This window comes from Carassius carassius, chromosome 13 (genome assembly GCF_963082965.1).
Source record: "Carassius carassius chromosome 13, fCarCar2.1, whole genome shotgun sequence".
Lineage (NCBI taxonomy): Eukaryota > Metazoa > Chordata > Actinopteri > Cypriniformes > Cyprinidae > Carassius > Carassius carassius.
Window position 1 is genome coordinate 26391126 of NC_081767.1, and position 128326 is coordinate 26519451.

At 37.5% G+C, this 128326-nt stretch overlaps 2 protein-coding genes and 1 pseudogene across 4 annotated transcripts; all 3 read right to left on the bottom strand.

Moving 5' to 3' along the window:
* Positions 1-14359: 14359 nt before the first annotated feature.
* On the bottom strand, positions 14360-85280 carry LOC132156235 (chitin synthase chs-1-like). The gene is made up of 19 exons (XM_059565142.1): positions 85257-85280; positions 52011-52146; positions 26647-26835; positions 25371-26380; positions 22374-22463; positions 22150-22299; positions 21901-22075; positions 21718-21819; positions 21476-21617; positions 20203-20403; positions 19835-20119; positions 19032-19211; positions 17942-18293; positions 17767-17798; positions 16784-16848; positions 15791-15901; positions 15430-15647; positions 15097-15169; positions 14360-14971 (listed from the first exon to the last, which is right to left on the bottom strand). Exons 3-19 carry the CDS (start codon positions 26671-26673, stop codon positions 14879-14881), a joined length of 3306 nt encoding a protein of 1101 aa, XP_059421125.1. The 5' UTR covers positions 26674-26835; positions 52011-52146; positions 85257-85280; the 3' UTR covers positions 14360-14878.
* Positions 85281-94495: 9215 nt separating this feature from the next.
* On the bottom strand, positions 94496-106674 carry LOC132155767 (chitin synthase chs-1-like; annotated as a pseudogene).
* Positions 106675-110195: 3521 nt separating this feature from the next.
* Positions 110196-123678, bottom strand: LOC132156236 (bile acid receptor-like). Of its 3 annotated transcripts, none has more exons than XM_059565144.1 (10): positions 123557-123678; positions 121712-121882; positions 119375-119752; positions 115942-116082; positions 115315-115451; positions 114752-114850; positions 114433-114532; positions 114083-114229; positions 111182-111295; positions 110196-110860 (listed from the first exon to the last, which is right to left on the bottom strand). In XM_059565144.1, the coding sequence occupies exons 2-10, from the start codon at positions 121806-121808 to the stop codon at positions 110622-110624; spliced, it is 1452 nt and encodes a 483-aa protein (XP_059421127.1). In that variant the 5' UTR covers positions 121809-121882; positions 123557-123678; the 3' UTR covers positions 110196-110621. The 3 variants fall into 3 exon arrangements, with proteins under 3 accessions (XP_059421127.1, XP_059421126.1, XP_059421128.1); XM_059565143.1 differs by having other exon boundaries at positions 121712-121928; positions 123557-123645; XM_059565145.1 differs by lacking the exons at positions 121712-121882; positions 123557-123678 and adding an exon at positions 121234-121457.
* Positions 123679-128326: the final 4648 nt, after the last annotated feature.

The following is a 128326-nucleotide window of genomic DNA, read 5'->3' on the forward strand; positions in this document are numbered from 1 at the left end:
CGCAAAAGCGAATCCCGGACATTTTGGCCGATCTCGAAATCCTGGGATCATACATTACATTACAGAGGTGTACTTCCTCTTTGTATTCTCAGTGTCAGGCCCACGTGGTCGTCTGCCTCTCATAAGAGACAGCATAAAACTCTGTGAAGAGCTGGAGTTTTCTTTGGTCTGTTAGGCTTGAACACTGCCTGGGACATGTCTCCTTGCACGCCTTTCCCTTAACAGATACAAAGTCACATTAGCGTTTTTTTGTTTTTTTGAGCTATAAAACACTAGAGCTATTAGCAGCTATTAAGGTTACTAGCTAGAATATATAACAGCTTACACAATCAATGCATTTTTTTTATTACCTTTTTTTATTTATTTTTATTATTTATTAAATAACAAGTAACAAACATAGCATAGCATACAATATTACAAAAACAAAGTGTTGCATTCAATGGTAACAGGGATCCAAAAATTATATCAAAATATTTTAAACACGTCAATGACTTTCTTTTTTTTTTTTTTTTTACCAATTTCAGTGAAGACATAAAGCAATCAAATTCTACTCTAAACATCTTAAAGATTGGTGATGAATTTACATATTTTTGTTTATGTATATAAAATTCTGCCAGCAGTCCTTATAACACAATCAATGAATGGTAAAAAAAAAAAAAAAAAAAACATTCAAGCCTAACATTAGACGCAGCTGGGCTGCACCTAAAGCGTTTCGATTCATTTCTCCGTGGTTATAAGGAGTAACTTAGAGACATGTTTAAAACGTCCCCTGAATCCTAATTTTCTCAGCTTTCATATCGACCCATTCATGACTTGAGCCTTTAAACAGAGTGAGCTATATGAATGAACTGTAGTAGACGACGCCCAGTAGCCTACACGCCCCTCTGACTGTAACCGCTAACTTTATGTAGATACTTTGTATACGGTTTTTCACTCACCTCTTTTGCTGGACATTTTACTCGTTTTTGCTCTCCTCTCTGGTTCACATATGGTTTCCCAGCATCCCTCAAAGACTTCCTTGCTCTGTCCTTCCATTCATTCATGTTCGCTCTCCTTTTTTTTTTTACCGACGTTTCGTCTATTAATGTCCGCAGCGGACATGAAAGCAACCGGCGTCTCCATTTTTCGTTAGTGGACATAAACGGTTTTTCCGCGTGAGACTATTTTAAAATTTTAAATTCAGAGTTTTGGTCGCGCGACCAGCCCCCAAAGTGATTCTGTATACAAAGTGGCACACATACATTGAAGTCACATGGTTATCTCAATTTTTGTTTTTTTGGACTTATACGGTTGTTCGTCGCATGTACTCAATTACTGTCCTTCATTTACTGTAAATGTACTCAATACTTTGTAGGGGCTTCTTTTTGCTTTAATTACTGCCTTAATTCGGCGTGCCATGGAGGTGATCAGTCTGTGGCACTGGTGAGGTGGTATGGAAGCCCAGGTTTCTTTGACAGTGGCCTTCAGCTCATCTACATTTTTTTTTTGGTCTCTTGTTTCTCATTTTACTCTGGACAATATCCCATAGATTCTCTATGGGGTTCAGGTCTGGTGAGTTTGCGGACCAGTCGAGCACACCAACACCATGGTAATTTTACCAACTTTTGGTGCATTTGGCAGTGTGGGCAGGTGTCAAATCCTGCTGGAAAATGAAATCAGCATCTTTCAAAAAGCTGGAGGTAGCAGAAGGAAGCATGAAGTGCTCCAAAATGTCTTGGTAAATGGGTGCAATGACTTTGGTTTTCAAAAAACAGAATGGACCAACACCGGCAGATGACATTGCACTCCAAATCATCATAGAAGGTGGAAACTTAACACTGGACTTAAAGCAACGTGGGCTATGACCCTTCCTCCAGACTCTAGGACTTTGGTTTCCAAAATGAAATACAAAACTTGCTCTCATCTGAAAAAAGGATTTTGCGACCACTGGGCAACAGTCCAGTTCTTCTTCTCCTTAGCCCAGGTAAGACGCCTCTGATGTTGTCTGTGATTCAGGAGTGGCTTAAAAAGAGGAATATGACAACTGTAGCCAAATTCCTTGACATTTCTGTAGGCCTTGACCCCAGCCTTAGTCCATTCCTTTTGAAGTTCTTGAATCGATCTTGCTTTGACAATCCTCATAAGGCTGCGGTTCTCTCAGTTGGTTGTGCATCTCTTTCCTTCCACTCATCTTTCTGTCAACATGCTTGGATACAGCACTCTGTGAACAGCCAGCTTCTTTGGCAATATATGTTTGTGGCTTACCCTCCTTGTGAAGGGTGTCAATGATTGTCTTCTAGACAACTCAGATCAGCAGTCTTCCCCATGACTGTGTAGCCTAATTAACCAAACTGAGAGACCGTTTTGAAGGTTTCGGAAACGTTTGCAGCTATTTAGAGTTGATTAGCTGATTGGCATGTCACCATATTCTAATTTGTTGAGATGAATTGGAGTTTCTTTTTTTGTTGTTAAATGTGAGACAAAATCATCACAATAAAAAAGAACCAAAGAATTTTATTCTGTCTTTGTGCACTGAATTTATTTAGTACACAAGTTTCACAATTTGAGTTGAATTACTGAAATAAATTCAACTTGTTGACATTCACTTGCTGTCACCTACTGGTGGTTTTAATTTCACATTTTCACTAGTTATTTTCATGTTTAAAATGTTCAAATATCAGTATTCAGCGTTTTATGTTAAAAACAAAACTTATGTTGGAAAGAAAGACACTAAGTACCGGATGAAGTGCTTCTTATTCTTATCCAAAAATACAAATGGAGGAAATAGTTAAAACTGAACACAATCTTGCCACTCAAACTTTGTGTATATATATATATATATATATATATATATATATATATATATATATATATATATATATATATGCTTCTCTTCCGTTTTGCATTTACGTACAAATACATACGTATAAATATTACATACTTTAAGACTTTAACTCAAGTTATATTCTAAACAGTGACTTCAGCTTCTACCAAAGTTATTTTCTGGTAAGATATCTGTACTTTTACTTGAGTATGACTTTCAGGTATACTATTGGCAGTGCATTGGCCCTCCAGGGCAAGATTTGAGAAACCATGCTATAGTATCTCATTAAAAGAATTTTACTAAATATAAAAAAGCAGTAAAAAATAATATTGATTTCTTCATTGTTGTCGTTGTACAAGCAGGATGGTTGGTTGCTATTTGTCCCATCCATCCTCTATTTATGGCTGGTTAAATAGTGACTGGCGAGAGCTGCTTCATACGGTTATCAACTCAAAAAAAAGAGAAGAGGGCAAGGGCAAATTAACTTGTAATTATTATCATCAGTTTGACAAAAAGAACACAAAACGTTTTACACACCATTTAAACTTAGGGAGCAGGTGTAGATTGTTCGTTCTCTTTCATCATCTCGTGTTCAAGATCCATCTATGGCAAGGGCATCCGTACCTGACTTCTGCAGAAGCATCCAATTGCACCAACAGACAGAAGCACGCAGCCAATGGCAGGTAAGGCCCCACCCCTTACCTCAGAGCATTTAAGGCCTGCACCCACTATTATTTTCCAGCTGACATTCGTTTTTCATGACCTCTGGTTATTCTCAAAGCTCGTTGGTATTTTTGGAAGATTTCACTTTCTTTTCAATGGGACATATCATTCAGATCAGCCCCTACCAAGACTGTTATCCCTAGCAAAATGGTTAAAGGTTAAGTGTAACTAGGGGTTAAGTGTCTTGCTCAGGGACACATTGGTGTTCTCACAGTGGATTCAAACCCGGGTCTCTCACACCAAAGGCATGTGTCTTATCCACTGCGCCAACACCACCCCAATTTTCAGCATCATTACTCCAGCCTTCACATGTAACATCCAGTCTTGGATCTCCCATGATCATTTAGAAATCATTCTAATATTCTGATTTATTATGAGTATTGGAAACAGTTCTGCTGTCTAATATATTTGATGAATAAAAGGTTAAAAAGAACTGCATTTATTAAAAAAAAAAAATTTGAATAATATGTATTCTAATAATATATTTTCTTTACTATCACTTTTTATCAATTTAACACATCCTTGCTGAATAAAAGTCAAGTCACCTGTATTTATATAGCACTTTAAACAAAATGCATTGCGTCAAAGCAACTGAACAACATTCATTAGGAAAACAGTGTGTCAATAATGCAAAATGAGAGTTAAAGGCAGTTCATCATTGAATTCAGTAATGTCATCTCTGTTCAATTAAATAGTGTCTTTGCAATCAAGTCAACGATATCACTGTAGATGAAGTGACCCCAACTAAGCAAGCCAGAGGCGACAGCGGCAAGGAACCGAAACTCCATCGGTGACAGAATGGAGAAAAAAACCTTGGGAGAAACCAGGCTCAGTTGGGGGCCAGTTCTCCTCTGACCAGACGAAACCAGTAGTTCAATTCCAGGCTGCAGCAAAGTCAGATTGTGCAGAAGAATCATCTGTTTCCTGTGGTCTTGTCCTGGTGGTCCTCTGAGACAAGGTCTTTACAGGGGATCTGTATCTGGGGCTCTAGTTGTCCTGGTCTCTGCTGTCTTTCAGGGCAATAGAGGTCCTTTCTAGGTGCTGATCCACCATCTGGTCTGGATACGTACTGGATCCGGGTGACTGCAGTGACCCTCTGATCTGGATACAGACTGGATCTGGTGGCTACGGTGACCTCGGAATAAGAGAGAAACAGACAAATATTAGCGTAGATGCCATTCTTCTAATGATGTAGCAAGTACATAGGGTGTTATGGGAAGTGTTTCCGGTTCCGGTTTACCTAATTAATGCAGCCTAAAAATCCTTTAATGGATTTGGATATTAAAAGCATATTAGTATGTTATGTGTAAGCCAGGTTAAAGAGATGGGTCTTTAATCTAGATTTAAACTGCAAGAGTGTGTCTGCCTCCCGAACAATGTTAGGTAGGTTATTCCAGAGTTTAGGCACCAAATAGGAAAAGGATCTGCCGCCCGCAGTTGATTTTATCAAATTTTGATTTGATTTGAGTCGATTATCAAATTGCCTGAGTTTTGAGAACGTAGCAGACGTAGAGGATTATAATGTAAAAGGAGCTCATTCAAATACTGAGGTGCTAAACCATTCAGGGCTTTATAAGTAATAAGCAATATTTTAAAATCTATACGATGTTTGATAGGGAGCCAGTGCAGTGTTGACAGGACCGGGCTAATATGGTCATACTTCCTGGTTCTAGTAAGAACTCTTGCTGCTGCATTTTGGACTAGCTGTAGTTTGTTTACTAAGCGTTAACAACCACCCAATAAAGCATTACAGTAATCTAACCTTGAGGTCATAAATGCATGGATTAACATTTCTGCATTTGACATTGAGAGCATAGGCCGTAATTTATATATATTTTTGAGATGGAAAAATGCAGTTTTACAAATGCTAGAAACGTGGCTTTCTAAGGAAAGATTGCGATCAAATAGCACACCTAGATTCCTAACTGATGACCAAGAATTGACAGAGCAACCATCAAGTCTTAGACAGTATTCTAGGTTATTACAAGCAGAGTTTTTAGGTCCTATAATTAACACCTCTGTTTTTTCAGAATTTAGCAGTAAGAAATTACTCGTCATCCAGTTTTTTATATCGACTATGCATTCCATTAGTTTTTCAAATTGGTGTGTTTCACCGGGCCGCGAAGAAATATAGAGCTGAGTATCATCAGCATAACAGTGAAAGCTAACACCATGTTTCCTGATGATATCTCCCAAGGGTAACATATAAAGCGTGAAGAGTAGCGGCCCTAGTACTGAGCCTTAAGGTACTCCATACTGCACTTGTGATCGATATGATACATCTTCATTCACTGCTACAAACTGATGGCGGTCATATAAGTACGATTTAAACCATGCTAATGCACTTCCACTGATGCCAACAAAGTGTTCAAGTCTATGCAAAAGAATGTTGTGGTCAATTGTGTCAAACGCAGCACTAAGATCAAATAAAACTAATAGAGAGATACACCCACGATCAGATGATAAGAGCAGATCATTTGTAACTCTAAGAAGAGCAGTCTCAGTACTATGATACGGTCTAAATCCTGACTGGAAATCCTCACATATACCATTTTTCTCTAAGAAGGAATATAATTGTGAGGATACCACCTTTTCTAGTATCTTGGACAGAAAAGGGAGATTCGAGATTGGTCTATAATAACTAGTTCTTTGGGGTCAAGTTGAGGTTTTTTGATGAGAGGCTTAATAACAGCCAGTTTGAAGATTTTGGGGACATATCCTAATGACAATGAGGAATTAATAATAGTCAGAAGAGGATCTATGACTTCTGGAAGCACCTCTTTTAGGAGCTTAGATGGTATAGGGTCTAACATACATGTTGTTGGTTTAGATGATTTAACAAGTTTATACAATTCTTCCTCTCCTATAGTAGAGAATGATTAGAACTGTTCCTCAGGGGGTCTATAGTGGACTTTCTGATGTGATACTGTAGCTGACGGCTGAATGTTTGCAATTTTATCTCTAATAGTATCGATTTTAGAAGTAAAGTAGTTCATAAAGTCATTACTGCTGTGGTGTTGGGAAATGTCAACACTTGTTGAGGCTTTATTTTTCATTAATTTAGCCACTGTATTGAATAAATACCTGGGGTTATGTTTGTTTTCTTCTAAAAGAGAATAAGAGTAATCGGATCTAGCAGTTTTTAATGCTTTTCTGTAGGATAGGTTACTTTCCCACCAAGCAATACGAAATACCTCTAGTTTGCGCTCCATTTTTCGGGCTGCTCTCTTTAGGGTGCGAGTATGCTCATTATACCATGGTGTCAAACTGTTTTCCTTAACCTTCCTTAAGCGTAAAGGAGCAACTTTATTTAAGAGAAGGTCCATAGTTTCTGTTACATCATCAAGTTGTTCTGAGGTTTTGGATATGCTAAGGAATTTGGATACATCAGGAAGATAACTTAAAAAGCAGTCTTTTATGGTAGAAGTGATGATACTTCCATACTTGTAACAAGAAGTAGAATTTACGGTCCCACTTTATATTAGGTGGCCTTAACTACTATGTACTTACATAAAAAATAAGTACAATGTACTTATTGTGTTCATATTGTATTGTAAAACACTTTTGCTGCTATTGAGGTGGGATAGGGGTAAGGTTAGGGAGAGGGTTGGAGGTATGGGTGGGTTAAGGTGTAAAGTATGGGTCAACAGTGTAATTATAAATGTAATTACAGAAATTAAATACAGATGTAATTACATGTAGTTTTTTTTAAATATAAGTACAATGTAAAAACATGTATGTACACAAAAAGTACATTGTACTAAATTATTAATTAAAATGTAAGTACATAGTAGTTAAGGCCACTTAATATAAAGTGGGTCCATTTACAATTTTGGCTATATGAAATTTGCACAGAACTAAATAATGATCTGAGATATCATCACTTGGCTGAATAATTTCAATACTATCAACATCAAATCCATGTGACAGTATTAAATCTAGAGTATGATTTCGACAATGAGTAGGTCCTGAAACGTGTTGTCTAACACCAATAGAGTTCAGAATGTCTATAAATGCTGATCCCAATGCATCTTTTTCATTATCAACATAGATATTAAAATCACCAACTATTAAAACTTTATCTGCAGCCAGAACTAACTCGGATGTAAAATCACCAAACTCTTTAATAAAGTCTGTATGGTGCCCTGGTGGCCTGTATACAGTAGCCAGTACAAACATAACAGGGGATTTATAATTATCCAGAGAAACAAATGTTAATGTTATATGAAGCACCATTACTTCAAACGAGTTATACTTGAAGCCTGCCCTCTGAGAAATCCTGAAAACGTTGTTATAAATTGAAGCAACACCTCCACCTTTGCCTTTTAGACGCGCCTCACGTTTATAACAGTAATCTTGGGGGGTGGACTCATTTAAAATAATGTAATCATCAGGTTTCAGCCAGGTTTCTGTCAAACAGAGTACATCTATATTATGATCAGTGATCATATTATTTACAAAAAGTGTTTTCGTAAAAAGGGATCTGATATTCAATAAGCCAAGCTTTATCAATTTTTCATCCATATTGCTTCTGTTTTTTATTTGTTGAACCTCAATTAAATTGTTAATCTTAACTTGGTTTGGACGTTTTTTGTATTTTCTAGTTCGGGGAACAGACACAGTCTCTATAGTGTGATATCTAGGTGAAAAAGTCTCTATGTGCTGAGAATTAGGTGACCTCTGTGACGGGAGGCAGCTAGCAGACGGTCGGTTTAGCCAGTCTGTCTGCTTCCTGACCTGGGCCCCAGTTAGTCAAGTATAAACTCTAAGACTATTTGCCATATTTCTAGAGAGAAGAGTGGCGCCACCCCAGGAGGGATGAAGACCATTTCTTTTCAACAGGTCAGGTCTGCCCCAAAAGCTCGTCCAATTGTCTATGAAACCTATGTTATTCTGTGGGCACCACTTAGACATCCAGCCATTGAGTGATGACAATCTGCTATGCATCTCACCACCACGGTAAGCAGGGAGGGGACCAGAGCATATTACAGTGTCTGACATCGTGCTTGCAAGTTCACACACCTCTTTAATGTTATTTTTAGTGATCTCCGACTGGCGAAGTCGAATATCATTAGCGCCGGCATGAATAACAATCTTACTGTATTTACGTTTAGCATTAGCCAGCAGTTTTAAATTTGCCAAGATGTCAGGCGCTCTGGCTCACGGTAAACATTTGACTATGGTGGCTGGTGTCTCTATATTCACGTTCCGTACAATAGAATCACCAATAACTAGAGCACTTTCATCAGGTTTCCCAGTAGGTGCATCACTGAGTGGGGAGAACCTGTTTAATGTTTTGATCGGAACAGAAGAGCGGTGTTTTGACCCACGACTACGCTGCCTCACCGTCACCCAGTTGCCCTGCTGCAGGGGCTCTGTTTCCGGAACCGAACAATGTACAGGAATCCCTGAGCTAGACGCATCCAAAGCCGTATCTAGAGCCCTAACATTCTTACTGTCCTCAATTAAAGTTTGGATGCGTGTCTCTAATTCTAAAATCTTCTCTGTCAGCCTAACTATTTCTCTGCATTTATCACATGTGAATCCATCATCAGCGACAGAGATAGATAAACTGTACATGTGGCAAGAGGTGCAAATAACAATAGCAGGAGAAGCCATTACTCACCGTGTTTGATGAAATATTCTTACTGCGGTTGTTTGATGAACTTGTGAAAAACTGGAGCGAGAGAGAGGAGAGGAGAAAAGAAAACAGCGATAGGTTCGAATGAAAACGCTAATGACAAGTTAACGAGTGCTAACAAATACTTTTGGCCAAAAGTATTCAGTGCCGCTGAGTTAAAATCGAGACAAATTTTCAACCCAAACTTGGGTTAAAACAACCCAAGGTCCTACCCAATGGTCTCAACCCAGCATTTGTGTTGAAAAAACAATCACTCGTTTTTTAGAGTGTAATGTAAGTAACTATTGTAACATTGTTTTGTTTGGGGGGGGGGGGGTGTTTTGGTACCTCATTAATGACTTAACAAGCATTTGGGCTTTTTACACTTGAAAGAGTTAACCCTGGTTCATTAAACAGAATCCTGTTTCAACAATTAATCATGGGCATCTAATCCGCGATCTAACACTGGGTTACAGTTCTTATTTGCATATTTGTGGTGTCAGTTTTATTGACTGGATGACTTCAGCATGTGACCTGTTTACATAAAGGCTCTTGCAATGAAGTTTTACTATCAAGTTTTCTTTTTTCTTTTTCTTGAATGGACCTTTTTCAAACTATACAGGTAAAAGGGTCTCTTATCACTTCAATTCACGTGTTTTTCATCACCAATTGATATTTTCCCTCAGACTGAAAACAAAAACACTGTTTACTACATGCATATGAGGCCCAGCCATTACATCATATTTAAACTGTTTCAAACTGTTTGGCACTACAATTTGGAGTTAACACCTGCTCCAGAGTAGGAATTATAACCCTGGAAAACTGTAACCCCTAATGTTGTCATTAATAAAGAAATCAAGTTAACGTAACTTCGCATTACTTATAACACCCAGTTTTGTCATCAAAACTTAAACAGGTGTGTTTAACTTACTCACTGGCAGTAAAAATCTTTTGAATTAAGATTTTAAGTGTTATAAACTCAGAATTTCCATTTATTTAAATTAGTTGCTACGTCTCTGTTTAAAAATGATTGGTCACGCTTGAAATTCTGCCTTGACAACAAAGCCGATTGACCAATATAACACAAGGCGGGAATTTTTGTCGAATTTGCTGAAGACGGACGCAGCACTGACTGCATGCCAGAGTCGCTTGCAGAACCACCTGAAAGAAGAAATAAATAATAAAGTTTAAAGTTAAATAGGTAAGTAAAGATTTAAATGCAATGCATAAATATACACACATATTTTTTTTTATTTCCTTATAAGTTTTATTGTTATGTTATTTGCATGGTGAAAATACTTTACCGTTTTACTCTGGCAGCGGGCCAGCTGCACAAGCAGCCAGACAGACGGTAAAGCAGGCGGGAAGAGAGTCATTGTGAAAGACTCAAGAGTACGCTGGTAGGTAGAATAATGGTAAAATATATATTTAAATTGTGCTTAGTTGCCTTCAAGTATTTTCGAGTTATAAACAAGTTTGTGTTACTAACTTTATGTAATTTTTTACAATAAATTTTGCTTTATTGTCTGTTAAATGTTTTATTTTTTATACGGATGGACAAGGTATAAATGCATTTAAGTTAAAATCACCTAACTTCCAAACATAGCCAATGTTTTACAGACTAGCGCTGTTATTTTACTTTACCGAAGCGTCATATTGCGGCTCGAACTTCGAGAAAATTCTATTTCCAGACACTGAAATGTCTCTGTGTAATTTGTGAAATAATGTTTCTTTTTTTGGTGTAAAATAGGGCTGCCGCGTGAATACTGACTTAGGCCTAACGTTAATCGTTTTAAGGATTGTATGTTCACTAAAAACTGCAGACCTTTTCCCGCCTGTGACACATTTACAGAGATATTATTAATTAATAGTTATGTGGAATGAAATTCTATGAAATGATAGGTCTATGCAAGAAACTAAACATTATTTATATATTACCTTTAATCCACAGCCTCTGCAAACAGCTGAATGCGTTTACTACAGTCTGGAATCTGCGAAATGTCAATCTTCCCGATTTGAGATGACGCATGTGAATGTAATTTAACTTTTTTAAACGGGTTGCAGCATCAAGGATAGCAGCAAGTATTATTTTGATGAACAACACAACAGATGCATCTCCTCCTGACAGCTTGGAGTGCAAGCGCCCTGACACATATAATGGTGTGACGCATGCATGTCATTACTTGCCCCTTCTTAATTTTTTCAGATCTACATGGAGTTTAATAGGATTGCTGTTAAGAACTTGAAAAGGGAATTTATGAGACCCTTGACCAACATAGTACAGGCCTCTTGGACATTTTCAGAGCAAAAAAGGGAGTTGCTGATCAGCTCTTGATGAACGTTCTGAAGCAAACAAAGGTTAGTTAGAAGTCCCAATAATTTATCCTAGATATATCTTAGAAGAAAGTAGATTGATATGAAAACTGTATAAACTGCAATATAGACTTCATAGTTGATCTCGGAGTAAATGTTTAAAGGCTGTTATAATGTATTATTATCAAGTGGTTGGATTTAATACAATTTCATTTTTTCCACACAAGCTATCAGAGCCAACTGAAGCTGAACTTTGGTGCTTCAAGCTCTACCCCTTTGGTTTGGAGATGACTCTCCTGGTTTCTTTAAGACATGTTTGTAAGTGTTCCAAGGAGAAAATGTCCAAAAGACACCCTCTCACCCTCTATACACACTCTCACACATTCACAATCTCAGTCATTCACACACACACACACACACACACAGACACACACACACTTTATCAATCTCAATCTAAAGGGTTAATTCACTCAAAAATGAAAATTCTGTAATTCATTGACTCACTCTTGTGTCATTCCATCTTCAAGACACAATAGATTTTTTTAATGATATTCTGTAACTTTCTGTCCCTCCATTGACATCCAACGCAACTACACTTTCAAGGACGATAGGAAAGACTTTGTTACAGTACTCTGTACTACTTTACTCCAGTGGTTTAACCTCAATTTTATGAAGCAAAATATGTGCTATGTTTGTGCAAAAAAACATAATTTACCACTGTATTTTTGAAAAATTTTATCTGCAACGCCCGTTCATGAGAGTATCTCATATAGCACCACAATGCTTGAGTTTTGTATTCATGCGAGAACATGCGTGAAGATTGGAGATTATATTTTGTAAATAAAGTTGTACTTTTTTTTCTGCACAAACAAATAACTTGCATAGCTTCATGAAATTGAGATTAAACCACTGGAGTCACATGGACTACTTTAATGATGTCTTTCATACCTTTTTAGACCTTGAAAGTGGTAATTGCATTGGATCTGTAGTATGGAGGGACTGAAATCTCATGGGTTTCATTAAAAATATTTTCATTTATGTTCTGAAGATGAACGTAGGTCTTTCATATGTGCAACGACACAAGGGTGAGTAATTAATGACAGAATTTAAAATTTTGGGTGAACTAACCCTTTTAGATTGAGATTGATACAGTGCTTGTAAGAGATTGTGTGAATGTGTAATAAAAAATGAAAACTCATGTCAGTAATTACTCACCCTCATGTTGTTCCAAACCTGTAATACTATCTTCGGAACACAAATTAGGATATTTTTGATTAAATCTGAGAGCTGTCTCACTCCTCCATATGTTTCTATTGTAATTGTAACTTGCCGGCCCAGAAAGTTAAAAAAATTGTTAAAATAGACAAAGTTACTACAGTGCCTCAACCTGAAGTTTATCAAGCGATGCGAATACTTTTTTTTGCGCAAAAAACAAACAAAAATAATTTCTTTATTCAACTATTCATTTTCCTCTTTGTTTCTCTGAGTGAGTTCACGTAGTGTAACAGCGCAGTGCTTCTGGGTTGTACATCAGAATGTAGGCTCGCTATTGGCCCAGTATCACACACATGACCAGCATGAGCCTATGATCTGACGAACAACCCAGAAGCGCTGCGCTGTTAAATAACATATTGCTACGCTTGATAAACTATAGGTTGAGCCACTGTGGTCACTTGGACTATTTTAACATGTCTTTACAAACTTTCTGGGCTGGCAAGTTTAAATTACAGAAAAACCTATGGAGGAGTGAGACCACTCAGATCATCAAAAATATTTTAATTTGTGTTCCGATGATGTATTACTGGGTTGGAACAACATGAGGGTGAGTAATTACTGACAGAATTTTCATTTTTGGGTGAACTAACCCTTTAAGTTGCACCTTTTTGTAATGTAAATGAGCTTGCATGTATGTGAATTAATTTTAATTTGTTAATGTTTTTTCACTAGATGTCCGATGATCACAGCTCAATTCTTGATGTGCCAGTGGAGATTGTGATAGTTGAAGATGGGACAAGATGGGTCTCCCTCTTCGATTGGAATAGTAATCGAGGGAAAATTAGTGATGGACAATCTACATGGCCTTCCTGAAGCAATGTGCCTACTGTTCAGACTAATATATGCATTGCACCTGAGTTACCCAAAATCGCTGAGATACAAGTTTGACTTCATTCAGCGGATTGTACTTTCCTTGGGGCAGAAAGATCTGCAGCCTAAAACACAATCGTCGGCAAACCAGCTGTTTGGTTAAAATGGAGAAATTGCTTGGCGCACTTTTAATAGCAACACATTTACATTACACATGGTCTTTTGTAAATGAGACTGTTAAAAATACAAGTTTACTGGTTTGCTCATGTGTCTTTTAAAAATGACCTTAATGTTCTGTAAAAATTTTAATTTACTGTTAAACATGAGCTTAATTGTGACTTAAAAATGCAGCTTCCTGTTAAAAATATGAGCTACTGTTTTTAAAAAAATGTGAGTTTACCGTTAAAAATATGAGCTTAAAGTGCTGTTCATGTGTCTTAATGTGACTTAAATATAGGAGCTTGATATTAGCAATGTTTAAAAATGTTTATGGAAAAACAATATTTGTATTAAATCACTAAAACAAATAAACCATATAAAACTTAAAAAATCTTAAAAAAAAGTTAAGTCTATTTGCCTTTTTAAGTTATCTGTACTTGAACATTTAATGTACATTATTAAAAAGTTATTATTTCTTGTAAGCTATAATTGTTTAGCAAGTTAGTGTAACTGTCTCATATAGTTAGAAGAAAAATCAACATAGGAACAGATGATGCTGATTTTATTGTACCATTGTTTTTACTATTGTTAACAAGTAGTACTTCAACAAATATTAAATGTGTCTGAAATGGTTTATTTTTTATTTAAGCACAACACATAAGTTTTTTGTTTCATAGCATTCAAGGATTCATAGTATAATGCTTATGTTTTTCCTCATTATGAATTTTATTTTACATCACACAAAACAATAAAATAATTATTTCTAGTATTAAAAAACCCAACCAATGGATGGCGCTCCATTTATCTTCTCAGACAGAAAAGCAAGTATACATGGATTCACAGAAACTGAACTTCTGTTTAATAACATTAAAACTTCCTGAGTCACAGTGAGAGACATTTTCAAAAGAGCATATCATTTCATCATATCATTTTAACATATTTAATATTTTTATACCTACACTCTAAAGTAAATGTGTACAAACTAGATTTAAAATATTTCTACATGACTGTCAATTTAACATTTTATTTTAGTGTGCTTAATTTTTTAAAAAGAAAGTAAGAAATATAGCGGCATGGTATATGGAATGGAAATGTAAAAGTGGAAGTAAACATTATATTTGCTCTATATTAGTATCCGCCGGACTATAAGCATTTCTATTATTAAATTCAAAACTTTATACTGCATTTGTAGGCATAGCAGAGGGGTTCTCAAAACATAAGGCTGTCTCTGGGTCATTCATCTCAGGCTGGTGGTTTGAGTCCGGGATCTGTGCAACATGGTGGACATGGTTCATGAACACACACACACACACACACACATATATGTATATATATATATACATATATATATATAAATTTAATACGTTATTTTGTGTATGATTTGTTGGCTCACCTGATGTGACTGCTTTCTATAAGATTTAATTTCTGTGTCAGCATATGCCACAAAATGGATTAATGTGTAGATTCTGAAACAAAAGAACATAATCCATTACTTAAACTATGTATAAAATAGGATTAAATCAGTATGATATATACCCATATTAAAACCCATATGGTTTTACATTTATAATGTATAATATACATTAATAGTATGATGAATATTACACTTTATTTTTACTTTTTTTATTGAAATACTAAAATAAAATAGAGATTTTTTTTGCATATAAAACAAAAATGTCTCTTTATCAGTTATCATTATTTTATTCTTGTGTGCATGTTTAGCTACCTTTGGTAAAGCATTGCAACAAACTGAATTAACAGCATTAATGTGAAGCTCAGTAGAAACATCAGTGCGATTGGATCTATAGAAAAGTCTTCTGACATGGCATGATTCCCATTTGGATAGACTTTTGGGATCTTTATGGAGACTGTGCTGCCAATTGCCTGAAGGAAGAAAGTTGCCACCAGCCAAAGTGCATTACAGAAGAAAAAGACAAATGTAGCCTGTATAGAAAAAAAAAAAAAAAAAAAATATATATATATATATATATATATATATATATATATATATATATATATATATATATATAATATTTTAGACAAAACCACATAAAATGTACTTTCTGCATGCTGGTATAATGGCTTACTTTATTTCGAAGTTCTCTAAGATCATTAGCGATTTTTTCCTGTTGCTCTTTATTCTCTTTAAGAGGTTCCAGATATTTCTTCTGCAGTTCTCTCCAGAAATCGATTTCATCCTGCAACAGAAAAAGAGGCATTAAAGCATATCAGTGTAAATTTACATAAAGCTAATATCTAATCAGCAACACAATGCATAAAACATGACATGGTCAAAAAATTCAGTTGTTGTTGTAGTTTAGTTTATTGAAACGGTATTTTAGTGTGGTCAAATTATAAATTTAAAGTATTAATATGAAAATTACATATCTGACATACAAAAAAAAAGATGCAAGATGTAATATGGCACAATAATACATGGCTACTTTTGAAAAATACAATTAAAAAACAACAACTAAAAAATAAGTAATATTTAAATTATAATATGAAAGTGAAAATAAAATAAAAGTATATAATATAATATATATAATATAATATAATATAATATAATATAATATAATATAATATAATATAATATAATATAATATAATATAATATAATATAATAATTCATTATGGGCCTTTGAGTAATATAATCAATAATTGATGATGGCCATTTAATTATTAGAAAACAAATGTACACCCGAGGTGGCAATGATGCAAAGTGGGAGTGCATTATTTTCTAAAATTCAACGGCCCATAATCAATTATTATATTATATTATATTATATTATATTATATATGGACCGGAGTCAATTATTCTGCTTATATTACAGTTACCACCCCAGTGCTTCCCGCACACAGACTTAACCTGAGCCTGCTGCCAAAGTATATTAATGGCCACCCATGTATATTTGTTAGCACATTTTTTGCTTTTCATTATTTTTATCCTCTTATACTTTTTATCCACCCAAGATGATGAAACCTTCTGCAATCGATTTAGAGGCCATTCACATTCTTTCTCCTCTTTTCAAAAGCGTTCAGGAGCTCACTCATGAGCAATCCTTAACCAGTTAGACTTACATAAGGGAGTTCAGATTCATCCAAGAGAAAGTCATTAGATTTCATCTGCAGTCGTTCAATCCAAGCTTTTGGAATTAAACACACATTAGTATTAATGGTAGTCAAATTCAATGACTTTATGTAAAATATTAGCATACTAAAGGGATAGTTCACCCAAAAAAAGAAAATTCTGTTGATCACTTAGGCCTACTCACCCTTAAGTTGTTCCATAGCTCTATGAATTTCTTTCTTCTTCTGAACACAAAAGAAGGTATTTTGAATATTGAGGGTAACCAATCAGTTTCTGGATTCCATAGATTTTATATTTCTTCTTTATTCTTCTTCTTGTATGTCCAACAGAAGAAATAAACTCATACAGGTTTGGAACAACTTGAGGGCGAGTAAATGACAGAATTAAAATTTTTGGGTCAACTATCCCTTTAAAGGGATACTCCACCGTGTTTTCATATTAAACTATGTTTTTCCCTTACCTAAGACGAGTTGATACATACCTCTCTCGTCTCAGTGCGAGAGAGGTCGTCGCAAGTGCTTGTAAGCACTTCGTCTTGGCGCAGTAATATCTTCACTCGTGAAAAATCCTCTCACCGGCCCCCGCTCCCTCTAGTGAAGATATCACTGCGCCAAGACGAAGTGCTTACAAGCACTTGCCATGGTATTCCGCCACACAATATAGTTATCCATTTTACACGCTTAGAAAAGCGCAACGTTTTGTTTTGTGTTACCGTCCTAGGTCGAGTTACACTACGCGAGTAACTGTATTTAAATAGGGAAAACGTGGAGGTGTTTGGTAGCTTCTCTGCTTGGCCCATATTGAATGAATGGGCTAAGCTAAGTGCTTTCAAAGTGTCACCGCGCGCCAAAGCGATTGAGTGCACGCACTGAGACGAGAGAGGTATGTATCAACTCGTCTTAGTTAAGGGAAAAACATAGTTTAATATGAAAACACGGTGGAGTATCCCTTTAAGAATGGAAATCATACTTACTTTGATGAGGACTAAGCTGGAACTCATGTTCCCTACGTTGTAGGAATGCAATATAAATTTTAGTAGTAGTATTAAAAAACAAACCCATATATAAAAATAGTTACAAAATAAAACTCCACACAGATTGATCCAAGTTTCAGTGTGAAACTATCCTATAGTGTGGACATGTTTTTACCTCTGTGTTATGGTTTCTGCTGGCAGCATCTCCTCAATCTGATCTTTAGATTCCAAGCATGGACATTTGCAGCATGTGGCATTCATGAACTTCTGCTTGATGGTATTGACTGCTGTAGCTTTAGCCTTGCTGCCGGATTCACGGGTGCCCCATGTGACATTGTTCATGTTGACTATGGAGTAAATAATTAAGAGTAGATACCCACTGGGAATGCAGAGGAAATATACCAGTCCATAGATGACCAGTGAGAACTCCTGAGGGTGTAAAGCTGCCGTGATGAGGTACATAGCCACTATGCCAATGAGGAACAGACCACTGGGAGTCATAAAAGTCTGTTGCCTCACTAGATCACCTATGAAAGTTGACATGAGGAGAAAAAGTTTTATAGATAGATATTTCACCCATTTGTTACCCGTCAAGTCCTTCAGCTAATTGACATGTTTTCTCTCTTGACATGGATATTAAGAAGGAAAATTTTAGTTTTGTGGCTTTTAATCAATGTCTAAGTTTAGATAGTACTGCCATCTTTAAACATTCTAAAAATATTGATGGACTAAAAGGTTATTTTGAAATAGTATTACAATTTAAAAGAACTGTCTTCTATTTTAATATATTAAAAAAATATTAAAAAAATTTTTTGAGGGGAAATCTGAATTTTCAGCACCCATTAATTCAGTTGATTAATTCAATGTTGACTTATTGCTTTAATAAACATTTCTTATGATTATCAGTTTCGATACTACTGCTTTAGCACTTTGTGCTAAAATTAGAAGTTTTGCCTTGGCAACTAGCTAAAACTAGATGAACTTTTTTATGCTTCACTTTATTTCAGTTAACTCATTTTATTTCAGGTAACAAAAATGTTTTATTTTTTATGGTTTCATTTTGGAATCAGTTTTCATTTTTGTTAACTGTAATAACCCTAATTCTTCCTAAAGAGAAGTACTATTTTTTTTTCAAAACAAATCATTGTGTCAGTAGGAATTATAATGGCATTGGGAAGAAAAAAGACAAAAAGCAGTTTAAATAAGATCACAATTGTTTTTTAGACATTAAAATAACAACAACCACAACAAAAAACAACCATTACCTATGATTGAGAGAACTGTTCCCACCATGAGAAATGCATAAAGTACACTCATGATTGCTGCAATTTTAATCTGTGTGTCAGATTTCAGTTTGAAGCACAGGATGAGATAGACAGTTGGGGGAACTATGCCAAAAATAAGGGCTACATTCACATCCATATTAAAGATGAACACAAAGCTCCCTGCAAGATAAAAAAAAGCACTTTAAAATAGATTTTGGACAAATGTAACAGAAAAGTTAAATCTTTTTGGCATACTGCAAAAACAGGACAATAAATCCAGAGAACCCTGTCTCTTAAACATTTTTTAGTGATACACCCATAATTTTCATGACAAATTTGTATCTTTATTTAAGCTAATTTATATGTTGTTTATTTGCTCCATAGCCTTTCCTTGGTTATATATGCTTACAAACACTACTTCATATGGAGGTAAATGAAAAAAGAAAATGCCAATCGAAACTTTTTTGAAGACGGTCAGTTCCTTTGAGTGATATTCATATAACCTCCCTACCCCCAATTCATTATTTATATTTTTCTTCCAATATTTTGTGCATCATGAACAGTGATCTTGCTCTGCAAGTGACAGTATTTTTTCCTCTTTGCATCCATCTACAGCATTTCTGGCCTCTGTTTTTGGCCGTTTACAGACTTCATAATTTTTCCACACAAATTACATTTTGGGAAATGATTGCAATGCAGTTTGTGTGCATTTCTGGAATAAAGAGCCAAAAAAAAAAAAAAAAAAAACACAGCCAGTTCCAATTTATCGGTGTATCTCTAATTATTTTAATGCAAAACTTTACCTGATATCATAAGACAGATACTGGCAGGGCCCAGGATGGAAGCGGCCATGCTGATAATCTGGTACAAGAGGAAAGGTTTTGAGATAGAGCTGTTCCTCTGAGAGGTCAGTTCTCCTGAACCCAAGAGGTCAATGGTGTTGGCCAAGGTAGAGGGTCCCCAGCGTCTGCGCTGGTTGTAGAACTCTTTAAATTCCTGTGGAGCTTTGGTGTATGCATCAGATGCTGCGTTATACTCCACCCTCCAGCCCTGCTGCAGCAGCAGAGTGCACAACCAGCGGTCCTCACCTGACATTGCATCAAACGGATGGGGAATAATGTTAGTCTAGGTTTAATTGGTATTATTTGTCCGTTGTTAGCTTCAAGCAGACCTTGATCATACTGGACGTATTGGCTGGCTTCACTGGCTTTGGTTGTGTATCTCTTCATGACGTTGTCGTCCATGAGTGCGGCTCCTCTAAAAAGACTGAAACATCCAGGACTGCACAGTACACAGCCGAACACGTGCTCTGCAGTCTTTTGAAGCCAGTGGCCTACCGCATATTCAAACTTCTGATACCACACCATGGGCCCTTCAAGCATAGTGAAGAAATTATCTCATTAGTCAATTTATCACCTTTATAATCTATAGTTGCTTTTATCTACTTCTAGAGCAGTGGTTCTCAGATTTTACAATATTACTTCAAACAGCAAAATGTTAAATATTGTACCATATTTAATGTAGACTAGACTGTATTTTCTTTACCTTGCATTTATTTTTTTCATGGTTTTCAAAGAATGTCTTTCTTGGCATTTACCTAAATTGACTAGTTTCTACCAAGTGACAAATTAATTTGCTAAAAAATATCAGTTTGTCAACAACAAAAAATATGAAATTGCTTCTGTTCTTTTCTTTTGTCCCCATAGGAGTGAATGTATGGTAACTGAAATTTGCTTGCATTTATATCTATACAAAGGACAGTGCTACAGATCAGAAATATTTGGTCATTATTTTTATTTATTTTCTTATTTAATTTATTTTTTGTTTTATTTGGTGAATAATTCTTCACACCTTCTCTGCATCATACTAAACCATTCTAGATCTAGATTAACCATTCTAGATTAATCTAACAAAGAATAATTTACTATTTGTCAACTAAATTACCAACTTTTCAGTTGGCTTTGATTATTCAGCTTTTTGAATTTGTAAAAATATTAAGTTTGACAAGGTAATCACCTCAGCTTCTAAAAATGTCAAACAATTATTTTAATATTATACAATTATAATAATTATATCACAATTTTCTAATACAATACAAATAAATATATTTGGCACACAAAATGAGATGACAGACATTGTCATTCACCATTTAATTAACTGTGTGAAAATAATAACTGGCTGACACATCATTCTGCCTAATATCTCCTTTTGTAAATCATTTATTTTTGTGTGATCCACTAATAATCTGCATGGGTTGCTTTGGTATCAATGTAGGCATACCCATGTATGTGACGAGGCTTTTAAAATAGATGCAGGAAAAATCGTCATCTCATCCTGTCAGTTTGAACTTAGCTCTACTGAACAATGGAAATGTCCAAACAATGGAATGACCAAATAATCAAAAACAATAAAATTTCTAAACAATGCTTAATATCTATCCCAACCTGTGCCTGTTGGATGAATCCTGCCACAGGCAGCCCCAACCTCTGGGTAGAGTTTAAGTCTGTCGATTAACAGCATTACTGCAGATGGCTGGAAATCAGTGTCCCCATCCAGGGCCAAGATATACGTGTTCTCCCTTTCTTTCTAAGGAGCATTGAAAACATAGTAAAACATCAAAAGCCTAGCTGATATTGTATTACTTTCTAGAAGAACTAGTAATGAAGTCTAAAGTTAATCCTCTAACCTTCTGTCTCTCCTCAATTGATTCCAGTTCTTTACCTTCCTCAAACTCTTTGAAGTACTGTCTGTTAAGTCTCCAGCCAAGAATGTAATACAAGTACATTATCTGCAAACACAGATTATTAGTAAAATTGTGGTTACAAAACATCTGTAGCTGCATTTTAACTGGATTTTTAATCAATCTTACCTGAGACCATCTTTTTTTGTGACGGATAAGTGTCTTGTCTTTGAGATGAATCATCATCAGATTGCCTTTAGGGAGGGTGTATTCCAGCCGCCCCCCATAAGGGGTGTTTATTATCTTCTGGGGTGGGAGTGCTCCCTTCTGCTTGAATATGCATAGGTCTTCTTCACTGAAAATGCTAATGTATGTGAAGTGTTAGAAGATTAGTTTTGCACATAAAAACAGATATAGTTATATAAGAAGGATACATACGTGTAGACTTCTTTAATAACATCCACAAGAATTTCAGCATATTCATTTGCATGCCTTCCATTATCAACATCCTTGAAAGCGTCATCAAAATAAATATGGAATTCAAACTGGACATCGCTGTTTTTGTGTTTGGGACTGTAATTATCAAGTCTGGTAATAAAATAAATAGTATTGGAATTACAAATCAATTTACAATTTTTTTTACAAATTTCAGGTCTGTTTACCTGAACATAGAGATGATTATCTTCATCATTTCATCGTAGCTCTCATGCCACATCGTTGCACACAGAAACACTCTGATGATTTCTTTTGCACTGAGGAGTACATTATATGTATGATGTCAATTCATATTAAGAAATTCAAAGAAAAGGTTGGTCTTTTATATATTAACAGACTTAAAGTTCTCAGTTATTGGTCTGGAAAAATCAGAAAAAAAGGCTTTAATTCAGAAATTTTATTGCAGATACAAACTTTGCCCACATTGCAGAATGTGGGCAAAGTTTGAGGCATTGAACTGCTTTAAAAAAATCTAGAGGAGGGTTTGTTCTCAGATGAAACATCTTAAAAAATGGTGATTTAATCTAATTTCAATCTCTCTAGCATCTTGGACATTAAACATATACCATTTGTAATTTTTAATGGGAACACACAGTGTTAATTTGGAAATATAATGTAAGTTTTAAATTAAATTAAATATAATACATTTTATATATATATATATATATATATATATATATATATATATATATATATATATATATATACATATAAAAAGGTCCTTCTAAAAAAATTAGCATATTGTGATAAAGTTCATTATTTTCCATAATGTAATGATAAAAATTAAACTTTCATATATTTTAGATTCATTGCACACCAACTAAAATATTTCAGGTCTTTTATTGTTTTAATACTGATGATTTTGGCATACAGCTCATGAAAACCCAAAATTCCTATCTCAAAAAATTTGCATATCATGAAAAGGTTCTCTAAACAAGCTATTAACCTAATCATCTGAATCAACTAATTAACTCTAAACACCTGCAAAAGATTCCTGAGGCTTTTAAAAACTCCCAGCCTGGTTCATTACTCAAAACCGCAATCATGGGTAAGACCAAGCGTGCCGCACAAGCCCTGAAAAGTGAAGCCAAAACGTCTCGATCGCCCCCTGTTGAGTGGTCCTAGTATAGGTCATAAACCCCGCCTCCCCATGTTATTCAATGGGACGCGAGACCAACTAAACAATTAAATTACCCTTCAAATATCTTTTTTCCGAAGCTGTTTTTTGTCATTTACTGTAGTTTGTATCACGCTAATGTAAATTCAAGTGTTCGTTTTTAAAATAAGTTGTTTTTTAGTTATTTAATGCTCTAAAAACGGTGGTGTGACGTCGTGATTGACAGCTGTGATTGACAGCTCTCTGAGCCGAGGAGGCACTGAAGCGTCAACAGGCTTTTTTCATGATCTTCGGAGGACTGAGGAGATTGTATTTACCTTATTTTAATGAGATTGGAGTGGAACGGAGCAGACAGAGTTCACAGGAGCTGGACTCCACTTCCAAAACAGTGCAGATTACGGTATGTGCATTTTGCGAGGGAGAGTGAGGGCGGGGCACAGGGGCGGGGCCGTTGATTTCGCGGCTTTAAGGCTTTACTTCCTGCTTGCTACTGCGCATAGCTACTGCGCAGAACTGGTCCCTAGATCGCTATCTGCGCAGGCGCAAGTCCAAGATGTCAGCACCATATCGGGACACTGGCGGCTTCAGTTTTGACCAATGGAAGAGAGCGAAGGCGAGTCGTCCATCTTTTTTTACAGTCTATGGGTAAGACTGCTGACTAGAAGGCCATCATTGACACCCTCTAGCAAGAGGGTAAGACACAGAAAGAAATTTCTGAATGAATAGGCTGTTCCCAGAGTGCTGTATCAAGGCACCTCAGTGGAAAGTCTGTGGGAAGGAAAAAGTGTGGCAAAAAACGCTGCACAACGAGAAGAGCTGACCGGACCCTGAGGAAGATTGTGGAGAAGGACCGATTCCAGACCTTGGGGGACCTGCGGAAGCAGTGGACTGAGTCTGGAGTAGAAACATCCAGAGCCACCGTGCACAGGCGTGTGCAGGAAATGGGCTACAGGTGCCACATTCCCCAGGTCAAGCCACTTTTGAACCAGAAACAGCGGCAGAAGTGCCTGACCTGGGCTACAGAGAAGCAGCACTGGACTTTTGGACAAATTTTGCATGTCATTCGGAAATCAAGGTGCCAGAGTCTGGAGGAAGACTGGGGAGAAGGAAATGCCAAAATGCCTGAAGTCCAGTGTCAAGTACCCACAGTCAGTGATGGTCTGGGGTGCCATGTCAGCTGCTGGTGTTGGTCCACTGTGTTTTATCAAGGGCAGGGTCAATGCAGCTAGCTATCAGGAGATTTTGGAGCACTTCATGCTTCCATCTGCTGAAAAGCTTTATGGAGATGAAGATTTCGTTTTTCAGCACGACCTGGCACCTGCTCACAGTGCCAAAACCACTGGTAAATGGTTTACTGACCATGGTATTACTGTGCTCAATTGGCCTGCCAACTCTCCTGACCTGAACCCCATAGAGAATCTGTGGGATATTGTGAAGAGAAAGTTGAGAGACGCAAGACCCAACACTCTGGATGAGCTTAAGGCCGCTATCGAAGCATCCTGGGCCTCCATAACACCTCAGCAGTGCCACAGGCTGATTGCCTCCATGCAACGCCGCATTGAAGCAGTCATTTCTGCAAAAGGATTCCCGAACAAGTATTGAGTGCATAACTGAACATATTTATTTGAAGGTTGACTTTTTTTGTATTAAAAACACTTTTCTTTTATTGGTCGGATGAAATATGCTAATTCTTTGAGACAGGCATTTTTGGGTTTTCATGAGCTGTATGCCAAAATCATCAGTATTAAAACAATAAAAGACCTGAAATATTTCAGTTGGTGTGCAAAGAATCTAAAATATATGAAAGTTTAATTTTTATCATTACATTATGGAAAATAATGAACTTTATCACAATATGCAAATTTTTTGAGAAGGACCTGTATGTATGTAAATATATATATATATATATATATATATATATATATATATATATATATATATATATATATATATATACATACATATATATGGATGGATAAAAAAAATCTAATATTGGCTGATATATCACCAATATATGCAACCATATTTAAAAAGTTAAAACGCTTACCACCGTTTCTCCTTGATTCTCTTTCTGATTTCAAAACGAGTGTTTAGCAACATAGACTGTTCCATAAATGCTCCTTCATACATAGGTCGCACAAACAGATCTTGGGTTCTTTCTATTCGATGGATCTTCAGGTACCAGATGTAAATTGAACTGAGTATGAGTCCCAGCCACCAGCTCAGAGCAGAGCAGCCCAAACAGGCCAGTCCTCCTGTCTTCATGTGTACCACAATGTCCCTGGCATTCAGAGTTCTTATAACATCAGTCAATATCAAATGTAACAATTCGTCACTGGATTTCGGCTGAAAGTTCTCAAAACAGGTAGAAGTTTGATTGGACTCTGGGAGCCTGACTACAACTGGAACCAAAAACCCAGCTAAAACTGTGATTGAGGCAAGGTACATGGGCATGATGAAGCTGCAGCGCAGGGCGCGCATCTTACAAGCCAAAACCACAAACCAGCGGCACAAGGCAGAGGATATAATCTGGATCGCCACCAATGAAATGACAACTGTTTCAAAGACAAGTTTTACCGATTTCCATTCCTGACCTGATAGAGGAACATAAGCTCCAATCACAACTGATGTAATCAGGATTCTTATCAAACTAGAGATGATACTGACCATGTTACGGGACTGAGCAATGTCTCTGGAAATTTCCTTTAGAAATGACACATTAAAGAGCATACTATAGCTCTCCCACCAGTTCACAGAAACACAGATGGTTCCAACAATGGCAAGACCAACTGATATTTTTATCTCTAAGGAACTTTCGAATGCCAAATAATTGATCACAAAGAGCACATAACCTGTGACGATTAAGAAAATGGAGCATACAGGGACCATAAGGCACTTTCTCTCTTTGGCAAGGCAATCCGCGACCACCTGGAACACTGCGGACAGGATGCTCACACTGTTTAGAATCATCACATTGGTGACAATGTCAAAGTGTGGCATGGCTATTATTGTTAGAACTGCAGCTCCCAGTCCTACCAGGAACTCACAACACAGAACCTAAGGGAAAGGTCAAATCAAAGTCAGAAAGGTTACGGACAATATAATCAGATTCTATGCTACTCGACTGAAAAAAAACTAAAAAACTGTATGTAAAAACTATTATTTTCACTTAGAAATGGCTAGTAAGTATAACAAACAATTACAAAAATATGGCAAGTATCAAATTTGTAGAGAAACATACTCCAATAATCTATTTTATTTATAACTTCAAAAATGTCTTTATATTGTACACATCTGTTCATTAAACATTTATGTTTACTTACCCAAAAAAGAGTTTTTTTAGAGGGCATGGTTGCACTCTTGAAAATAAACTTCCATGTGCTCTTTAGCAGAAGAAGAACACTCGGTCCAACCAGAATGAAGCCAATGCCAAGTAAGACAGTCGTTTTTTGTTCTGAACATATAATCTCAGTTTGATTGTTCCCAAATGATATCAAAATCAGAAAAGATGTCTATAAAGGAAAAAATACAAAGGTCTTCAATCTTTTATATATAATTATATATATATATATATATATATATATATATATATATATATATATATATATATATATATATATATATATATTCAATATCTAACTGGATAATGGAAAGTTGAAAACGAAAAATTGCTGTTAATTTACTTAACCTCCATCCAAGATATACCAAGACTTATTAATATTATTATAGAACAGTAAAGAAGATTTTTAGCTGGAACTGGTCCTTGGTGATTAATTGAATTCAAGTCAGTGGCTAATGGTTTTTGTGAATAAAAAAAAAAAGAAAATCAAGAAATACAAAATTGATACCCATGGCTCCTGCCGATATATTGAGGTCTTATGAAGTAAAACAATCGGTCTGTGCAAGAAACTGAACATTATTTTACAACATTATTACCTATAATCCGTAGCCTCAGGCAAATGGTCCAGAGTGACATTTGGTTTGTGAACGAATCATTCTGTTGAACCGATTATTTTTGGTAAACTAATTGAACCAGTACACCAAATTGGCCTGAACCATCTGGAATAGTTTGTGACTCAAGCGGCACAGATCTACAAAGTCCCATTTCATTCAGTCACGTTCAACGTTACATCCACACTAACATTTGGGATTTCCCTTTTTAAAGATGTCTCTTTATCTGTGCATTTCGGGATGTGGTCATTTCCAATCCTCCTCTGATGGCCACGATCATTGTCTCACATGTCTGGGCCATAAGCATGCTAAGACTTTGTTTGTGGATGGCTCATACCATCACTGCAAGCGCATGTCCATGGCAACATTGAGATCACAACTCTCCCTCTTCATGAGGGGAAAGTCCCCTCAGCTGCTCCCTAGCCACTGCTCACTGGTTAGTACTCAGGAAGATCTTTGTGTTACAGTGGGAGCTTTTCCGCCAGGCCAGTTGTTACGGACTTCCCACTCCTCCATCATGTTGTGTGCCTGCCAGGCTCCCGAAGGAGATTGTTACAAGATCGTGGGTGCAATAGGTGCAATACAGCGTTAAGAAAGACAACACATTCTATGTAAATGAAACATTCCTCAAATTATTACAGTAACATTTATTTTAACATAGTTTTAGTTATCAGTAGAATATAGACTATAAATTAAATTATCAAATGGTCAGTAATATGTTCACACGATATGTTGTGACGGTTAGACGAACCAGGTATCCCTCGCTAATCATCCACCCTCCTTATCCCGTTGTGCAACTTGTGCCGCTTCTTGACATGGGTTTAACGACTAAAATTATATAATACACTTTTATATTAATGGTAAGGTACTTTACAATCAGAATTGATTGGCAAGCAGCTGCAGTTACTTCTGTTTAATGCGGTATTGATTGCAATTGGTTTATCTTTTCAATAAAAAGCAACCTATCTACAATGAACAGAGAGAGAGAGTTAGATACAAAATATGCTGGGGAAGCAACGTAAAAAAGGGCACCAAGCCTCTCGTCAGAGGAACTTGAAGTTTTGCTGGACATTGCCACCAGGTCGGAGATCACACCTCTGTGGTCCACTATAACCTGCACGTTTATGGCCGCATATCCCTTTCGCGATAAATAGCTGTTGTGTTCATAGTTAACCACAAGGTGGCAGTGGAATGCTGAAGTGTTGAAGTGCTGCTTGGGAAGTAGAATGAGAGGTGATATGTTCTAGAAGACAAGTTTGACATGTGTTAAAAGAGCATCGAAGGAATTACTCCGGTCTTGTGTTTAATACTTCAATACACAACAAATTGGCGACGATGGTTTCCGTGCCTACGCCTGCATCTTTTCTGCCATGCAGTGGAGAGCCTGCGATTCCTTTTGCTACCTGGCGAGAAATGATGCCAGGAAATGTGCTATTCTACTACACAGTTTGGGGACTGAAGGCCAGAGGCTGTTTTACACGTTTCCTAATACTGGAACTACATTTGCAGAGGCAATGACAGCGTTGGAGAATCATTTTGTTCCAAAGGTGAATGTTGTGGTCGCTCGACATCGCTTCCGCCAGCTTTCTCAACGCGCTGATGAGACCATTTCACAGTTCCTGTCTGCTTTGCGGGAATTATTTTCATCATGTGCTTATGGTGACATGAAAAGTGAAATGCTGCGCAATCAGCTGGTCGAACGATCGTATGCTCCAGCAGTGCGAGACAGACTCCTGCTGGAAACTTCACTGACACTTGACACCCCTATTGTTATTGCATGTCAGGTGGAACAAGCGCTCTCTAATTCGGACATGCTCACAGCACAAAGTGCAGTTCAGGCCGTAGCTTCTAAACCCTTTCATCGGAAGAAGCGTGATGCACATTCTAACGGAGCAAAATCTGTGGCTGATACTACACGGCACGCAAATCGCGTGTGTTACCATTGCGGAGCTACAAATCACCTCGCTAACGCTGCCGATTGCCCAGCTGCTCGAGCCAAATGCTGTACTTGTGGTAGGACCGGACATTTTTCTAAAGTTTGCCGTTCTTCTAAGGACGTTCGGGAAGTGGTCCCGGACGTGGTTGTTCTTTTGACTGATACTGTAAATACCTCTGCAGACAAACTTTTATGCAATGTTCATGTTACAACGGCAAATGGTGCTTCTATTGAGACTGAATTAGTCGTGGACACAGGCTCTTCAGTGTCAATCCTGCCTGTGGCTGTGTACAAACTACACTTTTCGGATTGTTCACTTACTGCTCAGGGCCAAATAAGGCCCTGATTGTTGACAGCCATCCTCTGCCGCATATGGACAAACTTTTGAGTGAATTAAGAGGCACATCAGTGTTCACTACAATTGACTTAGCGGTTGCTTACCATCAGCTTACCTTACACGAGGAGTGCCGGGACATCACCGCGTTTATTACGCATGATGGTATCTTCAGGTACTGCCGGGTTCCATATGGCCTTGCTTCCGCGCCATCTGCGTTTCAAAAAATGATGGAAACTGTCCTGAAAGGCATACGTGGGGTGAGGAACTACCTGGATGATATTATAGTGTACGGTGCCACCCAGGAAAGTCATGATGCGACGCTGCGCTCAGTCATGCAGCGCTTGTCCGACGCAGGACTACAACTGAACTGAGACAAGTGTACGTTCAGCCAGTCATCCTTAAAATTCCTTTGACATGTCGTTTCCAAACATGAAATTTTCCCAGATGAGGAACACAAGTCCGCGATCATTGAGGCTCCTGCGCCACACGATGTTGCTTCCTTGCGCTCATTTCTGGGACTGATTTCATGGTACAGCAAGTTCTTGCCGAACTTCGCTTCGGTTGCTGAGCCGTTGCGTGCGCTACTTAGAGATGCGTCAACTTCTAAATTTGAATGGACTGTGTCTGCTGAACGCAGCTTCAAAGAGCTGAAAGAACTGCTTTCTGGAAGTCAGGTGCTTGCGTTGTTTGACCCTTCCCTCCCCACTATAGTGTCGACTGACGCTTCTGACTATGGACTGGGGGTGGGTTTGACACAAATACACCCAGACCGTGTTGAGAGAACTGTAGCGTTTGCTTGTAGAACCCTTACTGCTGCCGAAAGGAAATATTCTATGGTCGAGAAGGAGGCGTTGGCTTGTGTCTGGTCGGCACGCTTGCTTTGCTACACATATAACGTCATCTACCGACCTGGACGTCTTAATTGTGCTGCAGATTGTCTATCCAGGCTGCCATTACGGACAGGAAATGATAGTGCTGCTGTGGAACCAGAGATGGTTGCCTTTGTTACTGGACTGCCTACATTGTCTGTTGAGGATTTCATGGCTGCTTCGGAAGCTTGTCCTGAGTTAAACCAGCTGCGCTTGCGAATCGGGCAGGGCTGACCGAAAAAATGCTGTGACCTGGATCCTGTTCTGGTGCCCTTCTTTCGCATTCGTGATGAACTGTGTGTGGATGGTGTGCTAGAGAGGAGAGGTGAACATCGTGTTCTTGTTCCTTCTACATTGCGCTCTAAGATGATAAGCCTAGCACATGAGACACATCAAGGAATTGTCCAGACGAAACAGAGGCTGCGTGAATTATTCTGGTGGCCTCAGATGGATGCTCAAGTACAGTCGTCTGTTTCTTCCTGCTTAACGTGAATGACAAATCGGCTAAAACAGCACCGGCTCCTCTTCAGCCTGTCAGCCTGCCATCTGGACCATGGCAGAAACTAGCGATCGATATCGTTGGACCTTTTGCGAGAGGACCTTCTGACTGTCGTTTGCCATTTGTCTGGTGGATTACCATAGTAAGTGGCCTGAGGTAGCATTTTCTCAGAATGTCACTGCTGAGGTGGTCACATCATTCCTCCAATCAGTTTTCAGTAGAGAGGGAAATCCACAGTGTGTTGTGACTGATAACGGGCCTTAATTCCTCTCCAGTGTGTCTGCAGCATTCTTAAAGGAGAGAGGAATAAGTCACATGCATAGTACGGTCTATTTCCCACAATGCAATGGGGCTGTGGAGAGGTGAAACAGAGTCCTGAAAGAATGCATCCTCTCTGCGGAACAGATGGGGAAACCATGGAAACATGCAGTGACTGAGTTCTTGCAAAGCTACAGAGCTACCCCTCACAGTACTACAGCCGTTTCACCTTCTGAGCTTCTTCATCATCGCAAAATGCGTACAAAGCTGAATGTCTTTCCTGTTGGTCCCAAAAGTGACAAATGTGCCCGAGTGAAAGAGACTGTGAGTAACAAACAGCTCAAGAGTAAAGAGTACACTGACAAAAGACGTGGTGCCAAGTACCACACTTTAAAAACCAGGAGACCAGGTGAGAGTGAAACAACCTGGGCATGTGAGGAAGGGTGTTTCTCAGTTCTCACCACCACTGAACATTGAGCAACAAATCGGAAAGAGTACTTTCGTTCTGAGTGACAAAAATAAATTGAATGTATCGAAACTAGCTCGCTTTACAGCCCCTGTTACCACACAGAATGAGAACTTGCAAGCACCAGTGACATTTAATCTTAGGAAGAGTAGTAGAGTGCGTAGAATGCCAACGTGGTTGAAGGAATATGTTTTACAGTGAAGTGAAGTGAAGTGAAATTGTACATGCATGAAAGGAAAAAAAAGAAAAGAAAAGAAAACATGCATCTTTGTTTTGGTTATGTTGTGAGCTTGTGAACAGTTATAATTGCTTAAATACTTAAAACTGTGCATTAGAAAAAGTAAAACAATGTCAGTTACATTGGTTAAGTTGTTGTGAGTTATTAACAAGTACACAGTAATCTTACGTAATTTTGTTACCTTACAAGAGTAACTTTGTTCTAAACACTAATCTGTGATATGAAGAATCTTTCAAGTAAGAGGGGAAATGTTGTGTTCATAGTTAACCACAAGGTGGCAGTGGAATGCTGAAGTGTTGAAGTGCTGCTTGGGGAGTAGAATGAGAGGTGATATGTTCTAGAAGACAAGTTTGACATGTGTTAAATAAAAGAGCATCGAAGGAATTACTCCGGTCTTGTGTTTAATACTTCAATACACAACAGTAGCCTATGCCTGATCAATCACTGATGAATTGGCGATAGGGATGAGTGTGCCATCCACCAGGATGTAATCCCCGGCATGGCGCAGAAGGACGTTGGTGACAGTGTGAACGCACCTCCACACCAAGGTCTTGATTAAGCCGTAGCCCTCTCCCACGACCTCGATGAATCTCTCTATAGCAAAAAAAAACGTAGCGCTGGGCTTTAGGGCTTAAAGCAAAATTCCGCCGCGTTTGCCTGGCAAGCGCAGGTCTGAGAAGGTCCAGCAGCTCCAATGAGCTGTATTGGGAGGCGAATTTTTTTTAATATAGCCACGTCAGGTAAAATGTCAAAAGGGCTTAAGTTTTGCCGAATAAAAAAATGTACATGGACTAAACGACTCCGTGTCTGGCTCCGTCTTTGATTCAATACAAGATACCTAGATCTTAGCCATTTAGAGCCAAATTGTTTGCCAGTTTTTAATTATCAAAAGTGATTGCCAATTCGCTTTAATTACATTACAAAAAAGCCTAGGCTAATTACCAGAGATGGGACCAAGTCACACATGTGCAAGTCTCAAGTCTTAACCTTCAAGTCTCAAGTAAGTCCCAAGTATTTTTTTCTTGGGCAAGTCAAGTCAAGTCAAGTCAAGTCCTGTAGTAAGTCAAGTCAAGTCCAAGTCAAGTCACCTTTTTATTGTAATTTTACCTGCAGAATCTGATCTTAATAAAGTTAAAAGACAAGATATAAGTAACAGTAAATTAAAATAATTTGGATTTGCATTGTAAATACTCATGTTCAGTAAAATACATCATGGAATCAAACAAAATTGTAACTTCATAAAATTATTTATTTTTCACTTCTGCCAACAGAAATGTTTTACATTTTCAACATTGAGTCCATAAAACAAATAACAGCCAACAGATTCCTCTCTGAACACCCCCCCCCCCCCCTCCTCTCTCTCTCACTCAAACGACGTGACGTGACATGACATTCGGCCAAGTATGGTGACCCATACTCAGAATTCGTGCTCTGCATTTAACCCATCCGAAGTGCACACACACAGAGCAGTGAACACACACTGTGAACACACACCCAGAGCAGTGGGCAACCATTTATGCTGCGGCGCCCGGGGAGCAGTTGGGGGTTCGATGCCTTGCTCAAGGGCACCTAAGTCATGGTATTGAAGGTGGAGAGAGAACTGTACATGCACACACCCACAATTCCTGCCGGCCAGAGACTCGAACTCTCAACCCTTCGATTGCAAGTCCGACTCTCTAACCATTAGGCCACGACTTCCCCTCAAACACAGTTTACATACAACATTAAACTTTCTTACATTTCTCCTCTCTCTCTCTCTCTCTCTCTCTCTCTCTCTCAAAATATGATTACAATAAAATACAATACAATAAAAATAGCAGCAGCAGATAATATTTCTAATATTAATAATAGTAATTATATACAATTAAGAATATCAAATAAAACAGTTGAATATAATAAATTATCCCTTTCGTATGGTGTGTATGGTGTATAAATATTTAGCAGCTATTGTGACTGCCGTCTCATTCTCTCCAAGTATATAGAGTAGTTTCTCTGAGTCATTTAGAGACAAGAATGAACGATTCAAAGCTTCAAACTGTGGGAAGAATGTTTCTCTTGTAGTGCTGTATTTGGGAAGTGTTTCTCATCCTCTGTTTGATTCAGCTCACAGTGTTTTTCTTCTCTCGGTAGCCAGAATCTTTTATGTCTACCAATCTCTATTTCCAAATCATGATCACTGAGTCGATATTTTGAAAGGATTTGTCTTTCTTTTAATTGCTTGAGTGATAAGTAATTTGCCAGTTTTGTGGTTCTGTTTAGGGCCGAATAACACTGGAGTTTGGTTTGGAGCTCAAATTCATTTTTTCATTTTTCATCATAATTATACTTCAGATTTTTGTCAATTAGTTTCTGAATGTTGGGGTTGTGATTGGAGTCAGACTCAGTTTGGGTTTCCTTCATCGGGTGAAGCACGAGTGTGTTTCTCTCTCTCTCTCTCTCTCTCTCTCTCTCTCTCTCTCTCTCTCTCTCTGTCACACACACACACACACACAATCTCTCTCTCAGAGTACATCCGTAAGTCATTACCTCTATTACAAGGTATTGCACTTGCAAAATATAAGATTCGAGAGTCTTGTCTGCAAGCCGAGCACGATGTGGCCTATCCCACCATGTATGCGCCACCGGTATGCGTGCTCATAATGGAAGCAACGCGGTCGCGACGCGCACGCGGTGCGACATGCTCGACGCCTCAGGGGCGCAACTGCCCGAGCGCTTTGGAAACAAGGAGAAAGCGGCGCAACTAGCGATTTCCACGCGTTTTTAGGCGCGAATTATTGACGACAAAAGCGATGACCCTCGGTACCCCTCAAGCTGAGATGTTGATGTGATGTGATGTGATATCTGATCTAAGTGGGCGTGGTGTGCGTAAGGTAGAGAGGGCATGACTGATGATAGTGTCCTGGTCCAGTCATGACAACGCGATTCTCAGCCTGCGCTCCAGCTGAGTAATCAATTTTATTTAAAAAAAAATAATTTATATATTTTATATTCAAACTGAAAACATAATGTGATTAACACTCAAGTCATTCAAGTCATCCTGTCTCAAGTCAAGTCAAGTCCCGAGTCTTTAACTTCCAAGTCCGAGTCAAGTCTCAAGTATTTTATTTTTTGTCAAGTCAAGTCACAAGTCATAAAAAAAGCGACTCGAGTCGACTCGAGTCCAAGTCACCAAGTCACAAGTCCCCATGTCTGCTAATTACCACCATATTAGTTCTGATACCACATAAAGTCATCTTCATAAATAGGCCTGTATCCTTTGCGAACATAATTTATTATGAGTCTTAAAATGTCCATAACATAAAATCATTGTTGAGCCTTAACATTGTCAACATACCATAGTTTGACTTCTACTGCGCTGCGCTGGTTTCTAAAGACTGCTGTACAGTAGCGTCTTGAGCTCAAACAATGCTAAGAGAGAGCTAACGAATGGTCCATACCAACCTTACGAAAGTGTGACTTACAGAGGATATACTTAGCGTACGAACGTGTCTGGAATCGTGCCATAAGGTTAAGAGAGAGGTTAAGGAATAGGTTAAGAACTACTTAGCGATAAGAACGTTTTGGGGAACCGGGCCCAACACAGTAACCGACCCAAGCCTGCCCCCGACCAACGAGTATGGATCGACCCGAGATGCCACATGGAATGTCCAGACACTCCTTCGCCCCGGAGCTGCCACCCTGCTGTCACGAGAGCTCTGCCGCTATAACATCTCCTTGGCAGGGCTCTGTGAAATTCGACGGCATGGCAATGGCAATGGCAAAACAACAGCAGGTGACCATTGCTAATTCTGGAGTGGCCCCGAGAGATGGACAGGCCTTTATGGCGTAGCGCTTGCCATCCCAACGGCGCTCCGCAAGTCCCTCATCAGCTGGACACCCCTGAGCGACAGATTACTGTCGGCCCGCTTTCTCCACCAACACGGCAAGATGACAGCAATCGTTGCTTATGCCCCCACCATTGTCGCTGATGAGGATGCGAAGGATGCCTTCTTTGACCAACTCCATTAGGCTGTTGGCCAAGCCTCACCACACGATATCACCATCATCCTCACCGATGCCAACGCCACTCTATCTAGCAGTGATCAGTCCACAGGCTCACCTGTCTGCACAACCTTTGCTGACAGGTCCACAAACGACAACAGCAACCGCCTACTCCTTCTCTGCCACCACAACATCCTCTGCGTTGCTGATACCTGGTTTCCCGGAAGCTTATCCATCACTGGACATGGTACAGCCAATAACAACAATATAAGACGTGTCTTTAGTCTGCTGTGCCAAGCCCGTAATGGCCCATGCATCAAGATAGCCCTGGTGAAAGATTCTGATGGCAACCTTATAGCAACTGAAGCAAACTGCCTCGAACGCCGGAAAGAGCACTTCAGCCTCCTTCTGCAGCACGGTACCTCCCCGGGTGATCCTGTTATATACTTCCTGTTTGTTGTTGGCGGCTGTACTGCGTTTGAGCTCCGTCACTATATTCTTTTCATTGACTATTTTTAACTCAAAAATCAATTGTATACATCATCGTTTCCGTTTATATAACGTGTGAATATATCCTCTATTGTATTCTACAACAAAAACAATCAGAGCGCCTCGCTATCACTAGTTTTATTTTGATCTCCCGGGTCCGCTATTAGCTTTTAGCCCGTTAGCATCAGCGGCGTGGTTGCAGCTAACTGCGCTAACATTGCTAATCCTCTATTCACACACATTACCACTGCTGTACTCACTGTTACTTGCTTTAATGGCGGATGAATGTCTCCACTCTGTGCAGCTCGAGCTCGAGGCCGTGGGAAAGCAGATTCGCGACCTGGAGGTGAGGCAGGCCCAGCTGAGAGAGCGGAGAACCGCGCTGGAATCATCCCGGGCTGACGCTCACAAGTCCGGGGTAAGTATACAGCGATCTGTTAACAGTCCCACCACGTCTACTCCGTGTGTTTCTCTGCACAGGCCCGGTGCACCCAGGACGCGATCTTCCCAGATGTCCTTCACTGCGACGCCGGGACACCACGGACCCTGGGTGCATCCACAGCGGAGGACGCGAGCCGGGTCCCGGGCGACGACTTCTCCCCCTCCTGCCTTCGACATCTCCATCCGGAACCGCTTCGCTCCCCTCCGCGAGACGCTGTGATCATCGGAGACTCCATCGTCCGACACGTAAGTGCTACGTTAGCCGAAGGTAAAGTGCACACTCATTGTTTGCTTGGTGCTCGTGTTCTCGATGTTTCTGCGCAGATACCCGCGATCCTGAAGGTCGACGAGAGCCCCAGAGCGGTCGTGCTTCACGCCGGGGTTAACGACACCACGCTGCGGCAGACGGAGACGCTGAAGAGGGACTTCAGCAGCCTGATCGAGACGGTTCGCAGCACGACGCCCGCGGCGACGATCGTCGTGTCAGGACCACTGCCCACATATCGACGAGGACACGAAAGGTTCAGTAGACTTTTTGCTTTAAATGAATGGTTGTTGTCATGGTGTAAAGAACAGAAACTGCTATTTGTTAATAACTGGAATCTTTTCTGGGAGCGTCCTAGGCTGTTTCGCGCTGATGGATTACACCCCAGCAGAATCGGAGCGGAGCTGCTCTCTGACAACATCTCCAGGACACTTCGCTCCATGTGACTAGTAAGACAATTCTCTAATAACTATTATGATGAGTTTTGTTCCACCCGCTTAAATGATAAAAGTACTTGTGCTGTAAAAACTATTAAGACTGTGTCTGTTCCCCGAATAGTGAGGTCAAAATATAATGTAGGATCTAGAAAAAATCTTATCGTAATTAAACCAGAAAAATGTAAAGTAAATGAACAAAAACAATTTTTTAAAGTTTGGGCTCATAAATATTAGATCACTCACACCCAAAGCAGTTATTGTAAATGAAATGATCACAGAAAATAGTTTTGATGTACTCTGCTTGACTGAAACCTGGCTAAAACCAAATGATTATTTTGGTCTAAATGAGTCTACTCCACCAAACTACTGTTATAAGCATGAGCCCCGTCAGACTGGTCGTGGAGGAGGTGTTGCAACAATATATAGTGATATTCTCAATGTTACCCAGAAAACAGGATACAGGTTTAACTCTTTTGAAATACTTCTGCTAAATGTTACACTGTCAGACATGCAAAAGAAATCTAATGTATCTCTTGCTCTGGCTACTGTGTATAGACCACCAGGGCCGTATACAGAATTCCTAAAAGAATTTGCAGATTTCCTCTCAGACCTTCTAGTTACAGTTGATAAGGCGCTAATCATGGGAGATTTTAATATTCACGTTGATAATGCAAATGATACATTAGGACTTGCGTTTACTGACCTAATAAACTCCTTTGGAGTCAAGCAAAATGTCACCGGGCCCACTCATCGTTTTAATCATACACTAGATCTAATTATATCGCATGGAATCGATCTTACTGCTATAGATATTGTACCCCAATGTGATGATATTACAGACCATTTCCTTGTATCGTGCATGCTGCGTATAACTGATATTAACTATATGTCTCAGCGTTACCGTCTGGGCAGAACTATTGTTCCAGCCACCAAAGACAGATTCGCAAATAACCTGCCTGATCTATCTCAACTGCTATTTGTACCCAAAAATACACATGAATTAGACGAAATTACTGACAACATGGGCACTATTTTCTCTAATACATTAGAAGCTGTTGCCCCCATCAAATTGAAAAAGGTTAGAGAAAAACGTACTGTGCCATGGTATAACAGTAATACTCACTCTCTCAAGAAAGTAACTCGTAGTCTTGAACGCAAATGGAGAAAAACTAACTTGGAAGTTTTTAAAATTGCATGGAAAAACAGTATGTCCAGCTATAGACAGGCTCTAAAAACTGCTAGGGCAGAGCATATCCACAAACTCATTGAAAATAACCAAAACAATCCAAGGTTTTTATTTAGCACAGTGGCTAAATTAACAAATTACCAGACGCCACCTGATTCAAATATTCCACCAACGTTAAATAGTAATGACTTTATGAATTTCTTCACTGATAAAATAGATAACATTAGAAATACAATAGCGAATGTAGATTCTACAGCGTCTAACACTTCAGTTTCATCCATCGCACCCAAAAATAAACTGCAGTGCTTTACAAATATAGGACAGGAAGAGCTAAATAAACTTATCACTGTATCTAAACCAACAACATGTTTATTAGATCCTGTACCCACTAAATTACTAAAAGAGCTGTTACCTGTAGCCGAAGAACCGCTTCTCAATATCATTAACTCGTCGTTATCTTTAGGTCACGTCCCAAAACCATTCAAGCTGGCGGTTATCAAGCCTCTTATTAAGAAACCAAAACTAGATCCTAGTGTACTGGCAAATTATAGGCCTATTTCAAATCTTCCATTTATGTCTAAAATTTTAGAAAAAGTTGTGTCTGCTCAATTGAGCACCTTCCTGCATAAAAATGATCTGTATGAAGAATTTCAGTCAGGTTTTAGGCCCCACCATAGCACAGAAACTGCACTTGTTAAAATTACAAATGACCTGCTTCTTGCGTCAGGTCAAGGCTGCATCTCATTTCTAGTCTTACTTGATCTTAGTCCTGCGTTCGACACCATAGATCATGACATACTCATAGATCGATTACAAAACTATACAGGTATTCAAGGGCAGGCTCTAAGATGGTTTAGATCCTACCTGTCCGATCGCTACCATTTTGTTTACTTAAATGGGGTGTCATCTCATTTATCATCAGTAAAATATGGAGTGCCACAAGGATCCGTCCTAGGTCCCCTTCTATTTTCAATAAACATGTTGCCCCTTGGTAATATTATTAGAAAATACGGAATTAGCTTCCACTGTTATGCTGATGATACTCAGCTATATATTTCAACGAGACCAGATGAAACTTCCCAATTATCTAAGCTAACAGAGTGTGTTAAAAATGTAAAAGATTGGATGACAAATAATTTTCTCCAATTAAATTCGGATAAGACAGAGATATTAATTATTGGACCAAAAAACACCACACAGAATCTTGTAGATTACAATCTGCAGCTAGACGGATGTACTGTTACTTCCTCTACAGTCAGAAATCTGGGTGTTATATTCGACAGCAATTTGTCTTTTGAAAATCATATTTCCAATGTTACAAAAACCGCATTCTTCCATCTTAGAAACATTGCCAAGCTACGAAACATGTTATCTGTTTCTGATGCAGAAAAGCTAGTTCATGCTTTCATGACCTCTAGACTGGACTATTGTAATGGACTTCTAGGTGGTTGTCCTGCTTTGTCAATAAACAAGCTACAGGTAGTCCAAAATGCAGCAGCTAGAGTCCTTACCAGGTCAAGAAAATATGATCATATTACCCCAATTTTACAGTCTCTGCACTGGCTACCTATTAAGTTCCGTATCAGTTACAAATTATCATTACTTACCTATAAGGCCCTAAATGGTTTAGCTCCTGCGTACCTAACTAGCCTTCTACCACGCTACAACCCATCACGCACCCTAAGGTCACAAAACGCTGGACTTTTGGTAGTTCCTAGGATAGCAAAGTCCACTAAAGGAGGTAGAGCTTTTTCACATTTGGCTCCCAAACTCTGGAATAGCCTTCCTGATAATGTTCGGAGTTCAGACACACTCTCTCTGTTTAAATCTAGATTAAAAACGCATCTCTTTCGCCAAGCATTTGAATAATGTATCTCTTAAATTGTGAGTGTAGTTGCATCTGCATTTTTATTCTTTAGCTTGGGTTAAACTAATTTTACTTTGTTGGATCAGCAGCTATGCTAATGATGTCTCTATTTTGTTTCTATGTTTTATCACGGGATTTACATCACTACATTTACATTAACTAGGATTTACACAAGCTCCAGTCTGGATCCAGAACACAGAAGAGATGATGCTGACCCTCAGAGGACCCCAGATGATGCTAACCTTGAATCAACAAACAGAACTAACAATTATTGCTACATGTGTGACTGCATCCTATAATTACTATTAATTAATAATATTGATAGTTCATCATCTAGCTGACTACGTCTTGTATTATTATTATTATTATTTTTATTTTTCTAAAATCCTGTCAAACGTGCACAAACTACTAGCTACTACTAAATATTGTAGAAACATAATTTTCTGTAAAGTTGCTTTGTAACGATTTGTATTGTAAAAAGCGCTATACAAATAAACTTGAATCCCGCCATCTCATCGGCCGTTAACGCTGCAGCCCCTAGTGCTGTCTGCAGTACAGACCCTGTCACACCTGAGGAACTCGAAGCCGCTCTAGAAAAACTTAACAACAGGAAAGCCCCCGGCATCTGTGCAATAACCGCTGAGATGCTAAAATCGCCCTTCTGGAAAATGTAAGGGTGACAGGCTAGTCTGCGGCAACCACAGAGGCATTACCCTTCTCGCCATCCCTGGCAAGCTCTTTACCAGGATTTTGCTCACTCATGCTCTCCCAGCCATCAGAAGCAGCCGCCGTCCCCAGCAGGCTTGCTTCATGCCTAACCACTCCACAACAGACCAAATCTCCGCCGTTCGCTTGCTGATAGAGAAGACCTATGAATTCCTTAAAGATCGCCATCTTTAAATCGGGTTCATAGATCTAAAGGAAGCCTTTGATACCGTCTGACACACTTCACTGTGGAGTATCCTACACTCCCTTGGAGCACCTTGGAGCAAGATCGTTGCCCTGTTCAAGTTGCTTTATAGCAATGCTCAGAGCTGTGTTCGCATCAACGGCAGAGACTCAGACTGGTTTCCCATCTTCAGTGGCATTCGCCAGGGCTGCGTGGCTGCTCCTGACCTCTTCAACTGTATCATTGACCATCTGATGTATAGGGGTTTGTGAGCGGGTCCCCGGAGTGTCCTTCGGCAGTTGCCACCTGACTGACCTGGAGTACGCTGACGACACCCTCCTGCTCAGCACATCCTTCAGCCAGATGAGAGACGATCTGGGCATATACATTGAAGAGGCTGAGAAGCTTGGCCTCCAGGTGAGCTGGACGAAAACCAAGTTCATGTATGTCTGTGAAGTACCGCATCCACCTTCCCTGCGGCTTGGGAATGACATTGTAGAGCCTGTCAAGAACTTTGTGTATCTGGGATCCATAGTGACAGATAACAGGGACCTAAAATCAGAGATTACCCGCAGAAGAGCCCTGGCTGCATCAGCCCTGCAGTCTCTCTGGAAACCACTCTGGTGGCACCAGATCATCTCACGCAAGACGAAGGGCAATGACAGCAGGGCTCTCAAAACCATCGAGAACATCAGGTGGCCCCAGCGGATTTCCAATCAAGTGCTTAGAGCCCGCACATGCCAGCCCAGAGCATCCTAACTGTTTGTGGAACGTTGCACCCGCTGGTTCAGCCATGTTCTCAGCCTTCCTCCTGACCATCCGACGAGAGCCATTCTCCAGTTTGATCCGAGGACCGCAGGCTGGAGACGACCATGAGGTAAACCCTGCACCCGATGTCTTGACGTCATTGCGGGCGACCTCCAACAACATGGAGTTGCTGTGGAGGATGCAGAGCAGCTGGCACAAGACCGTCAGCACTAGAAACAACTCGTTCATCTGGTCGGCTCAACGAACAGGGATGGGACAACCCCCTACCCATCGCAGGAGCCAGATAGATAGATAGATAGATAGATAGATAGATAGATAGATAGATAGATAGATAGATAGATAGATAGATAGATAGATAGATAGATAGATAGATAGATAGATAGATACAGGTACACTTATTTATCTAACACATATAATTAGTGTACACTTCAATTTTTGCACATAATATACCTGTACACACAAAACTGCCTATTGTAATATACCTGCACATACAATTGTCAATTTGTTTATTGTCATTCCTTACCTACTTTATATTTTTTATTCTTTTATTATGTTACAGTCTTTTATTCTTTTATTATGTTTACAGTCTCTGCACTGGCTACCTATTAAGTTCCGTATCAGTTACAAATTATCATTACTTACCTATAAGGCCCTAAATGGTTTAGCTCCTGAGTACCTAACTAGCCTTCTACCACGCTACAACCCATCACGCACCCTAAGGTCACAAAACGCTGGACTTTTGGTAGTTCCTAGGATAGCAAAGTCCACTAAAGGAGGTAGAGCTTTTTCACATTTGGCTCCCAAACTCTGGAATAGCCTTCCTGATAATGTTCGGGGTTCAGACACACTCTCTCTGTTTAAATCTAGATTAAAAACGCATCTCTTTCGCCAAGCATTCGAATAATGTATCTCTTAAATTGTGAGTGTAGTTGCATCTGCATTTTTATTCTTTAGCTTGGGTTAAACTAATTTTACTTTGTTGGATCAGCAGCTATGCTAATGATGTCTCTATTTTGTTTCTATGTTTATGTCTAGGATTTACACAAGCTCCAGTCTGGATCCAGAACACCTGAGAAGAGATGATGCCTAACCTTGAATCAACAAACAGAACTAACAATTATTGCTACATGTGTGACTGCATCATATAATTACTATTAATGAATAATATTGATAGTTCATCATCTAGCTGACTACGTCTTGTATTATTATTATTATTTTTATTTTTCTAAAATCCTGTCAAACGTGCACAAACTACTTGCTACTACTAAATATTGTAGAAACATAATTTTCTGTAAAGTTGCTTTGTAACGATTTGTATTGTAAAAAGCGCTATACAAATAAACTTGAATTGAATTGAATTGAATTATGTGTCATTCCTTACCTACTTATTTGTATTTTTGTTTAATTCTTTTATTATGTGTTTTTGTCCTGTCGCTCTCATTCTGTTGCACTGCGGAGCTTCTGTCATGAAAACAAATTCCTCGTATGTGTCAACTGGCAAAAAGCTCATTCTGATTCTGAATGTTAAGAAATTATATTTCTGGTTACGTTGGATTGGTTGGTTGGTTACAGCCTTTGGTTAACGACTGCAGCTAATCCATTTTAGTTACCCATTCGTTTTTGACAGTTAGGAAAACCAACAATGAACAGAATGCATTTAATTCAATTTATGCATTTGGCAGACACTTTAATCCAAAGCGACTTACAATGCATTCAGGCTATAAATTTTTACTTATCATGTGTTCCCGGGGAATCGAACCCCCAACCTTGGCTCTACCAATTGAGCTACTATATTTATATGAATGTAATATGATCGTAAGATGTTGAAAATGTGGACAGTTGTTTTGGTGTCTAGTCAAGTCAAGTCAAGTCTGCTTTATTGTCAATTCTTCCACATGTACAGTACATACATACAGAGAATCGAAATTGCGTTACTCTCAAACCCCCAGTGCATACAGATAACATTAACAGTAGAGCCTAAAAATCTAGATCAAATATAAAATGTAGATACAACTATACAATAAGGAAATGTAAAAAAGACATAATAAATTATAATAAAATGAAAAATAAAGTTAAATAAAGCAGCGCAAGGCACATGGCAGATAGAGTTCAAATTCATGAAGTGAACAACATTGCAGATAAAAGATTTTTAGTGCAAAAAAAAGCTTATTTAGTCCAATAAAAGTGATAGAGGGCTCAAGAGCAGTTATTTTATTTAACTGACTGATGAGGTAGTGGAATGACATCAGTTTCATGCTGAATGAGGTATTGAGCAGACCAATGCTGCACATTATTGGGGGGGGGGGGGGTGGAAGGACCTGGGGATGTGGGATCTGGGGGTGGGGGGGGTTCATAGTTCAGTGGTGCCTGGGGCAGAAGAGGGGACGGGGGGCAAGTTCGGGAGGGAGTTCAGCTTCCTGACAGCCTGGTGGATGAAGCTGTCCTTCAGTCTGCTGGTCCTGGCCTGGAGACTCCGCAGTCTCCTCCCTGATGGCAGCAGGCTGAAGAAGCTGTGTGACAAGTGGGAGGGCTTTGCGAGTGAGACGGGTTCCGTAAATGTGCTGGAGGAAGGGGAGAGAGACACCAATGATCTTCTCAGCTGCTCTCACTATGTGTAGCAGAGTCTTTCGGCAGGACGCGTTGCAGGCGCCATACCACACAGTGATGCAGCTCGACTGGATGCTCTCGATGGTGCCTCTGTAGAAGGTGTACATGATGGGGGGTGGGGCTCTGGCTCTCCTCAGTTTGCGGAGGAAGTAGAGACGCTGTTGTGATTTCTTGGCCAGTGCTGCTGTGTTTTCAGTCCAGGAGAGGTCCTCTGTGATGTGCACACACAGGAACTTGGTGCTGCTCACTCTCTCCACATTCGCAGCGTTGATGGTCAGAGGAACGTGCTGAGTGTGCGCTCTCCTCAAGTCAACAACAATCTCCTTCGTCTTCTCCATGTTCAGAGAGAGATAGTTATCCCTGCACCACCCGGCCAGGCGGCTCACCTCGCTCCTGTAGTTTGTCTCATCTCTGTTGCTAATGAGACCCACCACAGTCATGTCATCCACAAACTTAATGAAGAGGTTAGAGTTGTGTGACGGTGTGCAGTCATGGGTCAGTAGAGTGAAGAGGAGGGGGCTCAACACACATCCTTGGGGGGCCCCAGTGTTCAGTGTGATGGTGCTGGATGTGTTGCTGCCGACCCGTACTGCCTGAGGTCTTCCAGTCAGAAAGTCCAACATCCAGTTGCACAGCGAAGTGTTGAGCCCCAGCTGGACCAGTTTGTAAATGAGCTGTTGAGGGATGATTGTGTTGAATGCTGAACTGAAGTCTATGAACAGCATTCTGACATATGAGTCCTTTTTTTCCAGATGTGTGAGTGCTGAGTGGACGGCAGTGGCGATGGCATCATCGGTCGACTGGTTGGTCCAATATGCAAACTGGAAGGGGTCCAGGAAGGGGGGGGGGCAGACTTGATGTGGTGCATGACTAGCTGTTCAAAGCACTTCATGAGGATGGGAGTAAGTGCAACAGGACGGTAGTCATTGAAGCAGGATGGAGATGGCTTCTTCGGAACTGGAATGATGGTGGTAGTTTTGAAACATGTGGGAACAACAGCCTGACTCAGTGAGATGTTGAAAATGTCTGTGAAGACATCAGTGAGTTCTGCTGCACAGTCTCTCAGTACACGCCCAGGGATGTTGTCAGGACCTGGAGCTTTGCGTGCATTGATCCTGCTGAAGGATTTCCTCACACTGTCTGGGGTCAGCATCATCACCTGGTTGCTGGGAGGAGGTGGAGTCTTTTGTGCAGTGGTGCTGTTCTGTTGCTCAAAGCGAGCGAAGAAGGTGTTCAGCTCATTCAGCAGAGAGATGTTGCTGTCACAGGTCCGTGGTGGGGGCTTGTAGTCCGTAATGGTCTGTATCCCCTGCCACAGGTTCCTAGTGTCTCTGCTGTCGCTGATGGGCTATCCTCCTGGAGTGCTGTCTCTTAGCGTCTCTGATGCCACAGGACAGGTTGGCCCTGGCTGTTCTCAGGCCCACCTCATCTCCAGCTCTGAAGGCAGCATTCCGCATCTTCATGAGTCTGTAGACCTCCCCTGTTATCCACGGCTTCTGATTGGCCCGGACAGTGATCGTTTTTGTGACTGTTACATCATCAATACACTTGCTGATGTAGGCAGTGACAGTCTCTGAGTATTCCTGGAGGTCAGTGGTTTTATTGCATGTGACAGCCTGCTTCAACATGTCCCAGTCAGTTGTGTTGAAGCAGTCTTGAAGAACCTCTGATGATCCTTCTGGCCACACTTTTATCTGTTTGTGAACTGGTTTGGCGACTTTAATGAGTGGTCTGTATACAGGCATTAGCATGACAGTGATGTCATCTGAGGCTCCGAGGTGGGGGAGGGGAGTAAGCTCCTCTCTGTATGGTGTAAAAAAAGTCCAAAATGTTATAACCTCATGTTGGAAAGTTAATGTGTTGGTGTATTTTTGGAAACACACTCTTTAAGTCAGCATGGTTGAAATCCCCAGCTATGATGAGAAAAGCATCGGGGTGTGCTGTCTGCTGCTCACTGATGTGCTGGTACAGTTCATTAAGTGCATCGTTCCTGTTGCTGTTGATGTTGATTGGGGGAATGTAAACCGAAATGAGCAGTATACCAGTATATTCCCTCCGCAGATAGAACGTCCGACAGTTAATAATCATAAACTCCACCAGAGGTGAGCAGTGTTTGCAGATCACAACAGCATCGCGGCACCACGCGTCATTGTTGTAAACACAAAGCCCGCCACCGCAGGTTTTTCCTCCTGCGACGAGAGCTCTGTCCTCTCGATAGCACTGCTGGTCAGCTGGTCGAGCTGAATAGCGCCATCTGGAACGCGGTTGCTGAGCCATGTTTCCGTGAACACAAAAACACAACAGTCTCTTACAGTCCTCTGAGTTGAACGTAGCCGTTAGCCTAGCCGTTAGCCTAGCCCGGATACCTCCGCTCTTACCCCTCTTATGCTTCCTCTCACACCGCTTGTGACGCCTCCGCTGTGGGCGAGATGCAGTAGTGGGGGTCGGTGATGGTGTAGGCCACCGTAGCAGACCGAGATCCCACAGCTGTTCCGCCAGCGCAGAGTTTAACTGTAAAAATGAGGATCTGCCGACATCGAGCAGAAACTCGCGACTATATGCACGCTTACAGACAGGTAGATGTGATGACGACGTACAAAAACACTGCGACTCACAAGACAAAAAACAAGAAAACAGCCGCTGCGTGTGGATGCGCCGCCATCTTGGTTCTTGTTCGCTATTCTCTATTTCTCCGACTGGCGCTGTGTGACACTACACTGATTTGGGGGGGGTTATTGTGGGACAGGAATAAAGAAAATATTGAACAGTCTTTGGCACCTCAAGTATCTAACTTTCACATTATGTTCCTCTCAAATTTGTGATTTGCTTCCACCTGCAAAATGCTTTGTGTATCATATTTAATAAACTAATACAATTAAAATGTTTAAATTAACATGTATTGTCACACCATTGTAGCAATTTTGAATGCAGTAGACTAAGGTAAGTATAGCGATAGTTCAAAAAATTAAAAAAAAAAAAATCCTAGAAAATCGCATTCATGACGATTTATGGGGATTTTATTTTCATTAGACCTTTTGCCTACATTGACGCTGATGCATTAAAACGGAGGGGCTCCCCTGTTCCAAGATGGCGGCTCTATTGACACATTTGTTTCAATGAACTGCTATAGCCAAGGCGACATCTAGTGTTTATATCTATGATCTAACATGATCATCTGACATGAAAGAGCATCAAAACTGTAAGTTATGGAATAAAATGTCGACCAATAAAGATGTTTTGATTATCATTCTGAATCCAACTCAAAGTCTTTTTTTATCTTTTTGTTCAAAATTTTATTTTTTTATTTTTTATGACACTTACCCAACATTCAAGTATTTAAAAAAAAAGAATGCATGAAGCTAGAATAAAATGTTTTCGTTTACAAGCAGATAACCTGTTCTTTCTTTGGAAGTTTTGTATGTTCAGAAATTAACAAATTAATTATACAAATTAAATCCTAAATAGGGACATAGTAGTATACTTAAAGTATGGTGTAAAGTTCACGTAAACAAAACTTATGAGTATACTTGCAGTATAAATCTACTAAACTAGCTGTTTACTGAGACTATACTTCAAAGTGTACAAAGTATTCAATTAGTAAACTATCAGTATACAAATAAGTTCACTTTTACTACAACTGCAGTACAAACTACAAACATAGAGATAAACTAGTTGTGCATTTAAAGTTTGCTACCGTTATACTTAAAGTATACTTAAAAGTATACTTTTATATACTAGAAAGTGAACCAGTTTAGTCCCAATCAGTATTGAAACAGTAAACTTACAAGTATACTACTAGAACACTGATATTTGTATACTTGCTACATAAAGTATACTTCAAAATATACTTGAACTTTACTTAAGTATATTTAGTAAAATAAACTTGAAGTATACTTCTTTTTGGAAAGGGTCGGCTGAGCTTCCTCAGGGAGGACTATAAATTCCTGACTCTAAACCGTCTGCTATGCTTTCCAGGGCAACCAAGAATTTTGGGCCTGAGTGGAAGCCTCCACCCAACCCAAAGAATTCTTGGCTGGACGATGGTTCCTGGGCATGGGGCATGACTCACAGCTGCAACCCATCTCAGTGCCATTCAGTGCTCCTGACCACGCTCACTTCAATCAAAAGGGTTGGGGACCTGCAGGCATTTTCAGGCAGAACCAACCTTTGCACTGCTGTGGTCTGTTTGAGCTCTTTATGCTTGTGTGCAACGCACACAGAGCTTCAGAAACTCTGAACAGCTCTTTATTTGCTTTGGAGCAGTAGGGGAAGGTTGTCTCCAAGCAGAGGCTGGCCCACTGGCTAGTGGATACTATCACCTTGGCATACCAAAAGGTGAGCTGTGTCCCCTAGTAGTTAGAGCTCACTCCACTCAGAGCATTGCCTCCTCTTAGGGTGTTGATCAGGGCTTGAAAACGAAAAGAAAATTCAATCGGTTCACTCCGAGCAGAATCGATAGTTTAACGTTTCTGTTCCTGCGTTCCTCTGAATTATTACTGTTCCGAAACCGGTTCGTGTGGAAAAAATACCGGTTAATAAAGTTATTTTATAAAAACAATATTATGTGTCTATAATTTGCCTAATAATAATGTAACGCGCATCATTTCTATATGCAGGCTTTACAGTTCTTACCGTGCGTTAGGTCGTTGGCTTTGTTGGAAGGAGGAAACCGACAGGTAGCTCGGCAGATCATAACACTTGATTTATTAAACATTAAGAGGTGAACATTAGGAATTAGCCACATCTGATTACACAGTGTGCGTTATCTCTCTCTCTCTCTATCTACAGCCCCTTTCACACTGCCATTCCGGCAAATACATGGGTAAAGTGTTCCGGCAATTGTTCCCGGGGCGCTAGATTTTGCACTTTCACAATGCCAGTGATTACCCGGGATATGTGCGTGCTTTCACACACAACCCGTAAAGATCCCGTAACGACACATGACATCAGGGCGTGACGTGTAATGTACGAGTCGAAAACATTAGGCACGTTATACTGTCACTGAAGCAAGCGAATGATCTCGGCGTCAGTGCGGCATCAGCGCGCAGACTATTCTCTCCCGCGATTCTACTCGCAGGTCTCTGTTCTCGCAATATTACCTTTATATCTTATTTAAAGTTATAGAACATTAATTTTAACCTTAATTTTCACTCCCTACAATAATAGTAATGTAATAATAATAAAGTACAGTGTTTTATTTACTCAAAAAGAAAAAGAAAAAAAGAGATCTAACGTCAGTCATTAACCCGTTGTGGTTAGTCATCTTTTCTAGATTTTGGCCAAATGTAGGTTAATAAAAAAAAAACACTTTAAAGACATCAAAGTTTTTTTTAAAATATTAAAAAATATTTGTTGCATTGTAAAAAAAAAAAAAAAAAACAAGGATGAAAGATTGCATTTTGAAAGTGAAAAAGAAGTTGCTGCATTGCGTTTAATTAGCCCAATTACTTTACAAAATAATGAAGGCTAAAATGCCTGTAGTCTAAAGCAAAATGTTTACAAACAGCTATTAAATTCTCTCGGAAACAAACAAGTTTAGGCTATAAAAACATCAATCCAAAAACAAATTAATTTAAGCTGAAGCTGATGCCTGCATCTCTCATCCGGCACGAATCCAAATGTTTCCATGTTCCCGACGTATCTGAATGCAAAAATATTATTTATTATATAGTGTTTGTACTTTTATCTACATAAAACATCATCCTCCTTCAAATCGGCTTTATCCGCACAGTGAGGCGCGGTCACTCTGAACGCAACATGTACAATGGAGCAGTCTAACTTTTTATTTGTTTCTTTAACTCTATTTTATTTTGTTAATGTACAGGCTTTAATAAACCAAAATGATGTTGTGTCAGCGCAATGGTCATACCAAAGCTGATTGATTATATAGAAGCAAGACATTATTCAAAGCTGTCAGCTTTTGCAAAATAATTAAAACTGTAAAGCTTTTGCAAAATAATTCAAAATTCTCTCTGCTGTTTCATTTTTCCTTTCCGAAAACTTTGGAACGTGTCACAATGAAACCGTAATTAAGCACACTTTTTCTTTCGTTTCGTTAATCTGTCAATATGATTTAAGTGAAATATATTTAGTGTATAGTGTATATGTCCTTTTTATGTAAGCCTATATGGGTTCGTTTTTCAGTTTTCTCCATTCACAGAAGTGCTGCAGATGTGTGATCTGTTGAATTCATCTCACACCATCCTCAGATAAACTCTAAGGGCGGTGCATTGCCATTGAGACTGAACTATGATGAGTTCACAGCTAAGCGGACATTTCACACGCTGCATATGCTGTACTACTGGAATTCGTGATTCATTGACAGCAAATTTCAAATATTAAATGGAACGATAAAATAACGTTATTAACCGGTTAATGGCCATTTAAAATTTTTGATTCTGGTTGGAACTATAAAATTTGATTTCGTTTCTGGTTCTGTTCCTGTCAAAATTTCGTTCGTTTCCGGTTTTCGTTTTCGTTCCTTGAACCAGTTCAAAGCCCTGGCGTTGATGCACAGCACTTTAATAGCAGAAATCTGCAGAGCTGTTGGCTGGGCACAAAGTTCTACAATCTCCATGCTGAGCTGGTCTCTTCCCATGTGTTGGTACAAGCAGGTAAGTGACAGTGAGGCTGTCTCGGTGTCTCACTTCCCGCACCATTCCCCTTCAGCAGGGGTTGTGAGCACCATTTCATCTCTCCCGTTTTTGCTGAACTGAGGAAACTGACCGAAGACAGATGTGCTGGTGATATTAATTATGTAACAAGGTGAGCTGATGAAGACATGCTTTAGACATTCAGGTTTCAAATAATTCTTTGGTGGTTTAATAATATAATTAATGTAATACGTTATGTCATTGCATCATTGTGTAAACAAACTAGTAAACAAGCTAAAAATTAATATATAAATACATTGTCAGGAGCCACCGGTATTAATTTTGTGTTCTGTGATATGCTTTTTTTTAATTATTATTCTCAAAAACCAGTAGCTGCTGCCTTTCATTTTATGAATCACCATGGATCACAGTTTCACATAAAAATCTTCTTCACTGTTGTACTGAAGAAAAAAAGTCACCTACATCTTTCATGGTCTGAGGGTGAATAAATTAACAGCAAATTTTCACTTTTATGTGAACTATTCCTTTAACTGTTATCAATAAAATCATCAATAAAAATGATTAGCCAATGCTTAATAAAGCTGCTCACCTTACTGAGCAGCACAAGGGTGAAGACAAGTACACCAACAATAGCATACAGGAACCATTTCAAACACTGCTTTTGCTTGTTTGGCCTCTGCTCATCTTGAATGATTGGCACTTCACTGCACACGTCCCAAGATTGGCTGTTTTGGAAGAAAAAAAGGGAATATCTTAATGGAAAAGTTCAAATTCACTTGGCTGAGTATTGTTTAAGATGTTCATTGATAAATAAATTGTGGTATTCATGTGAGAGGTTGTAAGAAAATATTTGTTGTCTCTCTATATTTATAAATACATATTTTTCAGACTATATGTATATATATGTAAAACATACAAGCATGGCCGTAGCCAGCTATGAGGTCATCGAGGTCTGGACCTCGGTAAATTTTTCATGTTCAAAAATAAAATTTGTTTTCTGATTGACTAATTTGCTGCTAAACTCCTCAACGATATAAAGTTGGTTCGACGTTTGGCATTGGAAGTTAGACATATTCAGCCGCAAAAAAAAATCAAACCTACTGTTAATTCAATAACATGTGTCCGGATTTACATATGAGTGTAAAACCTGAATTGAAATGTTCATTTAGAAATCAGAAACAAGACACAACTTTTGAAGTAGAAACAGAAGACTATATTGATCTTAAAATAATTTATAACTTTGAATGCCATACTCATTCAGAACAACTGCAGCACATTCCTCTAGGGGGCAGTAATACTGGAGACTCGATGGAAGGCTGCGCAAGAGATTTTTGAAAGTCAATATGACTTCTCCATCGCTTTTGAAAATTAAAACTGCTGCAAAATATAATTTATTAAATGTGTAACAAGACACAGCCTTTGAAGCTAAAATAGAAGATTGTATTTATTTGAAACTAAATGATGTATTGGTTTCATTTTCAATAGTATGTGTTCTATTATAGTTCTGTGGCTAAAACCACCATCAAAATGTTCTTCCAGGAACCACTAACAAGACACACCCTTTAGATTTGAAAAAGAACACTGCATGCATTTTACATGAATTTATTAACAGATTTTAATTTAGTTCAATAGCATGTATCCTGCATTACAAATGAGAGTAAAACCTGCAAGGAAATATTATTTTAGGCCCAGGTAACAAGACTAACTTTTTGAAGTTGAGATAAAAGACTTTGTTGATTTGAAATGAATGTGCTGTATACATTTGAATGTCAAACTCAGTCAAAACACCTGCAGTATCTTCCTCTAGGGGGCAGTAATACTGGAGACTCTTTGGAAGGCTTTGCATTCGATTTTTGAAAGTCAATAGACTTCTGCATCACTTTTGACAATGAAAACTACTGCACTATGTTCCATAAGAAATTTGTAACAAGACACAGCCTTTGAAGCTAAAATAGAAGACTGTATTTATTTGAAACTAAATGATGTATTGGTTTAATTTTCAATAGTTTGAGTTCTATTATAGTTCTGTGGCTAAAACCACCATCAAAATGTTCTTCTTGGAACCAGTAACAAGACACACCCTTTGAAGTTTAGATGGAATACTGTATAGCCCCTTTCACACTGCACGTCGGACCCGGCAAATTGCCGGAACATTGCCGGGTCGCCTGCTGTGTGAAAGCAAACATGTCCCGGATTGATTCCAGCATTGAACCCAGGTCGGGGACCTAGTAACATTGCCGGGTTCAATCCCGGGACGAGCACTGTGTGAACAAAAGCCAGATATAATGCCGTGTCGTAGTGATGATGCATGTTATCGCGTGACTCTTTTACTGGCTGTTTTGAAGGAAGATCAACGTTGGCGACAAAAAAATATGTGCAAACTGTAATGAAGCAAAGATCAGTTAGTTCCTCACTTTCCGCAATGACGACGAGATTGTTTGCTTGCTTCAGTGAAAGTATAACGTACCTAACGTTTTCGACTCGTACATTACATGTCACGCCCTAATGTCACGTGTCATTACGGGACCTTTACGGGTTGTGTGTGAAAGCACTCACATATCCCGGGTAATCACTGGCAGTGTGAAAGTGAAAAATCTTGCGACCCAGGAACAATTGCCAGAACACAGAATCGCAGTGTGAAAGGGGCTTATGTTTTAAAAATGAGTGTTCAAATTTAATTCAATAGTATGCATCCTGATTTACATGTTATAGTAAAAGATGGCTGTAAATATTGTTCTTTGAACAATTAACAAAACACACTCATTTAAACTTACATATCAAATTGTATGCATTCTAAATTAATTTATTTAAACTCAGAGGTGGAAAGTAACGAATTACATTTACTCGCGTTACTGTAATTGAGTAGCTTTTTTGTGTACTAATACTTTTTAAAGTAATTTTTTAAATCTGTAATTTTACTTTTACTTAAGTATATTTTGTTTGAAGTATTGTACTTTGCTACATTTTAAAACACATTAATTACTGAGTAAAAAAAATAAAAATAAATCGCTCCCTGGAAAGTACGGCAGTAAATAATGGGCAGGAGGGCAAACTGGCGCTAAAATCACAAGAAAGATGCAGACGGACAAAACAGGCGTTAGTGGTGCAGACACCGCTGAAAACGAAACCCCGTCATATTCTGAAGTTGAACTCGAAGAAAATGAAGTGAACCCCTGGCCATATGTATGATCTATTATGCAGTGTAAGCTGTACTTGCCTAGGAAGACCAAACTAGCAGCTTATAAAATCTCGACAAGACATTTGTGTGCTATACATTTGTGTGCGACAAGTGCTATTTTTGTTTTAATGATGTGCACGTGCATTTATAGTGCGTTCTTTCACTGTGTGATTTAGTCTCCTAAAATGCATTTAGAATGATCACAAAATTGAAGATATAGGGGCAGAAAATTCACATATTTATATAATTCCATATATTAAATCAAAATCACACAAAGAATGCCATCTGTTCCTCCAAAAATCATCATGAATATATACATACATATATATAACAGTTCAGTAAACAAGTTAATTAAGAGACTTGCGTTTTAGACACCATATTGCCTTTTTTAGCTCTATTTCTACAATAGAAAATAATTACAAACACAGCCACCAAAGCACAGTTTTGCGTCTCTGAGCAACGTGACAGTGTTTCGTTCCTGAATGAATCAACCGTTTAAATGATTCGGTTCAATCTCAATGACTCACTTATTAACAGTGACATGCTGACACATACTGGCCATTTTAATTTCACATTTAAAGTATCTTTTGACTTTTTTAAATAATTAATTTCTTATCATTTCAAATGAGTATTTAACATTTTATGTCTTGTATATCAAAACATTATTCATGCATTTGTAACTGCAGGTTAAATGCATTCTTGTCCTGCACTAAACAGTGTAATACATCTAAATGCCACTTCCAATGAATCTTCTGCATTTCCTCTGCATTAAAAGATGAGTTTGTTGATACTGATTTGCCTGGTAACAGCCCAAATGTTTTATTATTCAAAATAACTGATTCCTTTAATTAAAAACAACTAGTTTGAGATTAATAGACCTATCCCTGGGGTGTCAAACTCAGTTTCTGGAAGGCCGTAGCCCTGCAGAGTTTAGTTCTAACCCTGCTCCAGCACACATATCATGTAGTTTTCAAATAAACCTAAATGATTAGATTAGCTGGATCAGGTGTGTTTAATTAGGGTTATATCTAAACTGTGCAGGACTGTGGCCCTCCAGAAACTGAGTTTGACAACATTGACCTGTCCCATTTTTGACTCCCTCCCACTGTTAAAATTAGGGATGGGCGTTTTCCACAAATATCACATTCGAATATTTGAGCTCACAAAAACGAATATTCGAATATTCGTTTATTTAAATTAAGTTTAATGAGTCAGACGTTATTTTTCAGCAACATTTGTTTTCGTCATTTTGAACAAGCTTACAATAAGCTTGAACATTACACATCGTGTTTTGTAGCTGAAAACCTTTAACAATGCGTGCAAACAAACAAAAGTACAGATTAAAAGCAAAAAAAAGAAAAAAAAGTGAACAAAGAAAAAACGTAAAGCAGCCTGCAGCAATTAGGCTATTGTACAGAATGTAGCTTACACTTAACTTTTAAACTTTCAGCAAATATTTTTTTCTTTTTTTCTATTGTTTCAAATGTTCTTGTTAAGAAATACAGGCATATAAACATGATTGGGGGAAAGTTGGCTCTTGTCTGTTAACAGTAAGGCTGGCCGCGGAGAAAACGCGCTCTTATGGCACAGACGTTGGCGGACTCACAAATAACGGTGTGCTAAGCGAATACGTTTTGTGAAGCGCTTCGTGTTTTCGTTTCACCACTGAATGGGATCCTCATCTGGTGGAATACATGGCTCCAGCAAGAACTGTTCCCACTCGTCTCGGCTGGACTCTCTGTAATCATCGCTGGAGACTGCATCCGCACCACTCGCATCAAGGAAATGTTCTTTTTTTTTCTTACTTCTCTCATGTTTTCATCGAGAAACCTGAGATGTTTGTGCCGAGGGTCTAGGGCAGAGGCGAGAAGAGGAGTTTTCAATGCATTCTCCAAGTTAGCTGTGTTTATTCGTTGCTTGAGAGATGCTGCAACAATGTTCTTGGATCACTTTCTGTGATTCTCCACGCCATATTTGAAGTACTGTAGAAGACCGCAGTTCTTTTAGGGGGCGTTCACATATCGCGTCTTTTGCATGCTCAAGTTCATTATTTCCAATGTAGGCGCGCGGTATGCGCGCTCATAATGGAAGCGGCATGGTCGCGATGCGCACGCGGTGCGACGCGTTCCCGTTTTTTCCAGGCGCGTCCGCACAGCATCCAGTTAAAAACATCTCAACTTTCAGAATGCCACAAGCGCACCGCGGGTCATGTGACAAGAACTAAACATTCAGCTTCATCCTATCCTGTAACAACGTTAAAAGCTCAGCCAGGATGAAGGAACAGCTGATCATAGCTGTATATGGATTGCCATTTTGAAATAAATTTAGTAGCAGAGCTACTGAAAGCGATTTTTTTTTTGTGCTGCAAATCCATTTATCCTTTGCTGAAATTTCCGCGTCTTCATGGAGAGAACGCGTCGCCTCAGGAGCGCTTCTGCCAAAGCACCTTGGAAAGAAGGAGAAAGCGGCGCGCATAGCCTTTTCCACGCCTTATTAGGCGCAATATGTGAATGGCCCCTTAATCATTCATTAATTATTTTTTGCTTGCATACACCTTCAAATATGCCGTGGAGAATCACAGAAAGTGACCAAATTAGGTTTTATTGTGAACTTTTTTTTTTTTTATCATTTTTATTTATCGAATAATTAGAGCAGAATGAATATTCGAATGTTCGACTATCCGTGCACATCCCTAGTTAAAATGTAACTAAGTAATTTTTACTCTGAGTAAATTTTAAATGAGCTACTTTTTACTTTTACTTGAGTAGATTTTTAGACTGGTACTTTTACTTGTACTTAAGTAAAATTTCATTAATGTAATGGTACTTTTACTTGAGTAGAATATTTTTGTACTCTTTCCACCTCTGTTTAAACTTCTGAATGTCAGACTTGGTCGAGACAAGTGCAATATGTTCCTCTAGGTGGCGGTAAACTACACAAGCATTTTCTCAGTTTGTACATTTCAATAACCTTTGTTGTGCTATAGTTATGTGAATGAAACCAACAGCTAAATGTTCTTTAATGAACACATAATAAGACACACCCTTCTGATTTGAGATTTATTATTTATACATTTCACAAGTGAAGCATTTAGATGGAATTTTTCTCTTCATTTTGCACTTTGCAGATAGTCCCTTGTTTCTGTGTGTTTCTGCCCCCTGCTCTACTTCAGTGACTACAGTCTACAGTCGTGGCCAAAAGTTTTGAGAATTACATAAATATTGGAAATTGGAAAAGTTGCTGCTTAAGTTTTTATAATAGCAATTTTCATATATTCCAGAATGTTATGAAGAGTGATCAGATGAAGTGTATAAGAGAGGATATAGTGCGGGTTGTTTCCAAAAATTTGATTGATGAGGGTCATAAAAGCCATCTGTTCTGAACACCTGTTTGTACACCCCCCTCCCCTCCCCTCCCCTCCCCTCCCCTCCCCTCCCCTCCCCTCCCCTCCCTGTACACCCCCCAGTGACCTAAATATGAACTTATGAACCTAAGAAGGAATTTCGGAGGGAGGGAGAAGTGTTGGGAAGCTATGTGCTTTTTTTTTAAACTCTGAAAAGGGAGAAATCATGAAAATGGTGTAAGGGAAGATTTTATTAAGGTTTTAAGTACACAGTGTATTTCAAGAAAAAGATTATAAACACATAGCAGCAATGGAAACAATGTAATGATTGTTTTCGTAGTTGGAAAAGTGTAAAAATGTTGTTAAAGTTGTTACAAATGAAATAAAACTAGGTTACTGGTTATTTATCTAAAACAACCAAACAAGTCAAAAACTATCAGATATGTTTTCGTTAAGCAACACGTGAAAAAGATGTGAGAGCTTGTAGCATTGCAATTTAAAAATGGTGTTTTGTTACCAGCTAGAAAAGAAAGAAAACTAGGTTACAGAGTTTTAGCATTTGTACCTTACCTCAAACTGAAAAAAAGAAACGAATGTAAAGCAGCGATACAAACCAGAAAACTTGATGTTTGTCACGATGTTAGAAAAAGTTAAAACAAAAGAAAAAAGAGGTAGGCATTTACGCGGATCTAAAATAAAATACATCAGACAAGATACTAGTCAAATCTATGCAGTACTTTACCACTAACTAAAATTTTAAAAAGTGAGACTGTTACTGACAGAGAGTTAGACGAAAGAAAAAAAAAGATCCTCCGGCAGAGTTGCGAAGCCTTCGGTAAAACAACCTCCCAGCACCGCAGACACACTTAGAATGAGGCTTGGGAATGCTCCGGAAATAAACCACGCCTCCAGCGCTAGAGAGGGGCAGGGCTGTAGGCGTGATAGCAGCATCAAATAGATTTAAATGTTACAATAATTAAACTAAGTAGTTTTTAATAAATAGACATCAGTCCTTAATTAGTGAAATCTTTACATCTGTTTAAACATATGGTCAATTTTTACTTTTTAAATGATGTAGGCCTATACGATTTTTATTTACTTTTAGGCTAGTCTTAAAAAAAAAAAAAAATAGTTGAAAAAAGCGTTATTTGTTTTTAATGTATTAAGTTAATTTAATCTACGACTAGTCTAAATCTAGACTATCTCCGTCGATAGATCTTTTATTTTTGTCAAGCTTAATTTCTCAAGCTATGTCAATTAACACACACACACAAACACACTTTCCTTCTGGCAAGTTTGTGTCGTGTTATCTAATAAATAAACCAGACATATGTAATTAAAAGTACTTGGTTTAACAATATAGCAGGGAAGAGACGTCATCTCAACCATCGAAACGTGACCGTGTCCGGCGTCTGGTGTCTGTGTGATTACTGGCGCCTGCATATCAGTTAGACATCAAGCGGTTGTAAAAACATCGAACGGGTTTTGAAATGCTTGTAACTGGCTTGTGAAACTAACTAATTTCAGAGGGTGTTATATATATATATATATATATATATATATATATATATATATATATATATATATATATATATATATATATATATATATGATATCGTCAGTTTTATTTTAATTACATTTCCTATTTTTATTCACAAGGTGATTTTTCAAACACCAATGCAAGCATCAATGCAAAGCCTCAACACACACACACACACACACACACACACACATCTGGAGTGTGTGTGATTACTGGCTTGTGAAACTAACTAATTTCAAGGGTCTGTGTCATTTAACAGCCCAAAAATCCATCCACTCATACACCCAATGTACGTTTTAACAAGACATAGAGGTTGGTATATATAGGATTTAGATAGTTTTTATTTTAATTACATTTATTATTTTTATTCACAAGGTGATTTTTCAAACACAAATGCACGCATCAATGCAAAGCCTCAACACACACACACACACACACACACACACACTTATGAGGTTTTTGACTTATTAAGACTTTGACTTATTGACTTTTGACTTATTAAGATCTTTGATTTCCAATGTGAGACGGAATAACTTTTAAACGCAAACGATACACAATACTTTGTGGGGAGAAACGCTAAACCGATATCATCACATTGATTTTGGAATTGTTAAAAATCTATGCATTTCAAACAATCGAAGTTAATGCCGTATCTATCCCGTCGAGATGAAAGGCCATCTTTACACAGCAGGATATAAGATAAAGGCCAGACGGTGTCTGGTCAAGTTGTAAAAATAATATACATAAATCAACGTGTATGAGTATTAAAGATTTATGTTATTATGGTCTGGTCTACTGAAGTTTATTATATTTTAGAGGTGTTCTCAAGAGACGCCCACAGGGCTATCCAACCTTTAAAAACTAAAAGTTGTGTCATGCTCATTACCTGCAAATTATCTTCAAGTCGTGCTACGTTACAAAACCAACAATAAACGAAAACAATGGCAGACAACTACCAGGGTGGGTTTTTTTATATATATATATATATATATATATATATATATATATATATATATATATATATATATATATATATATATATATCAATGATTTAAATATATTTTAAAGTGAATATTTGTTTAATGTCTCGTGGATGATCTCTAGGTGGTTTTGAGAATCAGGATTTCGATGAAGGTTTGGAACAGATCCTTGAAGAGTTATTTGAGTATTTTCCAATTTTATTTTATTAACTCAATGTCCACTAATAACATCAATAACTTTTGCTATCATTCTTACAGTTGATGAGGACGTGTTGTTTGCCTGTGATGAACCCGGAGCTGTTAGTAACGGTAAGCCTTTTTCTCAATAAGTTAAAATTTAATGTTCACATAACATGATTAGGTTCCCAGATAAATAATAATAATGAGATATGTTTTTTTTGTTTATTTTTATTTTTTGACAGACGAGCAAGCTGTTGATAAGCGGTGATAATTCCGCCAGAAAACGTCGCACAAGAGGTTGTGATTAGTACTGAATCACCGCTCGATCTAGGACACGTCACGAATCCCGCCCCCGCCGGCGCTCTGGCTTGCGAAGGAGCTTCTCACAATCTCCCAGATGTCTCAAGCGTTCGCACTGAAGTTAGCGTTACGTGTAGACCGCGCCACTCGGAGGGTCAGGGGGTAAAACGTTTGAGGCTACCGGAGCGGGAAACGGACGATATTCCAACCACCAGTCATTTAAGGACTTTGGAGAATAACGGTATGTATTAAAACAGTAAAAACTTGTTATTACGTTTTATGTTTTGCGTTTTATTCAACAAAATAATAATACAAGTTTTATCAACATTTACAGAGCAAGGATATGACGAAGGGGGGCTAACAGCCTGGACCGATTCGATGGTGAGCGCATGGGATCGCGCATCTTTTAACGAATCGGCAAGCGAGGAGGAGACGGAAGAGTTACCTCACGAAAATCCTCAATAAGTTTTCCGTGAACGTGATTTAAATAGAAGGCTTGATTATGATATGCTTCGCCGTGTTAATCGACAGTTTGACACACTTTTCGATTTGAACGGTCAAGCATTGTCCTATCGGGGTGCAGAAGAGCTCGTTGGTAATGCACAAAGTGATGTGGTGGCGATTTTAAGGAATATCATAGAGTGTCAACAACAGCTCAACAAATCCTTACGTCACGCGGCTGAGTTTTGGAGAAGTTGCCAAGAACAGCTATATGGTGAATTTCAACAGTTTCAACAGCGCATGAGTGGTGTACCGGGAGAAATCCATCAGGTACAAGTTGAACAAAATTTAAGTGTTAATGCTCTTACTCTGATCACGGAACGTTTAAATATAATGCAAAGAATGTTATCAGATTTGTACCGGCGTGATCGCCCTTGATATGTATTATATTGTTGTTTTTTATTATTATTATTATTTTTTTTTTTTTTTGGCTTCAATTCGTTATTACCACCAAATATTTCTTACATTATTGTTTGTTATTTCTTACATGTAGTATTGTTTTGTTCTTGGTAGTGAATTATCATTAGTTTCTTTCATTTATTAATATTGTTTGCTGTTGCTGTCATTGATTTATAACTTAGCTATTGCATGTTATTGTCTCCCATATTAGGTGTTGTTTTACTTGCGGAGAAAAGGTGTTTTGAATTTATACCTGCTGTATGTTTCTGTTTTTGTCATATGATTATGTCGCATTGTGAAAAGGCGTTGGTGTTTTCAGGAGTATGCACGCGTGTCTTTAAAATTTAAAAAAAGGTGTGTTTTCGATTTAAAATAAATAAAAAATAATAATTCAAAATGGGTAGTAAAAGATGTCACGATGATTTACATACCCACATTTCAGAAGATGATCAGAGACCATTAAGACCCAGATATGATTTTCAAAACAATACACAACAGTTACATGAAATTATTAACAATCATTTACAGATGTTACCGCCTAATCCTCTTAACATGATAGATAGATTACACGAGATTATAGACGAACAACACGAATGGCTGGGTGCCGCTATAGACAGCGATGATCAGGTCGGTGCAGGACCTTCTAATAACGATCCCTCAGGTTATGATCCCACAGCTCCAGACATGGGTCTCAGTCAAAGTTACATAGATAGACTGGTGAGAGAAGGAGGTAGTGTGGGTGATTTTACGATTGTCCCAAGACCTCGATTTAATGGTTTAGATATTCGCAGAACTTTAAATTTTCGTGAAATAGCAACAGATGATTTTGCAGCGTATAATATATTTTTACATGATATTTTGAACGAGATTGTTACACTTTCCAGATTATTAGCTGGTGTGGGGGGTTTTTTAAACATCTCTCTGCAAGGTGCAAGTCTACCCACAGATATTAATGCCGTTCTAACGCCTGATAACAATCACGACGTTAATGTATTTGTAGATCAAATCGAACGAACCGTTCAAAGCAATACGGATGTGAGTTTTGATACCGCTTTAGAGTTATGTGTCTCTGTAGCGCGAAACAAACAAGGTGGTGGCGCGGGTAGGAAGTTGGCAGACGTGGCTCATAATCAGGTCATACAGAAAAATAGAATGCATTTGTTTGCCCCAAAAAATTTCACAGACAATATGTGTTTTAGCATGTGCAAAGCTCACTTTCTAAATCCACAGTGTACCGACGCAGAATTGATGACATTAGCCAGAAATATACATACCGATCTGGGTTACGATCCACAAGATAAAATTGCGTTGCATGATGTTTCTAAATTTGAAGCCTTTCTAGACTTGAAAATAGTTATCTTTCACAGATCTGATTCAGGTAAATTGGAAGTGTATAAAAATACGGATGAGCCGCATCACAAGACGTTGCATTTGTACCTGCATGAAGACCATTTTTATGGGATAAAAAATCTGAAAGGTTTCTTAGGTTACGCGTATGTTTGTGAGTTCTGCTATCAAGGGTTTAATGATCGTAGTGTACATTATTGCAAATTTACACGTAATGTGTGCGCGAACATGTCTTGCTACAGGCATCCCAAGAAATCGGTGCAATGCGATGCTTGTTTCAGATATTGTAGATCTGATTTCTGTTATGAAATGCATAAACAAGCACAAAGTGATGGTTCAAAGTCTCAGTGTGATACTTTAATATACTGTGATACATAAAATACTGTGATAAATGTTACAGACAGTACAGAACAAAATGGTGCAGTGATAAGCTATTAATGCACAAATGTGCACCATCCAGATGTGCGCATTGCGCCGAAGTTCTCATGGGTGAAGACCAGCACTGTTGCTATATTCAACCAGCCAAGCCTAGAGAACATAGCCAAGACTATATTTATTTTGACTTTGAGATGATGTATGAAGACGGCCGTCATAAGGCAAATTATATTTGTGCATCAACGCAAGCTGGGGATGAATTTTCGGCGGAAGGGTTAGATTGTGTAGATCGCATAATCAAGTATTTCAGACGACCGAAATTTGAGGGTTACACATTTATCGCACACAATTCTTCGGGTTTCGACTCTTTTATACTGCTCGAGTATTTTACTAGTCAGGGACTAACTCCAAAAATCATACTCCAAGGCTGTAGACTTGTTTACATGTACGACCAAGCCTTTAAACAGAGATACATCGACAGCTATAGCTTCTTGCCCATGAAATTGTCAAAAATGACCTCTGCTTTAAACCTAAACACTAGCGAAAAAGGGTTCTTTCCACATCATTTTAATCGCTTGCAGAATGCAAACTATATCGGCCCGTATCCGTCAAAAGATTATTATGGATATCAGACAATATCTGACGCTGAACGTGTGAAATTTGATTCGTGGTACGAGGGCGTAGCAGGAGAGGTGTTTGACTTCAAAAAGCAATTAGCTTTGTACTGCAAGAATGACGTTGTTTTGCTACGTGAATGATGTATGAAATACCGAAAAGAGTTTATAGAATGTACAAACGTGGATCCTTTCGGATGTATAACATTAGCCGGATGTGCTATGAAAGTGTTCAAAACGCTTTTTTTAACCAAGGACACAATTGCCTTAACGCACAAAAATGCCTACATCAATCAGTACAAATCTTACTCAAACCCTTCCATACAATGGTTGGAATACATTAAAGCACACAGAAATGTCGATGTTCATCATGCTTTAAATTATGGCGAAGCCAAATTTGGACCGTATCATGTGGACGGCTATTATGAGGCTGATAATGGCGATAAAATAGCTTTGGAGTTTCTGGGATGTTTCTGGCACGGACATTGTTGTCGCTTTAATCATAACGATTTGAATCCGGTGTCAAAAACACCTTTTGGTCAGCTCAGAAGACAATCTGACAATAAGCTGAAAGTTTTGCATGATACCTATAATCTCAAAGTGCACAAGATTTGGGAATGTCAGTGGGAGTCTGCTAAACAAAACGATCCCAGTGTCATTGCATTTATGAGTAATTATAATGCACCAGCGAGACTGAATCCTAGAGAAGCACTTTACGGAGGTCGCACGAACGCACTCCGTTTGTACCACGAGACCGCTGAGGGCGAGCGCGTGTCATATCTGGATTTCACATCTCTATATCCGTACGTACAGTCATGTAAAACCTACCCTATTGGGCATCCTGAGATCATTTTAAAAGATTTTGAACCGGTCAAATCTTATTTCGGCCTCATTAAATGCAGTGTACTGCCCCCACGTAAACTACTGCATCCAATATTGCCTGTCAAATCCTCTCAGGGGAAACTACTATTTGCGCTGTGTCGCACCTGTGCTGAGGCACAGTATCAGGGTCAGTGTCAGCACAGTGATGACGAAAGGGTCATTTCAGGAGTTTGGACCAATGTCGAGCTCTCCAGAGCTATTGATAAAGGTTATTCGGTAGTCAGAATTGAGGAAGTCTGGCATTTTCCACAGACATCAGACACTTTATTCAGCGGTTATGTTAAGACGTTTCTCAAATTCAAACAAGAGGCTTCAGGTTTTCCATCACACGTAGTGACAGATGCTGAAAAGGAGTCTTACGTCAGAGATTATTTTGAGAAGGAGGGAGTTCAGCTCGACCTTGACAAAATAGCACTTAACCCCGCACGCAGATCTATAAATAAATATTTATTGAATTCGCTTTGGGGTAGATTTGGACTTAGGTGTAATCAAGCTACAGCGGAGCTTTTAACAGACCCTGAAGATTTTGCCCGCTATATCTTTGGAAACGGACGCGTCATTAAACACTTCTCATTCATGTCGGACACTGTGGCTTTAGTTCAATGGTGCTATGCCGATGAAGACCCCGCCCCCGCGAGTGATGTTAATGTGTTCATCGCAGCATTTACCACTATCGCAAGCCGTTTTAGCATTTAAAACCTTTTTTTGACTATCCATAAATATAATTTCGGATAGTCACAATTGTAATTCGGATAGTCATAATTATAATTCGACTAGTCACAATGATAATTAGAGATATCTGCAATTATAATTGCACTAGTAAGAAATCGGATTAGAGATATCTCTAAATACTTTATGACTAGTCAAAACTCCATTTAAGATATCTTTAATTACTTTATAGATATCTTCAATAGATGCGTCATACATCCACATGGTAATTAGAGATATCTCTAATTAAATTTCGACTAGTAACAATTATAGTTTGAGATATCTGAATTGCAATTCCTCCTAGTTGAATTGCTGTTGTGTGACATCAGAATAAATTTACTCAGCTCCTCCCTGCCTACTCTACTAACTGCTAACAACATAAAAAAAGTCTGCTTTTGTTGTCATGGAGAGAAAAGCTACTGGATGAAGTGCTTCATGGATTATTGAATATATCTGGATACAGCCTTGTGTGGTAAAAGGTCTCCAGCGTTTTAATTGAATCATGTTGAAAAATAGACCAAATGCAGTGTAATGTTCAATAAAGGCACAAAATCACAAACTGCTCGTCTGAATTAGAATTTGACTAGGCAAATCATATTTAAAGATATCTTGAATTGGAATTACGACTAGTCAAAACTCAATTGAAGATATCTGAAAATATTTTTCAATGGAAGTCAATGGAAGGTTATGACTAGTCGTAATAGCATTGTAGCTATCTGGAATGTGTATTATGACTAGTCAAAATGACATTGTAGATATCTTCAATGCATATTATGACTAGTCATAATCACATTGTAGATATCTTAATTCCAATTACGACGAGTCATAATTGCAATATAGATATCTGGAATTACAATTGTGACTATCCGAAATTATATTTTTGGATAGTCAAAAAAAAAGTTTTAAATGTTAAAACGGCTTGCCATAGCCTTGTGTGGTAAAAGGTCTCCAGCGTTTTAATTGAATCATGTTGAAAAATAGACCAAATGCAGTGTAATGTTCAATAAAGGCACAAAATCACAAACTGCTCGTCTGAATTTATCTATTATATATTTAGACAATGAAAAACAATGGTTTTTATTTATTTTTTAAAAGAAAGGTAGGCCTAATTTGCAGATTTTCTTACCATTCATTCTGACTTTTTTTATCAGGATTGTGATATATAGACGATAAGAGATATACATTTTATAACTGTGAGATAAAAAGTTGCTTTTTCTTTATATCTTTATTAATTAATTAATTAATTTCTTTATTTAGTGGTGGAAACGAGCTTCCATAAATAGCCCACAAGGTGGGAGTATTGTATTGTAATATAGCAAGAGATCCATGATGACGATATTCTGCTGTCTTCAGTGATGAGCGCCAATGTATTCTTTTAGGCAGCGGCTATTTGCACTAGGTGTAAATTGCATATTTTCTTAGCGATAGATGATATTTACACTAAGTGCAAAGAACTATAGATTATATTTACATTGTTAAAATAGCAAGATTTTCTGCTATTTATACTACTTATTTCAAATAGTGGCAATTATCTGCATCTCAGTATTGTAGTACATTATAAAACAGTACGCAATAATAGCGTAGTGAGTGTAAATGATCATTTTAATTAAATATTTTTAATGGATGCCACCTTACTGGGACAAAAAAAGCCCTCCCTACACCTACCCTAACCAATATTTATTTTCAACTTTTTAATTATTTCCTTAATTTTTATTGAAAATAAATTCCTTTCCAATACGATATGAGATTTTGAAAAGGAGAAAAATGTATGGCAAAAAAACGGACGCGAACACGGGTCGAATGTACCATAGAGCAAAGCTTTTAACCACTACACCACTACAGTTGACGTTAATCCAACATCGTTTATCAGTCTTAACTGATATCATATGTTGGTGGACGGCAGTGTAAGTAGTCTCTGACAACAAGTCAGGCTTGCACTTAATGTAAATAGATACTGATTCTTTTAACATTATATCAAATGTTGCAACGGCTGACATGAGGCTTATGCATGTGTTCATTTGTAATTAAAGGCTAACAAAATGTAATCCACAGCACACACGTCTCAACATTACAATATAAAACAGGACAAAAGCATATTTAAGTCCTCTCTCTATAGCCTACCACTTTTACACATGCTCCAGCTACATTTTTATTTCCATACTTTTTAATTACTTCTGTATAAAACAGTTTAAAATCACCCAAAGACGCAGGACTTTTATTATACAACTCTTTGACAAAATTGCAGATGACAACAGTTTCCAAGCTAGGATTGATTAAATAAAATGTTTAAGGTTGGGCTCAGCAAAGGTGTATTTGCATGCACATTGTAGATATCTGTAAACGTATTTTGACTAGTCAAATTGTTAATTCCAGATATCTACATTGCAATTACACCTAGTAACAAAGCTAAATGCAGATATCTCTAAATATAGTTCTTCCTAGTCACAAATTTGATTGGGATATCCATAATTAAATTGCAGATATCTTTAAATGAGTTTTGACTAGTCAAAATTCCAATTAAAAATACTTGAATTGGAATTATGACTAGTCAAAACTCAATTGAAGATATCTCTAATTGAATTATCACTAGTCAAATTGTAATTTGAGATATCTCTAATTAGAATTTTGACTAGGCAAATCATATTTAAAGATATCTTGAATTGGAATTACGACTACTTAAAATTCAATTGAAGATATCTGAAAATATTTTTCAATGGAAGTCAATGGAAGGTTATGACTAGTCGTAATAGCATTGTAGATATGTGGAATGTGTATTATGACTAGTCAAAATGACATTGTAGATATCTTCAATGCATATTATGACTAGTCATAATCACATTGCAGATATCTTAATTCCAATTACGACGAGTCATAATTGCAATATAGATATCTGGAATTACAATTGTGACTATCCGAAATTATATTTATGGATAGTCAAAAAAAGGTTTTAAATGTTAAAACGGCTTGCTATATTACCACGGCTTACGGGATTTTGGAGTTATATGATCTCATGGATCAGTTAGGGCCCCGTGTTTTTTACGTAGATACAGACAGCGTTATCTTTGTATCGAAAGATGGAGATTGGGTACCTAAAACAGGTGCATATCTTGGTGAATTGACGGATGAACTTGATGATGGAGATTTCATAAGGACTTTTGCGTCAATGGGACCGAAAACATACGCGTTTAAAACCACAAAAATAAAGTAACTCTTAAAGCTAAAGGGATCACGCTGCATTCTGCTAATGCGAAAAAAGTAACTCTAGAAAGCATGATATGTCTGATACAGGGATATGTAACATCACGTGACACTAGCCACCTGCTCACGCGCACAGAGACCATTGTGCGGAATAAAAAGAAGTTCACTCTGCATAATAGAGCAGTTTTGAAAAGATTCAAAGTGGTATATGACAAACGCGTGCTACTTCCTGATTACACCACACTTCCTTATGGCTACTAATGGTATTTCTAGCATACAAAATGTGTAGCCTATGTTGAAGAGGATTTTGACTTTCCCTTACGAAAATTAACCATGGTTTTACTACAAATAAAACCAAAAAACCATGGTTACTATAGTTAAACCATGGTAACCACAAATTAACCGGTTTTGCTATATTAACCATGGTTTAACCATGGTATTTGTAGTAAATCTGTGGTTATACAAATGGTAGTCAACACGCCAAAAAACCATGGGTTACTACAGTTTTACTACAATAAAACCATGGTTATTTTTCGTAAGGGTTCGTTTCTAATATCCTTTCTCAGCCTAGTCTCCGTGCCATCCGGAGGCGGAAAAACTGTTTTTGTAAAGAATTTATTGTGTAATGCACTCAAGTTGATCAATGTAAAAATTGACAGATTGTATTTTTATACAGTTGTTGGCAACCTTTGTATGATGAACTGTTGTCATTGTATGATATAAAATTTATTGAAGGTATTCCAAACTCTTTAACCGATGAAACTTTAATAACGCCTAATGTCAATGTGTTCATTATCTGTGATGACCTGATGTCTGAGGCATTTTCAAACGATGAACTCTCGCGAGCTTTTACACAATATGTTCATCATATACCATTTTCTATCATATTGATAACCCAGAATCTGTTTTTTCACGGTAAAACCAGTAGGACTATCGTTCTCAATACTCAATAATCTTATTTTGTACAAGAGTCCGAGAGACTCGATGCAAATAATGACTTTAAGGCATCAGATTTACCCAGGAAATACAAAATTCTTTATGGAGTGTTATAAGGATGCTACCAATCAACATTACGGATACCTTTTGATTGACTTTAAAGCTAACCCCAGAGCGTTTTCGTCTCAGATCAGAATTGTTTTCAGATCAACAGGTGGTGTATGTACAGAAAAGACTACGGTAAATGTTGAAAATGAGTGATAGGCTCTGTAAAAACTTACCTCTTTTAAAACTATTATATAAGGCTTCACCGAGACAACGCCGCGTTATTTTACAGTCAGCGTCAGATCAGCTGATTCTATCCCTGTGTGAGATAGCTCTTAATGTACTTCACGGTAACATACCTCTAAACACCAACCAGTTCCGGAGGTTAAAAAAGAAAAAACAGGAGATCAAATACGCCGCTAGTAAAAAGATTAACATCCAAAGAAGAAAAAAGCGGTTGATTAATCAACGAGGTGGTTTTCTTGTACCTCTGTTAAGTGTGGCAATACCATTTATCACTAGTTTAATAACCTCCAGACAGCATTAGGAATGGAATATGCCGAAAAACTTTACCTAATCCCTCGGAATCAGATGAATAAATTAAGAACTGCAGGTGTTCGTGAGACAATTCAACAAACTGTGGAGAACGATTTAGATACAGCTATAAGAAACGTATTGCAGAGGAGTGATTTAGATTCGCATGGGAAGGCTTAACTTTATTCCAGCGTCTTACAGAGGTTTTTAACTATAGGCCTAGTAAAACAAGGTAATTTGGAGAGTAGTACTTTAACACTTTCACTACCGAAAACGGACGCTATTCACGCCGATGAACCTGCTAATACACCTGCTACTGCACCTGCCACCGCACCTGTTAGTGCAACTGCTGCTGTACCGTCGCATGATGAAAGCGAGGATAAGATTGTCAATGAAATCTTAAACAATGTGCCGCAAAGAAGTTTAAAAAACATCAAACTCATTCTGAATAAAATGTCTAATAACAAGTGTCTTCATGGACAACTTCTGGCGAGTTTGTATTTAAAGGGAATGTAATCGTAGGTTCACACATGTTGGATTTGGTTAAAAGTATAACGGCACCTCACACGCTCCGTGATGAATACAGACCGCGTGGTTGGGATGAATTTCTGGATGCTTTTGCAACTTTAAATATACCATTTTCCACTATCACGAATCCGCAGGTTAAACGCATGGTTGAAACCCTTAATAGGAAATCGCCTAACCCCATGAAAAAAGGGATTCGTAAAAAGCACACGTCAAAGACTATGCCACGATCTACTGCCACTGATGGACAGTTGTTTAATTCACCCTCACTCTATACTGCCTGGTTATCTTTTTAATTGTTTTTTGTGTGTGTGTGTGTGTGTGTGTGTGTGTGTGTGTGTGTGTGTGTGTGTGTGTGTGTGTGTGTGTGTGTGTGTAAATATGTTTGTGAAATAATTGTGTTGTGTTATTAAGTTTTTGATGTTAATAAAAAAGATGGAAAAAGAGATCTGTCTATACATTGTCTTTATTTATACAGTACAACCATATTGTTAATACATTCAAGATTACATAGCATTTTATTTTTTATTAAACATAAAAAATAGCACAGTTCTAGGCGTACTACAGACACCTTTTACAATTTTGTACACACTTAATACAATTAAATGTATCACAGAGAGAAGGTTTCAGTCTCTTTACAAATCGTGCAACCATATTATCATTTTTAATCAGATCATCATGATACATTTTAACAACATTTTCATAATCATAACCCTTTGACATGTGATACAGAAAAAACACACAATGTTGTCCGCAAGTAGCTGATGTGAAGTCTTGAACCTGTTTGTTAGATTATTGTACACAGATAGAATTGTTTTTTAAAAAGGTGTGTACGGTCTTTGGAAAACGGGGGTCTTTTGGAGATCCTCCAAAGGTATCAAAAAAGCAGCTCACGCCATCCTTGGTTATGTAAATTGCTAACCAATGCAACCCCGGTTTTGTGGAGGGGTCCGAGTTAAAAATAAGCATAGACGGGGTATTCTTTACGGTCACTTTGGGTAGATAATCGCTGGGAAGCACCCCTAAAAAACTTGTATTGTGATCAATTTTATCCATAACAGACGTTAGTTGAACCGTATTCATTTTCCCTCCTCCTCAGTAATAATCCACTAACACCTGTCTTCGATTGGATATTTCAACAATTGAATCAAAAATCGCATATACGATAATGGTTATGGATTGTCTGAGAGGTTGTCTGAATCGTGCTTCTAGTCTAATATTTCCCGATTTAATTAGTGAAACATGATTCGAACAATCTTCATCAGGGGACAAATTAAAGGCATAGAGCGTGTAGCCGTTTAGAAAATCCTGACGATCTATTACAAGAGGTTGATTTTTAAGATGTCTTCCGGTAGCCGTCACGAGTTGATAAAAGTCCCTAACGGCTGATCCGCTTTCATATTCCGGTTGAAACGGTTTGGACGGAATTTGGACGCCGTCTTGATATAAAGCCAAAAACTCCAGGTTAAAATGTTTAAAAGCAAAGGGGTTTTTATCATACGCTCCTGAAAAGGCTGAATTTTCGGTCATTGCTAAAATTATTGATTTTGGTAGTGTCCCGAGAAAAAGATTTTCTTGATTAGATACGCGAGAACCAGCTGGGATAGAAAAATTCTTCACACACACACACGGTCTATGGGGTATTTAGCAGTAGTGCCTAGAAGCGCCTGAGCATGGCCCAACCGGACTCCTGGTGAAACAGTAACTTTTTTGACAAAAAGAGATGCTGACACAATATTGAGTTTATAACCAACAGCGTCATCTCGCATTAGGCAGAACTCATCTTTAGCTCTTGTCATTCTAATTTTTATATCTACACCATTCAACATTAATTTTTCTTGAAAGAAAATGTCACCATGAGTGGGGGCTAGTAATTCTATCACATTACTAGCTTTGGTAAATGCAGCTCTCTTCATTAACCCCGTATTTTCTCCAGCAGGGTCAGTAGCATCCATGTGTTCAGAAATCTTTTGGTATGGACGGTTTTCTTTACATGTTTAGTGCGGGGACGCCGGTTATGTTTTGGGGCCGTGCGCTTGTTACTGCGACATTTAGCTTTCTTCACACGGCCACTCCCCCTACGTAGACGCTCACCCGGTGGTTTAAAAGAACCTCGTGACATCACCATTAACCCGTTACCATTTTGTCCATTATTATTATTATTATTGTCATTACACGATCTTGATAGAGCGCTGGTCACAACATCGCTAGCTATATTTCTAGCAGCAGTTTTTAGATGTGGTTTTACTATACTAGAACCTCTTTTCAACAGCGGTAGCGCCGTCACAAAAAGAGATTTGAAGATGCCACCTATGCCTGCTCCGTACATAACAGGACCGCCCGCGTGTCCTGGTAACCCGTTACCCACCTGGTTCCGGTAGTATGTAACATATCGCTCGGGATCCATAGTTGCGTAATAGTTTGCTAAAACTAAAACTTATTTCGCCGGTCTGAAGTGAAGTTTAGCCACAACTTTACCATACGTGAAACGCACGTGTTTGTTCTGATCGTCTTTAACCTCAATGCAAATATCTGTAATATTAGATTTATTCACAGGTACGTAATGCGGCTTGTCGAATCTAACACTGACGCTGTCATTAGATGTACCGTCTATATGTACAGTTCTCAGTAGCGGTACATACGAATCCCCTTCTGATTGATATTCGATCATATCACTGTATATGTACATGCTATAAAATGCACCTCTTATGTCAGCTTGATGCGGTGCGTATGTGACGACAGGTGCGCCGTCAGAACTATTTTCGGGTTGCTGTTTTGCAGTTCCTAGAGACACACCAGACTTTAATCCTAGAATAATAGCCAACTCCCCATAAAATATCAAAGATGTGTTTGTCGGTGCTTTTAGAAATATCCTGTTTTGATGTGATCATAACCAAGTGTGACTTTTGGGGGAAGGTTGGCGTTGATTTCTCTAACCAGAAATAGTACATCTTCATAATAGCCCGGTTTTAACGTATTGCACACTTTAGATACATTTTGTAGATTTTTTTCTTTAATGTAGATAATCACATCACTGTCCTCTTCGTAATGCCTCTCATCATATCCCAGTATATTAGGGTCAGTGTTAATAATAAAGGCGGCATCCTCCTCATTAAATGTATACCAGGAAATAGGATAATAAAATTTGATTAAAACGACTTCCCATTGACCTTTGCGGTTCATACTTGCTAGTCTCGTTTTGTAATTTGAGATACGATTGTCAGGGTAAACATCCATAGATGCATTACAAGGTAGCGTGATATAAAAGCCGCCCTCACTCATGGTGTAATTTTTCACAAATGTTACTTATGACACCTCCAGTTGTTACTTTAATGGATTCTGTATGTCCACGATCTCCTTTTCTAGTAACTATGAGGAAAACTTATTAGGCCAGCCCAGCCACTTGACAAGACAAAGCACTTGGCGGCCGCTCTTTTTTCGATCTAAAATCTTTTCTATTTTAAACGTTTTGTCTTGGTTCACAATGATTTTTTGTAATTCTTTTTCATAAAAGCAACCGTCGATAACATCACCGTCATAATCTTGTAGACTGTACACTGGAGGGTTTCGTGGTATACGAGCGGCTATAGTGAAATATTCCTCAGTGTTATTCTGTTCATAACCCTTCGAAAACACACCTCTAACTTTTGAAACTCTAACTACATCCCCTATTTTATACTTGAAGACAGGTGTTCCTTTACGCAACTTTCCATACAGATTATTGAACACATCTGTCTCATTTTCTTTATTAACATCCAACGGTCGCATTTTAATACTTTTGTGATAACTGGCGTTATATCCTTCTATAAGATCTTGTAAGATATTGTAACGCTTTGAATTGCTGTAACGCTTTGAATTGATAGCCGTTAAAAACCGAGCCATTTTCGATCTAAATGTGTGATTAAATCGCTCCACACAAGATGATTTTACATCACTTGCTGTAGCAAAATGATGTATGTTATACTTTTTCATCAGTTGTTGGAAATGTTTGTTGAAAAATTCTGTACCTTTATCGGTCTGTAATTTTTGAGGTATACGGTTTTCTTTGAGTATAGAGTCGAATGCTTTCGTTACCTCTGCACCTGACTTATTCTTCACCGGACGCACCCAAGCATACTTGCTAAAAACATCTATACATGTCAGTAAAAGTTTGATACCGTCGTTTTCTTTCAAATAAGCAGACATGTCAACAAGATCTGCTTGAAACTGTACATCTTTTCCGTACACTATCACTCTATTCCGTTTGTATTTGATAGGTGCTGTCTTGTGTAATGTATAAGTGTCCTGAGATGATAGCCAATCTGATATTTCTTTATCCTTCAGAGTTACCCCGTATTCCTGTAGGACACCGCATTTTAATCGTTCTTTACCTCCCAAAGAACCAGGGTGCGCTGGGTTGTAGTACACTTTTTTCATTAATTCAGACATCTTACCACCACTACTGTTTACACAAAACAATGACACGAGTTATTAGGGTCAAAAGCTTTTTATTAGCAATCGTTGCAGAAGACACATACAAGTTCAATTTGATTGGTCATACATTATCTAATTATACATCATCTAGATATTGAAGGAATTTCACACACATTAAAACATTTTTCTCTATCATATGTTCAACTAGCATGTCAATAATTTTATATACGTCTATCGGATCATTTCTTGACAACAACATTACACACACATCGGTTACATAAGTACAAAGACATAAAATGTTACCTATTTTAAGACTTTCTTCACATTCAGGCATAAGTTCAAGAATATTTTTAACAGTCATGCGTGGGTTATACGTGTTTGTGAGGCACTGAGTTGTCATAACACACCACTCCTCCGACATTCCCCTCACAACTAACATTTGTTTTTTTAATTTCATTAAACGTTTATTGTCCACATAACATTCACTCTCATCATCTATAATCTTATACAATAAAAAAGTTATTTCACTCTTAATTCTTTGTTTAAATATGAGTTTTCCCAGACAGTTTGTGCTGCAGAGGTTACCAATGTCCCCACGGTTAATCAGAATCAGCAGGTGTACTCTTCTTCCAGCTGTCAACAGCGTCGTAAATGGCCTGCTTGCAAGTTTCATCCACAAGTTTCGTCCGGAGTTCTGCCAGACCTTCCACTATGTACATCTCATCTCTGAGCTCACACAGAACACCATCGACAACCCCCTGAATTCTTTGCTGATGTGGTGTTAAACCAAACAGTTTCAAGGTTTGTGCCAGAATGAGTTTCAGATCAGGTTTACACAATTTATGCGAGAGTTGTTCAAAACATCCCAGAAAATAGTACGCAGGTGCCTCATAGAGACATGAATGTTGTGTTTGCGAAGGATGATCGACCTGACATCCGTAACAATCTTTCTTCAGCTGCTTGTCAACCAGATGTTCCAGAATTATGGCAACAACAGCTTTAATGATCTTATGTCCGATCACCCCGATGCAACCATCGACGGTGTCCGAGACGTTTTCAGAATTTGCTGTGCCAGATGGACCAACGTGGGGAGGTGGTGGTGGAATGTACTTTGCGAGGAAGGCGAGGTTATGGTATCCGAGCTCTGTACAGAATTTGTTCATCCAGGCATCATTGTCCGTCGCTGACCACGGTGCAGATGCGTTGTCATCGCATACAAAGTGTGGAGCTGTCGAGGTATTTTCTTGAGTCATGTTGGTGGTAGTGATGTCACTCGAAGTCTATTTCCACAGAGGCCCCCTGACGTGCGTATTTAATGATTATAGATAGTGGGCGGGGCCACATGAACCCCTCTCCGACTGGCCACACACCATTCAGGGTGAAACAGCTTCACTTTTATGTTGTTGTATCTGTCAAACGCCTCGCACCACTTAAACATTTTGTCTATCTTTCCAAATATCTCCTCTAACGCAGGCACGTCTTTCTACTGAAATTTAATCTTATAGTATTTAAGATGGTCCTCTTCAGATATTGGCCATGCGCGTTCAGGTAAATCCAGGAGACGGTCGCTGCAAAGAATATATATATAATCATCAGCATACTTGTTAATGTGATCCCCGAGCACTCTGTAACGCATTCCTGGAGTGATACCGTTCCATTCGCCTATGAATAGGATCGTCGCCTCCATCTTTTAGATCACGCCATACAGAATTGTAAAATAAACACCAATCTTTTACTGTGAAAAACAGATCAGGATCCTCGGTCGTGGCGTACGTGACCCTTTCATCACTGTCCACGGTGCTCAGTCTGACCTCGCGGTTGCTCTTGTCAAAATCGTAACTGCAAATACGATTACCGGATAGATGAAACTCACGCTTAACATTGTCCAAAGGTTCGTGGAGGAAATTGGCCAGACACAGACCATGTTCTATCTTCCTCTGGGCCAGCATTAGTTGTTCCATAGCTAACTCAACACTCTTCTCAGGAGTTTTAGGTAATGATGTCGTGGCCATTGTTACAGAATAGCTCTCCAATTTTTACAATTCACAAAAACACCTTTCGTATTTTACAACTAGGTACGGATAAATTAGCTTCAACAAAATCCTCTTTTTAAACACTTGTTACACCCAAATTGATGCTGCTATCACGCCTACAGCCCTGCCGCTCTCTAGCGCTGGAGGTGTGGTTTATTTCCGGAGCATTCCCAAGCCTCATTTTAAGTGTGTCTGCGGTGCTGGGAGGTTGTTTTACCGAAGGGTTCGCAACTCTGCCGGAGGATCTTTTTTTTTCTTTCGTCTAACTCTCTGTCAGTCTCACTTTTTAAAATTTTAGTTAGTGGTAAAGTACTGCATAGATTTGACAAGTATCTTGTCTGGTGTATTTTATTTTAGATCCGCGTAATGCCTACCTCTTTTTTCTTTTGTTTTAACTTTTTCTAACATCGTAACAAAACGCCAAGTTTTCTGGTTTGTATCGTTTCTTTACATTTGCTTCTTTTTTTCATTTTGAGGTAAGGTACAAATGCTAAAACTCTGTAACCTAGTTTTCTTTCTTTTCTAGCTGGTAACAAAACACCATTTTTAAATTGCAATGCTACAAGCTCTCACATCTTTTTCAAGTGTTGCTTAACGAAAACATATCTGATAGTTTTTGACTTGTTTGGTTGTTTTAGATAAATAACCAGTAACCTAGTTTTATTTCATTTGTAACAACTTTAACAACGTTTTTACACTTTTCCAACTACGAAAACGATCATTACATTGTTTCCATTTCTGCTATGTGTTTATAACCTTTTTCTTGAAATGCACTGTGTACTTAAAACCTTAATAAAATTAACACCATTTTCATGATTTCGCCCTTTTCAGAGTTTAAAAAAAGCACATAGCTTCCCAACACTTCTCCCTCCGAAATTCCTTCTTAGGTTCATAAGTTCATATTTAGGTCACCGGGCTGTACAGGGAGGGGAGGGGGTGTACAAACAGGTGGTCCAGAACAGATGGCTTTTATGACCCTCATCAATCAAATTTTTGGAGACAACCCGCACTATATCCTCTCTTGCATAGTCCTTCTTTGCCATGAAAATTAACTTAATCCCAAAAAAACCTTTGCACTGCATTTCATTGCTGTCATTAAAGGACCTGCTGAGATCATTTCAGTAATCGTCTTGTTAACTCAGGTGAGAATGTTGACGAGCACAAGGCTGGAGATCATTATGTCAGGCTGATTGGGTTAGAATGGCAGACTTGACATGTTAAAAGGAGGGTGATGCTTGAAATCATTGTTCTTCCATTGTTAACTATGGTGACCTGCAAAGAAACGCGTGCAGCCATCATTGCATTGCATAAAAATGGCTTCACAGGCAAGGATATTGTGGCTACTAAGATTGCACCTAAATCAACAATTTATAAGATCATCAAGAACTTCAAGGAAAGAGGTTCAATTCTTGTAAAGAAGGCTTCAGGGCGTCCAAGAAAGTCCAGCAAGTGTCAGGATCGTCTCCTAAAGAGGATTCAGCTGCGGGATCGGAGTGCCACCAGTGCAGAGCTTGCTCAGGAATGGCAGCAGGCAGCAGTGAGCGCATCTGCATGCACAATGAGGCGAAGACTTTTGGAAGATGGCCTGGTGTCAAGAACGGCAGCAAAGAAGCCACTTCTCTCCAAAAAAACATCTGGGACAGATTGATCTTCTGCAGAAAGTATAGTGAATGGACTGCTGAGGACTGGGGCAAAGTCATATTCTCTGATGAAGCCCCTTTCCGATTGTTTGGGGCATCTGTAAAAAGGCTTGTCTGGAGCAGAAAAGGTGAGCGCTACCATCAGTCCTGTGTCATGCCAACAGTAAAGCATTCTGACCCCATTCATAGGTGGGGTTGCTTCTCAACCAAGGGATTGGGCTCACTCACAATTCTGCCCAAAAACACAGCCATGAATAAAGAATGGTACCAAAACACCCTCCAACAGCAACTTCTTCCAACAATCCAACAACAGTTTGGTGAAGAACAATGCATTTTCCAGCACGATGGAACACCGTGCCATAAGGCAAAAGTGATAACTAAGTGGCTCGGGCACCAGAATGTTAAAATTTTGGGTCCATGGCCTGGAAACTCCCCAGATCTTAATCCCATTGAGAACTTGTGGTCAATCCTCAAGAGGCGGGTGGACAAACAAAAACCCACTAATTCTGACAAACTCCAAGAAGTGATTATGAAAGAATGGGTTGCTATCAGTCAGGATTTGGCCCAGAAGTTGATTGAGAGCATGCCCAGTCGAATTGCAGAGGTCCTGAAAAAGATGGGCCAACACTGCAAATACTGACTCTTTGCATGAATGTCATGTAATAAAAGCCTTTAAAACGTATGAAGTGCTTGTAATTATATTTCAGTACATCACAGAAACAACTGAAACAAAGATCTAAAAGCAGTTTAGCAGCAAACTTTTTGAAAACGAATATTTATGTAATTCTCAAAACCTTTGGCCACGACTGTACAGGCCTCCTAAGACAAATAAAGACTTTTTATCTGAATTATCAGATATGTTGTCTTTTCTCTGCCTCAGATTTGAAAGATTTCTGCTCCTGGGGGATTTTAACATCAGCAATCAGAGAAACCCTAAACAACTATTTCACTCAATCAACAAGCTGCTTAAAAACCATAGCCTCTTTAATGTTCCTGCTTCAACTCAGTTTTTTAGCACCAAAATTGATAATATACGTAACCACATTGTTACCACTCATACTTCTGCTGCCTCCGCAAATATTTCTGCTCATTCTCATTTTCTGGTATTTCTCTCTCTAACTTTGCTTTTCATGACTCCCAGTCTGTATGTAAAATGGTCTCAAAACTGAAAGCCTCAACTTCCAGAGTTGCTCCGATACCATCTTTTTGAATCATGTTTTGATTCCCTCTCTACTGTTGTTTTGAGAATTATCCATAGCTTTCTATGCACCGGTGTTATACCAGTTGCACTTAAAATTACTGCTGTCACCCCTGTACCAAAAAATAACAACATGGACTTTGATAATCTGAATAATTTTCATCCCATCTCTAATCTTCCATTCCTTGCCAAAATTTTAGAACAAACAGTGGCTTCTCAACTGCTTTTTTTATCTTTCCTCTAATTAACTTTTTGAGCCACTTCAGTCTGGCTCCCGTAAACTCCACAGCACTGAAACAGCGTTAGTTAAGGTCACTAATGACTTCTTAATGGCTTCTGATTCTGGCCATCTGTCTATACTAATTCTGCTTGATCTTAGTGCCGCTTTTGACACTATAGATCACTCCATTTTAATCACCCGTTTAGAGACTCTCTTTGGAGTTTCTCATTCTGAATTAAAGTGGTTTAAGTCCTACCTCTCTGATCGCAAGCAGTTTGTTGTGATATGTGATTCCTGTAGCTCAATTGGTAGAGCATTGTGCTATCAAGCGAGGTTGGGGGTTTGATTCCCCGGGAACACATGATAGGTAAAAATTGATAGCCTGAATGCACTGTAAGTCGCTTTGGATAAAAGCGTCTGCTAAATGCATAAATATATATATTTTTTTATTTTGATTGCAAGTCTGAGGTCAGTGTGGTGCACTCTGGTGTTCCCCAGGGATCAGTTTTGGGCCCTTTACTTTAAAGTATTTACATTTTTCCATTTGGCCAACTTTTAAGAACTCTTGGACTTAACATTCACTTTTATGCCAATGACACTCAGATCTATATACATTTGTTTTATTATAGCAGCTGTATTTCCCTTTTTACATATATGTTTCACGCCTTCATATGTTTCCATTAGAAGCTGTTGCTCAGTTGGCGTGAAGTATGCTGCATGGGTTTTATCCATTTTTGCATAACTGATTCTGTGATCGATCCTGTGAATGCTGTGAAAGTGCACTTATCCCAACTATCTACACCTGGCTTGACATAGCTTCACGCTGTCATCCTGGCTCATCAAACGTACAACGGACTAAGCCAGGATGTGCTGATTAAACTAGGTCAAGCTGCATATTTTCTTTTATTCTGGCTTTCTTAATTCTACCTTTGTGCAATACCCCTCAGTGCTGCATTAACATTGGCACAAAAAAGATGTGTTTTTTTCAGATTAGATATCTGACAGATCAGAATTTGTTACACATCTGTAAACACATAAATATTTATATCAATATTTAAGCCAAAAAAACATTACATTCACGGTGCTACTTAGATCTAAAACCTCCACATTTAATGGTGCCCTGTTCGAAATCACTTCATTTAATGGTGCCCATGTGAGTCTATCTTACATTGAAACCACTACATTTAGTGGTGCCCCATGTGAGGTTACCTTACTTTAAAATTATTACAATGTAACAGAAATAAGTAAATATTTATTTTTCAAAAACAAATAAAATTTGGGGAAAATGGAATATTAAAACTGATTATGAATTAATAAATTAATAAGTTTGATAAATAAAATATACAAATTTAACCATTTAATCTTTAAATTAGGGTATTCTTTAGAAAAGGTTAAAGGGTTAGTTCACCCAATAATCAAAATTATGTAATTAATAACTCACCCTCATGTTGTTCCAAACCAATGAGACTTCCGTTTATCTTCGTAACACAGTTTAAGATATTTTAGATTTAGTCCGAGAGCTCTCAGTCCCTCCATTGAAGCTGTGTGTACGGTATACTGTCCATGTCCAGAAAGGTAAGAAAAACATCATCAAAGTAGTCCATGTGACATCAGAGGGTCAGTTAGAATTTTTTGTAGCACTGAACTGCTGTGAAGAGAGAACTGAAGATGAACACCGAGCCGAGCCAGATAATGAACGAAACATTAAGTCGTTCACGAGTCATGAACCTGCTGCATCGGTTTTCGGATCACCAGTAGTTATTTGGACAGTTAGATTCAATAAACCGGTTGAAGAAAACGGTTCACCGGTTCTTTTGCTCTCGACGTAATGGCGTCATTGGCGACGATTGCCCTTGATTCAAGCCTTCGGTTTACCTGGGCTCATAAAATTAGCACAGAATCAGTTCAGACTCAATCACCAAAAGAATCTGTTTGGTTCAGATGCTCTGTGTGTCGGTCAGCTTCACACTGAATCACACATGCACAGTATCATCAGCTCCTCGGTTATTGAATCGGACGCGTCTGACAGAAACGGTTCTTGACTCGTGAATGAGTCAATGTTTTGTTCATTATCTGGCTCGTCTCGGTGTTCATCTTCAGTTCTCTCTTCACAGCAGTTCAGTCAGTGTACTGTTTGAGTAAATGAATTACTCCGGGATATTGGTTTGTTTGAACTCAGAGGGAGTGTCAGCCACATTAAAAAAGTTTAACAGCTTAAGTCATTTGTGGATTAATGCGTATTGGAGACGTGAACCATTTAGAACGATTAAGTTCGATTTGGTGAACTGGTTCAAAAAGATCCGGTTATATTGAATGATTAGTTCGCGAACCGGATATCACAAACTGCTTTGTTTAGAACTCTCTCACAACAGACACGGAAGAAAAGACAATGCTGAATAAAGTCGTAGTTTTGGCTATTTTTGGATCAAAATGTATTTTCGATGCTTCAAAAAATTCTAACTGACCCTCTGATGTCACATGGACTACTTTGATGATGTTTTTCTTACCTTTCTGGACATGGACAGTATACCGTGCACACAGTTTCAATGGAGGGACTGAGAGCTCTCAGACTAAATCTAAAATATCTTAAACTGTGTTCCGAATATAAACGGAGGTACCACTGGTTTGGAAAGACATGAGGGTGAATTATTAATTACATAATTTTGATTATTGGGTGAACTAACCCTTTAAGTACCTAAATTCATGTCTCTGTTGATGTTCTATAGTAATGCTTCCAGAGCAGTAAAAACATCTGATTAATCATCTGTAAAGCAAACAACAGCTTTATAACTAGATGGGAAGGATCAATACATTATTTAATCATGTTCTTCATATGGAGTGATGCTATTTCCACTTTTTCAAATTTGCATACACCTTGCTTTTATGATGAAAAGATTTCTCAAATTGTTTTCTAGTGATTCAACAGAATCAAGCCCAGAAATGTGGCCAATCAAGTGTAATTAATTTGTGCTACTAGGATTGTTTTTCTTGGTAATGCTATGTCTTCTCAACGATGATACTAACTTCTGAATAGGTTAATTAAAGAAGGGAATGTTGTTTCATGTTTTTATAGCTGCAAAAAAGAAAATAAAACAAAACTGGTTTACTCCTGACATGCATGTGTGCAAAAACATTTTGGATTCACAACCTCCTTAAAATAGTGACTTGTGAATATACAACAGCACGAATAAGGCTAAACCTAGTACCAACAATGCATGGCAATGTTTTTCTTCCAAATCTTTGGATTATATAAAGGAATGACTATAAGAAGTTATTTTTTTCTTCTTTCAGATTGTAAAAATATTGATATGTCTGTTGCCCCCCCACCCCTGTTTTGTTTGTTTGAATGGATTTTGTTTTGTTGAATCAAATAAAAAAAAAAAAAATAATAATAATCTGATAAAAAAAAAAGACTTCTCTGCTTCCACTTTAAGGAAATAGTTAAGGCCATTTTATGTAATTGTTGGACAGTACACTTGCAAAATGCATGAAGAAATGGTGACTGATGTGAAAGAACTTAGTTTCTAACATGCAGAAAAGTCCAGACCTCAACCCCACTGAGCATGTGCTAAAAAATATAAATGTATAACAAAATATGTAAGTGTCACACCCCAGTACTGTTTTTTTATTCCACATGTGCTCTGTGACCTGTGTTCAAAATGGCATACTTGCTAACTGCCCAGTACAGTGTATACTGCCTACTATTTTATAAATAATAGTGTTTGAAACAGTATACAATAAGCAACAAATGTTTCAGAGTAGTGTGCGAAAGTGTTTACACATGACAAAACATTAATTCAGCACTGCTGCTGAGGTTGTTACCTCTCAAATAAATTGACTAACCATTCTTTTTACAAAGTTTTGTTAATTAAGGATTCATACTAGTAAAGGAATGGAACTCATTTCATAATAAATGGACATTACATACTAGTGTTGGGTGATATGGTCATCATCTAAATGGACATCAGTCTAAATGTTCTGCAAAATCAGTCAACAGTGAAAATCGATAGCAGCTTTCATTTAAAGTCCAACAGTTTAACACTAATATTGGACATGAAGGAACATGTTAAATATAAAGTATTCAAAACAGGTAAGTTCATATATTTGGAGTAAAGTTCAACTGAACTGATGCATCAGTCATACAGCGCTCCGGATCGAGCACCACATGACGAGCCCGACACACCACCACAGAAACAAGAATGAGATGCATTCTAACGTAACTGTGGCTTTAATGAGGACTTGTTTAAAATATTGCACACATATAGGCCGTTCAGATTACTTGTTAAAGTGAAATGAAATACCTTATATCTGCAGACAATGTACGTCTGCATGACTCTGCTGCCAGCACATTAATGTTTTTTTTTTTTTTTACAGAATCTTTTTTTACAGATTTTTTTTTTACATTGTGCCCATCCCTGAATAAAATTAAGTATTAATATCAATATTTAAGCCCAAAAAACATTACATTCATGGTGCTACTTAGATCTAAAACCTCCACATTTAATGGTGCCCATGTCAGGCTATCTGACATTGAAACCAATACTTTTATTGGTGCCCCGTGTGAGGTTACCTTACTTTAATATCATTGCAATGTAACAGAAATAAGTAAATAATTATTTATAAAAAATAAATGGAATATTCAAACTGATTATGAATTAATAAATTAATAAGTTTGATAAATAAGGTATTCAAATTCAAACAAATAATCTTTAAATTAGGGTATTCTTTAAAAAAAAATTTAAGTACCTGAATTCATGTCTCTGTCGCTGTTCCATACTTGATGCTTCCAGAACAGCAAAAATATTTGATTAGTCATCTGTAAAGCAAACAAGAGCTTTAGAACTAAATGGGAGGGATCAGTATATTATTTAATCATGTTCTCCATATAAAGTGATGCTATTTCCACTTTTTTTTAAAATTTGCATATTCCTTGCTTTTATGATGAAAATATTCCTCAAATTGTTATCTCGTGATTCACCAGAAACATAATAATAGAAAATGATGTGCTTCCGTATACTGTATCTTCTCAATGATGATTCTAACTCCTGTATAGGTTAATTACAGAAGGGAATGTTGTTATAGCTGCAAAGAAGACCATAAAACAAAACTGGTTCACTCCTGACATGCATGTGTGCAAAAACATTTTCGATTCATAGCCTCCTTAAAATAATGACTTGTGAATATACAACAGCACGAATAAGGCTAAACCTTGTACCATCAATGCATGGCAATGTTTTTCTTCCAGATTTTTGGATTATATAAAGGAATGACTATAAAAAGTTTATTTTTTCCATATATATATAACAGATATAAGCATTCATTCGTCCCGAGAGCCATCTTGTTTATAAATTCAGCCCGGAGGAGTAGACAGACTATAACTATTAAATAGTGATGGGGTTATTATTATTATAATATGTATAGTATTGCTTGTTTTTGATGTTGCTGAAATGGGGATGGTTATGGAAATGTTGCTATACTATGAAATTGTCATATTTTACTTTAACAAGGGCCTGTTACATTAAGTATTTCTTATGTGTTTTTGTATTGTATTTGTGCATCTGTGACTGTTCTGTGTTTATCATGCTGCAAAACCAATTGCCCTATGGGGACAAATAAAGTCTAAAGTCTAAGTCTAAGTCTAAGTCTTTTTCATGTCTAATCTGGGCATTCCATGCATACAGAACATTCTCTTACTATTCACAGTATACACGCATAGCAGGAGTTGTTTGGTAGTATGCCATTCTGAACACAGCTTCTGTATTGATTTCAGTGTACTTGAATTATATTTAGCCGATTCTGGTAAATATATAATAGGTCATCTGGGTATTTGATGCATACAGAACATTTGCACATTGCATCATACATACTGGATACTGCAGAAATAGTAAGAGTAGTATGATAGTATGGCATTTCGAACAGAGCACATATTTCTGTCTATGTCTGATTGCGTCATAATGTCAGGTGTGTCGCATCAATTATCCTCATTAAAGGGTTAGTCACCCAAAAATGAAAATTAGACTGTTTTACTTAATTAGTAAAACGAGTCATGACTCGTACAGTGTAAGAACAATGCCGATCCGAGAACGTTATGAGCACCTCCCGACCTCCAGATCATTTCAAACATGTCAAACAAAATCGGACTCTGTCGGTTTAAATTCGTGGCGTATGTGCAGTTGAACGAGACGATTTGGCGATCCATCTGAAGTTGACCAATCAGAAGATGATAAAACTCACAGATTATCTATATAAATAGTCTATATAGTAATTTTAGTTAATTATACAGCTCTATTAGCTTGCAAAAAGAAAACTATTCCATCCTTACAGGCCCGGCTCCGGGGGAGGGGGGTTTGCCGGTGGGGCTTGAGTTTATGGTGTATTATAGCCTTACAACTGCCTGCTTTTGAATCTGCTTGCTTTTAGATGGAAAAGCTGCTCACAACCTCTTTTTTCTTCGAAATCATAGCATAACGAAATATATTTGGCAAACAATCCAGTGTGTCTTCTCATTTGTAAAGCGTTAAATAATTTTACAACGGATTTTCGCAGTGGTGAGCAATGTAGCCAATAACAGACATGAGTGTTGATTTCTAAAACGCAATGGCCAATCAGAGGTGTTTAGGTTAGAATCCACGCACTCACCGCTCGAGTCACCATTTTTTGTCCAGTGATGGGTTCTATCCACCTTTTTCCTGACGTAAAAATGGGCACCGCCATTTGTAAATTCTATAGGTCTAGCTTCTGGTCTCATTTGCATCCAGTTATTTTTAGCTGTACAAAACAAGCTGTACAAAACAAAACAAAAATTTTTACTGCTTGATATTGACAATTGATGTGTCATATCATATTATTTTAATCTGTTATCTTAATGAAGAACACACTGGCTTGTACTGCAAACAGTTTTACCGTTTACTGCATGTTGTTATTCTCCTCGTTATTTACCTATAGCGGCTAATGGAGAGGAAGTCTCCATTATAGGCCCATAGGCTTACTTCTGCATTAAGGAAAAAGATTGATATCATGCTCGAAATTTTTTCTAACATAGACATTTAAAAGTGGATAATATCATGATCAACACTTACCCCTCACGTTTTTTCATTAATTTATGTAATATAAATGTTTGAAAAAAATAAAAATAAAAAATCAACAAGCATAGGGAACATCTGAGCATTTTGAAAAAATAACTAACCGGTGCTCAACTCTATCAGTATTCTTCTGTAAAAGGACAACGCTGTCACTACAACTGCTAGAATCAACTGAAATGGGAGTTTCTCAAATTTCATTTCATAATAAAGCTATAGCATTTTCAAAGGCAGATTTTTTGACCATAGGCCTCTATGGGCTCATCTGATCAGTCAAAGGTGAAAGTAAAAGCGAAGTGATGTGTGGCCATGTATGGTGACCCATACTCAGAGATTGTGCTCTTTATTTAACTCATCTAAGTGTGCACACACACAGTAGTGAACACACACCTAGAGCAGTGGGCGGCCATATTGCTGCAGCACCCTGGGAGCAGTTTGGGGTTCAGTGCCTTGTTTAAGGTTCTCACCTCAGTCGAGCTATTGAGGGTGGAAAAGAGCGCTGGTTATTCACTCACCCTCACCCTCAAAACAACTCCTGCCAGACCTGAGACTCGAAGAACTATAGAGAACAACATTGTCCAAGTAAGCATTATATCCTGTTCTTTCTAAAGGTTGAATAAGCCAAGAACTAAAACTCAGTTCTGGTAAATTGTAAGTAGATAGTCCACCTCCCTACACAATTCCCCTTTCATGGGATTCACTCAACAGGCATGCTGTTTTACCATTTGGGCCCCAATGTCAATGTCATGCTCAGTGACATAAGTTCAGGAAGGGACAATAGAGAAGAGACCAAAGTTGAGCTAAAACATGGCGCCGAGGTATGGCGCCATAGCAAGAGCAAGAGCTCTCCTCTGTGTTGTCTGTTTTATGTTTGTTTTTGTCTTTGATGCACTTGCCACTTTAAGCTATGGCCGCGAGACACTTCTTAGGATTCGTGAGGAAGGTAGTGGATTGTCTTTTGACAATACTGGTCTGAGGTGTGCTAATTTCGATGAGTGCCCCACTCGAGGAAAGCAAGGCCAGGAGTCGGGCCGCGGAGGTCGGGAGCAGAGAGAAACGACTGGGCGGAGGTATCGCTACACATGCCGTACTTTTCAGCCCCTGAGCGGGGACGCTACAGGTTACCAGCGGCGGAAGCGCAGTCACCGAGGGAAGCGAGGGGGTTTGCTTGTGAAACTGCGCAGCCGCCAGTCTAGGATCCAGCTGCCGTCCATCTACCTGGCAAATGTCCAGTCATTGCCGAATAAGACCGACGACCTGGTGAGTCGCATTAAGACTCAGCGTGAGGCCCGGGACTGCTGCGTATTTTGCCTGACAGAGACGTGGCTACACAGCGGCGTGCCGGATTCTTCTTTCCAGCCGCCGGACTTCTCTGTCCACCGCTCAGACAGGGTGAAGGAGCGCACCGGGAAATCGAAGGGTGGAGGTGTGTGTTTTTTAATTAACGAACTTTGGTGAATGGATTGTGTCATCGTGAACAAAACTTGCAACGTTAACTTGGAATGTCTTATTTTGAAATGCTGCTCCTTCCATCTCCCACGGGAGTTTTCAGTAATGTTCCTGTGTGGTGTTTACATACATCCGCGGGCGGACATTTCTGCTGCCTTGAGTGAATTAAGTGACATTGTACACAAATTTGAGAACTCCCATGTTAATGCCGTGGCTATAGTAGCTGCTGATTTTAATAAGTGTAATTTTAAAACGGTCTTTCCCAACTACTATCAGCATGTTAAACATCCAACTAGGGGAGCACATATCCTGGATCACTGTTACAGTAATGTAAAATCTGCTTATCAATCTAGTCTCAGACCAGCTTTTGGAAAATCAGATCACTCTTCTGTGATATTTCTTCCTACATATATACAGAGGAGTAAACAATCAAAACCTTCGTCATGTATTGTTCAGTGCTGGACGAAGGAGAGTGAAGTGAAACTACAGGGATGCTTTGATGCTACTGATTGGTCTGTGTTCCACTCAGAAAACTTGGATGAGTATTGTGATGCAGTGACTGGTTACATCAACTTCTGCATTGATTGCTGTGTTCCAAAAAAGGTAATAAAACGGCATGCTAGTCAGAACCCGTGGTACAATCCGGATGTAAATAGGAAAACACAACAGCGGGCTGTGGCTTTTAAATCTGGTAATGCTGCTACTTATAAGTTGTCCAGATACTCTTTGGAGCAGTCTATTAAAGCTGCTAAACGAGCCTATGGAGCTAAGATAGAAGGACATTTCATGGAGGCGGACCCTCGACGTGTGGCAAGGGTTAAATTCTATCACCTAACTATCAGTTAGTTTTAAAAGATCAATTATAATTCCAGTGTCCAAGAAGACACCTGTGACGTGTTTGAATGACTATCGGCCAGTGGCCCTCACATCTGTCTTGATGAAAACCTTTGAGCGGTTGGTGATGGACTTTGTCAGAGATCAAATCCCTTTGTCTGTGGACCCACTACAATTTGCATATAGGAAAAACAGAAGTGTTGAGGATGCCATTTCCTTTGCTTTGAGCTCTGTCTACAAGCATCTTGATGCACATAAATCATATGCTAGAATGCTATTTATAGACTATAGTTCAGCTTTTAATTCAATGGTCCCAACAAAGCTCTTTCACAAATTGAAATGTCTTTGACTCGATGATGCCATTTGTAAATGGATTTTAAATTTTCTCACTTGTCGACCACAAAGGGTCAAAATTAATGGCTGTATTTTGGATGAGCTGTATGTTAGCACCGGTTCACCACAGGGGTGTATCTTGAGGCCCCTACTGTTCACATTGTATACTCATGACCTTGTAGCATCCAATGATAATAATGTGATAATCAAATATGCCGATGATACAACTATCATTTGGCTGATTAGTTCAAACGATGAATCTCATTATCGTGAGGAGGTGGAGAATGTTGTTCAATGGAGTAAAAAAAAACAATTTGCTTTTGAACACTTCCAAAACGTGTGAACTTGTTATTGATTTTTGTCACAATAGGAATCAGTTGCCTATTACTATATATGATTCTGATGTGCAGATTATTGAGAAATGTAAATTCTTGGGTGTGACTCTCATGACTTGAACTGGAGCTCTAATACGAATAGCATTGCTAAGAAAGTGAGACAGCGTCTCTTTTCTTTTTACGTAGGCTTCGAGAGTTTACTCAAAATACTACGATTCTTCTGAATTTTTATTATTGTGTAATTGAGAGTGTCCTAACTAGTTGTATTACTTTGTGGTTTGGTAATCTCACCCTGAAAGAGAAGAAGGCTTTGAACAAAGAGGTCCGCTCAGCCAGCAGGATCATTGGCTGCACTTTGCCGCTCCTGGAGGTTACATATAAAGCTAGACTCTTGAATCGAGCTTTAAAACTTGTTAATGATGCCTGCCATCCTGCAGGGGCCTTCTTTGAGATCCTTCCCTCAGGGAGAAGGTATCGCTCTGACAAGTGTTCTATTGATCGCCATTTAAACAGTTTCTTTCCCCAAGCTGAAAACATTTTAAACAAAGCGCTTTAAATTAGGCACTTTAAATTTATGAGTGGATTTTATTGTACAGTATTTTACTTTTGAGTTTTTATGTGGCACTTGTTTGTCTGTTTAATGTTATGTCCTTTTATGTGTTGACATTGTACCTTGAGCTTCTTGCACATCTTTTCCAATGTGGTTTTACACTGCAAATGGCTAATAAAGTGAACTTGAACTTGAGGATAACTTGTGAATAAAGTCCAAACACTAGGCTGGAAAGACTTGAAGACAGACAGGCCTGGGTGCCCTTGAGCAAGGCATTGAACCCCCAACTGCTCCCCAGGCGCCGCAGCATAAATGGCTGCCCACTGCTCCGGGTGTGTGTTCACAGTGTGTGTGTGTGTGTTCACTGCTCTGTGTGTGTGCACTTCGGATGGGTTAAATGCAGAGCACAAATTCTGAGTTTGGGTCACCATACTTGGCTGAATGTCATGTCACTTTCACTTTTGTCACTTTCGTAGCATCACATCATTTCCTAGCCTAGCAGTGGTTACCATAGCATTTCCATAGCAAATTTTTTCAGCATTTAAAAAAATAGCTAATAGGTGGCACTCCATCTGTCTTCTCAGAAAGAGAAGTGTACAAGTATTCACACAAACTGAAAAAGCATATATCATTTTAATATATTTTTAAATACTTGCTACAGTAAAGAAAGGTTTTAAAATATTTCTATATACAATTCAATTCAAAACGTTATTAACGACACACTCGGTCCAACAGACAGCAACATACAAAAACACACACAAGGACAAAATCCACAATAAAACATATTTACCAGTGTAATAAAACGCCAATGATTCCACATATTTGAAAAAAGCTTGACTGAAATTAGTGCCAAGTTCGTCAGTGTTACAATTATACTGTTTGTAGATTCTGATAACCTAAACATACACCTGTAGGATTACGCAACACAGCAGCGCAGGTTGGCACACAAGCACTGACAAACATTTTCTCATGTAATGTTTCATCACTTTTCTGGAAAGATTTGAGTGTCTACTGTTTTTCTAAAGTTAAAATGAATTGTAATTTACTCATTAAGGATGTTGTTTTTTTTTTTTTTTGAAAACCCAAACAAATCTTTAGAATCATCTGTTAACTTTCTTATCCTTGTAGCAAAGTTCTATTTTCACAAACAAAGAATTCTTAAGAAAAAAAACTAATTTTATAGAATTCTTATGCGAAGTAGAATATTTAATTAAATCAATAAGACTAATTAATAACAAAAAAATGTGTTTCTTTTTTGAGGAGATACCATGTACCATGATTAATACTTGATTTGTTGTATTTTTGTTTCTTTGTTTCTTTTTTTGTATCTTTCCTTTTTTTCCATTAGTTTTGTTGACTTTGGATGTATTGTTAATACATCTTATGTAATGTATGCTAAAGAAGAAGAAGAAAAAAAATAGAACACTGACAAACATTTGGCTTGCACTGCTCCATCGTGGCACCTTAAGTAGCAATCTCATACCATCATTATAAGCTACATTGAGTCTCTGCATGCTGCTCTTTCTATAATGCTGCCACAAATGACCAGTATACATAGAGTATACATGACTGCCAATTTTAACGATAATTTAGTGTGGTAAATTTTTAAAAAGAAAAAAAGAAATATAGTGGCATTGTTACATATGCATGACATTTATTTCGTTTCACAAGTTATGACTTGTACTAATTACGGCTGCTCCCTAGTGGTCAAAAGTTTTGTTACGTGTCTTTATTTATTAGCTGCCGATTTCATTCACCTCAGCTCCTGAGCTGAGGTGTATAAATGCTGTTGTGACGCTGTAAGCATTTGCTGGACTTTTACTGGCTACTAGAGAAAAACTGGATCAGGGGCTGAATCGGCAGTTTTGCTGTGATTTTTCTTCTCTCGTTTGTGCAAAGTAACGCTTCAATATATGCCCCTTTTAAAACGAGCCTTTGGTTGCTTCCACCTCTGTTAAGTTCATACATGTAACAGGCATGGTATATGGAATGGAAATAATAAAGTGGAAATTAATAATATATTGACTAACAAACAATACATAATTGGCCATTTCTTTTCATGTCTATAATTTTTAATGCTAATATTCAATACTATGTGATTGATTGTGATTATCTGATTATTACTTGGCATATCAAGTAATTCAATAAAAAAATTATTAAATCAGTTAATTGGCAGGAATGATTTTTTAACATTCAGGTTTATACACTAAATATTCACAACATTCTATTTTCAATTTATTAGTATCCACCGGACTATTAACATTAATTATTCAATACAAAATATATTGAAGTTATAGCCATAGCAGAGGGGTACTGAAAGGCTGTATCTGGGTCATTCATCTCAGGCTGGTGGTTTGAGTCCAGATTCTGCGCAACCCACTGAAACGTGGACATTGTTCAATTTATATATATATAATGGCATGGTTTTGTGTTTGATCCATTGGCTCACCTGGGCCAGTATTCACAAAACATCTTAAGGCAAAAATAGTAGCTCATAACTTGCCGATTTAGGAGAAAATCTTAGAAATAATGGGCATGTCAATTCTAAATGTAGGACTCTTACATTTTTGCTCTAAGAGTATTTCACAAATTGTTTTAGCTCTAAAACTAGCTCCTAAATCTGTGAAAGTTAGGAGTTGTGAAGAGGACTCCCAAGTCACTAAGATCAAACCATAAACTATCCTAAAATTGCCATTGCCAATGTCTGCCTATGAATGTAAACAGTTTAGAAACATTTGATGATAATAACCTTTTAAAAAGGTATCGTCTTCGGCTTTGGAGGTTATCCCAACTCTAAATCTGTGATTCTTTGATTATATCCAAGTTTTCATTAACCATTTGGTCAGGAAGTAACAGCTGTTCTTTCATCCATTTTTATACGTTTACATGTATTACTATCAGCCATGATTATTCTACTCTGTTATTTAAAAGGCTGTTTATATGTATATTCACTAATTGTTTATGAGAAGCATACAAGTAAGAGGCTGACAATTAGCTGAAAATATACTTGTTTAATTAGTGACACTTAGGCTGCATTTTAAAATCTTTATTTGAATGTGATAACATTTTTATTTTTAAATCTTAATATATAGCAACATCTTGCTCTACAATATTTCTGTGAATAAATCTCTGATGGAGACTATTAGCCAATCACTGTGTGAATAGTTAATAAGCACGCTGACATCATCCATAGCAACAAGGTCAACCCCGCCCTTTCCCTTAGCTTAAGACTTCTCTCTAATCTTTAGTAAAAGTTTGTCTCAGCTTCTTTGTGACTAGAATACAATGTTTTGTGAATACAGGCCCAAAGTTATCTTAGAACATTAGCAATTTTTTCCTGCTGCTCTTTTATTCTCTTTAAGTGGTTCCAGGTGTTTCTTCTGCAGTTCCCTCTATAAACTGATTTCATCCTGCAACATGTGAAAAAAGAGGCTTTAAAACATATCAGTTGATATTTATTTAATGCTTATATCTAATCAGCGACATGGTAAAAAAAAATCAATTGTTGTAGTTTAGTGTACTGAAATGGTACACTGGTAAAAATGATGTGTTGGATTTACTTAAAATATATATGCACCATTTTTGCATCACACTTTTTAAGTAAACCCAACTTGGAACAATTTTACTTAAACAAAATAATCTTTGTTATATGAACTTAAATATTTGAGTTCACTCAACATTCTTTACTTAAAATATGCAACATTATATACCAAGTAATTTCAAGTTGTGTTAACTTAACATTTAAGTTCATTTATATTAAAAAACTGAGTTGAATGAACTTAAATTTTTTACTGATTTTCAATCTATTGGTCTGCTTACAGTACATTTAATATCTTAAAAAACTAAACAAGCAAATTACAAATTAAAGCATTTCAGTTTATTTTTTTGACAGGCTACAAAGCAACGCCTAAAACCACAAATCATGAATGGAAATCAAAATGTGACAAATCGACAAATGGAAGTTCACTTCCAACAGGTTACTTCCTTGATTTTTCACCCTTTGCAACACTTCTTAAAAGATTTACATTTTTCCAACATTTACTTTTGTACAAAATTCCTAATAAAATTTGGAAAAAAAAATTTCTTTCTTTTTGTTTTGTTTGTAAGACAGATTGCAATCTTCACAATAGGTGAAATGATTTTTTTCACCCTTTGCAACAGTTTTTCTAACATTTACTTTTGAAACACGCAAAAAACATCCTAAGAATAAAACAAGAATGCAATCAAACAACTGCTGACAAACATTGTAGTATAACCAGATGTGTCTTGTGACAAACACATTACAAGGCGTAATAGTCAGAACACAATCAATATCTTTCATTTTAACAAAGAAGCTTGTTCTTCAGAGAGTAAACCTTTGGTGAAAGTTTCCCACTATCTAGCTCCAGTAGAATCTTCTGAAAAAATTCAAATGAGTATCTGAGCTCTTTGGGGTAACTCAGATTAATTGCATAAATTAGGCCAAGCAGATAAACACAAGCCTTTGCAACACCTGCCAATCCCGTCATTCTGCTTTCTTTGGTTTTTTTACAGCAGCAGGTCTTTTATTTTTAGCTGAGTTCACAGCTACTTCTGGGCAACCTAGACTTCTCAGTTTTGACCGATAATTTCCCATCTTGTACTTCAATCTTGTTTGCCATCCATATAATCCAGAGAATGACCCAGGCTCCTTTAAGCAAGGATGCTTTTGGATTAATGCTTCTGCAACTGAGGAAATTTGCTGGCTGGTTGGATATGCACAAAACTTGAAGATTTTTTCTGCCAATTTTTCAAGAATATCAGACTTCACACTGGGATTGTTCAGAGCAGTTCCATCATTTTTGTATGCATCATTAGCAGACTTCAGAACTAACTCAGTGTCATAAGCAAACTCTGGAATTTCAAATGGTGATGGCCATGGCTTAGATCTTTGTCCATGACTGTCTGGAAATGAGAGCAATACTGTGTAATCTGATGAGCCAAATGCTGATGGAGCTGAAGAGGCAACTGAACAGTTATCTGAGGATACCTGGGAATCCGTGGCAGAAGGGCCAGCACACTCTAAACTGTCAATTGTGGTTAAATTTATTATCACTGGCTCAGTTTGCACTACTTTAATAGTGTCTTTATCTTTAAGCTCAGATGTTGAAATCAGAGAAAAGAACTCTTCAAAATCAGTGTCTTTGTAATGTAGAGTAAAGCTCCCTTTTATATGGAATGTCTCTCTAACTACTGACTGCAATTTATCACATGTATCTGGAATTCCAGAGGGCAGGTGAAGTTTGCGAATGGAGTTCTGATCAACAATCACCGGTAATACTGCTGGTTCACACATGTCCTGTTTAAAAAAGAAACACTGTTAGAAAGAAATGGAATCAATTAAGGAGAGAGTTCACCCATTCAAGACAATTTACAGTTTACTAAATCTCATTTTGTTCTAAACTAAAATTTCATGTTGTATGAGTAAACAGACACTAATTTAATTTGTTATTCATACAAGTAAATGTCAATTTTCATTTTGGGTGAACTACTCTTTACTGTAAAATACTCAATTAATAAACACATTATGGCTACCTTATTATGATTACATTATGAAACGCTTCAAAGTCACCATACACTTTCCCTTGATAGTGTATGCCACTAAAGGTTCAACATCACTCAAATCTTCTTGGAGAAGTACTTTAACATGGCCAGGTGCATCAAGTTCAAAGGATCTCAAGTGCTCATTGTACCAGGCTGTACGTGTTTTCACTATAATCCCTAAAGAGTTATTTACAACCATCAGCTGGTGTATCTGAACAAAGTCAGGAAGTCCTGCAGTGGAACCATGAGCCAGAACCATTCCTTTACAGTATTTTGTTCCGTAACAAGATACTGTGTTTGCCAACACTATTGATTTTTCATTAGGGAATTTTTTTTGCGAACTGCTTCCTGTACATCATTATGTAGCAAATCCAAACTGACATTGGACACATGTGAAACAGAAAGTGATGGTTTAAAGTTTTCTGAATAATGAAAGTGAAATGCCATCAACAACTGGTGCTTCACTGCAAGCGAAAGCAAGATGTTTCTGAAAGAATGGGTGTGTTGCACAACACGTTTGAAAAAACTGTGCTTCGCCTCGAAGCGCATGGTCCACATTGCCACCAGAGGACCAAAAGCCTGTATCAGTTCTGGATAGTGCTCCAAGAAATGATGCTTAGGGAGCAACTTCTGTTATGGAAATACACTCAAAAATCTGTGTCTATGCCCAGATATTTTGCTGTCAAGGTAGCCAATGGACTCGTGATAATGCACTGCTGAAACTATTAGTTCCACAATTTCTTTAAGGTCCATAAGAATTAACCATGCTGTTTGAATATGTAGAGTATGTTGCTCATTTGTTCTTTTCTGAAATGCACCCAAACGTACTTTTTCAGCTGATAATCTGAACGCTGACCAAGGCAAAATCTGCAGGGTTATGGGCCAGAAAAATTTTCCACAAACCCACCAAGTGAATGGGCTGCTAAATTGTCAGCAACAACACACATCACTGTACCTCTGATATTCTTTCCGAGGCTAGAAATAAAAATTCCTTCTTTCTCCAAAACTCCTAGATCCTTCAAAAGGGGTTCAAGCACAACTGAATATCCATGTCGTTTTACATCTTCTGTTTTGCACAGAACTGCCAAATAAATGGAAGACAACTCAGAACGAAGCACCGATGGTACATTTCCCAGCACCCAATACACTGCTGTAATTTTATGTTTTTTCCGGGATGTTCCAAGTGGATTGCAAATCTCGAATTCGTCAATGTATAAAATCAGTGAAATTTTCACTTCTCCTTCAGAAAGAAAAGTGTTTTGCTGAAAATATAGCCCATCGTGAAAAGATCTGTAGGTTGGGACATCCTGTTTAGAGATCTGAGGTCTTTCAAGTGCCATTTGTGAAATATCAGTGTCATTCATTAAATGGGACAACACTTTGAGAATGGGCACATACTGAAAACTCAGTTTTTCCATTGCATCAGTAACATATTCAACAGGTTCCACAATTAGGAAGTTTTCTTTATAATACTCTTTCTTTAAAGGTCCTCTTATATGAGGACCTAAAGGGACCATCCAATCCAAGTGACTTGCATAATGGACTTGACTCACAAAGTTCCTTTACCAAATCTCTGATCACTGAAGTTTCAAGATCGCAGTCATGCTTCTTTAGTGCTTGTTCATCAACACATCTAAATGCTTCAGCTGACCCTTCTGTTGAAATTAAGTGTAAGTCTTCCTCCAACTGGTCAATGCACTTGGCTGAATCATGAAACAGGCTTTCCAACTTAAGCAGCACAGAGCCTATTTTTCTTTTCAATTAAATCAGGCAAAATTTCACTTACTGCCCTCAATGGCAAAATGCTTTCTTCTTCACTTTCTTCCTCATGAGTTATGCTGCTAGAACGGCCAAAGGCAGAATCTAATCTTGAATGCAGAACTTGTGGTTTGAAGTCATCGACACAATGAGGCATATGCTTTCTGCTTTTGTGAGCCGCAAATGTGCCATACACATTTGTCTTGAAATCACACTGTTTAAAAACACAATCAACAGTCTCTTGTTTCTTTAAATGATGTCTAAGATGTGTAAAGAATTCTGCCTCTGTTGAAAATGTAATGGAGGCACAATGTTGACACAAGAAGCAAAAGTTCTCACCAGGAGTCTGTACATCACAAGGGGCATGGTGCCTTTTCAAGTGTGAACGAATTGAGTTCAATGTTTTAAATGAACAGGGACAATCCGGAAAAATGCATGGTAGTGACCGGTGCCGTCCAAGACAGTCGTGTTGTAATCTGTAATGTTTCAGTAAGTCTGCTTTTGTAGAAACCACTGTACTACACAATTTGCATGACCATTTCATTGTGGACTAGAAGAAGAGAAGAATTCCAAAAACAATTCATATTAAAGTGTGAAATTAATTTTACAAAAAAGTAGTTATTAAACAAAAATATATATGAATTGTTACCTCCAATTATTCCGTTCTAAGGTCTTGCATCATAACTTGTTGCACAGCTGGATGTATGGAAAGATGAATGGATAGAAAAACAGCAGTATTAAATTGCATGAAATAACTGATAAAGTTAGCGTTTATTTTATTTTTTTATACAGAACTTTTGGAAGTGAAATCAACATATTTAATCAGTAAGTCACATTAGCCGTCGGCTAACATATTCACAATTATTGTTTTAATTGTTCACAGTTTAGAAGCTAAACTTGAGCGGTGTACACGCTTGCATAAGTGCTTTTGTATTTTGTCATTATTATAAGAACGGATTAGCGCATTATATTATTGTTTTATGTGAAAGGCGCTGGCTAACTGGCTCATGGACTGCTCTCTGTGCCAATCACAACAGGCTTGTCCAGCTGACAAATCAGAGCAGAGTAGGCTTGAGGAAGGGAGGGGTTTGCTCTAAACTTGCTTGGAACGAATAATTTCTTAATCATTGGCAAATTACTCTAATATTAAATGTATATTCTGATAAAATGACAATGTTTTCTGACCTTAGATGCATTTAAACCTGTTGTAGGGGACTCCAACACAATATTAGATCACTTTACAATACCATATGACCTGCTCTTTAAAAAAAAAAAGAAAAAAAAAGTGATGTTCAATCCTGGTCCTGAAGTGCCACCGCTCTGCACATTTTCTATCTAACGCTACCTTATCCGTTAATAGCGCTCTCTTCGGATCAACGGCAGAGGAAACGCAGGTTTAAATTAGCATTTTTTATCATATTTAAGGTTTAGTAGACAGAGGACTCATTGACATTTAGGAATAAGTTTGCGTGTGCCTGAATCGAGAACGCCATTACTTAATTACCGTGCATGGACATGTAGCATATATTTTAGAATATAATATAAACCAAATATATAATCGGGAAAGGGTTTACGCGTACAAACTCGACGTTTTCATAAGTATTCATAATATGCTTCTAATTACTGAAGCATGATTCTTCAGAAATTATGTTTAAAAGTTCATTTCTTATCTCAAACGCAATAAACGAGTATAAAAAGACATCATAGGCTTACCTCTTTTCAGTGTCTACATCTTTTGCACTTCAGAACTGCTTCCTTCACCCATTAACACACACACACACAAACAAGCGTTCATTGATGGTAAATCGCTAAAAATATAATATACTTAGTTTTCAAAATAAAAAGTTCTTACCACTTCTCAACGTCTACACGTGCTTCACAAAATGGCTGCTTTGCAGGAAACAGTATTTGCATATCACGTGGCTCAAAGACATACTTAAAATATTATGCTAGATTTACTTAATTTTAACTAGTGCTGTCAACGTTAACGCATGCGATTAATTTTTGTCTGGTTTAACGTGTCAAAATATTTAACGCAATTAACGCAGCATCCGTATTTTCTGCCATCCGTTGGCTAGCTTTACATTATATGATCACGCTCTTATTCATTTAAATGCTTTTAAACATTTCAAGCGTGGCAAGACAAAAGAGAATGCACTGTCTGTGAATGCCCTTATGTGACACATACACACGTAGGCTACACACACACACACACAATGCATAGACAGGGCGCCAGAATCCAGTTCTCTTAAGCGCTTGAACTAACAATAAACATCCCAAAGTGCCAGTTTTGTCGATTATCCTCATAAGAGCAATCTTAAATGATTTATATAAAGTCTAAAATGAACAAAAAGAGTTGTGAGAGAATGAGGCGAGATCCATAGACAGTATATAAACGGTGAGATCCGCGTGTCTGTCTGCTCTTAAAGGGACAGCAGCCAATAAAGCTTCCTGTCAGTAAAGTTAAAGAACAAAGGGAACAGAGAAAATGACTCGCTGCTCTTGACTAAATAACTTTTGTAGCTTTAATAAGGATTAACTATTTAATTTATAGTTTATGCAGTGCAGACTGCATATAACTTTGATAACTTTATTAAATTTCTGTATATTTCCTAACTCTTAAGACAGGAAGGGCAGGAGTAAACATGTCATTTATTATGTTAGCATTGTTTTAAGTATACTTAAATTAAAAACTGTTATATTTTTGAAGCCTAATAATAAATGTAAAAAAAAAAAAAATCAGTAGCTGTATTAATATCAGTAATACTGGCCTTCATTCATAAAAAGATGCCATTTAAACAAGTATTTAAAATATACTGTCTTTATGTTGTTTCTACATTAATTTGATTAACTGTGAAATTATTACATTAAAAAAAATATATTAAAAACGTACAAAAACATTTCTTTTTTTATTGTGATTAATTGCGATTAATCAACGAAAAAATTTGTGATTAATCTAGTTAAAGTTTTTAATCGATTGACAGCACTAATTTTAACGTAATTGTACTAGTAGTTGACGTTACTTATTATTTTTTATTTTACTTATGCATATAATTAAGTTCATTTTGTAACTTATATTTTTGCGTTACACGAACTATATATTTTTAGTAATCATTGAAAAGTTATAAATACTAAGTTTTTTGTGTTGGATATAATATCTTTTATAAGTAATAGTTGTTCAGACAACGAATCGTTTTTTTCAGTGTAGTTTAGTGTGGTCAAATGGTAAATTTAAAGTATGAATATTAGAATTTCTATTTTATAACATGGATATTTGGTAATTTAAGAAACATCTCATTACCAAACCAAATGTGTTTCTTAAAATTATTGTTGAAAACATTATTATTATTTTTTTTTCAGGATACTTTAACGGAGTTTAAAAGAAAAACATTAAAACAGTTTTTACCATGAAATTTGATCAATTTAATGCATACTTGCTGAAGTCTTACGGTGCCAACTGAAAAAGAAAACGACACTGGAAGGAAAATAAAAAAGTTACCTATGATTGAAAGAATTGTTCCCACCATGAGAAATGCGTAGAGTACACATGATGGCTGCAATTTTAATCTGCATGTCAGATTTCAGTTTAAAGCACAGGATGAGGTAGACAGTAGGGGGCACTATGGCCAAATCTATGGCTATATATTTTCATCCATATTCAAGTTGAACACAAAGCTTCCTGCAAGATAAAGCACTTTAATAGATATTTTGGACAAATGTTACTGTAAAAACATCGTTATGATGCCATATTGCTTAAACAAAATAATACATCTAATAAGCACAAATTTACTGGAAACCTTACCTGATATCATGAGAAAGATAGTGGCAGGGCCCAGGATGGAAGGGACAGTGCTGATAATCTGGTACAAGATGTAAGGTTTTGAGATAGAGCTGTTCCTCTGAGAGGTCAGTTCTCCTAAACCCAAGAGGTCAATGGTGTTGGCCAAGGTAGAGGGTCCCCAGTGTCTGCGCTGCTTGTAGAACTCTTTAAATTCCTGTGGAGCATTGGTGTATGCATCAGATGCTGCGTTATACTCCACCCTCCAGCCCTGCTGCAGCAGCAGAGTGCACAACCAGCGGTCCTCACCTGACATTGCATCAAACGGATGGGGAATTACGTTAGTCTGGGTTTAATTGGTATTATTTGTCAGTTATTAGCTTTAAGCAGACCTTGTTCATACTGGACGTATTGGCTGGCTTCACTGGCTTTGGTTGCGTATCTCTTCATGACGTTGTCGTCCATGAGTGCAGGCTCCTCTAAAAAGACTAAAACATCCAGGACTTTACCAAAACAACCGGTAAAAGAGTCGCGCGATAACATGTGTCATCACTACAACACGGCATTAGATCTGGCTTTTGTTCATGCAGCGCTCGCCCCGGAATTGAACCCGGCAATGTTACTAGGCCCCCGACCCGGGTTCAATGCCGGAATCAATCCCGGGACGTGTTTGCTTTCACACAGAAGGCGACGTGCAGTGTGAAAGGGGCTCTTGTCAGCAATACCCTGTCCATGGGCTTTTTTTTTTAAGACCATTGCTGATCGTCATCTCTAGTGGCGCAGAAGATAAACTGTAAGTCATACAGATTTTGATGTGATCGACTGAGGTTCGAATCCGCCTTTTGGTCAACCTTTTTCTCCCTTTTCAAGTCACATCCTAAAAGCATTTATTTTAAATGAAGATGAAGTAAATAATCAAAAAGTGAAAATAAAGTATTGGGCAGGGTAAGGGTAGGTGTAGGGAGGGCTTTATTGTCCCAATAAGATGGCATCTATTTAATTGAATTAAAATTTACATTCATTATTGCATACTGTTTTATAATATACTACAATACAGAGGTGCAGAAAATAGCCACTTTTTGCAATAGGAATTATAAATAGCAGAAAATCCTCCTATTTTAACATCTATAGCTATTTGCACGATTTGCACGGGGAAATGGTCATGACATAATGGTTAGAGAGTCGGACTCGCAATCGAAGGGTTGTGAGTTCGAGTCTCGGGCCGGCAGGAATTGTAGGTGGGGGGAGTGCATGTACAGTGCTCTCTCCACCCTCAATACCACGTATAAATGGCTGCCCACAGCTCTATGTGTGTGTGTGATCACTGCTGTGTGTGTGCACTTTGGATGGGTTAAAAGCAGAGCACGAATTCCGAGTATGGGCTGTATGTCAAGTCACTTTAACTAACTTTCACTTTTTTTCACTTAGTGTAAATAGCTGCTGCCTTTTTTGATAACTGCCAGACTAATGCCAGCGATGCAATGTTGCCAGATATTGCTATTAAAATAAACAAAAACCTATAAATAAATAAAATAAATCAAAATTATTTCAGATATTTTGGAAATTAGATAAGATAACTACAACTTCCAACTTTAACTTTCTAAAGTGCAAATTAAGTGGAAAAACGAGTCAAAAAATGCTTATAACAGCTGAAACTGGCAACACTGAGGCTGCGTCTCGTGCTGTTACTCACTGCACTCTGAAGACTCATTCACTTCGGCAGCATCTCACAGAGATAATTTTCATACCATGGACGCTAAACATGTTGAATTAAACATGCAGACATTCATATGAGGGGTCTAGCAGCATATTATTCAATCAGAGAACAAATTTTATTTTTGAACATGTAAAATTTACAGAGGTCCGGACCTCGGTGACCTCATAGCTGGCTACGGCCATGACCATGTCTACACCGGAAACGAGTGGCGCAATCCAACAACTAATTAATTATTAATTATATAACAAATTAATTATTAAATAAATAATATTAATAATATAATAATCCAAGCCTACAATCCAATGTATTTATAGCCTAGTTTGTTCATTTTTAATCCAATTTTGAGTTTGCTGGTATAATAATTGCTTTCCCTAGGCAAACCTGACATTTTGGTCTAATATGTGTACAAGAAGATTGCTTAAAAAGGACATACTGACATAAATTAAAAGCAAATAACATTTTGAATCCTAAACAAGTAACACTACAGTTCTATAGTCTAATCTGAAGGGTGAACTCAAAAGACATAAATCATACAAGGTCATTTTTGAAGATTAGAATCCACTGTAAAAAAACAAAAAACAAACATCTCTTCAAAGTGATTTCGCCATCATATGGACATTTAAAGCATAACCAATAATTACGATAAAAAAATAATAATAAGTACTATGCACCCATTTGTAAGGAATGACATGAACAACCCATTTGTTCATGTCTGACATGAAAAGCAATAAAAAACGTTAAGGTAGGGATTCTCCACTCTAGCCCTCAGAGTACACTTCCTATAGAATTTAGCTCAAATCTCAGTCAAACTCACCTGCTTGTAACTTTCTAGTAATCGTAAAGATTTTGGTTAGCCTGTTCAGGAGTATTTTATTAGGGTCGGATCTTAACTCTGCAATAAAGTGGACCTCAATAAAGTGGGTAATTCTTTTAGTGGGACCAGATGACAGGCCTTAGAAAATCTGCCAACAATTACCAGTATTTTTGTGTAGCCATTACAGTTGGGTAGGTCAGTGACGAAATCCACCACCAGGTGAGACCAGGGCCGCTGAGACCATGGACCCATTGCATGATGCGCTGACGAAGAGATCCTGGAACGTATTGGCGGTTAGGGGGACATCCTGATGGTGTGGGTTCTGTTAGTTGTTGTCTTTGAATATCCTCCATTATATCCCAGTGGATAGGTGCCACAATGACTGATGGAGGTATAATTGGTCCCTGGCAGAAAGAAATTTCCTCTGACTCATATCTTCGTGACAAGCCGTCTGCTTTACCATTCTTACTTCCGATACGTGACTCGGAATTGAAATCTGGTGAAGAATAATGATCACCGAGCCTGTCTTGGGTTCAAATGTTTAGCACTCTTGATATACTCCAAATTTTTGTGATCTGTAATCACCTGAAATGGATGATGTGCTCCCTCCAACCAGTGTCTCCACTCGGACAGTGCTTCCTTGATGGAATGTAATTCATTGTTTCCTACATCATAGCTCCACTCCATGATGACTTATCTTGTAGCCTAGAAAAGTGGTATTCGAGACATGAAATTCAAATTTTTCTGCCTTAACATATAAATGGTTTGCCAGTAAACGAGACAGAACATCTTTCACATGTTGGATATATTTTTCACATGTCTTTGAATATATTAGAATGTCATCAATGTAAGCGATAATGTGGTGGTTTATAATGTCCTGAGAGATCTCATTGATAAATGATTGAAATAAAGACAGTGAATTGGATAGGTCGTATGGCATCACCAAGTATTCATAATGCCCCCTGGTGGTGATAAATGCTATCTTCCATTCATCACCTTCTCTGATCCTGATTCTATTATAGGCACTTCGTAAATCAAGCTTAGTAAAAATTGTGGATTCAATGGGAGTGGGTACCTGTTCTTGATAGTGATTGAGTTGAGACCACGATAGTCGATACAGGGGTGGAGGCCTCCATCCTTTTTCTCCACAAAGAAAAATCAAGATGCTGCTGGTGATGTGGATGGGCGGATAAAACCTGACCCCAGAGCCTCATCAATGTACTCTTCCATGGCGTGTGTTTCAGGTATAGTTAATGGGTATACCTTGCTTCTGGGAGGTGCAGTGTTTGGTAAAAAGTCTATGGCATAGTCCCTAGGGCGGTGTGGAGGTAATATGGTAGCTTTAGCTTAGCTGAAGACTTCCTGGAATTCTATGTACTCTGTGGGAATATTAACTGGTTCGTTATTTTCTGGACTTTCAATACTTATGGTTAGACATGGAAGTTGTGTATGACCTTGTAGGCAATGATTATGACAATGCGGAGACCATTAGGTAAGTTTCCTGGAACCCCAAGAAATCTGTGGGTTGTGGATGGTTAGCCAGGGATTTCCTAATATTACTGGATGCTGGGGTGTAGTGCTAACATAAAAGGAGATGGTCTCTGAATGGAACAGACCAATCTTGACTGTAATAGGGATGGTTTGATGAGTGATACCTTTGCCAATGGGTTGACTGTTGATGGCGGTGATGTTAATTGGTGGTATGCAAGGAATGATAGGGATGTTGAGTTTAGCCACCAATTCATGATGAATTAGATTCAATGCAGATCCTGAGTCGATTAGCGCTGAAACACATTGTACATAAGTTGTATAAGTGAGGGTCAGAAAGGGAGTAAAGCACTTGGTGAGTAGATTACTTAAATGTACACTCACTTTATATTGTGTGGGCTGGTTGGGGCAGTAACGGCATTGGTGACTTGGTTGACCAGAGTAAAAACAATCTCTGTACACATCATCTTTCACGTTCTTCAGTGGAGATTTTAGTAAGCCTATTTGCATGGGTTCGACAGATTCTGTGCAACTAAAAATATAGTACAAGAACAAAAATAAGACAAAAAACCTGCTAGTCAACATAAATAAAAGCCCAAAATATAGAAATGTACATTATGTATTTACAAGAACAATCAAATAGTACAAGAACAAAAATAAGACAAAAAACTGAACAAAAAAAAATGATCTTTATTATTCTTTGAAGGTCTGTCATGACACGCCTCATCATCCTCCTCCTCCTCCTCCGCCGCCGCCTCCTCTTCCTCTTGCTTCCTGCACTATCCAATGACGTTTGATAGGGTGTCTGAGGTTTTTTTTCTTTTTCTTTTTTTCGGCGCACAAATTTTTTAGCGGATAGGCATTTTCGTCCTCACGGATCTGGCGTTTTGGAAGAGTGAAACCGATGTTTTGAAACTGGGTCCCAGAGTGGATATATTTGAAAACGCCACCTTTGCGTTTCGTCTGGATGGCGAATCCGTACACTTTCTGAAAATATGACATCAGCCCACGTCTCGCCCCTAGTCAAACACCACTACATCACGTAACAGCAACAAAAACATGAACAAACACTGAACGATTGTATTTTTTATTAACTAAAATTAACACGGATTAATAAATGTATTGTTCCATGTTCGTTTGTGTACCACGCGCAAGGTTTATCAGCAAATCCATGTCGTCTTCTCCGTTTTAAGTGTATCTCTGTGGCAGAATTACAGCGCCACATGCTGGTCTGGCATGTATACTACATCGGTTTCGTGTGGACGCGGATATTTCTTGAGAGAGGGAAAAAAAGATAGGGGGTCCGTCTCCGTGTGGACGGGGCCAAAGAAGTAACGGGTAGTTACGGTTATGGATAGAAATGTACCGGAGTAAAGAGTACAATATTTGTTTCTCAAATGTACTTGAGTAAAGTCATGAGTACTCCCCAAAAATGATACTCGAGTAAAGTACAGATCCCTCAAAATTGTACTTAAGTACTGTACTCAAGTAAATGTACTCCGTGACTGTCCGGCTCTGTATATCATGTTAATATATTGCCATAGTTAAATTCCATAACATGCCAATTACATGTGATACCAATTTCACGTGTTCGCACATACATAAGTTCTTGCATAATATTTTTCGTTAATTCTTAGTTTTTGCCTTGATAATAGAAAATATGAGCTAGGCATCATGTATGACAAAAATGAGATATGAGCTACAAAATGACCAGATCCTGCCATTAGCTATATAGAAGACATATATTGTATGTATAGGGCTTATATGTGGATATGAAGAAGCAATAAAGGAGACCTATATTTCCTGTATATGCACATATATGCACCTCAAATTTGCCTATATGTGGCATATATACGAATATATGCAGCATATATGCAGTATATATATTATCATATATGTGCATATATGCAGCATATATGTGCATATACACTGCATATAGGTTTCATATATGCGCATATATCCACATATAGGTTCTTTCCATGTGGGAGCCTTATAACTAGATGGGAGGGAGGACTACGCTATTATTCAACATGGTTTATATGTAAAGTGATGCTAATTTTAAATATAAGTGTCTCACCAGATACATTGCATGGTCAAACGTGTGCAATCCCTTCAAATTAATAGATTACCTTAAAACAATATCTGGGAGGAAAATAATGTATATGTATATAATGTATATAAAATAATGTATATAGAGTGGCATTCGTGAGAATTTTGTTCTCCTTCTTAAGGAAATAGTTTAGGCCCTTTTGCGTTGTAGCGTGACAGCTGCACCTGCACACAAGATAATGTGTAATTATAAGAAATAATAATAATAATAATAAAAAACTGACTTCCAGAAGTCCAGACCCCAAAATCTGCAAACAACATAAATGTAACTAAATATTTAAGACACAAAAGGAAAAAGGAAATTATTTTCTTTTTTCTTCATGATTCAGGGTTTCCATATGCTATAAGTAAAACATTCACCACCCAACAAGGATTTATTTATTTTTTTCCCCCAAGGAAAAGAAAAGAGCTTGCCTCTGATCAAATTATTAGATATTATTTTGTCAGAAACACTTCATAACAGTATATCTGGACATTTCTCCAAAACATAATAAACTAGAACTACTGTAGCAAACACTTTTTAAACTCTAAAAAGTGAAATGCAATTAAAATAGCCAACTCAGATATGAGATATGAGATATCATGTTTGACAATTTGAGACCTGTCTTAAATAGCTACTTCAAATAGATTAGCCACTTATATACAGTATGAGATCCATATGTGTCATAGGTCAATGTCTCATATGACTACAAATAAACAAAAAAAAAAGAAAAAACATTTACAATATACAGCAAATAAATCTGGATAATGTTACTTTTATCACTTGTTCAAATCAGTGAATAGTGATTTTGGTCTGTTCATCAGACAGTACTAATCTTTGTGTTTAAAAATATGATGGCATAATTTTCAGTTTTGGGCAATCTCCAAAACTATCCCTTTAATTCCAATGGTTTCCAGTGACAAGTCCTCATGCTATGCCATAAAATGACATTCTAGAGAATTGATTACAGTTTGGGAAAGACATTCTGTTCCAGATGCACAATACCCTGCATGGTGACCTAATCCCTTACAAACTCCTATGTTCCATTATCTAGAAATCCTTTCCAGAAGAATAAAATTTGTATGGAATACTAACCCCCAATTAATATGATTTGAAAGTACTGTTCTGGGTCAACAAGCACATACGGGTGCTTTCAGGTATCCACATACTTTTGGCCATTTAGTGGGTAATATTTTTTCATTCAATCATGAGTTTAGGATGGGGGGGGGGGAAGTACTAGTCGCTGAAAATTTACTCACTCTCGGGCCATCAAAGATGTAGATGCATCTGTTTCTTCTTCAGAGCATATTTAGAGAAATAGCTTTACATCAATTGCTCACCAATGGATTCTCTGCAGTGATTACTGTAGGTACCGTCAAAATGAGAGTACAAACAGCTGATAAAAACATCAGAATAATCTGCAAGTAATCCACATGATGCCAGTCCATCAAATAAAGCAAAAAGATGTGTGTTTGTAAGAAAAACAAATTCATCATTACTGCATTTTAGCAGGGATTTTTTGCAGGAAGCAACAGTTTAAAGTTCTATGTCCATATTATGGTTTTGTTTCTACAATCAGGCCATTTTTTCTACTTGACAAATACTGATTGATGGACTGGAGTCATGTGGATTCCTTAGGAATCATTGTGATGATTTTATCAGCAGTTTACAGAGGTGAGTAAGTGATGTAATGCTAAATTTCTTCAAATCTGTTCAGATGAGAAAACAAAATCATTTACTTCCTAGATAGCCTGAAGGTGAATACATTTGCAGCCAATTTTCATTATTGGGTGAACTATTCATTTAATGCCCATGGTCTTGGGCCTGTTGTTCGAGTGTCCTCATAATATTTAGCCTGTTATATTAAATATACTGTTTATACATAATTTCACAATGCAGTTTACTGATAAACACATATATTTGGGCACAAAACAAGAGTGACCACAGGTCAGGCAGTAGGCTACAGATTTTGAGAATCTTAAAATATTTTCAGACAAAACACAAACAGACATAAAGTGTAAAAGGCCACAAAATTTCCACATGAAGGAAAGCAGATTTAAAACAAAGTTGCCAAGTAGCAAAGGCCAGGTAAACATTTTCAAAGGCATTACAATATCAAAATGTGTACATCAGTCTTTTCTTGAAGAGCTGATAATGTCTTAAAATCTTACTTGAAGTTTGACAATATATTATGTTTACATTACATAATTTTAACAGTCCTCTTCTCTGAAAAGTGTGTGAACTCCTCTCTTTGGCAGCTTAATAAAAGTCTCTAGCATTTCTCCTTCACTTCCCCATTTTGTGTAAACTTTTTCTTCCACAAAGTCACTGAACATCCCAAATCTCACAGAGGAGGGGGGTGAACTTGTGGTCGCTCATGCGCCATGACTCCAGCACTTCAGCGTGGTGGTGGTTGAGGGTGCGAAGCTCAGTCAGACGACCGAGAAGCCGTGCAAAGTGCTGGGGTTCGTGGGGGTGCTGTAGTTTACAGACCTTCCTCAGCACCTCCAACATGGGCTCCTGCAGACGCTCTACTGCCTCCTGGTCCTTTACATATGGTCTGTCTGTTGTTTAGATACAACAGATTCAGTCACATGAAACAAAATTTATTTCGTTGTGGCCTTCTGAAGCATGAAACAATGACAAAAAATGTGCTTTTCAGTTGTGACCTCCATTAATCATTAACCATTTACCTTATTATTTGAACAGTTCAAACTGATTTCATAAAAACCAAAACTGGGTTTAAATGGGATAAAATGTTTCCATCACATGATGCTTTAGCCTTGGTGAGCGTTAGAGACTTCTTTCAAAAAATGTTTAAAAATAAAAATAAAATGATCCGCATTCTGAAATTTTAAAACAGTAGGTGACAGATGGCAGCTCACCTGGTGAGAGGATTGTGATAGCAGTGAGGAGAGCATGTTCCTCTTGCATCATCTGCAGCTCCCCAATGCTTTTATAGAAGTTAAACATGGGTGTGATAAACTCTTCAGATATCCCTGTGGAAGAAATAAAGATTTTCATATAGATATAGTCATTTATTACCACCTGTAACCACTTTCAAAACATATTTCTTTGAAAGCAAGAGACCAAGGTACACATTTACATTCCAGCTATGATTTAAAGTTAAATGCCATGCCTTCTTTACTAGACTAAAGCTCTCATTACATAATGCACTGTAATCATACTTCCATAAATTCCGTTTGAGCTTCAATAAATAAATCTTATATGCACCCGTCAAGTATTCAGTAGTAAAACTGTCTTTGTTGAATGTTTGAAATGAAGTGTGTTTTTTTTATAACTGGCCTGTATTATTCTGAGGCCTCAGGGTGGCAGTGTTTCCTATTTTTAAAACTGACTAGGAGTGTCCTATGAGTTCACTAAATCACACAATTTCCTCTTTGAATGAATCTTTCCATCCATTATATAAAATGTAGGCCTATTGCATTTTAAATAATGCTCTTTTTAACCTACTTTCATCCTGTTGCCTCAGGGAAAAAAAATCTAAACCTCCTTAAAACTAGATAAATTAAGCAAAATAGTGTAAGATTAATTTTTTCCATGAATTTGCCAGTGATTTGAGAAAATGTATTAAAAATACACTTTTAAAAAGTACTATTCATATCTTGCACAAGTAAATTCATCCTGTTTAGGGAACATATATATTCTCGCTGGACAAAAATGAGAAACGAGACAAAATATATCTTAAGAAGACGATTAGCTGTGTATTCACTGTCTGTTTTAGAAGAGACTTTCTGAAAGTCCCTCAGTGTGCAATGGTAGATCATCAGGGGTCGTGACCTTCTTGCTTTCTATTTTCTGTTAGGTCAGAGCAGATCTGATTCTGGGCTCGGATCCCCACAGCTGTTGCGTTTCCACATTCAGTGGAAATCCCAGTAACAGCAGTTCATTAGAAGCCTGTCTTTGAAGGGCTTTCCTGTTTTGTGCAAGGCCTTTGTCTTTATCATTATCATTGATATAATTATCATACTTTACTGGCTATGTGAGCTGAGAGCTCTTTTCTGATGTAAAGCATTCAGTGTGAAGAGCCATAAGGGTTTGGTTTACAGACCGACCAATCAGGGAATCCCTCAGTGGGAGATGACACACTGAAGACATCAGTCAGGACATTAAAAAACTTCTTAGATCAGCTTACCATAATGTTTATATCAAAGAAAAACAGTGCCACAGTGTAACAAACTCTTCAAAAACTCAGTATATAGGTACAAACAGTCACCACCACTGATAGAGAAAATGATTGCAGCATGTGGACTCCTTTCACAGTTTCATTAATTTCCCTTCAGATGAAAGGATAACCTTTGTCATAACTTTCCAAAAAAAGAAGGGAGCAAAAAAAAAAATAACTGAAAAACAGACGCATCACGAAGGCTTCATGCCAGAGAAATGTCAGAGGCGCTGAGAGCCAGAGAGTGGGACAATAGGCCTCTTGATGTTTAGATAGAGAACAATAGCCTCTTTAGACAGTGTGTCTATTTCTCCCACACTGGCCTTTTGCGTGAATATTCCTGAGCCCATACTGCAGGGAAGAAGAGTGATGGACTCAAACAGTCTGCATTCATCTGCCTGTTTAGAAATATTACTAACTCCGTCACGGCTTTTCAAATATTGAGAGGCTGAAAGCTATTTTGAAATAAAGGTGATTCAGTGTGCACCGTAGGAGGGCTGTATTAAGATGCTTTTAAGAGACCGAATTGATCATGCATCCTTCTTTAACCACATCTCTTCTACAAAATGGAATTAGATGTCATAAAGCAGAAGTTATAATGAAGGAGTGGATGCGGAGTTGCCATATCCTTCATACTGATATTAATTATATTATTACATGATTTCTTGTTTGACAATTAATCAAGTTATGGCAAGAGTGAAATGTATAACCTTATGTGCGCTTATGAGATATTAAAGAATCCTGTTCTACCCTGTATTTCTTTTCCTCAAGATTAATGTCCACATATTATGTGTGTGTATCCAACTGTAATGATAAGACACTCGCCAGTGCTAGAAAGCCTTGAATTTTAGATAAGTTCTCTGTATATGTGTGTTAGTATCTGTCTGTACAGGGAGAAGCTCAGACAGTCCCAGGACAAACAATCAACTGCCAGTGTCCAGCGTATCAGATATACGTCTTTGGAGAGTTTATCTAGGTTTTGGAACTTATGTATTGTTGACTTATGTATTGATGCAATTAGTATCCTCTGTCAGGGTATAACTGTGGTTGATTTTGAGTTGTACGGGGGTGGCCTACGAACTCCGTCGAGAGTATTGAAGCTGACTTCTGCTGATGAAATTGCAAACTATTTTCTTCAAGTAAAATTATTATTATTAATTGAACTCATCTCGTACTCCTGGTCTTCATTGCGACATATCTGGTCCTTGGGTTTTAACTGTAAATTCCCCTACATAATATTGTCCAGCTATATGAGGGCTTTCCTCTTTGTGCTGTTCCTGGCAGTCATCCAGAGCTTAGACTTCTGTGAAACCGAAACTAGTTGGACTTTAGTGTCCTTTTACTCATGTAATGTACACCACGGGATTTTCAAGATGGCAAATTTCCTGTCGTTATTTAGGGCGGACACATACATTATTAATGTAACGTGCCTAGTGAACTTTATGGACTTTGTTCTGGGCTCTGAGGATCTCAACAAGTATGTGGCATACTAGATTGAAACCCAATCCCAGAGCCATCATTCCTTTGAATGTGCCATAAAAGTAGATAAAGGTCATGAGTCGTGCTGTAAATTATGCTGCAATCCAAATAATGAACTCACCACTCTGTCTGATCCTGTCTTCTAGTACCTCTGTGTGTCCGTTGGGCAGCTTCTTGGAAAAGACCTGGGCTGAACGCAGAAACATTGCCTCTACGGCAGAACCTTTTAATAAAGCGATCTGATCTTCATGATCCAGAGATTGAAAACCTGCTCAGAATACAAGAACCCCGGTAAGCATGTTTGGACTGGAGGACTGGAGTTAGTGCATTCTCCTCTTCACATCACTGTCATATAAAAAGTGTCATATGACCATTTCTTGAACTTATGTGAGTTTATTTCATTTTATTTTTAAACAAGTGGTATTGAAACTGCAATAGAAATAGCTCACCTAGAATTTAAAAAAACATTACCTGGTATATTTTTTGTGAACTCAACCAGCACCTGAACATGACTAGTAGCCATTTCAGTCAGTAGAAGGAAGTTTTCTTCTGCGTTAAATTGTTCTTGTAGCTTTGGACAGGATAGAAGGAGGAGAAATCATGCAAATAAGCCACTGCTTTGTGACATTGGGGTGGTGATAACCTCAGTTATGTAATGATTTAACAGCTATAAGAACAGGCAAAGTTGTAAACTGATTTTAACAGTAGCATTTGGAAGTTTTGTGTATTAAAGAATCATAAAAAGAAAAATAAGTTAAAAAGTTTTTTTTTTTTTTTTGAGAAAACATACCAGTTTTCTCGCCATATCCTGAGGGATGCGATGTTTGTTGTGAGCGTCAACTACATAACTTATTAAAGCCTGCTGGTCTTGGCTCAGTTCTATATTATCCTGAAATGAGAAAATGTGCCAAAAATCATACATTTATATAACTGTTTGGATTAGGAGGCATTTGGATCATGGACCATCCAGCTATGTGGAATAAGAAATAAAGATTAGTGGTGTAATTCTTTCATAACTAGACAACTTTTGATCCTGCATAGCAATTTTACAACCTTCTTCATAAAATAATCTTTTAAAAGTAACCGTATATGTGAGCAAAAGTGAGAAGAATGATGGTGAAGAGAATCATTGAGGTTGCCCTTTAAACTTTTATAGCACTTCAATAAAAAGTTAGTTTGCAATTATGCCTGAAACGTTATACTGTAATAAGCGCACAGCACCATGAAAACTGTAAAACTGAACATTAAAAAACAAAAAAACTAAGAAATTACAGTATTTTTGTTTGTTTTGAAAGTGGAGATTTTCTAGAAAATTATAATAATCAGCCAATCAGACAGCACCTGTGTTCTTACCTTGGAGTGTTTAGTGGTAGATACAGCTTGTTTAGCATCTCGACTGTCACCAACATCATCCCCTGTACTTTCGTCAGATGAGGCCTTGGTATTTTTCCTCAGCCTTTTGGATTTGCACTGAATTTCGGTTAACAAGCCTGAGGATGCAAATACATATTGGACAGATTGACTATTTAAATGCAAACTATTTTTCTATAAGGTTTACTGTATGTACAATATATTTTGGACTCTGTTTTGTGCTACAAGAATTAGTCTTGGAAACAATAAAATTGTTATATTTGATCTCTTTCAGCAATATAGAAGTAAAACTCAATACATTATTCATGAGCAACAGAAGCTTAGAAAATACAGGTTCTTCCTTTCTTCCACAGTCTAATCTCAAGTAAATCAATATTATTTAAACACAAACCATCTCATATAATTTATTGCCCCCCCCAAAAACAGCTAGTTACATTCTCGTTGAAAAATAAATTAAGTTTTTTTTTTTTTACTCTTCTAGTTAATAACTTTTATTGAAAACTGCTGTTCTAGAGTTTAAAGTGTCTCATCTGATTTCACAATATGCGTGACTCTCGGGTTATATTAGTTGAACAGGAATACGTTTTACAATGTTTGCAGTGTTCTTACACTCTGCCAGCATGCCCATCTCTTTGCATTTCCTGAGTCGACACTCTTGGCATTTCCTGCGCATGTACATGTCCATCTCACAGTTTCCTCCACTCTTGCATTTATATACAGCATTCTTTGTGATACTTCTTCTGAAGAAACCTGGAAGGAATAGCACAGCATCAACTACCGAATACCTGAAAATGTTCAATATGCCACTTTATCATTTTAATGTCATGTAGTGACCCAACACAGAAAAACTGATAAAGCTAAAAGTGACAAAACATAGAAATTTATTAATATTACCATGAACTGCAAAGCCCAAACAGTATGCACTTCTAACATAGGTTACATAGAAAAAAAATTAAAATGTCTCTTGAATTTAGTTGCATTTTATGTAGCCTAGGTCACCCCCCCCCCCAACCTTTTTACATTATTCATCGTTTTATGTGGATCGAAATTGCTTTTTTTATTGACATTTAGCTTTGTTTTTTTGCACTGTCATTTAGCATTACACCCTTATCAGAACAGACCTGAAATCCATATTTGTGAGTGACACAGAGAGTGGCAGATTAGATGGCAAGAATAAACATATAAAAGCATTCAGGAGCAGATTTCATTGCTTAATTATTTTCTCTATAACCATTCAAATTCAAATTGCTTTATTTGCATGACTTACTTTTGTAGGTATTGCCAAAGCATTACAGGGGTTATAATCAAACTATTCTCTAATTCTGAAAACCATAATAAAGAAAACTAGAAGCAACAGTGGCCACCATACAAGTCTAAACTATTAGGAGAAACAAGAAGCCCACTTTGTAAACACAGATCAAGGAATAGGTTCATTGCAGCCCATGTAACATATGGTGTAATGTTTAAGACATTAAGTTCTGTACTGTAATACTGATACCCTTGGATGCTTGATTTTCAGTTCTAGGCAGCAGACAAACATGTGCAGTTGTTTTTGGAACAGGTAATTATTCCAGCATGAGCACAATGACACACATTAACTTTGCATGGCGGCATGTGGCTCTGGTTGCCTACATCATTATTCAGCAGAAAGCTGAGAGGGAACCCAATCCAAACTGAACGTGAAGGAGCACCAAACCCAGCCAAGTCTGTGGGACTTGGGACACATAGTCCAGCATCTGCCCTTTGGACATTGTCCATGCACAGGTGGAATTACACTTACAGTCATTCAGCCAATGATTTTCCAATAAGCTAAATTTGACGCATGGGATTCCATGTCAATTATTACGTCCTTCATAAGCTATGTAGCCATGGATACAATGTAAGACCAGGCACACTATGATATCTATGAAGGTTAAAGGGTGAACAAAGAGTTCACAGAACAAAGGTGCAGCTGTAAATTGTTAAATATAGCAAATATAGCAAATATAGAATAAATATAGCATAAAAATATAGCACAAATATAGCAAAGCTATATATGGCCTTTAAAGTTAAATGTGCAATTTCTAGGCCTCTAGCAACCAAAAGCCCCGATCTTTTGACGTTGGTTGTTGCTATGTCAGACTTGAAAATGAAATGAATGTAAAACAATTTTTGCTAAAGATTTTTGATGACTTTTAATGTCTTATCAGACCCGTTATATATGCAATCCAATAATTTGCTAAAAATGTACAACACCAAAACAAAAGTTTAACACATTTCAACATTTAATTGGTTATTTTTATACTATTTTAACTATATATATTGTCATATAAACTTTTCAGGAAGTATACTGATCTCACATATATAGTTGTAAACTCTATCTGTTTGATTCACTAAAAAGACTCATTTGTGAAATTTGTTTGGGAATCAGACTATCCTTACAAAAATAAGCTTTTTTTCAAGTGTGCTATTAATATACTTCTATTCAAATGTGCTTTATTATACTTCTCAGAAATATACTTAAAATTACATTTAAGTATTCTAGACTTAGGCCATACATGAGTATTTTTATAAACTGAGCTTTTCCTTTTTCCGTTTAAAAAAAAAAAAATCTCTGTCCGCATGAAAACGCAAATACATGCTATGATGCACTGTCAAGAGCATGCCAAGCCAGCAGATGGCGATATAATCTCAAACATAAAGCCATGTTGGCCAATCAGAAGCCTGGAAAAGTTTCCAGTAGGCTGGCTCCGACGTCACAAGCCAAAAACACAAGTTTTGCCAATAACACTGCAACCGGAGTTCTTGCAAGTCTTCACCCTGGCAGGCGTTTTCAAAAATGTTCGGTTTCAGTGACCTTGTGCTGCATTTGCATGTGGACGAATGGCCAAACCACATAGAAAAAGCTGCATTTTTTTAAATAACCACGTTCGTGTGGAAAGGGACTTATTTATATTTATTTATACTTAGTCTATATATTTGAGCTATACTTGTGCTCTGGGAATCCATGTTTTCATTGTTATACTGTAGGGGCCGCTATTACACATCTACTGTACAGAATTTCCAAAGAAGAAACCGAAACAACAGATGCTTCCACATGTAATCTAACATGATCATCAGACATAAAACAGCATCAAAACTGTGTAATGTTATGAAATGAAATGTCGACCCACGCAGAGCTTTTTATTCTTTCTTTTGATGTTTTATATGTTCAGATATTTATATAACAAAATTGATAATAATTAATACCTAAATAGAGACATAGTAATACTTAAAGTATGATGTAAAGTTCACTTAAAGAAAATGTATGAGTATACTAGAAAGTGGGCCAATTTAGTCCCAAGGATTATTGAAATAGTACACTTACAAGTATACTTCTAGTATGCTGATATTTGAATACTTACAACATAAAGTATACTTTAAAATATACTTGAACTTTACTTAAGTATACTTAATGAAATAAACTTGAAGTAAACTTCTTTTTGTTAAGGATGCACGGATTGCGCTGTATTTTTTGATTCACTAAAAAGAGCTGACTCATTAGAGTCAACTATTCGTGAATCAGGCTACACTGGTCGCACTGTATGGATTTGATTCACTACAAGGAAGTGCTCTTAAAATATATTTGTTTGGGAATCAGACTGCACTGTTCAATCTGTACGAATTTTTTTAATTCACTAAAAGCATTCAACACATTAGATTAATTCATTTGTGAATTGGACTACATTTGTCATGCTGTATGTTTTGATTCAGTAAAAAATCCACAAAGATTCATTTCTTATGTAAGTGAACTATTGGTCATGCTGTAAGGTTTTGATTCCCTAAAAGAATCAGCTTATAAGATTAATTTGTTGAATTCGCTGTCTGCTTTACACTCTTATGTAGGAAGTAGTGCAGGAATCTCTGAAAAGAGTATTTAAGTTAACAGTATCAAACATCAGATCAATCCCACTAATTTTTTTATTTTTTTTTACAGAACAGATTCTGTTCCTAACCCTACGAAAACCGTGTTCAGAAATACATGTTTTTATGACTGAAAAATACAATAAATTATGGGATTCACCTTTACATCCTTCACATGTGAGCGCATTGTAGTGATACCCTGATGCCTTATCTCCACAGACCACACAGAGTTCCTCGCCGTTGCTCCTTCCAGGGTGGGCTGCGTGTCTGGACCTTTTACACACAGTTGGGACAACAGGGCAAGACTCGTCCAGCTCATTATCAAAGCCACCCTCCAACGGTCCTTTCCTCATCTCAAACACGGCGGAGGGAGAGTACCACTCCTCCCCGCTGTACTGTGGGTAGCAATGCTGACTGGAGTAGTATGATGGTGATGACATGGAGGGCTCCACTGAGGTGTACTGCATGCTGGGATAGCTGGTGAAGGGCATGACTTCCTGGTCCTGTGGCAAAGGACTGTTCTGCTCTGCCAGAATATCTGATGAGAAGATGGCAGGAGTGAGCAGAGCATGTCAGTTTACATGTGTCATGGAGATGCAAAGCTCAAGTTCACCTTACTGTTAGCCCAGCACGTTGTGCTAATAGGTCTTATGCCAACACAACAATTAGAGATACTACAACACGCTAAGGTACTGTTACCTTGCAGACATCATCAGGGCCATTAAGATCTCCACTACCTCATTAGTGAGTATTAAAATCCATCTAGGAACATAATCAGCCCCTGTGCAACTAGTAGCAGTGGACTGTATGAAATGTACATAATACAGAAGTCGAACACACCCAGAAATAAAAAAAAGAAATCATTAACCAAGGACGCTCTGGATTTACACAATACTACTGTCTAAGGGAGTTTTATACAGTTTAGATTTGACTGTAATTTGACTGAAGAGTGGGAGGTAGGTTTAAAGGCATTCACTTACTGTTTTTGTCTCTATTATTTAAAAGGCCAGAAACATACTTTTACACAAGTACACAAATGCATACTTAAGTGCTTAGTCATTGTGTTGATCTGTACTCCAGGGGGCAGTAGAGTTGACTTCAACTATTCATGGCGTTAAAGTAAAAAAATGCAAATTTATCTATTTTTATCTATTTTTTCTAAATGCATATTATAGATTATAGATCTTTCTGTAAATGACTCATCAATGCATGTTTCTTTTTTTATTTTGAGCTCGTTATTTTTTATCGAAATGTCATAACTCGGTCTTCCAGTGAAACAACCAACTTCTCTTTAATGAAGTAAGATTAAGAGCTTGTTTTCACATAAGCCCTGCCCCTTGCTTACAATATAGACCTTTTTTTATTTTCTATTTAGAATTTTTTTTAAAGTAATTTCTCTCAGATGTACAGAATATGGAAGAAAAGATCTGTTGCTACTTCTGTTACATTGCGATCTGTCACTGTTTGTTCCTATAAACTTGTTGACTTGCAACTTGCTTAGCAAGATTGTTTGTCCACATTGACATTAGTTGACATAAAAGAGAAAACTGACCATAAAAGAAAACCCTTTGCGCTAATATCCACTACAGCATCTCTTGTGGCAATGCTGAGAACTTAACTTGCACTTTCTGTTACGTATTGGATTATAAACTACGCTCTGACATATTTTAGAACGCAGTGGCATTGGAATTAAACTTATAATACCTAAAAGTGACTAAAAATGTTATATATTTTGATATTATGCTATTTGCATGTTTCAAGCCTAACTCCTTTAGGTCATGCACACTTTTCCCCCTTGTGTTCATGATTAACAATTATGAAAAAAAACTAATGTAGTCCATTTGCTAACAGTGACAACTTTTTCAGAACTGTGAATGACTCATTGAAATCTCATTGGCAATTCAATAACTTTAAAGTAAAAAATATGTTTAAAACGTTTCTACTGTATCTACACTAAATTTAATCAATAACACATACTATAATATACAGACTGTTTCAGTATCATGAGATGGTACTGACCTGAAGCCTTCTCCTGAACCATGGCCATTTCAGTGCGACCCAGTAAGGGTACAGATGATCATTAGCTGTATTGATTCCTAAACATCCAGCTGTATCTTCAATGCCTCAGCCTGTGTCTATGTATCTCTTTTCACAAAGTATGTTGTTCCTGAACACCTTCATACTTCATACATAAATGCTAGTGTGAACAAAGGTTGCTATAGTTGCTCATTAACTTGACAGTCACAACTCCCTGTCTCATTACAGGATGGATCAATCTAGTTTTATAAATGTCATCTAGGACAAAACATGCTGACACGTGGTTGTAAAATTAAAGGTGACAGTTTCACTTTTTTGCTTCTGCTAATGAGATAAAAAAAAAATTTATAAGAGTTTGTTTCATAGATTCTGACTCATAGTCTTATATCATCACCCACCATGACAAAATAGCATTAGCATAACATAAGAAAGAAATGAATGTGATTTCAAATATACTCACCAAAAAACTGTGAGCTCTCTGATAGGGGGAACACATCACTGGGTGGGATCTGTAAAGGTCCCACCACATTGACGTCATGGCCCACCCACTCATTCATTCAGAAGCCTGTGTGTTGAGTCTTAGTGCCCAAAGATCCCTCAGTCCAGAATGGAAGCGGATGATAGGGATAATCTTGTGTCTTCAAGACAATAACAAATGGAGGAAGTGCTGTCTTTTACTTACAAATACAAGGCAGTTTTTATTGAAAAATAAGGTATTGACGCAATACAGTAAAAAACGTTCCTTAAATTGTTACACTTTGATTTAAGTACTGCTTCTCAGAAAAAGAAAAAAAATGTTAACAAGTGAACTTTTATACTACAGCAATATCATTCCGATTCAATTTAGATTTCCTTGAGATTAGGAGGACAAGGTCCTGAAGTCATATCATAAATCTAGAACATAGTATTCTAACAAATTATTGTTGTTTTTTTTGTTTTTACTCTGAAATGCTATAGATGATAGCAGTCACCTTTGCTCCAGTTTGAACTCTAGTCGTTTTGTCCCATACACTGGAAAGTCTGGCATGATTAACAATTATGAAATTGAGATGTATTGTTTCTGTACATGCCAGGTTAGACCAAGCAAGCTCTTTAGTTTTAAGTTTCTGAAACCTAACAGATGGAGGGAGCTTGTCTATATCATTTTGTGCTAAAATGAAGTCTAATGTCAAATTACTTCAACTACACCAGAACTTTAAATAAGGTTTTAATTACTTCAACTTTTAGCACAGTGGAACTGGGTTTTAATTGCTTTACTTCACAGCACTAATACTTTAAGAAACCATATAGCAGTTTCACTTTTTTTGCTTTGGCTAAAAGCAGAAATTTGCTTCAGTCTGTTTTATAGTTTCTGACTCATCGTTTTATTTAATCGCCCACATATATGATTCATTTTCATTTAAAACACCACAAAAACACAGATTTGTTGTTAAAAGTTCATATATTAGTCCTCAGCATCCATGTGTCTCTTTTTCTGTTCCTGAACACCTTCATACTTCTGTTAAGATATTTACTGACAAAACTGATATCAAGATTATAATTAAACTTTATCTGGAGTGCTACTGGTGCACAATACACATTTCTTATTATTAAGCCTAAAATGTGTTTTAATGTCACTACTGAAGTGATGAAGATTTTATGATGAAGATTTTGTGATCTTTGAATAAAATTAGTCTTTAAATGCAAGATATTTCAAGTGTAGCTGAAGTATACTTGCAATAGTTCCACTTTAGCACAATCAAACATACTTCAGAATATCTTTAGCTGGACATCAGTACTATTTCCCCACAATTAAAGTGCATTAAGTACAATATCAGTCATTCCAGTTTACCAGACCTTTTCTAGTATACTAAAATTACAATTGCATTACATTATTTGAAACAGTATAAAGAAATTCTAGCAACAGCAGCAATGCTCTCTTTCTATCAACAGCACAGTTTTACGACATTCCCACCTTACTCATAAATAATACAGGAGGAAACCACGGTTCTTTTAAGAAAAGTCACAGCGTTGTGATTTAGGATATGTGAACAAGGCCCAGTGTCATGAATTACAATGAAGCCAGGTCTCAGTTGTTAGCAATATTGATTGATACATCAGTCACAACAACAAGATTCCCTTATAAGACTTTTTCTATAATTAGTACAGCCCAAAATTTCCCATGAGCCTAAATACTAGTACACACGGAGGGTCTCCAGAAAATAGTGCCATTTCAAATCAATAAGTCACCACACCTGCCCTGATCACCAACAGTAATAAAAAAATGATTTATTTTAGTAACGTATCAGAAATATAATTGTCTTACCTATTACTCTAACAGACGCTGCACACTCTCGGACTGGGTCTTGATATTTGAAGCCATCAGTATTAGGAAACTGACATCAAGCAGAGTCCGTGCAGCAACTAGACAGTTCTCTGAGTGGATGGGGTCATTGGGAAACGGGACAGTGGTTATTAATTAAACTATCTATCTGTTTCTCTTCATGAGAACTAGCCATCCCTCCCTCTCACATCAGCTCCAAACTTTAGCTTACAGGCCTACAAATGCAGCATTACCTCCTTAGTAAGAGATATCAGTACAGAACACCCTTCTTCCCAATGCATTCCCCAAAGATGCACACACACATACCCTAACACTCATGTAAACATAATTATTACTCAATGATGCTAGTCAGAAATACACCAGCTCTGCTTTAGCTCATCACTGAAAACTTTGATATCTGATACTTGTCTTTGAATTATGAGCTTGATCTTTGTTAGTTTAGTTCAAGAATTAGGCATTGCCTTTTGGTTATATTACATATTGTGGGATATTAGTGTGTTTAATGTGGAGCTGAAAAGAAATGCAACCTTCTTCCGGGTCTGATGAATTGCCCAATAATCAGTTACTGCTACCTGGCTCATGTTGTTATAAACGGGTATGATGACACATTTTGCAACACATGGCAGGCTGACATTAGTGGCAGTTCCTAGAATTAAGCTTTAAATGATCTGTTGCATAGAGTGAAGACACTCCCAAAATAAACATTTAAGACATATGATTGTCTCATTTGTGTTCCTAACTTTGAGATTGTAAGAGTATTTATGTTATTTTAGATAAAAGGTTTTAAATCTTTATTCGGTAAAGGATTTTTAGTAATACTTCATAATTGTTATAGTAAAATATAAATCAAATTTAATAACAAAACTGTTGCATAATCCTTATAATACTTGTTCATTCTAATGAATTTTTTTTTTGGGGGGGGGGGGGGGGTAGAACTGGCAATTGTAAAAATTGCTATGTTGGATCCTCTAAATAAAAAAATTAAATAAAAAATTGACAAAACATATTTTTAATCACTGAAAAAAAAACTTAAATAAAATTTAATTTTAATATCTAGATGAATAAACCTAAAGAAGATTATTTAATTCTAGAAATGTTGCCTTGGTTACTAAATACTTTCATTTATTTTTTTTTTATTTTTTATTACTATTTGGAAATAATAAATAAGTGAACTAATACATAAGCTAAAACTGAAGTAACTATCTAAATAGTAGTAGTAAAAAAATATTAACAAATAAACTAAATTTAAACTGAAATATATAAAAATAAAAGCTAATTAATATAATTTCAATACATTAAAAAAACTGATGTGTAAAAACACGTCACGTCACATCACATCACAATAACTGATACTAATAATAACAACTCTTTACCTATCGAGGAAAAACACACACCTTAATTAATATTGTATATTTTTATAACTGAATACAAATGAGTAGTAACAGACTTTAAAAATGTACTGAAATTGAACATTGCATGTTTAATTTGTTTGTTTACGGAACCCCTGCCATTTCTTCCTCTAAAACAGTAGCCTAGTTTGATTTTGTTGAAAAAAAATAATACAACACTATAAAAATGTTTTTGCAAAGTTAAAGATTATTGGAGTACAGTTTACAAGTAAATACTATTTCAGACAGTCTGCTTCAGATTTTCATGTTAAATTCAGTGTTACTTGCTGTTTCTTTGTAATCATTTGTGAAATTTCACTTACAATTTCTGAGTGAATATTGTTTCAAAATCCTACACCATTTTTTTCCCAACGTACAAATGCATAGATGATATAATGTAGTCTCTATGCCATGACATTTACATGAGTCACACCCCACTTAAAAGATGTAATTTGACCAAAACGTGATGAAGACCAGCGTCTCGCTAGAATTGCAGATGTATCTAAAAACAAGCTCTTAATCATTTACCGGCCGTTGCTCCATCCACAAAGGGCCCTTCTGAGAGTCAACATACAGCACTCTGAAATAAACAAAACCTTTGCCATAGGCTGGCGGCTGTTTGTGGAGCAGACATTCTGAGTTTGGAGTGTGGGGGAGGTATGGATGGCCTTGTGAGAAGGACACGTTCATGGCTCCATTAAAAAACTATTATCAAACACTTCAGCTATTTTGTGAGTCACACGGCACTACGGTATGGGCGTTTTTTTAACAGGACATCAATTATTTGTTTACGAAATTTCATATTGAAATATATTTTACCATCATAGTGAGGTGTCTAAGTGTCCACTGCTTAATCTTTCTCTATGTGGTTTGATAAACCCAAGCCAAAGCAAACTAAAAGGTCTGAAATCTAAAACATTCTGAGTAATTACAGATGAAACATTGCATTTCAGAGAAGCTCATGGAGAGTTGCTGTCACCTGAAGCCCATTTTCTCTGACATCTGGGTAACCTCAAATAAAAAGTTCTTACTGTTTTAGAACCACACATCAAATCATAAAAGCAAGATGTAGAGATAAGACCATCAAACAGTAGTACAAACTGGTAAGTTCTTCATATCAGCATGTTAAACATGAGCTGCAAAGGACTGTGGCACAAAAAATGCCATTACACACCATAACAAGGTCCAAAACCTTGGACTTTCCCAAGATTTACCTAAAAAAAGACCCGTTAACACGTAACAGAGTCAGCCGAGCAAATCAAAATATGGTACACTGAATTCAATTATACATTGCTGAAGAGTCAAATAACATTAAATATAATTTGATATAATTAATATTTATAATTAAATAGTTTGAAAAAATAGAAATGTTGCCTTGCGTGACAACTAATCGAAATAAGTTCAGGTTACTAATTGGAAAGAAAAATAAAATAAATATATAACTGAACTAAAACCTATACTAAAAAATAAATCAATCTTAAATAGTAATATTAAATAAATTAACAAATAAAACTAATAAAAATGTCAAAAGCACAAAACAAATGACTAAAAATTGTATTAAAATTAAAACACAACTGAAAAAATAAAACAATAAAAGATAAATCTAAATATTAATGAAACTAGTATAGTAATAAAATAACTCAGCCTGTCAGTATATTTAGCAGTATAATAATCTTTTAATAATAATATCATTGTTTTTTTAAGAATATATGATTACTATTTATTATTATTATTATTATATTTTGTTAATATTTTACTGGACCAATTGTAAAGTGAGTTTCTAACTCTTTTTTTTTCTTTCTTTTTTCTTTTCTTTTTATGTAAAACTGTTCAGTTTTCTGTGACAAAGTGTTTGTGTGTGACATTTCAATGTCATGCCCCAATAAAGAGAATATTTGTTGCCAACTAGTTCACAAAGCTTTGGGTGGTCTGGCTAATTTGTGGTACATTGTAAAATGCAGCTGTGAACATAGAATAGCGATAATGTGAGGGATGTTTACTCATAATTGACAGAAACCAGGAGAGTTCTGTCAACAGCTCCCATAGTAGACAAAGTGAGCCAATTTAAGCATTCCAGCATAAACATGCATCTATTCTCTCTGAGAAAGAACATCTCATGAGTCAGAAGTCTCAGTTACGTCTACTTCGATTTCATTTGTTCCACACTCTACTCATTAATAGTGTAAGATGCTATTTAAACAGAAGAGCAGCCACTGCTGTAATCTAATGTATGTGCCAGAGAGGATTAATTATGCATGTTATCTGAGCTATATTAAAACTCTACTATGTCAGCAATATTGTTATCACATATAAATATTTAAGTAAAAGATCAAATGAAAGATTTTTTATTATTATTATTCTCCTCCAAATAAACATTTAAAGAGACATAAGTTACAGGTAAGGTGCACATTTCAAACAATCATCTTGACATCCATGTAAGCAATGAAGTTTTTCAAAAGGTATTGTGCACAAAAAAACAAAAGAAGAAGAAAAAATCAGGCACGTTGTGGATTGTTTTTTTATGATATCCATATTCAATTTTATAAGTACTTAAATGGTTAATTTATACATATTCAACCAAATAGAAACTCCATCCGACCTTCTCTACATACACATATGTAAACGATAAACTTAACTATGAGATATTAATGGTGGACAAAATGCATTTTTCAAAGGCATTCCACTAAATACACATCCCTTTTCAGACCAATATTAACTTTCATGATAAAACTATATTTTCTGAGATGTGTTAAAGCAATGAGGTTTGTGGAGGCTGCACAACTGCATCCAAGAAAAGCCATGGCGGCATTGAAAATGTTTCTGACTCTTTAACCTGTTTATACACTATACGCCTGCTTTCTTTGCATAGCTGACAACAATCAAAACATAAAATCATAAAATAGAACTGCTGCATATTCTGTGGTCAGCCTTATAGTAATATGGTAGACAAAATTATGACTTAAACTGAGTCTAATTTATTCTAGCATGGTCTGTTTTACTGTAAGGCTTTTCAATGCATTGCTCTATTTGTTTGTTCTTTGTTGCTAGATCAATTACATTGTCCTCAGTGTCTTAAAAGTGTATGAATGTCATTGCATAGGCACAAAATATCCAATCAAGTGGAATTTGTTTTAGAAATGTTTAGGAATCTAGCCGAAGAATCATTTTTTAAATAGCTATAGTTAGGAATATGAATGAATGAGCTTTATGAGAATATTTGCAGTTTTGAAAAAAGGTCTAGAAACGTTTTTTAGCAGATGCCACATGGTTTGATATTTATTAATGCAATGATATTCAGACAATATGGGGCAGTCGTGGCCTAATAGTTAGAGAGTTCGACTCAAAGGTTGTGGGTTCGATCTCA

What these genes read in the sequence shown, in the direction of transcription:
- LOC132156236 (XM_059565144.1), bottom strand. Translation starts at nt 121,808, where the DNA reads ATGAATGAGTGGGTGGGCCATGACGTCAATGTGGTGGGACCTTTACAG. An exon ending in CTACCACTAAACACTCCAAG is followed by an intron (nt 114,851 to 115,314) that starts GTAAGAACACAG and finishes TTCTCATTTCAG; the next exon opens with GATAATATAGAACTGAGCCA. An exon ending in TATCACAATCCTCTCACCAG is followed by an intron (nt 110,861 to 111,181) that starts GTGAGCTGCCAT and finishes TCTAAACAACAG; the next exon opens with ACAGACCATATGTAAAGGAC.
- LOC132156235 (XM_059565142.1), bottom strand. Translation starts at nt 26,673, where the DNA reads ATGCCCTCTAAAAAAACTCTTTTTTGG. An exon ending in ACAAAAAAAGATGGTCTCAG is followed by an intron (nt 21,820 to 21,900) that starts GTAAGATTGATT and finishes CTGTGTTTGCAG; the next exon opens with ATAATGTACTTGTATTACAT. An exon ending in TTAGAGAACTTCGAAATAAA is followed by an intron (nt 15,648 to 15,790) that starts GTAAGCCATTAT and finishes TTTTCTATACAG; the next exon opens with GCTACATTTGTCTTTTTCTT.